Source organism: Neopsephotus bourkii, unplaced genomic scaffold, assembly GCF_033783945.1.
Source record: "Neopsephotus bourkii isolate Nb327-2 ecotype Australia unplaced genomic scaffold, CSIRO-AGI_Nbou_v1 NB_1542, whole genome shotgun sequence".
In the NCBI taxonomy this organism is placed as follows: Eukaryota; Metazoa; Chordata; class Aves; order Psittaciformes; family Psittacidae; genus Neopsephotus; species Neopsephotus bourkii.
The window spans coordinates 3,572,100-3,703,764 of record NW_026902018.1 but is presented as its reverse complement, the minus strand read 5'-3'; the positions used below and the strand labels follow the sequence as shown (position 1 = coordinate 3,703,764).

The 131,665-nt window shown below is 45.5% G+C and overlaps 4 protein-coding genes and 2 long non-coding RNA genes across 9 annotated transcripts; 4 read left to right on the top strand and 2 right to left on the bottom strand.

Moving 5' to 3' along the window:
- The first annotated feature begins 1,072 nt into the window (after nucleotides 1-1,072).
- On the top strand, nucleotides 1,073-4,029 carry RPLP0 (ribosomal protein lateral stalk subunit P0). The gene is made up of 7 exons (XM_061370584.1): nucleotides 1,073-1,229; nucleotides 1,618-1,793; nucleotides 1,891-1,978; nucleotides 2,221-2,367; nucleotides 2,837-3,022; nucleotides 3,360-3,500; nucleotides 3,852-4,029. The coding sequence occupies exons 1-7, from the start codon at nucleotides 1,176-1,178 to the stop codon at nucleotides 4,014-4,016; spliced, it is 957 nt and encodes a 318-aa protein (XP_061226568.1). The 5' UTR covers nucleotides 1,073-1,175; the 3' UTR covers nucleotides 4,017-4,029.
- A 228-nt stretch (nucleotides 4,030-4,257) lies between these two features.
- Nucleotides 4,258-46,414, top strand: GCN1 (GCN1 activator of EIF2AK4). Its single transcript, XM_061370582.1, has 58 exons — nucleotides 4,258-4,358; nucleotides 6,453-6,555; nucleotides 7,486-7,549; nucleotides 8,106-8,237; nucleotides 9,344-9,452; nucleotides 10,679-10,777; nucleotides 10,861-10,995; nucleotides 11,503-11,571; nucleotides 11,656-11,764; nucleotides 12,173-12,247; nucleotides 12,507-12,635; nucleotides 12,858-12,908; nucleotides 13,323-13,421; nucleotides 13,696-13,869; nucleotides 15,119-15,271; nucleotides 16,044-16,136; nucleotides 16,805-16,880; nucleotides 17,058-17,217; nucleotides 18,091-18,280; nucleotides 18,401-18,525; nucleotides 18,839-19,017; nucleotides 19,193-19,286; nucleotides 19,847-19,960; nucleotides 20,155-20,353; nucleotides 20,837-20,992; nucleotides 23,632-23,813; nucleotides 24,076-24,156; nucleotides 24,613-24,756; nucleotides 25,406-25,533; nucleotides 25,719-25,908; nucleotides 26,297-26,367; nucleotides 27,267-27,432; nucleotides 28,405-28,599; nucleotides 28,791-29,037; nucleotides 29,386-29,507; nucleotides 29,801-29,915; nucleotides 30,505-30,684; nucleotides 31,038-31,258; nucleotides 31,980-32,048; nucleotides 32,196-32,334; nucleotides 32,433-32,629; nucleotides 32,960-33,102; nucleotides 33,866-33,983; nucleotides 34,115-34,330; nucleotides 34,668-34,832; nucleotides 35,210-35,371; nucleotides 35,795-35,887; nucleotides 36,121-36,264; nucleotides 37,166-37,435; nucleotides 37,694-37,807; nucleotides 38,333-38,563; nucleotides 39,164-39,357; nucleotides 40,482-40,596; nucleotides 41,726-41,822; nucleotides 42,706-42,854; nucleotides 43,404-43,508; nucleotides 44,853-45,071; nucleotides 45,711-46,414. Exons 1-58 carry the CDS (start codon nucleotides 4,341-4,343, stop codon nucleotides 45,834-45,836), a joined length of 8,013 nt encoding a protein of 2,670 aa, XP_061226566.1. The 5' UTR covers nucleotides 4,258-4,340; the 3' UTR covers nucleotides 45,837-46,414.
- LOC133221598 (uncharacterized) lies at nucleotides 24,720-44,929 on the bottom strand. 2 transcript variants are annotated; one of them, XR_009728035.1, is made up of 4 exons: nucleotides 44,807-44,929; nucleotides 39,480-39,627; nucleotides 25,134-25,285; nucleotides 24,720-24,834 (listed from the first exon to the last, which is right to left on the bottom strand). It is a non-coding gene; the product is annotated as an uncharacterized LOC133221598 (long non-coding RNA). The 2 variants fall into 2 exon arrangements; XR_009728034.1 differs by having other exon boundaries at nucleotides 24,763-25,285.
- Nucleotides 46,415-51,492: 5,078 nt separating the features above from the next.
- Nucleotides 51,493-66,450, top strand: RAB35 (RAB35, member RAS oncogene family). Its single transcript, XM_061370581.1, has 6 exons — nucleotides 51,493-51,580; nucleotides 55,304-55,354; nucleotides 56,088-56,211; nucleotides 62,982-63,106; nucleotides 63,202-63,326; nucleotides 63,788-66,450. Exons 1-6 carry the CDS (start codon nucleotides 51,529-51,531, stop codon nucleotides 63,914-63,916), a joined length of 606 nt encoding a protein of 201 aa, XP_061226565.1. The 5' UTR covers nucleotides 51,493-51,528; the 3' UTR covers nucleotides 63,917-66,450.
- Nucleotides 66,451-67,380: 930 nt separating this feature from the next.
- BICDL1 (BICD family like cargo adaptor 1) lies at nucleotides 67,381-115,015 on the bottom strand. 3 transcript variants are annotated; one of them, XR_009728033.1, is made up of 11 exons: nucleotides 114,665-115,000; nucleotides 111,435-111,650; nucleotides 85,236-85,370; nucleotides 83,216-83,356; nucleotides 82,142-82,321; nucleotides 81,614-81,832; nucleotides 81,254-81,397; nucleotides 78,313-78,443; nucleotides 75,638-75,758; nucleotides 74,674-74,782; nucleotides 71,468-71,604 (listed from the first exon to the last, which is right to left on the bottom strand). XR_009728033.1 is itself a non-coding variant. In XM_061370580.1 (10 exons), exons 1-10 carry the CDS (start codon nucleotides 114,998-115,000, stop codon nucleotides 71,404-71,406), a joined length of 1,824 nt encoding a protein of 607 aa, XP_061226564.1. In that variant the 5' UTR covers nucleotides 115,001-115,015; the 3' UTR covers nucleotides 67,381-71,403. The 3 variants fall into 3 exon arrangements, 2 of the variants coding, with proteins under 2 accessions (XP_061226564.1, XP_061226563.1); XM_061370580.1 differs by lacking the exon at nucleotides 74,674-74,782 and having other exon boundaries at nucleotides 67,381-71,604; nucleotides 114,665-115,015; XM_061370579.1 differs by lacking the exon at nucleotides 74,674-74,782 and having other exon boundaries at nucleotides 67,381-71,604; nucleotides 83,216-83,362; nucleotides 85,254-85,370.
- Nucleotides 104,952-106,782, top strand: LOC133221518 (uncharacterized). The gene is made up of 2 exons (XR_009728018.1): nucleotides 104,952-105,106; nucleotides 105,398-106,782. It is a non-coding gene; the product is annotated as an uncharacterized LOC133221518 (long non-coding RNA).
- Nucleotides 115,016-131,665: the final 16,650 nt, after the last annotated feature.

Genomic DNA, 131,665 nt, shown 5'->3' with positions numbered 1-131,665 from the left:
TTCCCTGTCCGGGGAGTCTTTAACCTACCTCACTGCCAGTTGAGGCTTGTGTTAAGGGATGCATCTGGCATGCGTGGAAAGCCCTGGGTGCCACGGGGGGGTGCTGGTGGTGCACAGCGCCAAAGGGGAGGCTCATCTGTTGTGAGTGCTTAACAGTGTTAACCACTCACCTCCAGAGCAAGGTGTTGAGCCGGTCCTGGATTTACCTGGTTTCTGATGTGCTGGGATGCTACACGGGTGCTACTTTGCCAAATATAATGAATTCTGGTGGCTGTTGCCACCACTGTGGGTGCCCAGAATGGCCTGACGTTTGATTTTGGGATGCAGTTTTAGGGCAGCACAGCCATGGCACCGCACCAGCAGCCAGGGAGGAGGGCATGTTGCAGCCCCCGCACCAAGTGCAGCCCCTGGGGCCGGTCCTTCACAGCACGTCAGGGCCGGGCTGGGGGTGCTCTGCTGGGTCCGTGGTTATTTGATGTCTCTTCTCCCTGTAAACATCTAACTTTGCTTTTTTTTTTTTTTTTCTCCATTTAAAATTCTTGCAGTTACACTAATAAAATTTTTACCATTATTCTCACCTGTGTGCTGTGGTGGTTTCTAGCCCTTAAACTTGTAGGAAACCAGGAACAAAGCGGGTCGTCCTAAGGGATGCTGTAGGGGGGCGCTCACAGCGCTGCCTCCCCCAGCAGCAAGAGCTGTCCCTGTGCTGCTTAGTGCTCCTCCAACCGCCAGGGGGCGCACGGCGCCGAGCCCCCTAGCCTCCTGCCCCACGAGCGGCGGCCCGCCCTGATTGACACTCGCAGGGCAGCCAATGGGCTGAGCGGAGGGGGTTCCGCGGCTCGCTGCGATTGGCCGCAAGCCGCAGTATAAAAGGAGGTGGGCCCGCCTTGCGGCCTTTCTTTCCTGGAGCCCTCGTGGAGGTGGGTGCGCGGCGTGGCGGCTCCTGTGGGCCCGGGCCGGGGCGGGAGCGTACCCGGGGTGTAGCCGGGCCCTGCCGGGAGCGGATCCAGAGCGTACCCTTGGTCCTGGGCGGGGGCCGGGTGTTGGGGGGAGCGCGGAGCCCTGGGGTGGGGGCGGCGGGAAGGAAGGGTGCGGACACGCCTGAGCCGCGCTTCTCCTTGGCAGGTCTCAGCTCGTCTTTAAACCCACTGGGCGATCCTTGGAGCACCGCCGCGATGCCCAGGGAAGACAGGGCTACCTGGAAATCCAACTACTTTATGAAAATCATCGTGAGTGTCGGCGCGGCACCGGCGCGGCTCGGGCTGAGGGACGCGATCTGCTCTCCCCGGGGGGGTTATCCTAAGTAAGGGGGGGGTGCCTTAGTTTGGTTGTTTGAGGAGCGGTTACATGGTACTAGGAGGTGCTTAGGACAGCCCAGGTCAGACTGGTTTAAGGCTGCTGTGAGAATTGGCCCTGCCAGTTGCAGAGATAATTTGTTCAGGGATCTGATTAGGTAGCTGAGAGAAAGGTGCAGCCTTGTGCCCCCAGTCAGTGGGAGCTCAGCACCCTCAAACTTGACAGATCCTGGTTTTACATTTTAACGTGCTGAGGTTTTGATGCTGCGCTGTGCACTGGTCCACATTGCCTTGTATAGTTACAGTGTTTCTCTTGCTATAGCAACTCCTGGATGATTACCCAAAATGTTTCATTGTGGGAGCAGACAATGTGGGATCCAAGCAGATGCAGCAAATCCGCATGTCCCTGCGTGGGAAGGCTGTTGTGCTGATGGGGAAGAACACGATGATGCGCAAAGCTATTCGTGGTCATCTGGAGAATAACCCTGCCTTGGAAAAGTGGGTAACGCTGTCTGAATGTGCTCTTGGAGCCCGTGTCTGGGAGGAGAGGGTGTTGTCTGAGAGGCAGAACTGAAGGCTGTAATCTTCCCTTCAGGCTGCTGCCTCACATCCGGGGGAACGTGGGCTTTGTCTTCACCAAGGAGGATCTGACTGAGATCCGGGACATGCTGCTGGCTAACAAGGTAGGGGAGATAGGGAAATAAAGATAAAACTGAGTCTTTGGGGGGTGCCTGCTTGACAGGAGTCCTCAGGGCTTGGGAACTAGGCCCCTGCAGCCTTAGCCAAACTGTTAAAGTTCAGCTGCCTCCTGTGTGCGTGCCTCGGTGCTGTCCATCCTAGAGGAGCTTCAGGAAGGAGGAGATGCCATCCCACCACATCTGAGAGGTGAGCATTCTTCCAGCTTCTCACTTCCCCTTTTCTCCAGGTGCCAGCTGCTGCCCGTGCCGGTGCTATTGCTCCTTGTGATGTGACTGTGCCGGCCCAGAACACTGGTCTGGGACCTGAGAAGACCTCCTTTTTCCAGGCCTTGGGCATCACCACGAAGATTTCCAGAGGAACCATTGAAATTCTGGTTAGTGAACAGTGTACTGCTGTTGTTGAAGCTCTGCCTTGGCTCCAGAGCCCCAGCTGTGGCAGCTGAGGGAGGTCAAAGATCAAAGCTCCCATTAGGGCGAAATCAGTATCTGCTGTGTGTTGGGAGCATGAAGGAGGATGTAGTGCAGGGGGGATTTAACTTCTCCATCTGGACAAGATGACTTTTGAAGGTCCCTTTCAACCCAGACTGTTCTGTGATTCTATGATCTCGGCTGCTTGGGTAGGCTCTGCTGGAGGAGTACGATGCAGGCAGGGTGCTGCCTTTCTCCCACCTGAGATCCCTCCTTGTATGTCTAGGGCTTTCTCATCTTGTGGAGCTGAACTCTGAGCCTGTTTTTGTTGTGCCCATTTGTTCCTTCACTTCCATCTCGTGCTGTTGGAAATGTGCATCCTGTTGCATTGATGTGCTTGAATTTCTTTATACATATTCATTCTTTTTCCCTCAGAGTGATGTGCAGCTCATCAAGACTGGAGACAAAGTGGGTGCCAGCGAAGCCACCCTGCTGAACATGCTGAACATCTCCCCGTTCTCTTTCGGGTTGGTGATCCAGCAGGTCTTTGACAATGGCAGCATTTACAATCCTGAAGTGCTGGACATCACTGAGGATACCTTGCACAAGCGCTTCCTGGAGGTGGGTGCCACAGCCTGGATCTGCTGTATTCTGCTGCTCTGCCTCACAGCTCTGGCAGTCAGGTGTCACGTCTGGTGTGCTGTGCAAGCTTCTGCAGAGCTGGGAGCAATCCCTGCTGCCCTGCAGAAACAGTCCATCAGTAGTACCTTCTGTAGGCTTTCTCAGCTGAAACTTCTTTAGAAAAGCCATTTAAATCTTGATGCTTGTCTAACATCACTGGAGCTTTGTTACTTGTGTGCCTTGCACGCTATCCCTCATTATGACGGCAATGTAGAAATGTGGTTTGTAGTGCAGGTTGCTTCTCGGCTCACAGAAACATGAGTCTCTCTCCTCACAGGGTGTTCGTAATGTTGCCAGCGTCTGCCTGCAAATTGGGTACCCGACCATTGCTTCTGTGCCCCACTCCATTGTCAACGGGTACAAGCGGGTCCTGGCTGTGGCGGTGGAGACGGACTACACCTTCCCGCTGGCTGAAAAGGTAATGGCTGCAAGAGGTGTTTAACACAGCCAGGCACTTAGAAACACTTCACCTGCCCTGGTTTGAAAGGATGCAGACCCGCCTGTGTGTGAGGGACCTGGCCTAAAAAGGGGCACGTGCTTCCATATGTTGCATATAGATGGTGGGAAGCTGGATTCTGCAGCGTTCCCTTCTCCCTGGGGCTGGTACGCTGGAGTGCAGCTGAGATGTCTGATTCCTTATACATGGCAGTGATAAGTGCATCCCTTTCACTGCTGGCCAGCTTGCACTCATTGCCTTTATGATTACAAAGGTTCAGCCATTCAGAATGGTTGTTTCCTTTGAGTTTACCTTTCCCCCCCTCTCTTGCAGGTGAAGGCCTTCCTGGCAGATCCCTCTGCCTTTGTGGCGGCCATGCCTGTGGTAGCTGAGGCGGCTGCACCCGCTGCTGCTGCTGCTGCTGCTCCGGCCAAAGAGGCGGTGAAGGAGGAGTCGGAGGAGTCCGATGAGGACATGGGCTTTGGCCTGTTTGACTGACAGCCGCGCTGCCCGCCCGCCTGTGTCACACTTGGTCCAACCCGAGAAATAAAAAGCTGTTTCACACCTTCCCGTGTGCCGCCGCCCTGCTGTCTCCTCCTCCCCGGGGCTTGGGGGAACTGTCACCCGGGTGCGGCCCCGCGGGCCGGAGCAGGGGGTGCGTGCGGGGCCATGGAGGCGCCGTTCCCCGGCACTCGGTGCCGCCGTGCGGAGGGGCCGGGCCGGACCGGGCCGCGCCATTGCCATGGAGACGGGGCCGTCCCGGCCGGCTCTGCGCGGCCGGCACCGGAAGCCGCGACCGCTTCCGGGGTCGCAGGCGGCGCCATGGCGGCCGACACGCAGGTGAGTGCGGGACGGGCCGGCGGTGGCCGGTGAAGGCGGAGGTCAGGGGGGAGCTTTCCGCCCGGTGCCGCGGCCGCTCCCGCTCCTCAGCGCTCCCTCGGGCTGTCTGCGGGGCCCGGCGCGGCGCCCGCGTCACAGTGGGTATGTGGCAGCCGGAGCGGGGAGGCCGCGCTGGCGCTGGCCGCTGGAGCCGCGCTCAAGGAGCCCGCACCGGCGCCAGGAAGGGGCGCTGCGCTGCTTCCTCCGGGGCCGGGGCAGCGCGGGCGGAGGCGCCGCTCCCGGGGCGGCCGCGGCCCGGAGAGAAGCGGGGGATGTCGGCTGAAGGGCCTCGCCCGCTCCTCGAGTGAGTCCCCGGTAGACCGCCGGCACCAGCTGCCTCGTGTGCGGTTGCCGGTCCCGCGCTCCCGGTGCCCCCCGCCAGCTCACGGTGTCCCCGCGGGTGCCGGCAGCGCCGTCCCGAACGCGAGAGGCCGAGCTGCGGAGCGGGGCCTGCTCCGGAGGGTGCTGGGCTGCCCTGCAGCTCCCTCCGTGCGTTAGGTTGGGGTGTTCCCAAGGTACCGAGGTTCTCGGGATCGGGGCAGTATTGGTACAAACGCGGTGTTTGCTCTGTGTTTGTTTGCACCCTCCCTTTGTAACACGTGTACATCCACATCCTAATAAAACTTAATGGGGTGAAGCCTGTCCCAGCGCTCCTTCCACAGAGACTGGGGAGTTGCAGTTTGTGCCGTTTGTGTAAGTCACTGGGGTGGTTAGGAAGTCCCATAGTGTTCTGCACAATGCATGTTTGATACCTAGACCGGTTGGGATAATTTTAACGTGTGTTTCGTGTCTGCACATCTCCCTGCCGGTGATAAAGCAGCGCGAGTGAGTAATGCAGCTGGGTTTCAGTTTGCATCTGCTGACCTGACATAACTGAAAGGCTTGAAGGAAGATGAGCTCTTTGGTGGTGGTTTGTCCTGTCCGTTCTGGTGGTGAGGACGCTGGGCATTCTGCACCACCCCCTGCAGAGCTGCAGCCCTGCTTCCAGCCCCTTCTCAAGGAGGGCTGGGGCTGTGCACGGGTCGCAGGGGCAGGGAGGTGTGGGCAGCCTCTGTAAGTCCCAGTTTGCTGCTCAGCGTTGCCTCTCCTGCGTGCCAGCGGAAAGGCTTCACTGGAAGCAGGAAGCAGCTCTGGAGAAGGTGGAGGCAATCTCCATCTCCCAGTTGCCAGGTTTCCTGTGCTTGGGACTCGACCCATGGCAAAGCGGGTGGCGTTTTGCCTCGCGAGGGAAGGAACAGCTTTGGTGGGCTTCTGAAGGCATGCTCCTCTGCTGCCCTTCCTGAAGATGCTGATTACTCACATAGAAAGTTGCTCAGTTTAAGAGCTGAATTTTAAAAGCCTTTCCTGGAGAGCTGTGTTTTGGGTTATGGAAATGCAGAGCGGTGGCGGGTGCAGGCCTTGGCTGAGTGCTCTTCAGCACAGTGTTTTTATCCTGTATACCCTGCAAACCTTGGAATGTCAAGGAATTGGTTTCAGCAGTTCATGGAGCCGTTTTGCTCAGGTAACCGTGGCCACTGCTGACAGTGCATGGAAGGGGTTGAGAGCAAGGCACAACTTGTAATGTGGTGAGTTCAGTTTCCAGAATCCCTGCGATGAGGGCGTTAGATGAGAGCAGTTTGTTCCTTTGCTGGGCCTGAGCACACCATGTCCCAGCTGCTGACAGCCCGAAACCACAGATGAGTTGTTCAGGATGGGCAGTTAGAAGTCCCCCATGGGGCTACGTGGGCCTTACTGCCCTGAACACCACCTTTGCATTCTTGAAGTGCTTTAAAGGTCTTGTACTTTGGGCTATTGGTCTTACCTCGTGCTCTGTCTTGGTTTCAGAGGGGTAAGTGTATCCTATCGAGCGTAAGTGCCATGACAGGGACACAGGTTAGCAAACAGAAAGCAGTCACCCATTGCCCAAAGGGGTAGGTTTCCATCGTGCACGATGTACAGTGACCCTTTCCTCAGCAGATCAGACTGGATGCTCACATTTGATCACTGGCCCTGGTGTTGTGCTCTGTGTGCTGGTGTTGAGGGCAGCCTGATGCTTTGTCCTCTGTGTGGTTTTAGATTTCTGACACACTGAAGCGGTTTGCAGTAAAGGTGACTACAGCCAGCGTGAAGGAGCGGAGGGAGATCCTCAGCGAGCTGGGAAAATGCATCTCTGGGAAAGGTAAAAGCTTTGGGGCACTGTTCTGGTTACCAGGGTGGGTAAGAACATTCAGGTGCTCTGTTTCCAAGCCTGTGTGGAATCACAGAATAGTTGGGGATGGAAAGGACCTTAAGATCATCCAGTTCCAATCCCCTGCCATGGGCAGGGACACCTCACACTAAACCATGGTACCCAAGGCTTCATCCAACCTGTCCTTGAACACTGCCAGGGATGGAGCATTCACAGCTTCCCTGGGCAACCCATTCCAGTGCCTCACCACCCTCACAGGAAAGAATTTCCTCCTTATATCCAATCTAAACTTCCCCTGTTTAAGTCTGAATCCATTACCCCTTGTCCTGTCGCTACAGTAAACATGAGGGGTAGCCACTTGAGGAGGGGGCTGGTAGCATTTGGGGTCTGTGCTTTCTCACAGTGTTAGTTCTGGGCATGGGGTTTGTGAGTAGCACAGGACTGCGGTTACTGGCACGTGTGCTTTTCCCTGTCAGCAGTTGCAGCATCATGTGTGTTAGTTTTTCATTGCCCTCTCAGTTGCCTGTTTCTCTCCTGACTCCTTTTTTAACGACTCATGGAATATTTGTGCACACACACGTATGTGTTCCATGGAGTGAGAGAGTGCGGAAGATTTCGGATATATATATGTCATATATAATATATTCAGACATTCAGGTAACAGCTGAAGCACATTTGTAGAAATCTTCTTTCTTTCCTTTTCTGGGCTGCCTCTGGAATTTCATGCTCCAGTTCTGCATTGGTTTTTAAAATACACATGAAGTACATTAGAAAGAGAGAACTTCCACTGTGGTCCTCGCAAGCGGTTTCGTAGATGCAAGCAGTTCACTGGTTTCAGTTGTGAAGTGGATCACGTTTGTGTTAAAGATAAGGAGCTTTATGAAGAATTAGATTAATGAGGAAATATGCATTCTGTTCCAGATCTTCCAGAGGGAGCAGTAAAAGGCCTTTGCAAACTCTTCTGCCTTACCCTGCATCGATACCGGTGAGTATGTTGATGTGGAAAAGCTGTATGTATTAGTTAAATGGTATGGAGCATTTGAAAGTGTTAGCATAGAGTGGCTCATGGATGTCTATGACACTGGAAGATGCCATCTGGTCATTAGGCTCTCAAGCTAGGTTTGACGTTAAGAAGTTCTATGACACTTCCCTTGTGTTTCACCTTTGATTGTGAAATTAAAACTTCCATCCCGTGATTCAGTGTGCAAGGATGGATGCTTGTGTCCTGCTGATGAAAGACTAAGGTGTCTTTTAGATGGACATTTTTAGATTGGATTAAGTCATGGCCTGTTGCAGAGGAGCTGTTCACAACCTGTGTTTTGTACTGCAGCCTGCCAGAGGGCCTTGACATAACTTCTCTCAGTTGAGGAAGGGAGTGGAGCTTTCTGCCAGAAACTTCTACTTGGAACAGCAAGGATAAAATGACTGTTAGCTGGACTGCTGAAATGAGAAGGCAGAACCTTATGTGTGATGCAGAGGTAGTAACATGTGTGATGCTGGCAGGATTCATCATGGTCACGGAGGTCTGTTTCTCATTCTAGCGATGCAGCGTCCCGCAGAGCCCTGCAGCTGGCGCTTCAGCAGCTCGCAGAGTCCCAGCCAGAGGCAACAGCAAAAAACCTGCTGCAGTCACTTCAGTCTTCAGGGGTCGGTGGCAAGGCTGGAGTGCCCAGGTGCTGGATGAGTTGCTCTGTGTGGAGGCAGTTCTGAGCTGCTGGTAGTTGTTCTTGTGTTTGCAATGATTCTGCTGCTGCTGCTTGCCAGAGGTGTTAAAAACATTTGGAGGCAAAGCTGTTAATGGCCGTTCAGATGTTTCCCTCTTCTGTGTCTTCTGGGAAAGCAGAAGGGGTATCATGGTTATTACTGCTGGTGGATTGGGACTGAGATGTGCCTTTGCCTTTGTTAACCTTTCAGTCTGGAGAAATAAGGTATAAGATTCTTCTTATACCAAGAAATTACCCAAAACAATTAGGAAGGGGGATTTCCTCACGCAGCTGGTGGAATTCAAGACCTTGTTGTAGACAGGCAGATAATGAAATTGGAAGCTGAGCTTAGAAATACACAGCTCTTCTATTGTGATATCTTCTGGAAACACTCATGGTTCCAAAAGGTGAACTGGGGTTGTTTGGCTGATACAGGCCACAGAGCACTGTCCTGCAGTGTCACCATGGCTGAATACAAGTGCAGCTTTTAGAAAAGGACCTGATCTTGGTTTAAAGGCTTGCAGTGATCGATATTTAGCCTCCATTCACAGTGGCTGGCCTTGTGTGCAAGGACACTTTCTACATTCCTTCACTTTGGGGTAGAGATCAAAACGGGGTGAGGATCCTCAGGGAGCTGTGAGGTGGGGTCTGTTACCTGGAGTGGAGGGCGGAGTGTGCCAGGAGGGAATGTAAGATGAGAAATGGTTTGGCAATGCAGGGCTGGGAAGCACAGACAGTAAAGATGAGCAGTGGCTGAGGAATCTGGAGTCACTTTTTGGGCACTCTCGGTTGGCAAAGTGTTTAACTCTCATTTCTGTAATGCTGCTGAGAAGATCCAGAAGTATTTCTTCTGCTAAGGATTTGCATTCCCAGCAGGCAAGATTCAGCTGCTTTTGTGCCATTTGGAAGTTCTGAAACACATAAGCTAAGGCTTTAACTGGGTTTTTTGTGACACAATTGCCTTGCTTGTAAGGTGGTATTCTAACTTGGGCAAAGATGCGTCTGTTATGGTTTAGTAGGTGTAAGATACATACTGGGAGCTGTAGATTTACCTCCTTCTCCTGTGTGTACAACAGTAAGAGCAGTGGATCTGCAGCTCTGCTGGCGCTCTCCTGGACATGCCTGCTTGTACGCACGGTCTTTCCAACACCCGACAAGAGACAGGGAGAAACATGGAAAAAACTGGTAGGTTCTTTTTGGTTTGCAGAAATACCCCTTTGGAGATAGGGGCTGAAATGTTTTTAATGCCTTTAAGTTGCTGTGACATTGCAGGGAATTTTGAACACAACTGATAATGTCCTGTTACAGTCCAGGTTTATGTGGCAGTCCTTATTGCTTTCTGATGTATTTGAACTCTCCTATCCTGCTGAAGAAAGCAGGAGCTGTACAAAGCATGAGAGTGGGGCAGTCTTATGCCTGTGCAGAGTTGCTCTGGCATATACCAGTGTGTTGTGGTTTAAACCCAGTCAGCCACAGTTTCTATTCCCCCCTCCTTTCTTTTCTTCCTCGCCCTGCTCCCAGAGGGATGGGGAGGAGAGTCAAAAGAATGTAACTCCCACAGGTTCAGATAAGAGCAGTCCAGTAACTAAGGTATAACACAGACCACTACTGCTACCACCAATAATGATAATGGTAAGGGAAACAAGGGGAGAGAATACGATACCACCCACTGAAACAAGCCCCACTGAGCAGAGAGTGCCCTCCTGGGTAACTCCCAGTTACCCCCTCGAGCACGACGTGCTGTGGTATGGAATACCTCTTTGGCTAGCTTGGGTCAGGTGTCCTGTCCCTGCTTCCTTCCGGCCTCCCCTCCTCCCTGGCAGAGCATGAGGCTCACAAAGTCCTTGGTCAGGGTAAACATTGGTGCTACCAGCCCTGTTCTCAGGCTGAAAGTGAAAACACAGCACTGCACCAGCTACTAAGAAGGAGAAAAATGACTGCTACTGCTGAACCCAGGACACAGTGTTTCTAGAGTAGGCCTGCTGCTGGTGCCTCCAAGGTGCAGTCTGCAGCGTGCCATGGATTCCTTGTGCCTGCCTTGAAGTCTTGTGCCTGTGATACTCTGTCATACAGTGTCAAGTAGCTTTTTGCTTTCTTTTCACCTGCTTCAACAACCTGAACCTGTGACCATGCTCAAGCACCATGGAATATAGTTGGAGCACATGTTAAGAAGAGTTGTAATCTGATACAAATTACTGTTTTCAGATGTGGAGTTTCCCAAACTATTATGCATGGTTCTGCAAAGTGGCACATGTCAAATGGAAGCAGAAGCAGCTTGTTAGAACTTGCACAAACTAAGGACTTTCACCTAAGCAGATTCAGCTAATCACTGGCATTTGACTCATCTGGTTTGATATGAGCTCCCTGAGAAGCACGTGCATGAAGGTTTTCTTGGCTGTTTCTGTTGGCAGGTGGAGGTCCAGTGTCTGCTCCTGTTGGAAGTCCTGGGAGGTTCTCATAAGCAGGCAGTGGCTGGGGCTGTGAAGAAATTGAACAGGCTGTGGAAAGAGGTGATGAGTACCTTATGTGGCCGTGTTCACCAGCTGTTGTATGTTCTGCTGTGCTAACATACCTTGCTCCTGTTTCTCTTCAGAACCAGGGTCTGGTGGATCAGTACCTATCTGTCGTTTTTGGTCTTGAACCAAACCAGAGTTACGCTGCAATGCTGGGACTTGCGGTGCAGTTTTGCACAGCCCATAAGGAGACTGATATCATTAAACGATATAAGGTAAATCTGTTGCATTGCTTTTTGGAGGGCAATGAGTAGCATCACTTCTAACCAGGGAGAAGGGGGCTGAACAGATGTCCCAGTGAGGTCAGTGCTTTGCATCTGCCCCTGGTTTCATTACCTGTCAATTCAGTAGCCATGCACTTCTGACTAAAACAGCTGGAATAGACTTACAGAGGAGGTGCCAGATGCACAGCTGTGTGCTGTGGCCTGTGCATTTGTATAGGTGGCCAATGCTGTAGCTTTCTGCCCTCTCCACTGTTATAGGAATGGAAGGCAGCATTTAGCTCTAGCGCATTTTGAGCATTGAGCTGAAGCGTAGAGCAGAACACACTGATCTCTGCTTGACTGTCTTATGTAAGGATGGAAGCAAAGCTTCTGCTTAGTGAGCATGACTGCCTTCCAGAGGAGGATGAGGTGGGGTGTCAAGCCTGGCTTCCTGGTAGCGTGCAGGGAGGTGGGTATAGGCTGCAATGTGGCTATAATTTGGTGTTTCTTCTTGTTCAGAGTGCTCTTCTGGATTTCTACTTGAAGACCATCCTTATGAGCAAGACAAAGCCGCAGAAGCACTTGCTGGTGAGACACAGTTACAGAGCTGCTTGTGCTTTTGTCCTGTGTGCAGTGTCTGCTGCCGTGCTGAGTGCTTTGCTCCCCTTGCAGGAGAGCTGTTCCCCACTTCTTCGGTACATGTCTCACGCTGAATTCAAGGACTTAGTTTTGCCAACTCTGCAGAAATCCCTGCTACGGAGCCCTGAGAACGTAATTGAAAGTGAGTCTGCCATCGGTCTGCATTGCTCTGTCAAAGAGCATGAATAGTTGTTCCTTAGCGGTCTGGAGTTGCTGGAGAAGTGTGTTTTCCTGGACTATGCTTTTGGTCCTGTGAGGCAGCAGGATTGTCTGGTGTCTAAGGGTTAGATGTGGAGAAACAACATTTGTGGTGTGATCCCAAGTGTCTGGGTATGTGGTAGCTACTGTTTGCATGGAGGGCAGAATTTCACAGCTGAGTGCTAAGAATAATCCTGAATCAGTCTGCTCGTTGGGCATCCATTTGTGTTGTTTTATTTCCTGCTCCTTACTGACCTTGTCTGCTCTTGCTGTGAGCTGTGGGGAAGGATGTACCAAAATGCTAAAAACCAGTGAACAAATTGTAATATGCTGTTATCTCTTTTATCTTCAGCAATCTCTTGCTTGCTCGTATCTGTGAACCTGGATCTCAGCCAGTATGCTCTAGACATTGTGAAAGGACTGGCCAGTAAGTACTCTAAATTCTGGAGGGAATGATGAGTGCAGAGTAAAGCTTTCTTCAGCTTCCTGACTGTACCTATAACAGCTTGATTACTGGTGAAGAGACTATTTTATGTGGGAGGGAGGGTGATGCTGATGATGCTGTAACTTGGAACTGGAATGGTTCACGTGACGGTTCCAGAAGCTGAGTCAAGCCACATGTAAAGAGATGTCTTTGTCTTGCCAGTTTGCTGTAAGGAGCTTTTAGCTTGTGCGTTGTTTCCTAGGTCACCTGAAATCCAACAGTGTGCAGCTGATGGATGAAGCAGTTGTGGCATTAAAGAACTTGGCTCGACAGTGCAGTGATCCCTCGGCTGTGGAGTCGCTGGGCAGACACCTTTTTGCCATCTTAGGGGGTGAGTAAATTGTAGGATAAGCAGTGGGGATGAATAAAGGTTTGCTACCTTCAGGGAGTTTTGTGTGTTGCATTTTCTCTTCTCTTCGGCTGCCTGTAGAGTGGGGTGGCTCAGCCTGGATCAGGGATGAGTGGGCAGGATTTTGTGCTTTTGGGAAGGCTCTTGATGCAGCACATAGCTGTTGTCTGTAAGTCAGCTGTCGCCGTTTGCTTTTGTTGGCAGGCTCGGAAGGGAAGCTGACAGTTGTTGCTCAGAAGATGAGTGTCCTTTCAGGTGAGGATCCTAGTAGAAAGCTACTTCTCTAGAGGAAGAAACTCAGCAGAATGCTGAGTGGAAAGAAACCGAACTTAAGCCTTTAGGATTCCCTGCCTGTCATTCCAAATTGGCTGTAATTGATACCATAGAGAGTGCTGGCTACCGCATGCTGGTTCTTGACTTAACGTTCAAAGGAAATAATTGGCTGGTAGGTTGAAGTGGTTTATACGAGGAAGATGACTGTGTCCTGAGTAAAAATGAAGGCAGAGGTCCTGCAGTGTTGGTCCGTGGTGGATGTGACACGTAAATGTAGTGACAAAAAAGAGCTGTCTGTGCAAGCATTGAAACGTGAAGGGACTTTCTTGGTTTGTTTTAGATTTTGCAGCAAGTGCTGGTAGTTTGGGAGTTAATGAGAGAATTTTGTCCTCTCAGGGATCGGCAGCCTCAGTCACCATGTGGTTTCTGGATCCTCTAGCCAAGCTCTGAGTGGAACTGTCACTGAGCTTTTCATCCCTTTCCTGCAACAAGAAGGTGAGACCTTTTGCCTTTGAGTTTGCTAAGCTGCTTTCATCTTGAGTAGGGTTTTCAACAGGCCTGGTTTCCAGGATAAATCAGATTCTTGCCTTTTGTGTTATAAAATCCATGTCCTGCTCTGATGAACAATGCCATGGAGGCAGAGCTGTGTCTGTTAGAAGCACATGCATTCATTCCCTGCCTCCTCCTGATGTCGTTACCTGTTTTCTGTTGTATGTCCATGTGATCTACCCAGTTGCTGTACTGACGTGAGCTCTGTGTTACTTCCTAGTCCATGAAGGCACGTTGGTTCATGCAGTCTCTGTCCTGGCTCTTTGGTGTGTTCGGTTCACCACAGAAGTTCCTAAGAAGCTGGTAGAATGGCTAAAGAAAGCCTTCAGCCTTAAAACCTCTACTTCAGCTGTGAGACATGCCTACCTGCAGTGCATGCTAGCCTCTTTCAAAGGTAAAACTGTGCAGCTGTTAGCAACTCTTGACTGTGTGATTGAGAGAAGAGTAATCAACTTTTGTACTTTCTATTGTAAGTAGGTAGCTGTGTGGATTAAGAAAGGTTTTGTAAGGCAATATCTGTTCACTGACCTTCATATTTCTCCTTGAAGTCTGGTTTGCCTTCAAGTTTATAATGATGTTTTCTCTCCGTGTATAACTAGTATCACTGCCTGTTGTGCTATCTTTCATATACCCCCAAAGTCATCTTTGATTCCATTATTTTTAATAGTGCAATAGTATTATTTTAACTTTACAACAGTACAGCCCTATGATAGCACAGGATTCTCAGTGCTATCATACGGCTGAGAAAACCACTCTGAAAACTACTTGGGTATGACAGGATGGCAGAGCTTTCAGAGGCATCGGTATCCAGTATCACAGAATGGTTTGGATTGTAAAGGACCTTGAAGCTCATCCAGTTCTAACCTCCTGCCACAGAGAACTATGGCAAACTGGACGTTGCTCGTGCTTGCTGGGGGCAAGGGGGATTACTTGTGTGTGATTTGTGCAGCTCTTCAGGGGATTAAGGCTAAAGATACTAACATTTGCTCACCACTGGAACAGTGACTGCCATCGCTTTGATGCACCCAATGAAGCATCCAACTGGAGCATAAAATCCCTAGAGATTCCAACTCTCACAAGTTTATAGTTGAAACAATGCCTGTAGATATTCAGTGTAGAAAATCATGAGGTCTCTCCTGTCCTCTTTTAACAGTGTGTGTGAAGTGTTGCTTCTGGAAGTACCAGGAGCATCTAGCTCAGTTTCTGTGGAAGCGAGGGTCACCAACAAGTGGGATTCCTTAACTTGTGAATGCTTGAAGTGGAAAAGATGGTTGTGGCTTGCCAGGAATTTACTTCCCCTCTCTTAGGGAAACAGTCCTTGAAGTCAGACTTGCTATGACTTGAACCAGTTCCTTTAATGTGACTGAATTAGGGTTTTGGTTTACATCCCATGAACAGGAACTCATGTTGAGATAGGACTGTTCTATCTGTGAGGAAGGGACTAAAGTGGTTATCTTCTAGATTTCCATAGTTCACGCTTAATGATGGTTGTGCCTGGCAACTCACAACTGGGAAGACTCGGAGTGATCCCAGGTTGTGCCTGATTCCTGTCCTTGTCTCATGACAACAGAGCTGTTGATACCCTTGTGGTGTGAAGTGTGAAGGACCGTGTTGTTTTGTAACTTGTCTCTCTGTCTCCTCAGGTGACACACTATTACAGGGAATGGACTTGCTGCCAATGCTCATCCAGACAGTAGAAAAAGCAGCATCTCAAAGTACTCAGGTTCCCATGGTAACTGAAGGAGTTGCTGCAGCTTTGTTGATCTGCAGGATATCTGTAATTGAGGGACAAACTGGTAAGGTCACAAAGCATCCAGTGAAATCCAATGCAGACAGGTTTTAAGGGTTACCACTTTTTCCTTGACAACACGCATGAGACAGTATTCCTTAACCTGTGTATTGTTTCTGCATAGAGAATCATTGCCTTTTTGTAAACCAGGGAAGGGTTTATTCCCACTCTGTTATGTCAGTGAAGAATTTTTGCTTTTCTGTGGCTTTGTGAATTGCAGCTTCCATTCACCTAAGGCAGTATTCCTCTGTGTTCTGACAGATGCATTCACTCGGACCTTACATGCTAGGGTTTGATTGATGCATTTAAAGTATTACTTGCTTGTTACGTGGCTGGTATTTTAACAAACTGTCTTTGGAAATCATGAGGACGGGAATTACTGTCCTCCATTAGAGGGTGTTGCAAGAAGTGTCTGAGTTCGTGCATCTGCCAGGATATAAAATCCAGGTGTGTTCTGTCTACCGGAAGCAGCACACCACTTTCCTCCTTTCCTTATAGTTAGGAAGGCTTGCCCTATGAAAGATCAAGGTGAAAGAGACTTTACATTTCACAGGTGTTCAGTCAGAGAAACACCTTTTTGTCAGCAGGTGTTTTTTGAGCATGTTTATGGCTTTGGATTAGAGAGACGTGGAACAGTTGACCATTTAGCCGCCTGCAAAGCTAGAAGTAACCTGAGTGATTTCAGGAGACAGAATTCTGCTGTATTTTATGTACACTGGTGAGTTCTGACTTGTTTTGAAGCATCCTTGATTGACAGACATCTGTTCTTTTCCTGTCAGAGTCTAAGCTGAGCGGTTTCTGGCAGCTGGTTCTGGATGAGAAAAAACAGATCTTTACATCTGAGAAGTTCTTGCAGTCTGCATCAGAGGAAGGTAAATTATCAGTTAGTGTGTATCCAGTTGCTGTTTAACTCTATTGTTTAGTACTTATGAGAGCTAATACTGCCATTAGTAGCCCTGTTCTGTGATCCTTGGAAGATCCAGTTTCAGATTAAAAGGAAGAGTGTACTCTTTCAGAAGTACATCTAGACTAATCTAAGCTTGACAATGAATTCCTTTACTTCTCAGTGAGCCTGAGTTATACAAATTAAAGGGCCTAGTAAAAGTTGAAGCTCAGAAGATGCTATGAGGTAAAATACCACGGGTACTATTCAAATGGCATTATACCATGTGTTTGACTTCAGTACCCATTTTATTGTCACTGAAGGCATTTCAGCAGGGCTTAGGAGTTAACACTGCAGTGTTGATGCAGTGAGCATGGTATTTATCATTTGGTTTGCTCTGTTGACTAAGACAAAAATAGGTCACACACAGTGGTCACGAAACTTCTGCTGGTGTCCAGTGAACAACATTTCTGTGAAACCATGGTTCTGTTTCCAGGTCTGAGTTGGATTTGTCTCTAGCTTCATTGAGATTACGTAGAGGCTCACTTTGAGTACCTCTTTTAATGTATCCCGCTTGCTGTTTGTTTGTTTTCAGGTAAAAGGATGTGTTTCCTTATGAAGCCTCGTGCTATTTTCAGTATTTGTCTTTCCCCACAGCAATGTGTACAGTGCTGCAGCTGACAGAGCGCCTTCTCTTGGATCATGCCCAGCGGCTGCCTGAAAGTAAAGTTCAGTACGTAGAGTTGTGCTTGCTGCCACTGATCTGTGTCTGATCCCTGAATGTTAATGTGGGCAGTGGAGAGGGTGGGCTTGGGACTTTACACAGAACGTTGAACTCTTTGTGCTCTTCTGCCCAGTTGGTTTGCAGAGCTGCCTCCCTCCCTCAAGCTGTTTAGTTCTCTGTTTTCAGGCAGTATCACCGTGCCCTTGTTGCCGTTCTGCTGAGTCGGAACTGGAATGTTCGAAGACAGGCCCATCAAACAGTTAAGAAGCTCTTGTCCTCTCTGGGAGGGTACAAACTGGCCTATGGGCTCTTGGAGGAGCTGAAAGTGGTTCTCAGTTCTCATAAGGTGCGTAGTTAAGAAGCCTAGTTTCTGCCTAGTTGTTTGTATGCTGCCAGTCACCTCCCTACCCTAGATATTCTGTTAGTATTGACATAGAGTATCATATAAAGATGATTCGGTTTCAGATGGTCTCCTAGAATGCCACTTGGTATTAGATCACTGTATATTACTGTATCGGTGTCTGTGGTGTGCCTAATCTTCCCCATATGCACAGTAGACATATTATTTCAAATTATTACGGCAATATGCTCCTTTCTATTATTTTGATGCTGGAGGACCAGGTGCTTCATTCCTTTCTTGGTATCCCAGGTCTTTGGCCTCGGCTTCTAGCTCAGGCTGCCTATTTAAAACAAAAGTAATATAGATGCTTTAGTAGCAACTATTATAAAAATGAAAACAAATGGTAAAGAGAGTGCTGTGTTACTGGGCATGATGCTAAGCCAGCACCGTGTCCAGTTGTGGAATAGATTTAGGTACGTGAATTAGGTGTCAAGGCTGGGACTTGAAAGTTGTCTTCCTGTGTCATAGGTGCCTGAGTGATGTACTTTTGAAAAGATACTGGGTAAAATGAGGCTGCAGAAGCTGGGTGTACTGTTCCCAGCCAGCTGGTTCAACCTTCTCAAAGTCCTCTTTGCCAAAAATGACAATTTTAGTTTCATTTTGCCCAATCTAGTATAGTCCTCCATTCTTAGTCTTTCTGTCACTGTCATCTCTGCTTCAGTTCCACTGTTATCCTTTCTCCCTTTTTTCCTTGGAAAACTTCAGGTTGTTGGTACTGACAGAGGGAGAAGATTGTTAGTATTCAGTATGGTGTTACTGTGGGGAAGTGTGCTCAGGAAGGCTTGATGTGATGTGTTGATGACCAAGTTGTCCACTCAGGTTCTGCCTCATGAGGTCTTGGTGACGGAGCTGGGAGAGCTGTCGGAGCTAGGAAAGACATACATTCCTCCCCGTGTCTTTCATGAGGCACTCTGTGTCATCTCAACTGTGGCAGGGCTTGATGTGGATTCCTTTGAGCCAGAAAAGCTGGCATTGGAGATGCTGCTGGTGAGCCATCATCCATCTGTAGGTAAGTGGAGGGATAAGACCCCTTTCATGGCCAGTGTATGGGGTCTTTATCTTACCATTTTAGTTTCATTATATTAGCATTCTGCTTCGTATTTCCTTAATCATTTATTCATCTTGCTAGTGGCAGTGCAGCCAGGCCTTTGGCCAACCCTCCTCATCAAGATGAAGATAGATCCAAAGGACTTCACTACCAAACACCTGAATGACATACTACCCAGGATCACTGCCTACACTTCGGAGAACCAGGTGATAAACTTCACTTTCCCTGTGTTGGTTTTGGGAGGTGCTTTGGAAGAGGAGAGTTTTCTGGAGGAGTTAAGTACCAACTGGTCTGTAAGGAAGAAAATGTGGGGAAAAGGCAGATTCAAAAAGAACAACTGGTACAAAGGAGGTGGCATTTAAGGGGGTAAGAATGTGTACCAGCAACTGAGTAGAACTTTAGATGAGATACAGTCACCCACTGAATTAGGCATTACAGCATAACTGCTTCAACAGGGCATGTTTTTTTAGCCAGTTTCAAGGAATACCAGTAATACTGTTTTTTCCTTTTTGTTGATAGTCATCTATGAATGCAGTGGGATCTCTTGCTCTGCTTTCACCTGGTAGAGTGCTGCCACAGCTCATCAGCACTATCTCAGCATCAGTGGAGAACCCAGCTCTGTGCCAGGTTACTCGAGAGGAATTTGCCATCATGAAGACACCAGAGGGAGAACTCTATGACAAATCTATAATACAGAGGTAAGACTTTGTAACTTCTTTTCTCTCTGCACCAGGGGGTTGATTGCTGCTGGCATTTAGGCAGTGAGTGAAGGGGGTTTGTCAGATGCTCTTTCTGTACGGGACTTACCAGATTTGTGTGCCTGGATCTTAGTTCAGAGCAGTGCCGATTCTTTTCTCCGCTTTCCCCTCTCAGTGCTCAGCAGGACAGTATGAAAAAGGCTAACATGAAGAGGGAGAACAAAGCTTATTCCTTTAAGGAACAAATCATTGAGCTGGAGCTGAAGGAGGTGAGTTAATGGGAAGAGGAAGGCCAGGCTGGTCACTACTACCTCATCTGTTCTGTTGCATGGCTTCTGCCGTATGTGTATCTCATGTAACTTCTGTAAGGGTTGTTAAAGAGGTGCTTCCATCTTGTTAACAGCCATCAGTTCAGTTCAGTCTGGCCAGAGTGATGGGTATAGGTGGGGGGAAGAATTTGGTGAAAGGAAGGGAATGTACCAGGTTGACTGGAGCGTTCTTTTAATAAAGCTTGGCTTTGGCTCACCCTGGGGAGGATGGTGTGCCCATCCACTGTAGAAGGAGCTGGACAGCTCTTTTTAATGATACCGTATAATATGTGACCAGTTAAACATGTGAGAAACTGATGTGGTGCTGCTGGTGGGACACTGAAGTGGTGTTAACCTGCAGGTTTCCATTTTGTGTCTTCAGAGTGATTTGCTTGGAGGGATATTTTGATGCTCTTTGAAAGTAAATTGCAAAAACCCCCTATGTATCTTTCTTCTCTACCTAGTTGAGGGGCTGGTGTTAATAGCTCCAGGTTAATAATGTCCATTGCACTCTACTGCAGGAAATAAAGAAGAAGAAAGGAATAAAGGATGAGGTGCAACTGACCAGCAAGCAGAAGGAGCTGATGCATGCACAGCTGGAGAGGGAGTCTCAGATAAGAAAACGGCTGAAGGAGGTTAAGTTTTGATGGTCTCTTTTGCCACCTACCCTGGCCCAAGTCATTTTGATAAAAAGAATAGGGAGTATTCAGCAATGAGCTGTTTGTTTCTGTCATTAGAAATTAGATTTGACAGCTTGATTTTATTTCTTTATTTTTAATGGTAACTTTTGAATTTTTTTATGGTAACTTTTGAATTATTTCTTTTACAGCTTGATAATGAGCTGGAAACAGCTCTCGGGCTCCTGGGTGCTGTTATAAAGAGAAAGCCTCCAGGTCTAACTCAGTACATCCCTGCTCTCATCAGTTCCTTCTTGCCACTTTTTCGATCACCTTTGGCTGCTCCAAGGATTAAGGAACCTTTTCTTTCCTTAGCTTCTTGTGTTATGCCAGCTCAACTGAAAACCTTTGGTTAGTATTTGCAGTTGCTGTTTAAGGGCAGGGTGCATTATTTTTATGGCAGGACAGTGAAAATCCTTGCTCCTGTGAGCCTTGGTTCATGACCATTTGCCACAGAAAGCCAAGGGGGAAATCCACTCTTCAACAGTGCTTAGGGAGATGACTGCAAAGTCCCAGACATCCTATTGCTGGATAAGACTGGGTCCAAAGAGAAAGAGTTGTCTGGTTATTGTGATCACCTCTAAGTAGCAGTTGGTTGCAATGGCACTGTCTCCCTGTGCAGAGTTTGGAGGATGTGGGTGTAATTCACACATGTAACTTGTAAGGAAGGCTGTCCCCTGTAAGCCTCGGGGCTGTGCTTCCTTGCTTGCCTCTTGCAGCCTGGGCTGTTGCTCACATCTGTGCTGTAATTCCTGAGTCTGTGTTCTTGGGGATTTTTCTCTCTCAAGAAGTCTCTGGCTTTAGTCCTGTCATGGATCCTCTCTTTCCTACCAGGTACTTTAGTGAGCCATGTGACCTTGCGCCTGATGAAACCAGAATGTGAATTAGATGAATCCTGGTGTCAAGAAGAGCTGCCTACTGCTCTGAACAGAGTTGTTAACTTGCTGCATGCCCACACCATTCCTGGCCGAACAGGCAAGGGAGAGCCAGGTAAAAAGTACTGTAGATCCCTCTGACACCCCCCCGTAACACTGAGCTATTTCAGGTTTTATGGTTTATGAAATGTTTTGTATGTGAAACTTCACTTTTTCCTTTTTCAAATTGGATAAATTTTCATAGATATGAAAACCCTTAAGTTTTGGGGATTTTTGTGGGGGTAGTACTGCAAATGATGTTACAAGTATAGGAAGTGTAGAAATAGAAGAACAGTGTTTTTATTAAAGTGGTTCATTCAGAAGTAATAATGAAACCAAGGTTTGTCTTTGCCAGGGACAGTTCCTACCTTTCAACACCACTTAGCCTAAGTGATACAGTGAGACTTAAGTGGAAAGACAAAATAATTGCTTGTTATCTGTGATCTCAGCAGTGAAGTGCCTGTGGCCTCTGCTTGTTTGCTGTGCAGTGCTGCAGTTCATGAATAATTTATTGTGGCATGGTTGTAGAAGCAGTTCTTTCTCACTCTGACATGAAGGCAGGCACCAGTATTTTTGCAGTGCAAAAATACAGTTTGAGTGAAAATGAACCTTTTTTTGTCTGGTTCTGTTTTTGCTGGGTTAGTTTTACTCTAGATCTCTTCCAGAATTTACTCCAAGATGGAGTGCGCAAGTACTTGTACCGCTACACTGAAGATAATAGTACAGAAGTGGGAGGGCAGGTGTGCTACCTTTGGAGGCTAGGATGGCTTAGGCTGTCTTAAAGCATCCGGTGTACTGCAGTGATAGAGGTGGTTCATCCAGGCTTTGGAGCTCTTCATTGTGTAGCTCCATCAAGAGCTGCTGCGATGGATGGTTTGTATTTTTTAAGGGACTTGCAGGATTCTGTGTGGTCCCTTACCCCAGCAGTTCAGTTTTCCTCTTACTCTTCTGTTGCTAATCAGTTCTGCAGTTGTGTGACTGGCGCATGTAATCTGCCCAGCTGAGTAGTGGCAATTGACCATGTTGAGCACCACTTCAGTGCTGAACATCTCCGTGATAGTTCTGCACTATGCAATTTATTTCCATAGTAAGTGCAAGTTCATTAACATTGGAATCCATTTTCAGGCTTATTTCCAGAAAGCACTGGCAGGCTTTTCAATCCTTCAGTGTTTCCTGCAGTGCTTAAATGAATCCCTGATGTTTGTTCACTTCTGCAAGAGAAAGGAAAGAGGTTCCATTGCACTTTGTTGGACAAGTTATGTTATACTCCCAAATGATTTTTCCTCATTTTCAAAGTTCTTTGGAGTGTAGTCTTGATTTAGTATAGGTTAGTTTCTTAAGTTATCATGAGAACTAAGAGGGACCATAACTCTTTGTAATGTGGATGATAAATCATTCATTGCTGAAACGCCAAGACACGTTTTATAATCTCTTTTGTATTGGTCAGTACTGGCTACTGTGTTAACAGAACATTTATCTTCTAAGATTGAGCTTGCTTCCTCCTCCTGCATATAGAGGAGCATTTGCTTGAGCCTAAAAATAGCTGGCCAATAATTACAAAAACCAGGCAAAAATAAAAGCATCAGAGGAAACAGATCCCGAGCAAATGGCAAAATCCCACATCACAAACGGAGGTGTTTGACCAAAGCTATTCCTGTTGAGCAGTTAGGAGCTCACAGTGCTTTTGGTACTTAATATTTCTCTCTTGAACTACTTTTGCAATGTCCGTGCCCTACATAAGCTGACTAATACTGCAGTATTGTATCTGCAGTGCTCTTCATTTGCATCTTAGAAACGTTATATGTGGCATTCTCTGGCAGCACAGAAAGTAAACGCTTTCCCTAGACCTCTAATACTTGACATTTAACTGGAGAGGCCTGGAAGGAGCATTTCTGTCCCATAGCCAAGCCCCTGTGAGAAGGGAGGAGCAAAATCTTTACCTGTAGGAATCCAAAAGCTTTAACTTTTCTCAAGGGGGGAGAGGAGGGAGCAGAGACTTGCAGCAGAATTAGAGGAACCTCGTTCTCAAGAATGCAGCTGAAGACTGGAATGACAGGTTAGCTAGGTTGGTAGGAAGTGTTCAATGGGAATGTGGCTGGCAAACAGGTTCCTTCTTTGGGACAAAGGAACTTTAAAAGGGAATATCAGATCCCTGTGTGGATCCTCAGGTATTTCCAGGATAGACAAACTCAGGTTTGCCTGTCTGTCTACAGTCCACTGAGTTGCTTCAGTTTCATTTACAGTGTGTATTTTCACACTGTTGAAGCACTAGATTTAATTTGGAATCTTAATGCTGACTTAGTTAAAGCCAGCTCATTGGTGTTGCAAGCTACAATATTGGGTGGAATCGTAGAATCATTTAGGTTGGAAAAGACCCTCGGCACCATCAGGTGCAGTTGTTAGTCTGACACTGAAACGTCAGGTAGCACTGTTGGAGCTGTACTGTTGCTGCTAAATGAAATGCCAGAGTGGTAGAGGCTGAACAGGTTGTGTGCACTGCTTTGAACAGGTTAAGTCCACATACATGTGTGTATGGGAAGTATCCTTTAGACTGGGTGTGTCTAAGGGTATAGAAGTGAACCTCATGTTTGTACATGAGGCTGAAGCTGGCCACATCCATTATGAGCTACCAAAGTGTACATGGTATACCATCCAGTATTAGAAACAAAGATGTGAGATCAGCTCTGCTCACAGGATTGTGTTTCCTTCTCCCAGGTGCTGCCCCATTGTCAGCTCCAGCATTTTCCTTAGTCTTTCCTCTCCTAAAGACGGTTATAATTGAGACACCCCACGACAGCGAAGACCAGGAGGAGTTCCTGGCCAGTATTCTGCAGATCCTTACGGTCCATGCTCAGCTGAGATCAACAGCAAATGGCCAAGCTTTGCTGGTGGATGAGGTGAGCAAGAGCTGCGGGGATCAGGTGTCCTCCTTCAACAGTTGTTCAGATGAGGCATGGGGTAAACCAGATGATGTGTAAACTGGACAAAGTAATTCTACCGGTTAGAGTTAACTATGGAAGATTGTTTTCTCTCACAGGTTGTAGTTACCTGTCCTGCCTTAGGTTTTAATTGTGATGTTTATAAGGAGTGTCACACACAGAAAAGGCACTTTGGAGTCACAAGGCATAAGGCTTTTTCTTTCTCCCCCCAACCTTTCAGAATGGCCCAGAGCTGCTGCCCCGGAGGGACATGCTGGTTCTGCTGACCCGGGTGATAGGAACAGGTTCTCCACGATTACAGGTGAGTCTTCTGCTTCATAACCGTGGCTAGGATTCTGCCTAAGTTTCATCAGAATCTAAGTGAGGGAAATGCACCCACCTGGTGTAAGTCTCTCAGGCTGGTGGTTGATACACTAGCAGTTTGCTGCTGTGTTTATCCTATTCTTGAAAGAAATTGTCTACATCTTTTTTTCCTGGGGGCTTTATTGCACCAAGCATACTCATCAGTCTTCCACAGGTGAGATTTTATTCCTTCTTTATGGCTTTACTGTGTCAGAGAAGTTCAGGAGTGTTCTAAGGGATGAGACGGTAAAAGGGTCAATAATAGCAAAAAGGCAAAGGATGAGTAGCTGGACCGAAGTCATCACTTTGTTCTTTGAGAATTTCTTCTCTTGTGATAGTACTTAATCTCCCCCATGCTTGCTTTGACAGAAGAAGTCAGTGGTGGACTCTCTAATACTTCCTCATGGTATTTTAGGTTTTGGCTTCCAATGCACTGACCACCCTGTGTGCAAGCAGCAGTGGGAAGGATGGCTGTGCCTATGCAGAACAGGAGGAGATCGATGTGCTACTTCAGGCCCTGCAGTCTCCATGCATGAATGTTCGAGATGCAGCTCTCAGGGTAGGTGGGAATCATTCAGGGTCACAGGTGAATGTTCTCTAACACTGCTAAAGAGAGGCTTCAGTTCTGGCAGTGTGTCTGCAGGAGGAGGCAGTAGCTACTCAACAGTAACGCTTTAAGTAATGCTCTGTGCTAGATTTATCTTGGGTCTACCCACACCTTTCTTTTGTTAAAACAGGTGTAATTACAACACCTTCTATTTAGAGTTGCAGAGAGCTTAGTCTCAGAGAGAAGCTGTCAAAAAAATCTTACGTCTGTATTGGGCCCAATGTTTCTGGAAAGCTTCAGGCTTAGTCACTTCTTGAGAGCCTAAAGAAAGAAAAAACCCAAGGGTGCCTGGTTTTCTTTGTCATTAAACAAATTTCAGCTTAGCTTACCTGAGCTGGCTTCTCTGTACTTAGAAGGAGAAAAGACTATAGTCAACAGAGCACAACCTAGTGCCTACTTGCCTATCTGCAACTGCCTGTGGAGCACTGTTCTTGAGTTTCACCATCTCACCTGGAAGTCCTTGACCAGCACAGGCCGTGTCCTGCACGAGAAGACATGAATTTTGACACTGAGAGCTTGACTTGGCTAAAGTTTTAAGTGTTTTAAAGGATCTGTTTCTAAAATCAGATCCTTACACTGATTCTCCTGTGAACTCGTTCAGGGACTGATGGAGCTGCAGATGGTTCTACCAACCCCAGACAGTGATGAAAAGAATGGACTGAATCTGTTGCGTCGCCTTTGGGTGGTGAAGTTTGATGTGGAAGATGAGATTCAGAAGTTGGCAGAGAGGTAAGAGCTCTTCCTGGCTGGCTGGATTGTGACAGGACCTCTCCTCTGCTCCCCTTCTGGAGCTCTGGTGGCAGGGGTTTTGCCTCCCATAAGTAGAGGGGAGCTTTAGGTCACCTCAGTACCTACATGTAGCTGTGGCTTTTCTAACTGAAGGGTGATCTCTCCCCTCTTTGTGTGTGCTGCAGGTTGTGGGAGTCCATGGGTCTGGAGCTGCAGCCTGACCTCTGTTCTCTGCTGATCAAAGATGTCATCTACCATGAAGAAGCAGTGCGACAAGCAGGTGCTGAAGCTCTTTCCAGAGCTGTAGCTCAGTATCGAAAGCAAGCAGCAGAGGTCATGAATAAACTTACAGAGATTTACCAGGAGAAGCTCTATGTAAGTACTCTTGTCCTAAGGGATTGGCAGGCACAAGCCTGTGCTTTTCATTAATCATTTTTCCTTTTGTCTGTCGAGGATGTGCATGAAGCCTGCTGTTGCTGTGTTAGAGCTTATCACAGAATTTATTGTCTTGAGCCTCAAGCTGTCAGCCAGTAGTGGCAGCATTGTACAGATGGGAGATGTGCCTTAGATGACACAGGAAGACTGTGGCAGAGCAGGGCCAGTCATTTTGGGCCTAAACTGCTAGTTTTTTTACTACGCTCTTCTGCTAGTGGTATCATATCTCTGTGCAGTGTTACAAAAGGGCATTGCAGGTATGGTCACAGTATTCTCTGCATGCCTGTCCTTGGAAAAGGCATTCTGATGATATTTTTTCGCTTTCCAGAGGCCACCTCCAGTTTTGGATGCTTTGGGACGAGTGATATCTGAATCACCACCTGACCAGTGGGAAGCAAGGTACAGTCATCTTCAGATTGATCTCATCACTTCCTGGGCATCCAGATGAGGTGTTGTAGGTTTTTATTTAGAAGTTCAGGCAGTGGAGACATAAGGGAATGTTAAAAGAGCAAAGTCCATGCACTTGAATTGACTTGCTGGTTTCATGTTCCTTCAGGTAGAGAATATTTGTGCCCCTGAAGCAGGCTGAGCAGGCAAAAGTGAAATGCTCTCAGTTCCCACAAAATATTGGCACCATCTTCCCTATGTCCTGATAAGAACAGAGTCTTTCCCTCTTAGACGGCCTTATTTTTGCCTTACCTTACTGTATTCCCACCTCTATATGGGCAATTGATTGTTTCAAGAGCAGCAGTGCAAGCCTTAATGAACTAGACAAATTCCAATTGGGATAATTATTTTTCTATCTACTTGTAAGTCCTATACAGGCTCAGGTGGGGATGATCTTGTTCACTACCTGTCTTGAGCTAATCTGCTCTTTAGTGCTGATGTACCTTGTAGAGCTGGTGTATTTCAGCAGTAGATGAAGTGGTCCTTGAGTCTTTGTTGGCCCAAGTGTCTGTAATGCTTGAGCAGGATAGAGGCCATTACACGGCTGAAGGGTTGTTTGTCCTTTTAGGAACCTGCAGCATGAGGTTATGTAAAGAAATGAATGTAGGTTGGACACTGAAGCTCTTCAGTTTCACAGAGTCATAGAATGGTTTGGAAGGGGCCTTAAAGCTCCTCTGGTTCCAACCCCCCACCATGGGCAGGGACACCTTCCACTGGAGCAGCTTGCTCCAAGCGGTTTTCTCATGGTTCTCTCTCCATCTCTGTAATGTGCTAATGATAGCGATTGTGACTGTGGCTTCGGGCAAATTGTGTGAGAAGTCAGTAAATGTAGGAGCTCACCATCTTTCCAGGTGTGGCATAGCTTTGGCCCTCAACAAGCTCTCACAGCATCTGGACAGCTCTCAGGTGAAGCCCCTCTTCCAGTTTTTTGTACCGGATGCTCTGAATGATCGCAGCCCTGAAGTCAGGAAGTGCATGTTGGATGCAGCTCTTTCAACGCTCAACACGCATGGCAAAGTAAGTCTGAATGTTTCTCTCACTAGCAGTGGAAAAAGATGGAATGAAAAAGTAGATACTGGCTCCAGAGATTTATTTTATTAAGTGATAAGTTTTGTCTTTTTCATTCCTTTGAGGTTTCTGTTACTTGTGACAGCTGAAAACTTCCATGTAGTAGGAATTGAGTGTTCAGAGTTGTTCTGTTAGTGACCGGTGTTGACTAAGTGTAGTTCTTCCCTGTTATTGCTATAATAAAGGAATAGCCGTGAATCATTTGGAGTTAAAATGGTGTAAAACTGGAGTGATAAAACTGAAGTCAGACCACAGATCTTTTAATCCTGGAAGGTGAGAATTCCTGTAAGGTCTCATGCAGTGCCACACGAGAAAGCTTGTCAATGGTTGGTTTAATTAAACTGAAACAGAACTGGAGTCATTCTGACAATTGAGGACCATCCATATTCTCACTGCTAGCCCTTCTCCAGCAGTGCTAGGTGGGGAAGGTGTGTGCAAAGGTGTAACTTGCTCAGCTTCAGTTTTCCTCATATATGCCAGTCACCAGTTCTGGACAGCTCTCTGTGTTTCTCATAGGCCCAAGACATTTGGAGTATTTTCATATTATTCCTTCCTTCTGTTTCTCAGAAAAGCAGTGAAGTTTGGTTTATGTTTCTGTTCTCCCTTTGCAACTGGAGCAAGCAAAGGAGAGGTGCTGGGGTTTAGGCTAGCAGTCTGGCCAAGGTGCTTGCCTTGCTCCTGGTAGACATCACACCAGCAGTGTTGGGGGATCTGATCTTTAAGAGCTAACTTCACTCTGGCAGGAAATACTGGTTGCCTGTTGGGACGGCATGAGGTTTTATGTGATGTGACACATTAAATGAACTATAAATACAGTGTGTTTGTTTTGTTGGCTCAGAGAAAAACAAACAAGTCCAGTGAGCATGGCAGATCTCATCCTGAGTGGACTCCAGTGGCACGTTCTGTGGTTTTGTTTTTCAGGACAATGTTAACTCTCTCTTGCCAGTGTTTGAAGAATTCCTGAAAAATGCTCCTAATGATGCGAGTTATGATGCTGTCAGGCAAAGCGTGGTCATTCTGATGGGTTCACTGGCAAAACATCTGGACAAGAGTGACCCTAAAGTGAAACCAATTGTTGGCAAACTGATAGCAGCCTTGTCCACACCATCTCAGCAGGTAGGCGCTGCCTTGGAGGACACCCCAGTTTCCATGCAGCGGCAGGTTAACTCCATGATACTTCCAGGGATGTCAGAGAGGTGAAAACCATCTTTGGTGACAGAAAGCTGTCACTGTGGGTGCAGGCTGGGAGGAAGTTACGTTGGTGATGCCTGTTTTGTGGTCTGACAGCTGGTGGGATTGCTTTACAGGTTCAAGAGTCGGTGGCAAGCTGTTTACCACCTCTGGTGCCTGCAATTAAGGAGGATGCAGGAGGAATGATACAGAAGCTAATGCAGCTGCTTTTAGAGTCTGATAAGTATGCTGAGCGCAAAGGTGCAGCTTATGGGCTGGCAGGCCTGGTGAAAGGCCTTGGCATCCTCTCTCTCAAGCAGCAGGAGATGATGACCACGCTGACTGATGCTATCCAGGACAAGAAGAACTTCCGTCGGCGTGAGGGTAAGGGGAAAAAGCTTTTTCCTCCAAATATTTAATATTCCCTTTGTATGTGCTGCTGTTGTGGTCAGATCAAATGATGCCTGAACCCCTGTGCTTGGGTCATCTACGTGTATTTTACTAATGTTTGCTGAGAAAGGAATGGGAAGTGTCTGTCATCAGGCCACTGGTTGTGTATAGTGTCCTATTGCATTGTGGTGGAAGAAGGGTTTCTGGTCCTAGACGGTATGCACGGTGCTTTCCCTACTGTTTTCCAAGGCAGGTGTTGCTGGGCAGGCTCCTGCTTTCTGTGGGACAGTACATGTTAAATGAAGTCGTATTTTCCTCTGAGTGTCCTTTTTGGGTTTTTAGGGGCTCTGTTTGCCTTCGAGATGCTCTGCAGTATGCTTGGAAAGCTCTTTGAGCCCTATGTGGTTCATGTGCTACCTCACTTGCTGCTTTGTTTTGGAGATGGGAACCAGTATGTGCGAGAGGTAAGATGCCTTAAATTTCTGGGGACATACAGTGTTAAGAGAAAACTGCAGTGGAGTAGATATGAATGCTTGTTTGTAACAAGGCAAATTGAGATCCCTTGAGATACCACTAATAACAGTTGGATCTTCATAACTGAAAGCATCCCATTTCATTGGGTGTTAATCGGGAACAACTTGGCTAGCCAGGTTGTACCGAGGCACTATTGTACATGAAGGCTTTGTTCTCACTGAGTCTTTGAGGAAGGAAAAAACGTGTTGTGACACAGCTTGTGAATATTGTCTTCTCCTTGGAGGCTGCAGATGACTGTGCCAAAGCTGTGATGAGCAACTTGAGTACTCATGGAGTGAAGCTGGTTTTGCCATCACTTCTTGCAGCACTGGAAGAGGAATCCTGGAGAACTAAAGCTGGTATGGACCTATATCTGACTGACATGATTGAGAGTAACCCACAGTTCCCTTTGCTGTCGTTCCCCTTGTATCAGGTAGCTCTAATAGTTTATTGTCTCATAAGAGACTGTGGGTTTTTCAGCTTTTGAGATACAAATGACTTCCCTGACACATTTGAGTAACTTCTGCCTCCCCCGTCCTCCAGAAGATTCAGGGAATCCCCCGAAAGATTCAGGGAACACTCTTTACCCTCTATCGCTTTAGAAGTACTACAGAAGCTGAAAGTTGTGTCCCTGTCCTGTTCTCTTCCCCACGCTCCCTTCTTTTCCCTGGTATATCCCTCTACAAGTACTCCAGAAGCTGGTAGTTCCCCCCTGGCCCTTTCTTTTGCCTAGTTAAAAAAACCCAAACAACCCAACTTCTTAGGGTCTTTAAGTGGCACAGAGTGGTTTAATGTATTTGAGCCACAAGTCATTCTCTGCCTAATACATTTGAGTTTGAGTAAGTGTGATCATCTTCTCATATCTCTTCTTAATGCTGTGTTTTGGTTTGTGTTTTGTCTTTTCTTTCGTTATTTCCTTTCCTTTCCTTTTGCATACTCCCTGCACAGGGTCAGTGGAACTGCTGGGGGCCATGGCGTACTGTGCTCCCAAACAGCTGTCTTCCTGCTTACCCAACATTGTGCCAAAACTGACTGAAGTGCTCACAGATTCCCATGTGAAGGTGCAGAATGCAGGTCAGCAGGCTCTCAGGCAGATTGGGTCTGTCATCAGGAATCCAGAGATCCTGGGTAAGAACTGTCTGCATCTCTAATACTCAGACATGACTGTGGTTTATTATAGCAAGGTTTACATTCACCATGTTTAGGATTAAATGCAAACTTCTATAGAAATTAAACTACTCCTAGAAAAGTAGAACCTGGAAGCTGAAAGTGTAACATGGAAACTTAACAGCAGTTCTCTGCTTCAAGGCTTTTAAAATCCATTCGATCACCTAATGTTAGTAGGGTTTCTCCTGTCCCTATGCTGCTTGTTGCTTTAGGAGGAGCTGAAACATCCAGTGAGAGAACACCACCTCAGCCTGACATGCATTTCTGTTCTATGTACAAATAAAGTCTTTTCTCTCCTGTTTGAAAATGTCCAGCAATCACTCCAGTTCTGTTGGATGCTCTCACTGACCCCTCCAGGAAGACCCAGAAGTGTCTGCAGACTTTACTGGATACCAAGTTTGTCCATTTCATTGATGCTCCATCCTTAGCACTGATCATGCCAATTGTCCAGAGAGCTTTCCAAGATCGTTCCACAGACACCAGGAAGATGGCTGCCCAGATCATCGGGAACATGTACTCCCTGACTGATCAGAAGGTGCGGTGCTAGGAGTGCTCTCCGGCTCGTGCTGTATTTGCTGTGTGGGAGATAATAGAGCAAGGTCTAGAGAGAATTTATTTGTTCTGGGATTTTGCTCTTAAAATAGACAATATTAGAATCCATGCAGCTCCTCTAATGAAATGTATGTAAATGAACAGATAATGGCTATAAAACCAGTGATAATTCTCAGGTGCTTCAGGCTGTTGGCTCTGTACTTTGGTCACCCAGTTATTAGCAGATTTATCCCTGCAAAAAGGTCTTGTAATTTTTACCCTGTCAGGAATGCCTTAACAAACAAACAAGCAAAACCTCAGTGAAACACAGATCAGCTGCTTACAAATGGATCCAAGGTTTGTTTGAAAAGTATTTGAGGAGCCTCACTGGAGGTTAAGGAGCTGTGTTTAATTTTGCTGCTGATAATCTCTACCTTTAAACCTTGTGTAAATGTTAGGAGTGTTGGATTTGCCTTAGATGCAAAGTGCGGGGTTGTGAGTGAGTTTGAGCATCAGGAAGGTTTTGAGTGCTCTGCATGGAGTTAGTGTTGTTTTTGGACTTGGAGAACAATTCGGTGTGCTGATTGTGAAAGCAACTGATGAAACTCTCAAGATGCTAAGGATGATTGCTAATAATAAGGGTCTGAATGCCCTTTACATCAAGGTGACTTACATGCCTATCTTGGTTTGAATCTGGTTCTTATTCTTTGGGGCCTTTGTTTCAGGATCTGGCTCCTTACCTCCCCAGTGTGACCCCTGGACTGAAGGCATCTCTGTTGGATCCTGTACCTGAAGTAAGTCCTCTGTACAAGTAGCATTTTCTTTCAGTGTGTTAGGGAGACTTTATCCTGGTCCTCTGTGGGTCTATGATCAGTCTGACATGCTTGTCTCAGTAACTTTGACTGGGTATTTTGCACATCTCTGTTTCTCCCTTCTGTTAGGTGCGTACAGTGTCTGCAAAGGCCCTGGGAGCCATGGTGAAGGGTATGGGGGAATCATGCTTTGAGGATTTGTTGCCATGGCTGATGGAGACCCTGACGTATGAGCAGAGCTCAGTGGATCGATCTGGTGCTGCTCAAGGTGGGGGCAGCTGTGTCTGAATACTGAGCTCAGCCTTTCTCTCTTTAGCTTCTTGTTTCTTGTATATATCAGCTCTGTTCCCTGCTGGTTTTCCTCAGGTCTGGCTGAAGTTATGGCTGGTTTGGGGGTGGAAAAGCTGGAGAAACTTATGCCAGAGATTGTAGCTACTGCCAGTAAAGTGGATATTGCTCCACATGTACGAGATGGTTATATCATGATGTTCAACTACCTGCCAATTACCTTTGGAGACAAGTTCACTCCCTATGTTGGTCCCATCATTCCTTGTATCCTTAAGGTATGTAGCAAAGGCCTGTAGAGTTTTATTTATTAGAGGATAAAAGGACCCTTTGGAGTGTCTTAAGTATCATTTCCAGTAATTGCAGAGCTGGGATATAAGAAAATGATATAAAAAGAATTTAAATTATTATTATTTCTTCTTCCAAGTTATTTGCTTGCTGTCCTTGCAGTCACTGTTAATTCTTGAACTCGCCTTTGTGCATTCACAGCTCTGCAGTTCATTTGCTTTTCATGGCCGAGAGAGGAAACATCATTTGTTTCCCTCCTCTTGGCTGTGTGCATTGTGCTGGAGCCCCCAGCTGTCACAGTCACTTCTCTCTCTGCTCAGGCACTGGCGGATGAGAATGAGTTTGTGCGGGACACTGCCCTGCGTGCTGGCCAGAGAATCATCAGTATGTATGCTGAGACTGCCATTGCGCTTCTCCTGCCTCAGCTCGAGGACGGCCTGTTCGATGACTTGTGGAGGATAAGGTAAGGGAAACCCATCGTATCCACAGGCATTTCTCTTCTTGAAAAGCTGCTGTGATTTAGACTCTCTGTTGCTCCTCAAGGAAGTGCAGAGACCTCCTGGGAAGCAAAAGCATGTGTGTGTTTTTGCTTGTTGGTTTGAATGTGATGCCTCAGAGCACTGAGCCTGCAAGGCCCTGCAAGCGTGGATCAGGTTTTCTGATACCTACTGCATGATTCATCCTGGTAGTGATTCTGAAAGACACTCCCAAGGCATTGATGTGGCAGTGTTTAGCCCTCGTACATTGTTTTCCATTTCTCAGAATGCTGAGTAAGTTGTTGCTCTCCTGTGTATGGGAATGTGCAGTGGAGTGCTCACAACTAATGATAGTTGCTCAAAAACTAGTTGTAACTAAAAGGCTTTTGTCAGCTGAGTGCTGCTGCGTGCTCTTACCCAAGGTATCTTTTGGGTGGGGACAGTGGCAATGCTTTCTCTGGACATTGAATAGGCTGAACTCTAAACAGCAACGTTTTTCATTGCTTTGATATGGGAATGATGTCAGCCCCTTCCTTCCTTTCTCTTTAGTGTGCTGCTTCTCCGTCGTGCAGGCAGACTGATCTTGTGTATCAGCCTGTGCAGCATTTCAGTGCTGACCCAGCTCTTTGTCTTGCACTTTGCTCATGTCTGTATTTGATTTTCTGTCTTACTTAGGTACCATCTAAATACCCTGTTTGTAACACTTGACTTGCTCCCTCTTTGTAACATTTGACTTGCTCCTCTTGCCAGGTTTAGCTCGGTTCAGCTCCTTGGAGATCTTCTATTCCATATCTCAGGAGTCACTGGAAAAATGACCACGGAAACTGCCTCAGAGGATGACAACTTCGGAACAGCCCAGTCAAACAAGGTGAAACTGCTCTTGTCTGCTCTGCCTTTTATTACAGTGATTTTTCTTTTCTCTTTTAATCAGCATGGAAAGCCTGCTGGCAAGATGTATTGATGAATCATGGAACGGAACGTTGTGCTGTTTCTTTTCAGGCCATTATTAATGCCCTGGGTGTGGAGCGGAGGAACAGGGTGCTGGCCGGGCTGTACATGGGCCGCTCTGACACGCAGCTCGTGGTGCGTCAGGCCTCCTTACACGTCTGGAAGATTGTGGTCTCCAACACTCCTCGCACACTGCGGGAGATTCTGCCAACCCTCTTTGGGCTCCTGCTGAAGTTCTTGGCCAGCACGTGCGCAGATAAGCGAACGGTGAGGAATGGAGTGGATGAAATGGAGTTTAGTAACCCTGCTACTGCAGGAGACCATGAACTGACTCCTGAAGAGTACAGGAGCCTTTTAATCACCTTTCAATCTCTTCAAAGCTGTCATGAATTGAACTGTTGTGAGCATATTATCTGTCTTTGCTGAAGGCAACCGTGATGACAGTAAAACTGTGGTCATTTCATAATAGTAATGTTTTCATTCCTGCTACTCTGTGTGTGCTTTGGACAGTAGTTTATGGTAAAAAGTTAACATTTGCTCGCAGTTCACCTTTTTAAGTTTTATAAAACAGGAAAATAGTTAATTTATACACTTTTGGGTACAGGTTGCAGCGCGGACATTAGGAGACCTTGTCCGAAAGCTAGGAGAGAAGATCCTGCCTGAAATCATTCCTATCCTGGAGGATGGACTGAGGTCAGACAAGAGTGATGAGAGGCAAGGAGTCTGCATTGGGTTGAGTGAGATAATGAAATCTACCAGCAGGGATGCGGTAAGTTGTATGTGGAAGGTGCAATCTCCACTTTCCTAGGTATTTATGTTCTGATGCAGGTATTGCAATTGAGACAGATTTGCACAGCAAGTGCTGGATTTTTTTATGAACTGAAATCAGCTAACATATAGCTAACATGAGTTGTTGTTCAGGCAAATGTATGCCTTTGTATCTGTCAATAGACTTAGAACATTATGAGATGTCATAATCATAATCATCACTAGATAGCCTTGGAGCACTGCAGCTATTTGTGTTGATTAATCCTGCAAGCAAACTGCAGTTTAGTTTCAGTTGTGCAAATTCTGCCTTCTTGGCTGCTGTACTGAGATGCGTGTCTGTGCTTTAGACATCCTGTAACTGTATCTCTGCATCTTTAGGTACTGCTCTTCTCCGAGTCCCTCGTTCCTACAGTGAGGAAAGCACTGTGTGACCCTCTGGAAGAAGTCCGAGAGGCTGCAGCTAAAACGTTTGAACAGTTGCACTCAACAATTGGACACCAGGCTCTTGAAGACATCCTGCCATTTTTGCTGAAGCAGCTGGTGAGCATTGCTCAGCATCAGGCAACAACTTGATCAGTGATGCTGTGGGACAGGTTTTGCATAGTTACGTTAAAGGAGAAGCAGGATTATAGGGGCAGACCTGGGAATGGCAGCTCTGTTTTGCCTCTTCCTTGCAGTTGCCCTAACCATTGGTAGGGGAAGGTCTTGCAGCTAAAGCATAGGCCTAAGAATTGCTGTATCTGGCTCTGCTATGGAATTGTCATTACTGCCTGTTTCAGTTGCTTGGCCACTCTGCCTGAAATCTTTCTGATGTGACAGAAGAGCTAGGTTTGTGTTTTTGCTAGATAATAGGAGCATTTTGTGTGTTGGTTATGTGATCACATGGTAAACTGTCACTTGAAATTAGGGTTTAGCTTAGTGTGTCACAAATCACCTCTCAGGTTTCCTTCTCTTTCCCCCTAGGATAATGAAGAGACATCTGACTTTGCTGTGGACGGTCTTAAACAAGTTATGGCTGTCAAGAGCCGAGTGGTGCTGCCTTATTTGGTGCCGAAGGTACAGCTGGAAGCAAATTCTAAACTTCAGAACTGTGCTTTTCCCTCTGCTTGCTGCCAGTTTTCTTTAGACTCGATCTGCCAAAAGGAAGAGCGTAGTTTGAAATGTTCCTGTGATTTTATGCTGCAAACATTTCATTGGGGTTGGGCTGCTTAAGTTTCTCATGAGATAAATGAAGAGAGATTCCTTCTGAAGAACCTCTCTGCTTGTCTCATCTGCTTTTGTTCATTTAGCTGACGACTCCCCCTGTGAACACCCGCGTGCTGGCTTTCCTCTCATCAGTGGCAGGGGATGCTCTGACACGGCACCTGAGTGTCATCCTGCCTGCTATGATGTCTGCGCTCAAAGAGAAGCTGGGGACCAGTGAAGAGCAATTGGCAAGTAGCATGGCTCAGCTCTTTGATACGACAGGTTGTCTGACAGTAGTGCTTTGGGTTGACTTCCCAACACAGAATCTGTGTTCTCTAGATTCACAGATTGCATGTTTTATTTCGGCCCATTACTTCTTCAGGATGAGTCTTTTTGCCTGGTAGCATATTGTGAACTGAAAAACGTATGCTTTCCAAATCTATTTGTATCCATAGAAAAGTCTCTTTGGCCTGCAACAGGATACAATTCTCAGTCTACTTATTGTTGGAGAACTGCCAGAGTGTCTAGTTAACTTTCTGTTTATTCTTGGTATAGAAGACTGAGAGATTAAAGGGCTGAAGGGAGGAAATCTCTTTTGCTGCTGCACTGCTCTCTGAAACATCTCATATTTGAACTCCAGAGGACATTCTGGAGTTGTGATTGTGGATAGGCATGTACATAAGTTGGTGTCTGTTGTAGATGCCCATTAGATTAGCTTCTAGCCCCAAGGCTGCCTGGAGATCTCTGACATAGCCACAGATGTGTTTCTTATTCGTACTGTGACACAGAGCATTAAACTACCCAAATCAAAGCAATGTTCTCTGACAAGGCCCACAGTCTGATGGGTGAGTAAAATGGGGCAGGCTGAGCTCCTCTGCTTCCTGTAAATGAGCCCTTCTGCAGCTGGAGAGTGTCCTGTGCAGCAGTCGGTTCAGCAGAGTTGGTTACGTTGTGAGGGTTGGTTATAAACCTGTCCCTGCTACAGGACTCATTCGAGCCTTTTATGGTGATGTGACCAGCTCTTTAATGAGAAACAATTAGTAATATTTCTCTGGAAAGATAATGCTGTGGATAATGTGGGGAAACCTGGGGCTAAATCTGGCTTTGTTCTATTTGAGAGTTAATGTAAAATTAATTTGGGCTCTTTAGGAGATGGCAAACTGCCAGTCTGTAATCCTGTCTGTGGAAGATGATGCTGGACAAAGAATCATAACTGAAGATTTGCTAGAAGCTACCCGCAGCCCTGAGCTGGGAATGAGACAGGCAGCAGCTGTCATGCTGAATATCTACTGCTCCAAGACAAAAGCAGACTATACTGGTCACCTCAAGAGCTTGGTTTCAGGCTTGATACGGCTGTTTAATGACACCAACCATGTAGTTCTGAATGAGAGCTGGGATGCACTCAATTCCATCACCAAGGTGAGAGGCAGCTTAAGAAGATTGCAGTGGTAATGCCTGGCAAGGAGAAAATGGGGATAGCTGGTAAAACGCTGCATAAATTGGACCTTCTGTTTGCATTATAAACTACATTTACATTTGCAAATGTTGTATGATGAGCTTAGCTTCAGCTTTGTGAGCAAGGAGGCAGGGAATGGGTATCTTCTCTTGTCACACTATGCACAGGGAAAAGCTGGTTGCCATGTTGTCTCTTCTATGTCTTGCCCCTCTCTCCTGCAGAAATTAGATGCTGGGAACCAGCTTGCTCTCATTGAAGACCTGCATAAGGATATCCGGATTGTAGGGAATGAGGCCAAAGGCGAGCATGTGCCAGGATTCTGTATTCCTAAGAAGGTAAAGGATGAGAATGAGCATGGATTTGTGCCAGCCACAATCTCCTACCTTTTGAGGGAGCTGATAGATGTGACTTTACAGCTAGTAGAAGCAGTGATTATTTGGGCATTCCAGAGCTGTATGTTGGAGAGGCTTTTTGTAGGGTACTGCTGCTCTTGAGTTACCCTGCAGAAGACTCCTCTTGTAACAAGATCTTTGACAGTTCTGGTCTGCATGTAAGTCGTGGTCGCTGGCTGCGACTTGTGGGGGAGGAATGCTGGGCTTCTGTGCCAAGCTTCTCTGGTTTAAAAATTCCCTGAGCTGCCACCACTTTCCTCATAGCAACTGGCTTAGTAAGGCGTAGACGCATGAAATCAAACCAAATAAAAGTAGCTCTGTAAGTGTGGAAGCAGGCAGCTGAAGGTCAACAGGAAATGGAGAGAAACTCTCGGAGCTTGTGCATCTGGTGTATAACAGGAGCAAAAATAAGACACATATCATTCTACAACTTAGCTTCTAAGCTTTCTTATCTGATTTTCGTGACAGGGAGTGACTTCCATACTCCTGGTGCTGCGGGAAGGTGTTTTAACTGGTAATCCAGATCAGAAGGAGGAGGCAGCAAAGGCCTTAGGGCTGGTTATTAAACTGACTTCTGCTGAAGCTCTTAAGCCATCTGTGGTGAGCATTACTGGGCCACTTATTCGCATCTTGGGAGATCGGTTCAGCTGGAATGTCAAGGTGGCTTTACTTGAAACATTAAGCCTTCTTTTAGCTAAGGTAAGATTCAAAGTAATTGACTGTGGCTTGTGAATGTTTTCCATGGTAGCCTTTAGCAATACCTGTTGCTGTTCATGTAAACACAGCTAGGATGTGCTGGTGTGGATTTGGTGCTTAGGAATGGCGCTCTAACTGGATTATATTCTTCCAGCATCTTCTGGCCTACCAGAAAAAGCTCTCAGTGCTGAATCACTGGGCTGCTTAGGAATACTGCTAAATGCTGATCCCATTTTTGAGCGATTAAAAACTGCCATGTAATAAATCTCTCCTGTGCCCACCATTCTTATGAATTAAGTGCAGAGACAATCACGTTACATATCTTTGAACTGAACTTTTATTCAGTGCTCTGATTGAAAAAGGCTGATCCTGATAGTGTAAAATTTTTCATCAACCTTACCCTTGTATTTCGGTATGCAGAAAATTACATTGGAAAAGATGAGTTCTGTGGTGGTGTTCCATGGTTTTCCCGTTTTACTGGGCTGTTGGATCTGTAGGACTATCTGTAATAACTATTAGAAGAGGTTGTGCTGTTTTCAGGGTTTGATTTCTAGCCACTGATCCAAACTTGACCATGCAACTTTCCCTTCCTTCTCTCTGTAGGTTGAGATTGCCCTGAAACCATTTTTGCCCCAGTTGCAAACAACCTTCACCAAAGCTCTACAAGACTCGAACCGTGCTGTTCGCCTTAAAGCTGCCGACGCTCTTGGTAAACTCATTGTCATCCATGTAAAAGTGGATCCCCTCTTTACAGAGCTACTGAATGGAATTCGGTCCAGTGATGACTCTGCCATCAGGTAAGCAGCAGGTGATCTCTCAGCCCTTCCTGCTGAGGATCAGCCCTTCCTTATTAAGGATGGGAGAAAAGGCTGAGATGAATGAACAAACCATCCCAATGCCAAGAGTAAGATTTACTTACTAGTGAAAGCAGGTGACTTCTCATCAAGGGTTGTAGAACAGAGAATGTGGGTGATAGGGACTTCTGGGTCAGAAGCTCAGCTGTGACAGTGTACAAGGGAAACATTGCTTGGTTTCTGCCCACTTCTCTCCTGCACACCCCCAGCAACCTCTTCAAATACAAGACTGCATCAGTTGTCAGTCTGGCCTGAAGTAACGCTGCTGTTCTGGTATCCTGAGCACACAGATCCCTGAGAATTAATTAAATCAACTTCTTGATTTGAGAATTAATGTTTGAATAATCAGAAAATACTTACATTGTAACAGACACAAGTACACAAGCATGGGAATATTCTGTAGCATGGAGTTGTCAGGAGTGCAGAGCGGGGTATCTCCCTCCTGAACCCTAAGGTGTATTGGCATAATTCATAGAATCATGGCCTGGTTGGGGTTGGAAGGAATCTTAAAGTTCATCCATTTCCAACCCCTGCCATAGGCAGGGACCCCTTCCACTGGAGCAGCTTGCTCCAAGCCCCTGTGTCCAACCTGGCCTTGAGCACTGCCAGGGATGGGGCAGCCACAGCTTCTCTGGGCACCCTGTGCCAGCGCCTCAGCACCCTCACAGGGAAGAGCTTCTGCCTAAGAGCTCATCTCAGTCTCCCCTCTGGCAGGTTCAAGCCATTCCCCTTGGCCTGTCCCTACAGGCCCTTGTCCCAAGCCCCTCTCCAGGTTTCCTGCAGCCCCTTTAGGCACTGGAGCTGCTCTAAGACCTCCCCTTCAGGAGCCTTCTCTTCTCCAGGCTGACCCAGTCCAGCTCTCTCAGCCTGGCTCCAGAGCAGAGCTGCTCCAGCCCTCACAGCATCTCCATGGCCTCCTCTGGACTTGTTCCAAGAAGTCCATGTCCTTATGTAGGGGACACACATGTTATTGATGTGTACGAAACTGCTGCAGGTATCCAGAGCTCAGTTTCTCCATTGTGGAAGGGGAGAGGCAGTGTCTGACTGTATGTTGTGATCACTTCTAGGGACACAATGCTGCAAGCGCTGCGGTTTGTAACACGAGGAGCTGGTGCAAAAGTAGATGCTGCCATTAGGAAGAATATCAGCATGGTGCTTCTAGGGATGCTGGGACATGATGAGGTACTGCTTCAGCCAGCTGCAAAGGATCCCTGCTCTAGACAGTCTTATCCTAATATAAAATCAGAACTTTCAAACGGAATTATGTTCTAAACTAACTGCTGGGGAAATAACTAATGACAGAGCAGAAAGAAGCTTGTCTAAAGAAGCATGTGGTTGGATGTCGCTAAACTGAATGTGGTCTGCAAAACTGATCTTGTTGGAGCCTTATAGTGTGCTGTGTGTCAGGTGCAAGAATTAGAGATCCCTGGCCAGTCACTGGTAACTTGGAAAATCCATGAGTTTAATGTTTCCTTAGCAACTGTGGATGTGAGTTTGACCTGCGGCTCTTCACTAACGTGTTTGAGGCAGCTCTGGAGTCAGGATTTGCCTTTTATCTTGGAGAAAGCTTGCAGTATGTGCGATACCTCTGTGTGTGTGTAGGCTCCCAGGTACAGTTCTCCATTTACCATTAGCAGTTTTTCAGATAATGGCAGAGTTTTCTCCAGTGAGCAGGAAGCTCTCCAAGTTTAATGTAGGGTCTTCTGTGTACAGCAGATAGCAACAGGATCATCTGTAAGATTAAAATTACCTAGTAATTTCTGCCTTGTATCTTAATCTGCACAACAAAGACACGCAACTGTTGACATACCAGAAATAGAAGAACTGAAAGATTCCCACTGGGTTGTAAGTTTTGGGCTGGAGAGGAGTAACCAGTGATGGGATGGGCACATAAGCCAAAACAACAAAAGCCTGGAGGTTTTAAATCAGAAGTAGTATGAGTCTGTCATAGAGGGAAGTTCATTTAGAGATGCTTCCTGAGTAAGGTTTCCTTTCTAGACACTGAGTCTTAATGTACCTCTTGTGAGCATGTCTTTTAAAACATTCACTTTCATATTTCTGCCTCTCCCATTTAATAAATCAGGATTTATTGTGAGGTCTGTAAATCTTCAGTCTCTGCTGGTCCTTTGGCTTTTGGCTTTAAGTTCCATTATGTACAAAACCCCTTGTGACATCCACAGGTCGCAGGAGGGAAATGCTTATTTCCTCCATCTCTTTCTATTTTGTGTCACCTTCTGTCACTTGCTCCTCTTGCTGCTGTCTCTGATGTGTATTGAGCTCAGCTGGTGTCCTCTTCTCCTTCCCTTGTCAGGACGCCACCCGCATGGCCTCAGCTGGCTGCTTGGCAGAACTGTGCGCATTCCTGTCGGAAGAGGAGCTCAGTACTGTTCTCCACCAGCACTTACTGGGTAGGTGAAGCTGTTTAGAGTAACTGGAACTGGTGTGGAAGCAAGGAGAGATACCTTCTCAGCCGTTGGTTCAGGGAGACTTTGTAATGTATTGTTTAGGTTCTTCCTCTTCACCCTAAACCTGAATCTCTAGATTTTCTTGTGCTTTTCTGTGCTCATGGCTGTTGATTCATGAACACTGTTGAGCACGGGGTAGTGGCTCTAATTTGGGATTACCAGTACTTCTGTCTTCTGGATTTGTTTTCAGATGAGTTGATGAAAGTTGGTCATGGCTGAGTCATTGCTAGTGCTGACGTGGAGTGGATGGGGTTGGTGGGATGTTTGGGCAGTGTGAATGGGAGGGCCATTCCATCTCTTTTGATGACACTGTGACCTTAGATTGGCGTCTGGTAATTGCAGACCACATCTGATGGCTTCACATGCTTTTGGAGAATTAACCAAGAGCCTTTAAGTTAGAAAACCCCATGAATTTTACAGAAGCTCATGGTGGTTGGGAGTGCTCTTGGGATTACTGTTCCTGCAGGATTAAAAAGGGTCTGTGAGCTGGTTTCAAATTACTGATGACTTCTACAGTTTTATTAGTCAAAGCTTGTGCAATTCCAGTGCCAAACTCCTTCATGCACGAAGAGGTGACTGAGAGCATCAGAAGTAACAGGGTTGAGCAATACAGTCACTTGTCTCCCTGTCTGCCCATAAGGTGTTCTTGTCTGGTTGTGTTTCAGCAGTGTTTGGCTTTGTGGGGCAAGCAGAAGCAAAGCATTGCATTAGAGGCTGTTTATGGTTTCATTTTATGGAAGTGAATTGACAAGCTGACAAAAGCTGTCTTAGATAGACAAAGAGGAAGGGATATCAGGAGCCTTGCTATAATGCTGTTCTTTTGCAGCAGATGTCTCTGGCATTGACTGGATGGTGAGGCACGGCCGAAGCCTGGCTCTCTCCGTGGCTGTAAATGTTGCTCCTGGCAGGCTGTGTTCCCCCAAGTACTACAACAGTGTTCAGGAGATGATCCTCAGCAATGCCACTGCTGACAGGGTAAGTGCTATGGGGGAGTGGGCCAGTCCTGTTGCAAGCACTTGTTGGGAGCAGTTTTTAAAGGAGTGCCAGGTTCTGTGTGTTACCAAATGGAGTGAAAATCCCCAGTCTGAAGAGTGTCCCTTGGCGAGTGGAAATTAAATGACTTCTGATCTCTGGAGTTGAAAATTAAATGATCTTCAACTGCAGAGCAGCTTTCATTGGGAGTAAATTACGCTTCTGTTTCCCTGTTGAAGTTCTCATTTACAGGCCAGGTTTACAAGGAGAATGAATTTCATTTTAGGAGGAGGATTTTAAATCTAGGATTGAATGAGTAATTTGGTGTGGGGGGCTTGGGTGCTCCGTGGGACCTCTCACCTCATTCCATGCAGCTCATAGTCACATGATGATGTTTTCACATTACCCCATAACAGTAACCCCAGTGCTTTGCATGCTGCAGTTTTAATGAGAGATGGGTTTAGCCTTCCACAAAGTTTACCAGACCCTGAGCCTAGCTAAAGGCTGCTGAACCCTGCTGTAGTAATACCGGGTTTTGCCTTTATGTTGAAGATTCCCATTGCAGTCAGTGGCATCAGAGGGATGGGTTTTCTTATGAAATACCACATGGAAGGAGAAGGGAACCTGCCTCCAAAACTTTCCAATCTCTTTATTAAGGTAAGAATTTCTATGATAACTCCCTGGCATTGTTTCACGTGGTCTCAATCTTTGAGCTAACTCACGGGTGGATTTCTCTATCCAATTTCTTGAAAACTGAAAGCTTGGTTGCTTTATCTTGGAAAGCTCCAAATCCCCTGATCCCCAAAAGTCCAGGTATTTCTTTTTGTGGCAGAGTACAGATAGAATCCCTTTATTAGCCTGCTTTACTGTTGTGAATACAGTGCTGCTGTCCCTGCTGTACTGTGGAAATGTGGTAAACTTCAGGTTTGATTCTCATGAATTCATTTTTAACTTTGCAGTAACAAATAGCTGATAGAGAAGCACAGAGGAGTGGGGGAAGGTGCTGGGGTTTTATGGTTACTGAAAGTCAAAGGGCCTTGGTCAGAAATGCATCAAATACCAACTCTCGCCTGGTTTTGCTTCAGTACTTTTGTTACTTCCATTACTGTGTGAGGGAGTAGCACAGAAAGACTGAGGTAAGAGAGAGTATGAAGTTAACGCCTTTTTCAATTAATACTTATTTAAATATTCTACCTCAAAATTCCTTTCTTGGTTGTTCTGGTTTTTTGGTGTGTCCTCTCCCTCATCTCTCATGGTAGACAGGATCTGAGTTTTCAACATCAGAACTTCAGGATATTTTTAACACCTTAGAAAGGATAAAGAAAGATAACAGAATGACAAGTAGTGCTGGAGCAGAACTGCTTTGTATTTTGTCTGTCTAGATGTGTTACATTCCTTCTCAATTCACTCAACCACTATCAGACATACAAGTTGACATGATGGAGACTTTTGGTTTGAAATTCTACATTTATATATTTATTTGTATCATAGCACTGCATTAAAATATAAAACACAAGTATCACACCTGTCACAATAACTTTATCGTGGTATTAACAATGCAGCTGACATCCAGATGCTGGCTTTCATGCTTTAAATATGTTGAGAATAAAGAAAATACAAGGCTCCAATATATTTATTTATTTATTTAAATATGAAATGTTGAAATGCACTTTATACTCCAACCAGAGACTGACTTGGCTGTTGCTGCCCTTAGTGGTCATTGTCATTTCCTGAGACAGTTGAGAACTGCGTGACCCTGTTGTCAGCCACACTTTGAGAAGTTTTCTTTTGAAAAGCTGTCTTGTTTTCAAGGTTTGGTCTTCTCTTACTGCTTCACAGTTTAGTCAGATTTGTGGGTAACAAGTTTGTGTCCCTGTGAGTTGAAAACTGTTTGCTTTTCTTGGTACAATTTAAAATACTTAGGAAAAAAAAAGATAATCTACTGCTTTTAATACCTCTCCTTGATATATCTGAATTTAAGTCCATCTCTGTCTCCCTCAGTGTCTTCAGAACTCATCCAGTGACATAAAATTAGTTGCAGAAAAGATGATTTGGTGGGCAAATAAAGACCATCTTCCTTCACTGGATCCTCAGACAATTAAACCAATTCTCAAAGCGCTCCTGGACAACACAAAGGACAAAAACACCAGTGTAAGAGCCTACAGCGACCAAGCTATTGTCAACCTTCTGAAGATGAGAGCGGGTGAAGAAGTGCTTGAGGTATGAGACAGAAGGAAATGTAATCATTGGTTTAAGGCTATGTCGTGTTGCTCTGCATGTGGTTGTCTTGTGTTCAGAATGTGCTGCCAGCCTTTTATGAAGTAGATGGAGTGCGACATTCCTGTTTGCACTTAAGCCTTCATCAATGTTCTAATGCTCAGCAATGAGAAATAAGCAATACTGATACTGTACAACCTTACAGTTGTAAGTATTAATAAAATACTTATTACAGTATTACTACTACAGTGTAGTATTAATAAAATCAAGGTATTTAACATACCTCCCATGTTTAAGATAATAGCCTTGCTTTCAAATGCCCTTAAGCCTTTACTGTGCTGTAGCTGCCTTAGCTAAGACCGCTAGCTTAGTGCTTTTATCACTTGTATAATCCTACTGCAGTACTAGGGGTGCTAGAGTGTATTTTAGGGTGGACTGCATTGTACATCCACTGCCAGACCTCTTTTCTAAGTCTTAGCAGCTTTTGGATAGTCCTCATGTCTGGAATTGCAAAACCAGATGAAGGACTTGGGTATGTGTGAAAGATTTGAGATAAATACATGTGTCAGGCACTTACATTTACTCTTACTTTGCACAGTGTGTCCTAAGGAATTGGTAATTGGTGGTGTCTTCCTTCCACAGTCAGTTTCCAAGATTCTAGATGCTGCCAGCTTGGAGCTTCTCAATGAAAGCTGCAGGAGATCCCTGAAGAAGCTGGCTGGCCAGGCTGACTCTGACGAACAGATAGATGACACTATACTGACGTGATAAAGCTCTGTAAGACAAGAAAACACTGAACCAACCGCTGCATCAGCATTTCAACTCAAACACCTATTTAAAATGTTTTCATTTTTGAAAATGTTAATTCTGATGGGGTTTCATGAAAAGGACTCCCAGAGAGTATTTTAGTATTGAATACACCAGAATAGCCTTAATTAGACCCACATTAGTTGAAAATTGAGAATTTGGTCCCCTTTTTGAAACAGATAATGCACAAGAAATACTAACCAGTACTCATAAATCCTGGCCAATTGTGAGATGTGGCTAGAGCACATCAGGCTTCAACTCTGGTGACACCTCTTTTCTTTCCAGGGTCTGTGCAAAAACTCCAGTACTGGAAGTATTGTTGCTTTTTCCACAGACCCTGTGAAGCAGGAATAGAACTCAGTGACAATGAAAGCATCGTGTTTTTGTGTACTGCTACCTTGCTGCTTGTGACGGTTCTGAAGACTCAAAATCCCTGTAAAACAAAGTATTTAAAATAGCCTTAGAAACTACAAATGCGAAAGGGGGATTAAATGCAGTCTGTTTGAAGAAGGAACATTTAATAAAGGCTCTGACTTTGATCCTTTTGGTGTAAACTGTTCTTTTTACAAATTCATTTGTCAACAACCTTATACTGTGATTTACTTTTTGGTCCTGCTTTTTCTAGAGCATAGTTTGTAGAGTGGTTTGTGCTGTAATCTATAAAAACCTTTTGCAGAACTGAGGCAAGCTAGGGTTTAAAAGCAAGGCACAACTGACATTTACTGAAATTTTAAGTAATTACTCCTATTAGTTTCCAAAGTATTTTTGACTACAGACAGCTTTATGGTTACTCAACTTGTGAAAAGTCCTCGATTTTTATGCCTTCAAGGGCTTCATAAGGTACTTGGCACTTCCAACACTGAAAGATTTTTTTCTGGTCAGTAGGCTGTACTGCTGCAGGAAAGCAGTATTTTATTTTACCTGGCCATACCCATCTTTTAAAATAATTGTTTTAATTTACTAACACCTTTTCTGTCATTTGATGGAAATAGTGAAAATCTTGCTGCAGAATACAAGTTTTTAGAAAGAAAAATGAGCTTTATATTCTGTGTAATGTAATAGTTAAGTAAGCTTTGCCTATTTTATGAAACTACACAGCAACTGGTTGCACCTGAGAAGCCATAGCAGCAGGATTTGTTGTTTCAAGTGGGTGGGTGGTGTGTTTGTTGGGGGGAATCTTCCTGGCATGTTACTCTGGCTGGCTCAAACCACGATGAAGGGAGAAAACAATACTACACATCATAACATTTGAAAGCATAAAATGCAACCACACGGTAACACACATTCTGTTAGAGGCAATTTACCCATTGCTGTGGCAGTAGCAGCAAACAGAACAATTTATCTTTACCATACTCATGCTCAGTGTGTTACAATCTCGAGTTGGTATTTGGGAGCCCTGTGCTTTGAACAGGTCAAAAGTACAAGAACCTGTCAGATTGTTCACATTATGACAGCTCTCAGGCCCGTGGTGTAAGCTCCTGGCAACAGAGATTTGCTGTAAGGAGTCAGTTGAATACTGCTAGAAGAGACTTGGGAAAACCAGCTGTTTTACCCCTAATCTAAGACAGACTCAGCTTTAACTGAACCGATTTCCATATAATCGGTTTTTATAGCATTGTATAATGGAGGTTCCATAACCTTTCCAGGCCATTTCATTACACCAACTGTCAGACTGTCAGAGCTTACCTTGTGTTTAAATATCTTCCTTTTTCCTACTTGAGTCCACCAGTGCTTGTCCTGTTCCCAGACATTGAAACCAGCTCATTTTTGCAACAACTGCATCATCATGTCAGTATTCTTAACCTTGGATGAAACAAGTTTAGATTTTTAAGTCTTTTCTCATTAATTTTTCACATTTTTGTTCACCATGTTTGTTCCATTCCGATTCATTTTTGCCTTGTGGTGTCCACTGCTGGACCAGGTCTTCCAGGGGAGAATATTACCTTGCAAGCCCTGTGTAACACCCAGCTGTCTAACCCAACACCGTGGGATAGACAGTGTCGGTGGTGTGTTTTAAGTTGTGATTAGCTGTGAAGCCAAGCTACAAAGTTGCTCTTCAGCTATTTACTTCCAGTCTTGTACTTGGCAGGTGACTATTTATACAAGACTGCAGTATCTCCCAGTTGGTCTTACCAAAATTGTATTCTGCTTATTTCATAACATTTCTCTGCATTCTGAAGTGGGTTTTAATTCTGATTTTTGCATTCCATAATACTTGCAGATCTTAAACCACCTTACAACTATGTATTTTGCACTGACTTGGTAATAATCAGAAGTGAAGACTCAAACGCTCTTTTAAGGATCTGGCAGTCTCCGAGCACTGGAATTAGTTTCACCTATCATGAATAAGGTATGTTTTGGGATAACAGGCACAGCACTTAAACCATGCAATGCAAAAACTTCTGTGCTCTGAAACATGTACACAAAGTACATGTTTGCTCATTTTATGCCATTAAAAAATTACTACATAGGTGGCAAAAAGCTCCATGGTTGTATTAGAATCACTCACTTCATCGTTTCACACAGGAAGGAAGGAAAAAATTGCAAGTTCATGTTAAGAATGGCTGTTTGAGCCCCCATCATGGGGTGCTTGGCTTACCTGTTTTATCTCAGATTGTAACTGATGCTCCACATACATATGTGAAAGAAAATCACAGTTAAATAGAGGCCACTTTATTAGCTTGTTAATTTTAGCCAATAAGATCTTTTATTATTATGAGTATTTTGATGATTTGTATTTCACCTTCTATAGTAGCAAATGGAAAAACTCATTTACCTTTCCCAAGAGCAGCTGAGTTTCTGCGCTCAGTTTAGTTTGTTTCTGAGGGAGGAGTAAAAGGTAGGAGCTCACTTGCACTTACTGAGAATATGCTAATCTTTCAATTACAGTGAAACACCGAATTTGGATTTTGATAGCTACTTTTTGCTAAACTATTTATACATTACAATACAATACATCAAGGAGAAAATACCCGTAATTTTCACCAGAACGTGAGATCTGATAAATGGATTGTGCCAACTTGGAGACTAAAGAATTAATTTTTTTCTCATTTCAAATATCTTAAAAATACCAGTTGTCAGTTAAAAGATAATTTTTCCCCACAAGTGACTGTAATAACATGTTTGAACTGTCAAGCAACTGCCTCTGACTGACAGCTGAACTGTGTATATTTCAAGATAAAAAATAGTTTATAAGAGATGTTTAAATCTACAAGGTTCTAAAAATTTCAATGGAAAAGAGAAAAATGTGAAAGCATAAAATAGTAATTTTTTTAGGTAAATCCCAGCAATAAAATAATAATTATAGTAATAATAAAAAGGTACTGTCCATTTTATTAGGTAACATCATGGTGGCTCATACTTCTCACATGATGAGGTTTCATGAGCTTAAAAATAAAGATAATAGGAGTCATTGTCATTGGTGGTTTAAGCTGGTGGTTTGTATGCCGGGTTTAAGTGATCTCCCTGCAGCTACACTGCATCCTTAGTCAACCTGATGCTTGGGGCACACTGGGTTACATGATGGGCAGCCCAAGTGCTTTACTGGGTTGGGTGATACTGAATTGGTGTAGCACTGGGCTGGGTTTGGGCTAGCTGCAAACCCCTTTCTAGCTGGGTTTCTGTGAACCCAAGGCTGTTAAATAACACACACTTATGTCTGTAACACTCCAGCCCTTTTCCTGCTCCTCAGCTACATCATGCGCTTGAGGGTAATGCAGAATGAACTCCAGGATGTAGTGTTCAAAACGTGTGAGTTGCAGAGTGCGTGTGAGATGGAGGTCATCTAAGAGGATTTCAGTATGTGTGGGACTTGACAGGGGTGAGCTCTGGAGGCCAGAATACTTCTTTGAGATTAAGGGAGGGTTTATAATTAAAACCACTGACATTAGCCATACTGCTGATGAGAAGTATTTAGAAGATGCAATACTATGTGATAAAAAAATTAATCTTCAACCCAGACATGCTGTTTTAGCCATACTGGGTTGTTTCCATATGAATTCCATGCAAACTGGACAAATATAACAGTGGAATCATACCACAATATCCTATGCAAAAGAAACAGGAAATTAGAATTGGTCAGAGACAACTGCCTTAAAATATATTCTTAAACCTCTTAACCAAACCCTATTGTATAAATCCAGTCTACAGCTTTTATGTTAAGGGAAAAAGAATACCACTAAAAACTGCTCACAGCTATAGCTGGAAGGCACTTCTGGCTTCCAGCTAGTCCAACCCCTGCTCTCAAAGCCCGGTCAAATAAAGCAGGCTGCTTGGGGCACTGTCTAGGCTGGTGGGACTCCTTCAGTTCCTTTGGATGATCTGTTCCAGTGTTTGAACACCCACCCTGTCACTGACATGGTTTGCAGTGGTGATGTTCCACTGTTTTCAACCTTTTACTTAGGCTTGGGTCCTGTCAAAAAGATCTTCAAAGTAGGTGCATGTTAACAAAATACTTGTGTCAATAAATTGTAAACTGACATTGAAATTTAAATCAACTTAGCTCAACTAAACCATGTCAATATTTTGGCTTGAGTCTATGCTAAACTAAGATTACTTTTAAGACAGATGCAATAGCTAGCATGCTGCCTTTTGTTATTGTGGTTTTATGTATTTATCACCAAGCCTTAATAACCATGAAAGGAAAAAGTAATTGCCATACTCTACATCAAAACCCTGCATTGTTTGATCTCAGGTGTTCGAATACCAGTTAAGAACAAACATTTTTGTAGAAAAGCCATTAAAGAGAAAACCAGCACTTTTATTGTGCTGTGTCCATCTAGAAGAGATCACCTTGTAAGCGATCACAATCTTGCAGTTTGTGGAGTATCTGTGTAACTCGGGCTGTTTGTGTGTCAGACAACGCTAAGAGCTCTGTCTGAAACTGTGAACTTGGCTGTGTTTGGTGCAGGCACCGCTGTTGTGTGTGAGTTAAGGCCTTTCTGAGCCACACACACACTTCTCGATTAAAACCTCTAGGAATCCAGGCTGCCCCGCACAGCCAGGCCTTCATGACACACCCTTGGGCACTTCGTATGGGCTTCCTCACCTGCAGGGTGGGCTCTGATGGTGACTGTCCTTATAGCTGTGCGACTTCATGCTTCGGTGCACAGGTACCTTGCTCAAGAAACCGAACACGTTTCCAGGCGATGCCGTCTGCCCCTGCACCTGCCGAGCAGCGGGGCTAGCGCTGCCTGAAGGCGCCGGGGCTCCCTCACGCCTCTGGTGCTATGTCCGCAGGCCTCAAGCGAATGCCTGCGGGAGCAGAAACGGACACGGCACTGTGTGCCCGAGGGTGAAGGGGAAGCAGGGCATGGGCCGCGGTGCGGCGGAGGAAGGGAGAGAGGGTGGCGCCTTCGGCAAACCCCTTCCCTCACAGCTCCATCATGGCCGCCACGCCTGAGAGCGGGAGCCGGGCAGCTCAGGGGCGCCACCGCCCTTCCCGCGCACGCGCTTTGCGCGGGGGGCTCGGCGCATGCGCGGCCGCGTGCCGGCGCAGCTGGCTGTCCCTGTCTGCGCGGCGCAGGTGCGGGGCAGCGCTGTCAGTTCCGGCTGTTTGTGCGGGAAGTGGATCCGGCCCGCGCCCGCCGGCCCCCCCGCTCCCCCCCCCCCTCCCTCCCCCGAGCCCCGGTCGCTCCCGCCACCCGCGGCCGCCATGGCCCGGGACTACGATCACCTCTTCAAGCTGCTCATCATCGGCGACAGCGGTGAGCGCGGCGCGGCGCGGCCCGGGGGCGGGGGTAGGCCGCTGGCGGGGTTGGCCGCCCCTCGCCTCTGTGAGGGGCCTGAGGGCGGCGGCGGCGGGGCCGGGCAGGGCGGTGTGGGGAGGGCGGTGTCATGGCGAGGCACCCGCGGGGCCATTGCGGCCGGTTCTCCGGTGGCGGGGCTCTGTTGTGCTGTTGGTGGCGGTGGGCTCTGCCCGGGTGGGTCGGTGGGGCTTCCCCCCCCCGCTTTGAATGAGAGGGCGCGTTTGCTTGGGCTTCGTAAGGCGTTATCTGGTGAACCTGCGGAACTGGCTGTCACAGGATATTATGGTAAATAGCTCGGTTGGGGTTAGGAAAAGGAAGATTAGGCACGTACAAGTAAGAGCAGCACCAGTGTAGGTGCTTGCAGCAGCCTTCGCCAGCCGCACGTTTTGAGGGCGCCCGCTAATCTCTTGCTAGGCTGAGGAGGGAATTCCCTTCCCCTGTGACAGGCTGTCCAAGGCATCGATGGGAAAGGCTGGCTGCTCCTCAGCCCTAGGAACCATTGTTTCCAGTGTGGCAACTACTACGTTTTGATACTCTTTTATTATCTTAATTATTCCTCATGGCTGTTTCTGTGCTTGAGCATGAAGTCCCAGTTCTGCAGTTTGTCAGGGATATTTATTTTTAATAAATCCTTCTAGAGCCAGTAGCTTTGTGTATTTCTAGTTCTGGTATAGCATGCAAATACCTAAACCAGTTGTGGGTAAGGGGCAGTTATATATATTTTTGGCAGTTCACCCATGCAGCAGTTTCAGAAACTTCTGCAGGGATAGTCTGTGGACTCAGCCTGTGTCTGGTGCTTTAGTCCAGATGCATAAGATTTGGGACTGGGAAGATTCCTTCCTTCAGTCTGGTTCAGTGTTGCTAACACTCCAACAGCTTAGAGCTTAATTTCCATAAACTGGAGGAGATGGCATCCACCCTCTTCTTATAATAGAGGTGTGGTCCATAAGGCGGCAGGTCCCGGCATGCAGCGAGGCATGGCTCTGGGGTGAAAGTGTAACGTTCTTGGCAGTTGTCACCCCCAGAAGCTTTAGCTGTATGTAAAAATATTCTATTCTATGCTAAACTCTGTCTGCATGAAGGGATCTAACAAGGGAGAAGGGGCCACAGCTTAAAACCATGCGCTTTTGGGAGCCTATGGATTGTTAAAGTCAAGTGCTGCATTCTGAGTAGAACAGTAACTCTGCTGCTTGCTGATGAGTTTCAGAAGTGTTCAGGCAAGATAAACAGGATGGTGAAAACTCTGAGGAGGACTTCTCATTTTAAACAATTAAATGACATTTCTTAGCTGAGTTTTCTTGAGCAAAGTCCCTACAGTGTTTCCAGTGAGAGGAAAGAAGCGAGGACTGTCAGCTTGCCTGTGGTTCTCTGTTGCTGTAATTAAATCTCACCATCCAGTTTGAGTATTGATTTTTCTTTTTTGTTTTTGTATTTGCTAACCCCAACAGGAAGGCTTTGTCCCTGCTTCCACAAAGCAGTTTACTTGCTTTGTTTATTGACGTTTATTCTCTGCAATAGGAAGTGGACTGATACTGGATAAGAAGATTCTGTCTCATCTGCTTTCCCTTGGATGTAAATATGTCAGGAGGGTAGTAGGTTTGTGTGCTTTTAGAACAGGTCATCTTGAAAAGCTGCTGGTGATCTAGGTTGTGCCAAATCATAGATTTAAAAATAAATACAGATGATCTGTGCTTTCAGTACGCTGCTTTAATTCACTCCACCGTTCTGTAAGATAGAGGTTTTAGAAACTGGTGTGGCACAGAAATTTGCTTTTAATTTTGATTGTGCAAAGTCAATAGGCCTTTTGTTTTGTTTCAGTCTGCTGTCTTCAACAAGCAAAGAGGCCCTGCTAGCCTTCTCTTTTCAGATCTTCAAATAACTCTGTGTAGGAGGTGGAGGGTCACGAAGAGTGTGGTTTCTCTGCGCGTGAACAGTGTGGATCAGAGGCAGTGTTTGTTTAGTGAGATCCTTGTCATCGGGAGCATGTAGAACTTCCTGAGTTGAGGAGGTTTCTTTTCTCCAGATGCCTGAGTGCTGAGAGCAGTGTAGACCAGAGAGCATCTGCAGCAATGGACACTCTGACAAAGCAGTGGTCATGTGCAGCCCGTGCAGCTCTGCAGTGTAGCCGGAGGCTGGCTGACGTTTTAAGAAGGTGGTGTGGTCTGACAAGTCTGTGGGTTCCAGCATCTATTTTCTTACTAAGCTGGAGGCCAGTCCTGTTATCCTGCTCGATCAAGAAATGTAGTACTTGCTGAAACCTTTTTTCATTTAAATTATTTTGCTTTAGTTGGCTGTGTTTTGCAGAGGTTTAGCTCTTGTTAAATAGCCAGTGCTTCATTAAAGTCCAAAAACTGCTCTGCTGCTGTTTTTCAGCTCAAAGGTATTGTGTGCAGGCTATAACTTGGTATTTTTTAGTAGCATTCTTTCCTCTTTTGAAGATGTTTAAAAAGATACTGAAATACTCAATGAGAAATGGGCATGGCCTCCCCAGATGTCTGGGGGTTTGAACTCTTTGCAAATGAGACCTGTCTTACTGGAATCATGCAGATGTTTTGAGTTGTTTGTTTTTTCTTTCCTGGTAGCTATCTTCAGATGCCAGCAGCTGCGAACGAGACTTTGCACAGGTCTTCTATTAAGAAAAGCTTGCAGGCTGTATGTCATCAAAATAATTAAACAGCTTTTACCTGAAAAGATTTAATAGATAATCACTCTGGTGAAGTTGAATTTTGTTTTCATGCCATAGCAGACTTCTTTTTTTGGAGGAGGGAGGGAAAGGAGAGGAAGGGACATAAACAGTAGAGATGTTATACAGAGATAACAACTTTGAGGCATTCTGATACCCAGATTTCTCTTGGCTGGGCGGGCAGGAATGAGTTCTTCATGGTTCTTCTCTGAAGCACTGTGAAAAATGCTTCCCTGCGACAGGGTGTGATCGGGGTGCAAACAATCATTTTAGGAAAACCTGGATGAAGTGCTACTCAAAGCACTTAGAGAACTGTTTCACTTTGTCAAAAGGCACAACTTCAGAAAGGTATTTCTCTTTCCTATTAGATGTGGAACAAGCCTGTGTTGGATGGCAATGCAGAACAATGGTTCCCAACTCCTCTGTTTGGTCTAGGCTTCTGTTAAACTGTGGCCGTGATAACATAAGCTTTCTAGTATGAAACCCTAGTCTGGTTGTCAAAAGTAGTCCAAATTCCACTGCTGTTCAGCACGGCATGATGAATGGGAGGTAGGCAGTGATGTTAAGCATGATGTGAAATTCAATAGAGTAGTTTAGAGCTGTGTTCTGAGTGCTTGTTAATTAGCAGGGCATACTTGGGTTTGGATCTTCCTTAGCAAATTCAAGCCTGCTGATTGTAAACTTGCTTTTAGTTATCATTCTTTTATGACCTCTTAGAAGTGACCACAATTCAAAAGCTACTGTTTGAGTTTGCTGAGGGGTGGAGGAAGGTGGGGACATGACTCTGTTGGTTCTGCTGCAAGAAGCATACCAAGCCTTGGAGTGACTGTAGTGTGCTTGATCAAACCTTCAGGGAGAGTACCGAGATGGATGGTACTAGATTCTCTGCTGAGAAAATAGCCTAGTTAGAGTTAAAATGCAATGGATAGGTAAAATACTGTTGTGCTATCTGACCCCCAAGACGACTGTATTCAAAGATCTTGCTTTGTTTGTTGTAGGTGTGGGCAAGAGCAGTTTGCTGTTGCGTTTTGCAGATAATACATTCTCAGGTGAGTGTTTTGTTTACTTCAGTTAAGTGAGATGTTCAAGATCTGCTCCAGTGCTGCTGGCTGCAACGAGTTGTTCTGCATTTACCTACTGATAGCTAGACTAGGAATACATGACGTTTCTAACTTTGTCTCACTGGTAAGCCTGTACAAGCCATCCTGTCTGATCTTCACTTGCAACTTCAAGTCCTGCAGGATTTAAATACTGACATCGTTCCAGAAATAGCTTAGTTTTTTTAGCTTATGCTGTATTCTGTGCAGACTTCCTACTGGACGTTGGGGATTTAGATTGATTGAATATTGTGGCTAAACAACTTATATTTGTGACATAACTAACTGGGAGGAAACCCTATTCAAAATCAATGATTGTAGAAGCATATCAAGAAAAAATTGTCTCAGTTTTCACAAGTGAAATACTTCCATAGTTGCTGTCCATTTCTGGAGGTACTTGGATGCTTACTCTTGACCACCAATGCAATAGAAGAATCATTTTACTTTTTAACACCAAGTTTTGAACTTTAAGTGTACCGTGGGAGAAGCTGCAGCTATTAGCTGCAGATAAAAATACACAGATCAGCGTGACCTGATAGAGCATTTTCAGTGATAAGCAGATAAGGGGGAACCTTGTTCTGCTGTCTAGTGTGAGAGCTACTGCCAAATAGCGTTCAGAAGTGTGCTTTGGGACATCCAAACTAAACAAGAGTCAGGCTCTCACTTAGCCATGTTTTCCCTTCAGGCAGCTACATTACCACAATTGGAGTGGATTTTAAAATCCGAACAGTTGAGATCAATGGAGAGAAGGTGAAGCTACAGATCTGGGACACAGCTGGACAAGAGCGCTTCCGGACTATCACATCAACGTGAGTATAACTGGGCTTTGTGATACGTAGCTTTATGCATGAATCTTGCAGTTTAGAGTTACAGTTTAGATATTTAATGTTGCAGTTGATTAGTTAGTGACAGTTTTGTGGTCTGTCCAGTGGAACTTCTCTCAGCTGTTTTAGAACCAGTAGTGGTGGTGATGATGATGTGTCTAGGTTTGAAACTGGGATTTCAGATTTCCTCATTCTTCTGTGCGTCTCCATGATGGCTTTGTCTTACTCTTCTGCTGTTACTTTCCAAATGGTAGAACTGGAGTTACTTCACTGTTCTGTATATAGCAGAAAATTTGTTTCTGAAGCCTGTCCGAGAAGGTCATAATCTGATTGAACATGTTGCACAAGTACAGAGTGCAAACTCTCTGTCAGTGTTGTATAACTAATGAACAGCTTTGAGGTTGAAGACTAGGATTTCCAATACTTAGTTTTCTCTTTGGACAGATGAATAGTCTTTTAGGACGCTTTGTGTTAAGTTCTGTTGAAGTAGATGCCCACATGAAGTTAACCTTTTCCTTGGTTTGAGTTCAGTTTCATTCTCATTGTCCTTTTGAACAGCATGTGCACAGCTTTTCCTGTTCCTGGAGAAACCACACCCAGAGCTGCAGCCCTGGGAACTGAGAATAAAGTGTGTTTGTAAACTGATTGCATTAAAGGTGGGACTGCTCACTGTGGGACTAGGGAAAGAGGAAGAAATGCACTTGGAAATGGAACTTTCGTTTCCTTTATTAACAAAAATAATAATTCTTGAAAGACCTGGGTGTTTCACTTGGTCTTTCATGACTGACTTCTCTTGTGGTTCTTATTTGAGAGGAGGATTGTTTTCAGCTGATGCATTGGTTAATTTAGGCATAAAAATCATGAGATTGGCTGCATCTGTGTTATATCTGACCAGCTAGAACTGGCAAAATTGAACCTGGTGTGTGCACCGCCCCTTTCCTCTGCTCTTTTATACGGATATTACTGGATTGCTTCCATTGTTTCTTAAGTGTTTGGCTTGAAAAACCTTGGTTGCCTCTTGTTGGGTTCCTGTGCGTGACATCACTTCTTGTTTCGGTGCTGCAGGCAGCGTGGGGCAGGAAGTGGTGAGGGGGAGGCAGCAGTGCAGCGCTGTGGCCCCTGTCAGCTGTGTGCATGGGCTAGTCACAGAGTGCCCCAATTACTGCTGAGTCAGCACATGGCCTTCCTGTTTTCAGATTCCCTGACGCCACTCGGAGCTGCGTTAATGAGCGTTGGTTTGTGGGGCCGATGCCAGCTGGTTTAGAAAGCCATGGTATCCAGCACTGAACAGGGAATACCAGGAAAGGAGGTGAATGGGAATAACTGCCAATTAGAATTTGTGTAGTGTTTTGTTTAATTCTTTGATTAACATTTAAAATAGGTGAGCTGAACTGGTTTGAGGGTGTTTGTGCCATGGCCCATTTGAACTCTGCTACTACTTTCTTTTGCATAGCTTTGTAACAAATTGAGGGGTATTTTACTCCTGGGGGAGTGGAGGCCCCAGTTTTCCTGCTGTAACTCTGGTGAAGTGGTTACAGAATCTACTGTGGTCAGGAAAGAAAGATTTGAACTTTGTTCAACTTTAAGCAAAGAAGTTCCTGTGTCAGAGTGCATTTGAAGCATTGAGGAAAACACTTTGGGAATGCTGGTTATGCTGTTTTGAGGGCTCCTCTTGCTGCTAGCTCAGCTAACTGTGACTGTCTAGCATTCACTGATACTTTTCAGGAGGTGCTTTGGACCCAAGCATATCAACCAGGAGATAACAACATCTGAATTTTAGAAATGGTTCTACCTTTTCTTCATTGGCAAAGTAACGCTGTAACCGATTTGCTTATCCCAAACTGAGTGACAAATCAAGTTACTGTGCTAGTACTTACAAAAGGGCTTGGCTACCAAATCATGGGTGGAGTATGAGTGTGCTGTCAACAGTGTGGTAGTCTTTGTCTAGTCCTTGACTAGATTGAGGCTTAGATTGAGGTAAAGGATATAAAAAGGTGTTCTTACAGTATTACTGTAGGCCAGGAAGTGCCTTTACAGTTAAAGGTAGATTTCAGATTGATGTTGAGCCAAGCCTGGCAAGCAAACCTGAAATTAGAGCCCATCTGGTAATAATAGTAATGGGTTGGAAGTACTGCTGTATAGACCTATAACTGCAAAATGGGAGAGGTGATAGGAGTTAATAGTGGAAAATTGGGAAACGTTAAGGTTGTTCTATTTTGATGTTACTTGACTGCAGCTACAGAAGCTGAAAAACAGAATAAAAGAGAAATCAAGCTGATCTGAAGTATTCTATACAAGTTAAAGAAAACTGAACTGGATCAGAATTTTGGATTGGGAAATGTAAAAGCACTGTTTTTTACTGTCTATTAAATGTGGAAATACTGGGATAGCTGGTGCCTAGTGGGAAGAGAGGCCAAGTTGTGCGAATTTGGTTGTCATGAAGCGTCATGCAAACTCTGAATTTCATGTAAATTCACCAGAGACGTGCCATGGCAGGGTTCAGATGTATTAGCAGGAGCACTTCAGATGCATGAGCAACCAGTTCCTGTACTTGATTTGCTCTTGTAGGACTGCTTTGTCCTGATTCAGGACTGTGGTCTTACGATACAGGCGTTATGTAATAGCTGTCAGATGCTGGCACAGGGTGAATGGTGATAGCAGAGGGGCCTTCTGCCATGTATTTGTGTGCAATGGCATGTCCAAGAGAAGGATAAACTTTTTGTAGTGATAGAATTGCTGTATCTTTTGCAGCAGGTATGAGGGTCCGAAAGACTAAACAACTGGCCTGTGACAATAGATGTGCTTCCAGAAATCTGGAAGAAAGAGGATGAGTATGAAAACATATTAGAAGTCTGTAGGACTGGTTAGAATTCTAGATGAATGAAACCCAAAGAACCATACGTACCACAAATCAGTTAAATATTGGAGAAGATGCTGGATTAAAGGAGTGACCTATCTTTCACATTGGCCAGTTATGTTTATTTTTCCATAAAAGAAATGTATGGGCCCTACTGAACTGATGCAGTCAGTAATGGTCTGGCTCAATAATGCTCTGACTTGCCTACTGTCGTGTTTCATGAAACTGGTTATTATAACTCCAGATGCTAATCTGGGGAAGTATTTACTAGAGGATATCTGAGAACTTTCTTATTGGTATCTTATAGTAGGAAGTACCACAGTGAGTGGCAGAATGTTCCCTTCTGCTTGCAAAGGCAGTCTGCAGAGATGTGAAGAAGAACACAAATGGCTGAAGGACACCAAGAGTTTGGTTAGCTGGTTCTGGAGATTTTCTGTATTAAGTCTGCAGTATTAGTGGGTAATGTCTCAAAGGCAGTAAGCTTATATCGTTAAGCTTCTTTACATATAACTCTGTAGGTAGAACAAACAACTCGGGTGTTTACTTCCATTTAAATGTTAGCATTCTTAAGCCTTTTCCACACCAAAGCTAAGTGTAAACCCTTAGATCTAGGTAATTTTTCAAACCAAATGGAAGATAGTTGACTACTACCAAGCATCCAAGGGCATATACAGGTCAGGTTGGTTGTCTTCCACCTCAGTGGGATGCTTTCATGTTCACTCCAAGCAACTGTTCTGTAGCTTCTGAAGGGTTTTTCTGGGGGGGAGGCATGGGTTGGGAGGTTGGGACTGAGAGCTTAATTTCTCTTTTGCTTTCATTTTTGTGGTCTCCATCTTCCCTAAAATGAAGATAAGGCATACTTTCCCTAGTGTCAAAGCCTCAACTACCTCTTGGTTGCCAAAAGCACAAAATTTACACCTACTCCTCCCTGAATGCCAAAAGCCCCATCTGTTCTCTACTCGCCAAAGCCTACAACTTGTTATAAAAGCAATTCTGCACTGCATCATTCTGAAATTGGAAGTAGGGGGTAGGATAGATAAGACTTTGTTTTCTAATACTGTCCTGCGCTTGAGGTTGGAGAATGTTTGGTGTACTTGTTAAGCCTAAAATGTTTTCTAGGACACAAGGCTGTATCTAACAAGTGATTGAAAATAGCATGAGTAGCTTCTTAAGAAAAATGTGTATTTTGGGGCTTAAGAGTCAAAGACTAAGAAGTAGTCATGGTCTTATCTCTTGTGCTGCTAAAAGGTAACGTCAGCCAATGGAGAAAATGACATTTTAGTATAGATGAGGGGTTGGCAACCTTTCTAGACCGATGTGCCAGGCAATTTTCCCTTCCAAAAATAGAAGCAGTGTGTGCTGATAGGAACTTAGCAGGAGTCAGGGGTTGCTGTCTTGCACAAAGGAGGATATTTCTCCTGAGGTGGCTGGCACTATTAGTGCTTTGTGGCAGAAGCTCCCAGCTCCTGCAGAGTTTTGAATGCCACAGTGGTCTGTGCTGCATGGTCCAGCCCACAGTCCTCGTCCCTAGAAGCAAGCGGCGACTGTGCTGACGACATGTGAGGAGTGGGATCTGTACGTACACGGTGAATGTTATTCTACTCCCCGACATCATATGCTTTGCTTAGAAGAAAATCTAGGTGCGTGGGCAAGGTAGGAGCAGCAGGGTGCTCCGTTGGGTCCTCTGGTTTGGATGACTGGGATACCAGGCTTGGTTTTATGGTGCGCACAGCAGAATGAAGCAGCTCTGCGTAGGTGTAGCTGTACCACTGCATTTCTCTAAAGGCTGAGTGTTGTCTTTGCAAATGTAATGCTCAGTGTTAGGGAGGAAGTGGTAGGTCAGCCTGGGGGTTGGTGAATTGAAAGACTATTAGGTGATATGGGAGAGTTTGAAGGTAATTGGTTTGTTGTTCAGATGTAGAAAAATTGAATGTGTTGGTAGGGTTGGAGAGCTTTCCCTTTCTGATGCTATTGCACAGAGCAGTATTTCATCCAAAATGGTGTGCAGTGCGTGTTAGTGGCAGGAGAAAATGGGTTATTTTGGCACTGTCTGGATTCAGGCTATGGAATATTTTTTGCTCTAAGTGATCTAAGTTACAAAATAAAGTTGAGCTTTTAACAAAGCACAAATGCAGTGCTGTAACAAGTTTTAAAGCTCTTAAAGCACCTGACTGTGAATGAACTAGTGGAAGGTGTCCCTGCCTGTGGCAGGGGTTGGAATTAGATGATCTTAAGGTCCTTTCCAACCCAAACCAGTCTGTGATTCTATGACAAGAATATTTGAAAGTACAGGATCTCTGACGGGCTGGGAATAAGTAATTCTTATTTGAGTTTGTTCTTGCCAAGGGAAGTGAATGTACAGCATAAATTACTGGTAGAACATGCATGGAAGAATTATTTGACTGTCATCTGAAAGTGCCCAGATGAGCAGTAGGAGCAGGCTCTCCTATTTCCATAGAGTATGCATCATATGATAAAGGAGTATTTGATACCCAGTGATTGTCACTGCAAAGTGATGATGTGAGAGGAAAGGGGTGAGAGAGATGAGTGCACTCTGTGGGTGGTTTATGTCTGTGGAAGTTGGTCTTGATGGTTGATACAGACAAGTGGCTTCTGCTAGAGAAGGGATAATGACAGGAGGGTGAGGAAGAGAGAGGGACTGGCTCAAGTGCGTTGGTAGCAGAAGCAGGCCGAAGACTTGAGATCTGAAAGGCAGTACGTTTGGATTAGATTAGAAGGCTTTGAAGCTCAAAGGTGTCCTTGCTGAGTTGGAATAATTTATCAAAGAGGACCAGAGTAGTCACAGTGGACGTCTCTGTAAGTGCAGGGGAAGGAAGAGTGCTGCAAGAGGTGCTTGTGGGAAGAGATCAAGATCTAGAAAGGCTGTCAGAATTTAAGGGAAAACCCTCAATTTCGGTATGCTGAGTTCTGGAACTTGTTTTCTTAAAAATCTTAATAATTTTTAGGGCATGAAAAGGAAAGAATAAAGCTACACCAAATATAAAAACTGGGTGCTGGTGAAGACCTCACTGTCAATGGTTTAAATTACTTTTTTATTTTGGTCAAAGCTGCCTGATTTGCAGTGGGGAGAATACCTGTGAATGTGGCTGAAAACTGAGAAGGTGGAGTTTGCTGGTTTTATATAGCATCGTGGTGCGGATTCTGTCTGCTTTTAGCTGGTTCATGCAGGTGATAATGTTGGAACTTGAATTCAGATTATTTTTCTTGCATGTCAGAAACGTTCATCATCATTTAAAGGTGCTGGTTGCCCGAGACTAATGGGAATAAACCAAAATGAAGCTTATTTTTAATGGCTAAAGGTAGCAGAGCGCATTGGATGCACATATGGAGTTGATCTGTTGAGTAGGAAGGTGCGATCAGAACACAGTCGCTCAATAAGAGAGAATTTTTTTGTAAGCTCAAGAGAACTGTGACTGAGGGCTGGGTATATTTGGAGATCTGCTGAAACCTTGGTCTGTAAATGATCTTTCACAGACAACAGAATGACTGCAAAACCTTGATGCGGCATGTACAGTGTGAAGGTTCATGTCGTAGCCAGTTCCAAGGATGTAGTGGGGGCACCCCGCTACCTTTTCCTCATGTAGCTGAAAGACAGTATTAATCTTTGAAGGTCTTGACAGCCTAAACAGGGAAGTAAACAGCAAACTTTGGACTTCAGAACCTACTTGTATAGACTAAATGAGCAGAGAACTCTGTAGGTTTAGAGGAATAGTGTGTTGTAAAAGAATTAAATGACTCCCAGTGGAAAGAAAATGGGGGCACTAGATTGCAGTAACTTGGGGGGTTGTTGTGAATCTTGTAGAAGCTAAATGAAAGAGAAAGAGCTGAAGTGATACATAGCTTGAGTTAACTTTTGTTGTCTTCTTGGGCTCCACAGGTATTACAGAGGAACACATGGGGTCATTGTTGTCTACGATGTAACAAGCGCAGAATCTTTTGTGAATGTAAAACGGTGGTTGCATGAAATCAATCAGAATTGTGATGATGTCTGCCGGATACTAGGTGAGCTGCTAATCAGAGTTACAGGATCTTCTATAGTGGGCTGATCGGCTGAAGACCAAACTGACTTTTTTCCTTTTCCTTTCTTTTTTTTTTAGTGGGGAATAAGAACGATGACCCAGAGCGAAAAGTGGTAGAAACAGAAGATGCCTATAAATTTGCTGGGCAGATGGAGATCCAATTGTTTGAGACCAGCGCCAAAGAAAATATTAATGTGGAAGAGGTAATGTAATGTGTAGATGAATATAGATAAGACTACATGGGGATATTGTTTTGGAGAAAAGCAAGAATTACATTTTTCCTGTTGAGGAAGAAAGAAAATGCTTTGTACAAGTTGCAAGTGAGTTAGGTAATGTGGAAAAGAGACTTCCAGCTGTGTTTGGAAGAGTCCGGGGAGTGAAATGAGGGAGCCCACTTTGCATTTTCACTAGCTTTTTACAATGCTAACATACTAGATGTGAACTCAAGAAAGACTTGCCACTAGGGAGAATGCTGCTAGGAGGTGCAGTCTTCACTTCTGGCCTCAGTTGCCAAACTGACCTGTTTTCATTTACTCCTTTAGGAAAGGAGATAGTGGTGTTTCTGGTTTAGCTTGGGAGCGGGTACTGGATTTCCACTTGGCCCACAGTTCCTGGGCTTGCCTGAGTTCCTGGCTGATCTGAACTTGCTTGTTTTCTCTTGCAGATGTTTAACTGCATTACAGAGCTAGTCCTGCGGGCAAAGAAAGAAAACCTAGCAAAGCAGCAACAGCAGCAACAGAATGATGTGGTGAAGCTAACGAAGAACAGTAAAAGGAAGAAGCGGTGCTGCTAATGCCCTTTCCCTGCTGCAGAGACTCTGCTCTCAGACAGATCAGCCCCTCCATCTAGACTCGGGCAATTCCACTGGGGCAGGCTTTGGGAGGACTTTCTCAGTTTTGTGCCGTTATTTAAAGATTATTTTTTCTCCATGTTTTCTATCAAGAGGCGCTGGCACCTTACCACTGCAGTGCCAAGAAGGTATCGGATGGAATCTTGCCCCCCTCTCCTCCCCTGCTCATTCCAGTGCGCCTTGTAGACAAGAAGGACGTTGCCTACCAAGTGGACTAATTAACCCAAGAGTTTGTATATAATGTATATTGCTTTAACCAGCCTCGCCTCCCTGTTGTCGCTTTGGCTTCTGCCTTCTTAATGTCAACCAATCATGGACTGCAGAGTGCATCTTTTTAAGGAAATAGTACAAAGTTCTTAATTCGAGTTGGCCCTGGGCTGGCAGCAACTGCTTCCTGGGGCCTCTGGCTTTCCTTTTTGTTGGGCTCCAGGCTGGTGACTGGTGCCCCTGGGGCCTGTGGCTTCACCTGGAGCTCCAGGCTTTTACTGGGGCTCAGGCTTTGTTTTTCTAGGTACCAGGATTGCAGGTGTTGCTGCTGGAGCCTGGGGTTTCACTTCACCAGCCCCTGGGCTGGCAGCTGGTGCTGCTGCTGGGGCCTTGAATTTCAGTTTGCCATGATCCAGGTTTGTGGCTGGGTCCTTGGGTTTCACCTTCTTGTGCTGCAGCCCAGCTGTACCTGTGCTCTCCTTTAGTTTGTATCAAGATACTGAAAACCAAACTGACCTGCAGGAGTGGGAGTTATTTGGATAAAACATTTTTTGTTTTTCTTTTTTATTTTTAAAGCAACTGTTTTGACCTCTGCTTCTGGTTTGCCAGGGTGTAAGTGAGGGTCCATTTCTTTTGAGAACAACAAAAACCATGTGATTCTGCCAAAAAAACCCCAAACTTCTTCTCATTGCCCTGTCCACAAATAGGCAATCCGGACTGGAATGTGAATTTTGGTGGCAAAGCTTTTGTTTTTTAGAGAGAAGAGGCATGAAAATAAATCCAGCTGTTTTGGATTTATTTCTGAATATGAAAGCTGCTGCAGGATCATTCCCAGGATTCTTCTGTCAGAAAGGAGGACTGCTGTTTAAATGTAAGGAAATAGAAAGCTTGCTTGCTTGGGTTATGTGGTGGTGGAGGATCACCCTTGGAAACAAACTGGTCTCCCTATGCTCAGCAGTGTTTTCCTGTCCCTTGTTGGCCTTTCTGGGAAAACAAGGGCTCAGTTCATCAGCCGGAGTAGATGTAGTTCAAGGTGGAGAGTGTGTGTGTGTGTAACTAAAATATCAAATGTTGGGCTTGAAGTACATGCTCAGCACCTGAATAATTGCCTAAATAATAATAAAAGGTTGATTATTTTTTTTTTCTTCTGAAAATTACTAAAAGACATGGAAGGTATGACTTCCTTTAAGGCCTTTGAAGGTGGACGTACTCAGTTTCTCAGTAAGTGGCCCTATGGAATCGCTGGCCTTGGTTTGGTAGGGTGTGATTCACCAGTGTCCATGAGTTTTGAATCAGCCTACTTCTCTCCCTTCCTCCCCCTTCCCCAGGAGAGGCTAAATTTTAAGTCACTTACTTTGCCTGCATTGTTTTAGATTTTATGGGTTGTGGTAAGAGCCCTGATCATACAATCACATCACAATCACTTTAAAGACTTTTAAAATGCAAACAATGAATGTGTAACACGTGGGGGTTTTAATCAGTTCAGGTGCTGGAGTATGTATCCAGCTGCCTTCACCCATCTCTTTTCTTCACATATCTTTTGTTGGTAACCCAAGAATAAGAACGAGCTAGGATGTATTGCTTGTGTGAGCTCTTATAATGGTAAGACTTGGGCAGCTGTGGAAGGTGGTGGCTGCAGTTACACCAGTCCATCCTGTCTGCTCTCTGGCGTCAGATGTGGCGTGTGCCCAAGGGAGGAGCTGGGTCAGTCCTCAAGGCCTTCCTGTTGGGATGAAGCTGTCCTCTGATGGTTACCCCTTTCAGATTAAAGGGCCCAGCTGCATTACTCTGGGACTCGTGGTAGTGTGTGTGCAGATCTAGGAGGGAGTAACTTCATATAGGCAGAAATAAAGAAAATGTCTGAATTTACTGGAAATGATGCAATAAAATGAGGAAATGGTGCACCCAAGGCTGGAGTGTTCTTTTATATGGAAAGATTGGTCCTCTTTGAGTCCAGGTCTGCATGGCCGCAGTTTGAACTTTGCCAATCCAGGTGTTCAACTTCCTGGCTTAAAGTGGGATTTATTTGGTTTTCATCTTCCCTCGAGGTGGCTGTAGAGGAGCAGTTAGCTCTGCTCTCACCACTGAGGATTCACTTGGAAGGGGTGGGGACTGTGTCTCTAGTGGTGCTGATGTGAAGTTTCCTAACTGTTGAGCAATGGAATGTCTAACTGGTTTGCTAGGATTATTTCTGTAATGAAAGTTTCTAATTATGCTTTTTAAATAATTTTAAAAAACTAAAAATAAAGGTTACAAGCTGCCAAATCTTTTTCGAGGCTCTGTTTCCTCTGCTGTCCAGCATCTGGAGGTGCAGGGTGGCAAACCAGGGGTGAGCTCTTTGGCTTGTGTGTAGAGGGTTTTTTACCTGGGAGGGGGGCATTGGCAAATCCACAGTTCATGCTTTCAGATGTCTAGTTGCTGTTCTAGTTTGAGATGTGGATGAAACAGTAAGCCGGAACTGGTGACCTTATTTTGGTGGGAGATGCTCATGATTTTGCTATAATCTTTTGTCTTTCTGTTCAAGATGCATTGAGTGAGCTTTGAAAGCTTCTGCAAGGCAGCAGGGGTCTGACCCCAGGTTTATTTGGTGGAGTCTGTCCTTGTTTCCCAGGGAATTAACGTGTTTCTGTGTAGGAACCATGCAGCCGTTGCTGTGCTCATTGCCCTTTTAGCACTTGCTTACCCCTTCCCACCTCTTGATGTGCAAGCAGGCTCTTGAGGGCAAGTGCTTCCTCCTGGAGAAGCGTGATGGAGTTGTGCTGTGGAAGGTGCCTTTTCTTCTGTTCGTGCTGTTTTGGTATGACTGTGTCGAGCGGGATCCTGAGGAGGAGGTGTGGATGGTCTGAACTGCAGCTGGTGCAAACTGGAGGTGTTTTATCGTCCATATCTGTTTCGTGGCTAAACCCATTAAAAGTCTGAGTATCTCTTTGTATAAGGCCAGTAAATGGTACAAATGGCTGGAATGTGAAGATTCACAAGCTCACCTTTCTATTTTGCTGTGTGGCAGGAGATGTAAATGTTTCAAATGCTTTTTTTTCTCCAGGACTGTTCTCTTCTAAACACAAGCAAGTGCTTCTCATGGCTGAATTTCCTGGGCTGCTGCTGAACTGAAGATGCTTTTGGGTGTTAAGATGACAGTTCAGAAAGTGAGCTTGTTCTGCAGCTAGGGAGGATAAGCAGTGACTCGAGAGCTGAGACAGTATCATATAAATGATCAGTTTTATTCTGAAGAGAACTATTTACAAAAGAAGTAGAGCATTGTTTTTACTAAAAATATGCCTTTATAGATAATATGTATCTTATAAAAACCATACATGTATTTACATTACTGCTACATACAAAAATTACAGCACTGTGATTTATGTACATATCTATAGATACATTCTTTCTGCTTGTCCCTGCTGTGTGCTTTTTCCCTCTCATTCGAAGGGAATCCTTGCTGCAGCACCCAGACACTTCCTTTCTTGGCTTTTTGGTTAAAACAATCTTACTTTTTATAGTTGAGTGGGGAGTAGAGAGTTTGCCTGGTGTAAAGGCATAGCTGGAATTCACCATTCTAAGTAGGACAAGTGTTTACAGCTATCAAGTCCTTGTGCATGCAGCACTGCCTGTAACCTCCCTTGTTGCTTCTCTGTGCAAGATTATTCTGTTGTCATTAATTGATCTGTTTTCATCTCAAGGGCAAGTTGGTGATCTAAGTTTGTATTAAGATAAAGTGCTAGTGACTTGCCTTTCATTTACACTTACTTGTTTCTTGTGTACAGTTGCTTCCCTTGCAGGGTTTACTAAAGGAAAATGGATCCCTTTTCCCTTGGGCCATTGTCATAAACATTTGCCCAAGCAGTCAACCTGTTACTTCATTGTGGGAAAGTTATTTCTAACCTTAATCTCAGCAGCATCTCTTCTCTGTGCAGTATTTGAACAGTGTGCAGCACTACTGTTTTATTAGCAATTATCTGAAAAGCAAGGCTGAGGGTTGTATCCTGCTGATCCCACTTCTTAACCTACTTTGGGATCCTGAGTCCCTGCTGGATTGATGTGCTTCCTCCATCTCATTCAGTGGGGCTTACGTTTCCTTTATGCCATGTGTCCTGGAAATATCAAGTATCACGCATGGCATGTCTTCTAACCCAACACTCGCAAGGATGATCCCATACTCCTGGCTGTGACAGGATGTAGATGAGTGTTTCAATGACAGCTCAAAGTGAAATAGTCAGTACCTTGTTAAAACACAACATGACAAATGAAAACGTGAAGGACTGCACAGATGAAGTTTTTGAAGACAGAACAACAAAACCTAGCTGCTATGTTAAGGCAGTTTCTGTTCCTGTTGAATAGCAGCTCAGCACAAGGAGGTCTCCTTTGGTGTGTTGTCCAGTTCATTAAACCCGATTCTCTTGTATTTCTGGGTTTAGTAGTGCAACTAAGTCTCCAGTGTTAAGGGGCTAGTTTTAAGAAACCATACCCAAGTGGAACATGCTGACTTTCCTCTTGCAGTCTCTTCCATCACTGTTATTAAATAAATAAAACTGCAATGGGATTAAGGTAGGTTCCTCCTTAAATGAAGAGATATGCTGTGCATTTCAATTGCCTACCCCTGCAACTGAATGAGTCACTTTCAGCAAACACGTAGCAGAAGGCACCTTTCTTCATCTCATTACTGCATCTTCATGGGATAACATAAGGCCTTTGCCTTAGGATTGCATACATACATAGTACATCTTCATGGGGGTAGAGTCCCACACGGCTGCTGGGCATGTGGCCTGAAGAGAGCTGCTGGGGCCTGGGAAATGACAACTGACAGCAGAAAGAAGATGGTCTCCCACAATAAGCAGAGCATCAAGCAGTATATAAGACAACTGTTCACAGGCATCTCTGGCATCCAGGAACCCACGCCTGACTTTGCAGGTATCAAAGCTTTATGTTAATGCACATGGGCATAGCTTGAGTCCTGACAGCAGCAGATGCTGAGTGTGTGCCTCGTGTCTCTGCCTTACCGAGCCTCACACCATAGGTAAGATGGGAGGATGAGGACTTGCCATCCTGCGAGCACGCTTGGCACTGCGCTACATCCCTTTCCATCACTTGCACAAGGAGACACGAGCAGATACTCAACAGTTGAGCATTGCTCAAGGAGAAGCTACGATTCCTTTTCCTTCCCTGCTTGTGAGACTCCAGATTCCTTTTCCTGTAAGCATCAAGCTGTATTGGTGGTGCTTTGCTAAGTCTTTCCTGGAGCAGGATCTGCAATCCAGGTTTCATTGCTTTCAAGTAATGGGGTTTTACCACTCGGCTTTTTACCCTCATTTGCAGTCCCAAAGAGTACTCTGCTCCTTGCAACATGGAGCTACCTTAGTGCACGATGACTTCATACCAATGTGGTAGTTTCATGCTAAGAAGGAAATACGGGAATGCTCAAATATTTGTAGGCAGAAAGGATATTTGTACTGAGGTATAATGGATGTTCTATCCCATAGAAAAGTTGAATAAAAATAATAAGAAAAAAAAACCCAAGCCACCTACCTCTTACCTGCTTCTTAGAAGAAGGTGTTTGATACCTAATTCTAGCAGAAAGCTTGTTGCTGTAAGTGGTGAGCAGGGGTAGCAGCTCCCTGTAGGATGGTGTTTTAGCACCTAAGTTGCTGAGCAGGGCAGAGCTGAATGTGTACTGAGCTCCATCTCCTATGGGACAGTGTAGGTGGCAGCCTCTTTAAAGCAACAGGGAAACAAACTTGGGCCTGTGGGCATAGTGAGCTGCGAGAGTGTATGAGAACTGGATGACTGCAGCAGGATGTCTCTGAGCTTAGGCTGGCAGTTCTTGCTGGTTTATGATGGTAGAGTATGTTACAGAGCAGAGCTGTAGGGTGCCCATCCAGTGCATAGGGAAGGTTTCTACTAAAGTATTGCAGGATTTCCAGCACCATTGTACGCATACGCCAAATAAGCTACGTTCCTTCTCGTTGATCAAGTTATGCTGACAGCAAAGCAGGCTATGATCATCTTTGACAGGAGGTTTGGCTTCTCTGCTCACTGAAGGACCGAGTAGTAAATGACCCACAAGCAGGGACAGATACCCATCATTTTTGTCAGGCCATAGCTAATGTTAGTGCATGGAGCAGAGGAAGCTGCAGGCTTTCCAGAGCTTTGTAGGTGCCCTCATGGCCCTTGGCTTCAGTTAAAGGAGATGCCTGCATGCCTTCTTGAGGATCAAGACTGCTGGCCCAGCAACAAAGACCTACTGATATCATGGGTAGGCTTTCAGTGAATTAGGCTTTTTGGGGGCCTATGCAATTAAAATAACAGGTTTCCTACTCTGATTGGGAGGTGTACATGGCTTTGGGGAAAGGTGTGTGACTTGCTGAAGCTCCACAGCTAACTTTGGCCATTGGAGGGACAGTAGGTGCCCCCGGACTGAGCATCCACAACTTTTATCCAGTCTGTAATTCACTGTAGAGAGTCAGTCTGGGAAGAAGTCCTTAATATTCTGTGTAGCTACAGACTCTGCAACTCTCATTTCTGTAAGAGGAGGGAGCTAGAAAAGACAGTAACATCAGCAATCTTACAACTGCCCTGATCCTGCGGGGAGCTTGGATTCTCAGCGAGGTGGGGAACAGCTACACAGAGCTGCAGGGGAGGTGACAGGATATTCAATGAGGACTCTACTTCTACCATGGAGAAAGCTACACTTGTCAAAACATGGGAATGCTGGGGCCAGAGCAACTCCAGTCTTGGTGGAATGGATGAAGGATATCACAGCTGCCAGGACCAGAAGGTGGTACAAGTGACTCCCCTGTCCTCTTGCATTCAGCCCTCTTCTTCCCCCTGTGCTCACCACAGCAGTTCTTAGTCCCCTGTGCTGCTTTGTCTTGGGGCTGCTTATTTCCTTCTCCAGCATGAGAATGCTTTTAAGACAATCAGATTATTCTTCACAGCAGAAACTGGACTGTGTCAAAGCGCCTACAGTATACCCTGAAGTTTATCACTTCACTTAAAGAAAAGTGTCTCTCTGTTAGTATCACACTGTCAATTTGCTAATCTCCAATTCATGTAAACATTTGGTTCAGACCAGGTGTGGTGTAAATAGTGCAGAGTCTCAAGGGATAACTCCTTTGCCCCCTTCTTTTTTCCTTGGTGGATCAGAGTTGGGTCCAGCAGCAAGCTGGGCAGCTGCCCCACTCCCCATCTGGAAGCAGGAATCGTTGGAGAGGTTTCTCTTTTTCAACTTAATTTTTCTTGAAAAAGGAAAAGAGACGGTTCCCTTCTGCTGCAGTGGGCTCGTCCCCCTGCTGCTCCGGCCTGAACACGGGGGAGGGCCTGGCACTCCGCTTTGCACCGGAGCCACTGGAGAAGGAATAAGCAAGCTGGCTCCATTCCTTCGGGTGTTTGTCCATCAGCTGCTGGTCAATGACCCTGTGCATGTCATCCTGCAGCAGAGGGAAAGGAGAGGGTTGTTAGTGGCAGCTGATGCTCAAAGGGAGCTCATGCAGGGACACGGCTGAAATGGGTGTGAAACGTGCTGTGATGGGATGGAGGAGGGATGGCAAGAAGTGGGGAGAGGTCTGGCTCCCCACCTGGCTGCACACTCAGTCTTGCTTGAGCTGTGAGGCTCTTTAGTGAGCAAGGAAGGTAAATCGCACAATTCCGAGGGATAAATCACTTGGGTGGTGCTGCAGAGGAGCATCATGCCTGCTTTGGCGCTGTGTGACACCTCTGAACTATGCTTCTCTGCTGTCTGCAGCTTGCAGATGTCCCCTTTGGGGGAAGAAACAAGTAAAATAGAACAAATGCAGCTGAAAGTGAATGCCAGAATAGTAAGGATGTCTGTCCTGAGCAGGTCCATGTGCTTGCCATGTGGACCAGGCAGGCAGGTAGGTGTGACAAGAGCTGCCTGCACAGCCACTGTTAGCAGAGGAATGGTGCTCCTGAGAGCTGAGGGGCCCACGTCAGGCATGGGCCCAACAGAGCCCATGTGGGTTTTGCACCAAGCTTACAAAAGAGAACTGTGCTTGTCCCTTCCCCTGGAGCCAGCAGAGCAGTGGGAGCTCTCTGACTGGCAACTTGGCATGAACAACTGCAGTGGTTTTTCAGATGTACCAGAAGCACTCTGGTTTCATCCACGTTTGTGCTCTACACAAAATAGTTGGTTCTGTTGCTGTTAATAACATGCTAATGTGTTCCTTGAAAACATGGCTATCAATTCTACAAATTTCAAACCTTCAGATCCATTGTTTCTGCTGTAATTGCATATTAAAATTGTAGCTTAGTGAAAACATGTGTACACAAACTAGCCCCACAGGAGAAATCAACTGTTCTTCAGCAGTTTGGTTCCTGATTAGGACTGAGGGCACTATCTGGTAAAAACAAGGTTGCTCTGATTGGGCTGTAGTGATGGAAGTGCTGTTCACTTGGCACCTCATGCAGGACAGCCCATCAGGGCAGCACTGAGATGGAAAGGAAGGTGCTGCCATCACCCAGTGGGTGCCCCAGCTGCTCTGTGGCTCAATGTGGAATACAAACAGCTAACTTGAATAATGGCTAATCTCTTGTTGCAGCATTTTCTGCAGGGAAGAGGATTGATAGCCATTGCCTGGACCTGAATATAGTATAGAGATTTTTTCTGGGGGAGCAGGAGGGTGCAGAGCTACGTGGACTGGGGAAGCTTTGGATCTTTATAGAGCAGAGGAAAGGCAGAGGGAGAGTTTAAGAGGTTAAGGTAAACATCAGTGTTAAGGTGAAACAGGTTTTCAGAGGTGAAGCTGCCCTGTGAAAATGTATAGCACTTAGATTTTGAAGGCACCTCTTTTAGCAACTAAGGTAGGTACCCAGGCTCCAGCATGGCAGATCTGTGTCCTTGGTTAACAACGTAACAAGGGATAAGTATGATTTATATATATATATATGTAAAAAATTACACACACACACACATATATATATATACAAACACTATCCAATATCGAGAATGCACTGTGTTTGGGTAGCTGTCTGTCTGGTGTGTGAATAGGAGCACGCACTTGGCTGTGGAGGTTTGGGGTAGAGGTACACAGCAAGACTAGGGCAGAGCTGTGAGCCCTGCCTTGGCACTGGGCAGAGGCATGGGTTGTCTGGGCGCTAGAGGGAGGACAAATACCAGTGGTATGAGACCTGTCTCATAAAGCAAGCCCATAAAGCTGGCTACATGGTGCCAGTGTGCTCTGGGTGTTCCAGCAGGAGTTTGTGCTCTTTGCAAGAAGGGCTGAGGATGAATGAGGTGCAAGTGGCATGGATGCTCTTTGTAACCTGTGCTCCCTTGCATGAGATGCAGGTTTGAGCTGCCCAAGGCAGCCTCAGAGGCTGGTGACTGTGGCCATGGCCATGCAAGCTGCAGTTCTCTGCTGGCACTGCAGCATTTTCAACCTACCACCACCCTTGTCACTATTGCATTGAAGCCACTAAGCTCTCACTCGAGAGAAACAGCCCTCTTCACGTCCAAATTTGTTCCATATTCCTTCCCTATTTCTAGTAATTTCCCTCCTGCCCCCAGATAATGATGAACACCAGCGGGGGTCAGATTAGGCATGGGGTGAGGTGCTACCGCTCCTGTGCGAGGCTCAGATGTGCAGGATTTTGCTTCTAGTGTATTTTATAGTCAGTATGATTATGTGCTTACAGAAAACTGTAATCTTGTTGATGGTCCTTGGTAAAGTGCAAACTAGAAGCATACAAGAGAAATTTTTATCAGATTAAAGCCTCCCTTTATGCCCAGCTAAAGCAGAGAATCTCTTCCCATTTTATCAGAAAAATAGTCCCCAAAGTACCTAAATTACCTGACTTGTTTTGTGCCTCTCTGGTTGAGCTTCTAATGCCTGGGGACATTAGGTGCTTGGAGACTCTTTTGCTACTACCTAATAACACTTTAGGTCAGTATGTTGGGAGATAACTTTTTGCAGTGCTAGTGGGCCTGATCCTCATCTCAGAGCTGATGGGAGCATGGTTGGGGTTGCTGTATTGCTACAATCAGATGACGTAGTGTGAAGGGAGAAAGCAAAAGCCTGCTGTTGAAACCCAAAACTGGGAACACTCCAGCAGTAAATACGGAGTGTACTAGTAAGTAGGTCACCCATCCAAACTGAAACAGAACTTGGAAACAGACAGCTCCTATGCAGAGCACTGAGTGTCACCTACTGGATAACAAAGCTGAGAAGTAAAATCCCAGTCTGTATTTCAGGCAGTTTTCCAGATAGTAGATATGCTGAATACAGAGGATTAATGATATATATGTCTCAGCCTGGCTTTCCCCATCGTGGCCTGGGGGTAAAGCCTCACCATAGGATGGTGCCCCTTGTGCCCTGGGTGGTGCTGGGGTGTGTGTGTAGAATATCAATGGGTGATAGAGACACCCCACTGGCCCCTCTTGCCAGATGATGGTGGGGACAGAGATGGATGTAGGTGATGGTGGCAGTGAGTGGAGCCAATGAGGAGATGGCAGGTTCTTGGTGAGGGTGCGGGGAGCTCACCTCAAAGGCAGGAGGGGTGTACGACTAAAGCTGTTGGTACAGGAACTGAGAAAGGCCACTAGATCAGAAACCAAAGGAGCCAGATAGTAAAAAGCCCTGAGGAAGCAAACTGTAAGCAGGAGAAAGAAAAGAAAAGAAAGAAAACAGAAAAAAAAATAAAATAAAAAAAGAGAAACGAAAACACAGTGGAGTTGAACCAGAGGCAAGGTTGTACAGGAGAGGTTTCTACAGGTCAGGCTGTTAGTAGAACTGGGGTCTTGCATGGTCTGCAACAAATTATTATCACTGGCCCAGACCTTTTCTCTTGTACCTGCTTGTTTCTATTGAAGTAGCCCCCCCTCGGTGCTAGTTTCCAGGAGGAGTCAGCTTTGCCTGATCTCAAGGGCACTCTGCCTTTACACAGGTTTTCCCCACTGACCCCAAGTAGAGCAGCTCCATGGCAGCCGCTGAACTGCTGTGGGTTTGGGTTTTTTACCTTGGTGGAGAGCTGGGAGTTTTGCTTCATCTTGCAGGATCTTCTGAGCTGATGTAAGCAGTACAGCTGTACCACAAAACAATCACCACACCTCTGCCTCCCACCTTTCTGCTCCGTTGTGGAACTGCATAACTGCAGTGCCTACCCAGAGACATGGCCAGCATGGACACCTTCCCTCCCTGGGCCACAGCATGTTACTCTGCAAGGTTTATATTACCCATGCTGGGTGCAGCCATGAGATACAGTTTGTTTCTCCATTTTAAAGGGGTGTCTCTATAATTATCTGCTTACAGCTGAAAGGCTTTAAGAAAGGCAGGGCTGTGTTTCACGCCCTGAGGTCTGCATCACTGGCTCCTGCAGAGCCCAGAGCAAAACTTCCTATGCATGGATTCCCAGGCTGAGAACACAGCAAACCCACAGGGAGCCAGGGGGAAAGACATCCAAAGGTGCATCATAGACCATGTGCCACCCATCCCCTGCCCTACTCACCTGCCAGGCCTCCAGCTGCTGCGAGAGGTTCACCTTCTGTTGGATGGCATCCAGCAGCTGGCTGTTGAGGGACATCATGTCGATCTTGCACTTGGCCAGCTCCACCTCCACCGCGTTCTTCCTGGGGAGACAGTGAGAAATTGGAGTGTGTGTCTACCTCTTTTTATTTAAAAGGAAGCATTAAACATATCTTTGAGGAGCAGTCAACAGTTTCTTTCAGTGGCAAGTCCCCAGGTGCTAAGCTGTTGATCTCCATTGTATTCTGGACAGCCTATTAATCTGAAGGGTGGGACGGAACCATAGACATCGTTACTACAAAGCCAGCAGGTTTCTGGTAAGCACACTATGAAGAATGCAAAGAGATATTCAGATACACTGCTGCATAAGGTAAGATAATGTGCCTGGATCTGCTATTAAAATGGAGTTCTAAAATGAGGTAGAATAATTACATGTAAATATTTATTTCCTTTTCTTCTATTTACTTGTGCATAGAAAAAGAAATGGCACATGCTAAAAACCAAAGGAGCTGTTGTCTGATCACTCAATCAGTAAGTCACAATATGAAACAAACAAAACCCCTCAAGGAGAACAACTCTGCTTTCAGTTGGGATTGGGACTGAAGGAAAGAAGAAATGAAGGAAGCAAGTAGATCATACACAGGCTTTGTAAGACTGTCAAACTGTTAGAACTGTTTGGATTAAATGTTATGTTTTAAGGAAACCTCCCAGTTTTAATGGGGTTGTGCTGGCCCTTGGGAACACTGCTGCTGTGTTTCTTTCCAGGCATTTGGTGGCCACTGGGCATGTGATGCCATGACCCAGGTTGCCCAAAAGGTCCTGAGTGCCCAGTGACTGAGATGTTCCAGCTGCTACTGGCTAGTGGAAAGGAATTGTCCTCTAGGAAGAAGCAATTTCCAAAGCTAGGAAATGCTGCTGACCATGCTGGGAGCACACAGGTGAGCACAAACCTTAAGTCTTCAATTCACTGCTGTGTGATGGGAAAGCATAACATGACATTCTGGGAACCATCTTTCCTTGCAGACATTTTCAGGAGAAGTAATAGCATCTTAATAACTGCAGCTAATTCATCGCCTCCTAATAGCTCCCCTGTGCCCCCTGCAGAATACCAATTTGGAAATTCATGTGTATCTTCCAGGTAGTGGTTGCTGAACACTTCCTATTAAGGGATCCTATTTTCCTGTTGCTTCCTGTGTTGCCCAATTTCAGTTTCAAGCTAAAAATTTTCCATGCCAGATGTCTGCCTCAGACAGTGACTCGATTTCTGTTCAGAGTTAGGGCTTCTGTTTTGGAGTGGAGGAGGGCTTCAACAAAAGTGGCTTAACCCTTGGGGTGTGAGGTGGGAAGCTTATCACGAGCCTGCTCAGTCTGTGGAAGGATGCTTTGATATCTAGGAATGAGAAGCTCTTATTTGCTTCCACTTTCTGCTTGTTAAATCACCCGCCACTCACCCATGCACACTTGTCACGTCCCCCTTTCTCTGGACTGCCCCCACTCAGGGCAGTCAGCTGTAAATATTAGTGCTTTGTCCCAGCAGGGTCATTAACCCCATGGAGAAGCTGGACCCTTTCACTCCGGCTGTGGGTTTGAGCACCTTAAATAGCCTTTTGTTGTGAGGCTCCCTATCCCTGCTCGGGTATTACGGAGGGTTTTATTGCGGCGGCAGCGCGTTGCCATAGCCACAGCAGCACCAGCAACCCACACGCACTGGAAATGTCAGAACCACCTCTCTGCACCCGGCAGTGCAGCTGGGATGCTCCTGATTTTTGCCAACAGATGGAGGTGTTACAGAGGATAGCAATGGGAATTTCACAGCCAGCTACACAGTTGAGAGCAGCACAGATGATCGGGTCACTTAAAAGACGAAGGGACTGTGCATGCTGATTTAGCTCCCCACATCCTGGGGTGTGCAATGCTTTTTGTGTTCCTATTCTTCATAAGGGCTTATTTGGCATTTCCATAAGGAGATGGGACTGGTGGTGTCCTGGCCCATCTGCTTATTGAAGGGATTATCACATGTATCCTTTCTGTGTAGAGCACAAAGGGATGAATGTTTCTGCCTCTCTCCTCAGGGCAAAGAGTGCTTAGGGCACTGTGGCAAGCCCCAGCACAGAGCTGGGATATGGGGTAGCAAAACTGCACAGATCTACAAGGAGGACAGGGAAAGAGTGGGAGAATCCTGAAAGGAGAAAAAGGAAATTACAGGACTGGAGCTGAAAAACAGGCCCTGGAACAGGGAAGGACAGCAGGTGACTGGAGAAATGGTTTAGGGAAGAAGCCCAAGCAGGGCTGTAAGGGGGATGAGCAGGAAAGGAGGGTGGTATGTCTGGAAGAGCAAAAGAAAAAAATATGACAAATAGGGCAGACCTGGTGCTTTCATTTGGTTCTCTGAAGTCCTCTCCTCCTTGCTGTGACTCAGACCAGTACTAGGGATGGATAAAACATGGTTCACAGCTGCCTTCTAAAGAGGCAGCTTTGGAAATTGGCATCTCCTGCCCTCCTCCCAAGCTCCTGGCAGCATTTCCTAATGCCAGTAAAGCCCATACTCGCTCCATCCCTTTGTAACAGTTACTGAAATTCATGGAGGGTGAGAGAAACCCACCTGGAGCACCCCATAACTGCTAACCCAGCCTGGCTTTGGCTGTTTGTACCACTTACTTGGCAATGGCCTCATCCCGGTCCCTGATGGCTTGCAGGAGCCGTTCACTTGTCTCCTTGTCTTCAGCAGCACCTCGCAGCCGGTCCCGTTCCTCCTTCAGTGTCGTCATTTCGACACTCAGTAGCGTGACCTGTGGGTAGAGGGAGGGCATCAAATGCAGCTTTGCTCAAATTCACCAAGAGTGGGAGGGGAAAGGGCCACATGGACTCATCTGGAGGCTGAGCTCCCCTGCTTGTAGAAGCTGTGTCTGTTGGGACAGGGATGTTAGTGCTGGTGCAACCCCCATGCAATGTGCCAGCTCGCTAGGGGATGCTGGCAGCACTGGTCTGAGCAAGATGGGTCACCAAGATGGCCTCAGTAACATGCAGCAACAGCACTGAAAGCTGTGCAGCTATGCAGGGCAGGACCCACCTGCAACTTGGCTGTCTCTATGGCATCAGAGCTGAAATATTGCCCCTAGCCAAGCAGTTTGTCTTGTCCATGCATCTTCTGAGTCTGCCTGTTGTATTCTGATCTTTCCAGAGTTAAAGTATTGCAAACATCATTTAGCAGCAAATAAGATATTTTTGGAGGGGGCCCTTGTGTCTCTTGAAGTAGTATGAAGCTGAAGACAAAGGATGTGAAAATTCCCTTTCGCACCATGGAAGGTGTTACTGGCACATCTTACAATTTTAATTAGACTTTAAAATATGTGCAGAGTCTTAAATAGTCTGTGAAATGATCTACCGCTTTGGTCCTGTGCAGAGTGAGTTAATAGGGTGTGAAATCATGCAAGGATTGCATTAGCATAGCTTTGCAATATTTCATACACATTTAATTTCTTTGTCTAGGGCACACATGCTCTGTTACACTACTCCACCACCTGGAAACCCTTCCAGCATTTGACCCACCTCCTTCCTCTAAATGCAGCTCAACAGTGCTTGGATCCTCAAATAAGTCTTTAAATAGAGGGCAGACAGTCAGAAAGGGCTCGTCACATCAATGGCGTGGGAGGATCTGCTCTTGGCACTGCATGGCTGGGAGAGGGGAGTAGAAGCACCCTGTCTGTGTGCAGAGGCTGCCCGCTGCGAGCTGGGGCTGCAAGGGAATCGAGGTGCACTGCCCGAGCTGGGCCCTCCTGCAGCCCAGCACTGGGTGCACCTCAGAGCAGTGATGTGATAGAGAGTAGTGGTGGGAGCTATTTACTGAGCATTTCTACTGATCCCAGGGGCAGTGGATCAAGCACTTGTTTGGCGCTAGGTTTGGGGTCTTAGCTGGTTTTGTCTGTTTTGGGTAAGAACGGGATGACACAGACAGAGGTGATTCCTGTCTCCACCTTGCTCTCAGGCAGGAGCAATGAATGTGTGTGGTGCCATAAGGTTCCAAAAGCCATTTAGGAGGAGTTCCCCTTTTGTTGTATCAACACCAGTGACAGTGCAGAGGGATGTGGAGGCAGCAAACAACTGCTGCCTCAGGTGGACCAGATTCCTGTGTGCATTGATGGTCTTTAGTACTGAACTGAAGACAACATTGCCTTTATGGGAGGTGGAATAATTATTAACCTTCAGCAAAAGTGAGGCTGGGCTATGGGCAAAAGCTGCAGGAGATGTACTTGTTGCATGAAGCTGGAGTGCTTCTCTGAGAGCAAAGTCTGCTGCATTTGTAGTTATGCCTCATCTTCCTCCATATAACACAGAGGTGTGAAAATAAAGTAGAGCTGCGGTCTTCCCTTTGCTCCCTAAACATTCAAAGCTCTGGTAGTTAGGGACCCCTAAAACCAGAAATGGGGGTCCAGACTTGTGATCCAGGGCAGATCCATTGGTACTTCCTGGATGGGGAGTTTGGGAAGATCAGACAGAGCAAAGAACAACCAAGTGCTGCTCCCTCCTGGTGACCTATAGAACCCCCATGTGTAAGGAGGTGCTATATCCAGACAAGCAGGCTGGTGTACAGATGATCACTCAAGATCTGTGAATAAGCCCCTAACAGTCTCTGTTAGCATAGCTACATTGCAGTGATGTCTCCTCCATCTCAGATGTTTTTAAGGACAAGGTGCACAGGACTATGGCAGCACCACTAGAGGAATGCCTGGGCTCATGGCTCACTGAGGACAGAAGTTTGAACTCTCAAAGGTATCTCTTGTGGTGGATGGAAGGACAGGTGGCAGGGCTGCTCCCTCGCTGCAGTCTGCCTCTAATCAGTTGCTTTGTCACCCAGACCATTTCCATCCTCATACACATGCAGCTATCACTGCAGGGGTGGTTAATGATGCTCTCTTTTTGCTTTTCTCCCATGGTGGGAGCTCCCATAGCCCTACATGAGGCTGTCAGACCCCAGGTTGCGCTGACTTCCTCAACGGGGATGTGTTTTTCTTCCCCAAAGAAGCATGGCAAAAGAGCAGTGCAGCTCCACTGGCAAGACCAGGCAAGGGTGTTCACCCCATTCCCTCCTCCGATGCAGTTAGTGCCGCAGAAGCAGCTGTGCTTAAGGCTGCTGCTGCTGTGGCCTTGGGATCCCCTCCAGTGTTTGGAGACTTGTCCCTGAGAGACAGGGACTGCAGAGCTTCTCCTTGGGTGCCTGTCTCCATTTGCTGCTTTTGGCATAGGACCTCAGACACAGGCCGTGCTGCATTCAGTGCAGAGGCAGTGTGATTCTGTGCTTCGAGTGTGGTGTTGGGTTTGGGGCTGGATCATTCATTGCTGTTGTTTGCCTTAGCTGGTTCCTGTTGACCCTGGGGTGCTGCCTGGTGCCAGGCTGGCCATGATCAAGATTCTCTGGTGTGTGATTTGTGATGCTGCTCTGGAGGAGGCAAACGAAGTTTTGGCACCGGGTTTAACAGCCTCCCTCTTTGTCCTAAATCCTCCTGGGTTATCTATCATGTCGATCTCTTTTATGGAAGGTATGTCTTGGAGGCTGAACACTAGTGTTACAGGGTTAATGTAAAGTGTGCAAACTGCTAACCTGGCTGTGCAGTCGCTGCAGCTCCTCCAAACTCTGCCTCAGTTTCCCCCGTTCTCCCTCCATTAATTCCCTCAGGGCTCGCGAGTCCTCGCTTGTTCTCCTGATCTGTTCCTCTAAGGTATCATCGTCGCTTCGCCGAGAGCTCTGAGAGCGGGAGAGAAATCTCTTGCTCAGGTTTCACTTCAAAAAAGGCAAGTGCATTATCTCTATAGAGGTTTGGGATGAGGGGGACTAAACAAGGAAGAAGAAAATGTGAATGTGACTTCGGCAGAGTTTCGGTTTTGCTCCCATGTGCCTTCCCAGGGCAACCTGCAGCAAGCTCTGTCACCTAGGCAAGGGGACTCTGTGCCCCCAACTTACCGTGGAGTCTGCCCCATCCAGCACGTTTTGTATCAGTCTTTTCAGCTCACTGAGCGCTGCCCGTAGGCTGCCGGCTGGAACATCTTTGGCTGATGATGTTTCTGAAGACTCATCCATGGAGGAGTCTGTAGAGACTGCTGAGTCTGCACTGTCGTTTCCTCTGAGATGGGAGCAAAGATACCGCACTTGGCAATATGCTTCCCAGAGCTGCAGCCTTAGCTGGAACAAGAGAGCCTGACATTAGCCTGGGACATCAAGACCATGGAGATCCTCCTTCCACAGCACAGTGAAGTGAGGATTGCCAAACCTCACAAATACTTGTCTAGCTTGCTATGCTGGTTTTCAAATGGAGGCAGAGGTTTACTTTCAAATGGTGAAAAAGGTGATGATACCAGAGCTGAGACCATAACCCCAGTTGTCTGGTGCTTGGTTCAGCTCCAAGTCCAGATCAAATGCATTAAACTCCCTTTCCCTCTGGGGTTGATCACACAGGACCTTAGGCTTTCCCAGGGGTACGAGGGCAAATACCTGTTCTCGTTCTTGTTCCAGCTCCTCTGCCTCCATGCTCTGCTCTATCTCAGACAGCAGGGATGTGCTGGTTGTGTTGAAGTTTTGGAGACTTCTCTCCTCACTGAGCTCTTCTACCTTGCCCTGCAGCTGCCGGTAGGACAGGCGCACCTCCTGGAGCTCCAGCTGGCTTTGGTGCAGCTTGCAAAGAAAATCAAGGGATTTGTTAAGGAGGTAAGGAAAAGAGGAAAGATACTGGTGGAGGTGATATAGACTGGATGAATCCCTTGGTTTGTGAAAGAGCTGAAGGAGGAATGAGTTCACAAAAAGAGGATTTCCAGCCAGGAGGAATGTACTCTTGGCTGATACTGCTTTTTATTGGAGCTTAATAATCTCCAAATGTCATTAGACACCATTTAGGCTCCAGAATATCCTGAAAGGTAAAAATATCAGGTTAATCAGAACTAAAATGAGGAGCGTTGTGAAGAAGTTGTGACTCAGGTAAAAAAAAATGCTGAAAATAACACAGCAGGAAGTGAATCCAGAAAGAGAAGTAATACAGATGTGGTTTAAAAAAATCTGTATGTATATATAAATACAAATATATATATGAGAGACAGACAAAACGATTCAGGGCTGTTTGAAGAGCTGGGATTGTCAACCCACAGAAAAGAAATGGAAAACTCTTGCTCTCTCCTAAGATGTCTGAAGCCACAGAGGTGCCAGCTTGTTCTCCAGGCAGCGATGTTTAGTGACACAGCTGTGAGCACCATGGGGCTTGTTGGGAAACCAGTGAGAGCTGCGAGGGCAGTTACTGCCCTCATTTCCCCTGCATGCTGAGCCACTGGTTTGCTCAGATCTCCCTCCTAAGCTACTCTGCTGTCAAGATGCTCCATTGTGGCTCCTGTTATCTGTCCCTATGGAACAGACCCCGAGACCGAGGACCTTGCTTGCTGCCATGCTTACATGAGCTATTTTATTCTTCCGGCTGTTTTGTCTCCCAGTTCCTGATTATCTTCCTGGTCAGTTTTCCCCCATACCATATCTTTTACTCCACTTCCCCCCTTCTTCCCTGTGCCATGGCTGTCCCCTCACCTGCAGGTCCTTGTCATGGCTTTGTCTCTCCAGGATGAGGACTCGGTCCTGCAGCTCCTCCACAGTTCCCTGGAGCAGGTCATTCTCCTCCATCATGGCACTAAGGCGATGCTCCAGCTCCCGCTTTCTGTCCGTCAGCATCTTGATCTGTGAAGGAAAGAGGTGGTGTCAGACCCTGCACTTTGCAGAGAGGTGTGAAATCAACTTCCCAAGACAGAAATGAAGCAGCAAAAAGTGGAAGTATGCACATATGTGTTCTGTACCTGTATGAAAGAAACTGTATCTGTGTGTGGGAAATGACAGGCAGAAATGACCAAACAGATTAAGTGGAGACCAGCCCTGCTCACCTTAAAACTTGTAAGACTGGGCAAAACTAGTTACCTTTGCTGGTTGGTCCCTGACTGAGCATGGTGGCATTTTCTCCTGTATGGGAGCCCCGCAGGGCTGTGCCACAGCACTACCCATACGCTTTACTGAATAGCTGCGTGTTCACCAAGTCCTCACCAGGGACTTTTCTGTCTTTTTGCTTGTGAAGACTCCTTTCTATGCCATGCTTATTTTTAGCCTCATAGTGATCAGTTGCCTTTAAAATTGGTTCATTTCTTTTAATTGTCAAGGGCAGTGATTTCAGGTGGTGAGGGACAGCATGCCAAGCAAAACCTCTGTGATTCAGTTAGCTGGGAACAGTGCACAGGATGAATCAGCACTAGCCAAGGTCACTTCTTGTTTAACCACGAAAGAGGAGCCTTTTCCAGCATGCACAGCACCTCTGGGGGGTGGATATGCCATTTACTAGTCCAGTATAGCTCTATATATTCCCTGGGGCCTCCTTTTAATTCATGGACCATAGACGAATACAACAACTTCCCAGTGGAAGGCCTCTTTGGGACCTTCTGTCTCTGCTGCTTTCCAGTTGGCTGGGAAGATTTGGCTGCATGAGGGAATATTGGCAAAATGTGTGGACTTGCTGTTTCTGCAGGGTAAAAGCTGCTGTAGGTATTAGAAAGCTGCTCTTAAGTGACTAATGGTTTCTGACATGTCTCTTCCCACCACCATTTGTGTGGGTTGGAGAAAAGGGGTTCAAGAAAAATAAGTGGTATAATACAGAGATTGTACTGAGAGTTCATATTTGGTATCCAAACCAGTAATGAACACCCTGTGAATGCCCATATAACAGGAAAGACATTGCTCTGCCACAGGCATAGGGCATGGGAAGGGCACAGGGGGAAAGGGATTTGGTAAGCAAGAGATGGAACGAGGCAAGGTGAGGCATGAACAGTGACAGGCATGCATGGTAACAGCGATGCACATGCAGGCAGCCCCTTTTGAGCCTCCATACTTACTTCAAGGACCTGCTGCTCCACACCAAGGGGAGGGGAGGAAAAGGCGAGGAGGGACCAGCAGGGAGCAGGAGGGAGGGGGAGAAAAGAAGAAATTGAGAAATTTTTGGAAAAGCTCTTCTAGACAGCTTATAAATAAAAGCAGTGGTCAGGTGGTGGAGATGGACATCTTCTGACCATCTAGTTCTTGCCTACATGGGTCTCAGTGACCCCTGTCAGGGAAGAGAAGAGGAAGGTAATATCATTCCTGCTAATGTCCCAGAGCTAAACCAGCTAGGAGCTCCTTGTTTTTCCCATGTGCATGGGCTGGAGTCAGGAGAGGATTGCTGCTTTCCTTGCAAGCATGAGAAACAGAAGAAAGAAAAACCCTTGCAGCCCTTCCTTTCCCAGCATACTCTGGAGTTTAATCTGTACTGGGCGGCAGCTCTGCAGGAGCACTGCCGTGGTTTATCTCCTGGAAGATCCTTCTCATCCACCCATTTTGCAGGCAAGCTTGTGGCCAGAGCAGCAGTGGAAGCTGGCCTGTGCCACCCCAGCCTGGGGTGCAGCAAAAGTTCTGACTGGGGGAGTCCTTTTCCCCACAGCTACCATCCTTCTCTTTGCTCCAACAGGCAGGGTTTGTTTCCTCAGCTCAGAGGGGTTCTCTCCACAAGTTAAAACACCTTTTGAAGGGACGAGACGGAGTGCAGGTCACTCACCTCGGCTTGGAGGCTTTCGAGCCGCACGATGTGCTGACTGCTGGAGGAGTTCTTCTCCCGGAAGTCCTCCCGGAGCGTGTGGACCTGCAGGGAGAGCTGCCGCTCCACCTCCGACGCCTGCAAGGAGACACCAGATGGTGTTACCCAGGGGGTTGTCCCATAGAAAGCAGTTATCTCCTGCAGCCCATTGAAGGATCTGCCCTGATACGACTTCTCCATGAGCCCCAGTTTTGGCAGAAACCGAAGCCTGCACGGTTTGGGTAAGGGGAAAGCTCATCCTGGACAGATGCTGAAGAGAGCAGCTATGTGGATTTTTCCCTTGGGGCAGCCAAGGGGACACAGCCCATAACTTTATTCCAATGACTCCTTTGTCCTAGGGGAAATTCAGTTTTCCTCAAACATAGCCTAGTTGGGGTTGAGGAGACCAGGCCACTGGCAAAGGTGAGGGGAGCCAATCCTCATGTCCTCAGCAAACAGAACTAATAGATTTATACTTTCTAAACCTCTGAACATCTCTGCCACAGCTCTAAAATAACAAGTGCTCTTTGCCTCTGATTTCCGGCTCCCATCATGGCCAGAAGGAGAAGCATCCGCTCCACGTGACTGTCAGGGCAGGATTGCTTGCAGAGGGCTTGGTCCTCTTTCCCATTTTGAGGGAGGAATGCCCCATTTGTGCAGGGTGGCTTGAGGGCAGTTTGAGGCCATTCCTACCTGCAGGATCCAAGCTGCAGACAGCCCGTATAAATGACAACTTAGAGACATTGACTACTCTCCAGACAGCTTTATAGCTGGTTTTTGCATGGTGAACACACTTGTTTAGGCTTGTAAGAGAACATAAGGTTTTTATGACAAATCCCTAAGGAGACAACACAAATGGCTGGTTTTCTATTTAATTAGTCTCCATCAGGTTCCATTGCACTCTAGGCACAGACTTCCCCTTTTGGGAGGTTAGCTGGAAGTGAACTGAACCCCCTCAAGGGGCAGCATGCTCGGGGCACAGACAGAGCTGTATGTCCAATGGCAAGGGCCATCAGTGGCCACAGTGCCTTAGACAGGGAGATGAGACAGGAGGGAGTGGAGACAAGAGAAAACCTGCACTGGGGTCAGCAGCTGTGGGCAGGTTTGGGAGTGCATACTTATGTCTGGCAAATGTGGGTCAGGATCTGACTTGGGGTGCTCTGGCTGACAAGGAGCCCATGTTGGCAGCTCCACCAAAGGGTGCAGTGACTTTGCTCCAGCAGCTTGTGACCTGAGGAATGAGGACACAGACCCGGCCTAAGCTGCCCTCAAAGACAACACTACCCCCTTTTAAAAATAGCCCCTTACTTTGCACACTCTGCAGAATACTCCAAACCAGAAGCAAGAGGTAAAAGGCTGTTCCAGCTCCATCAAGTGGAGGAAACTGTGGTTGCCCCAGCACAGCTTGCTGCAGGGGCAGCAGAAGGCAGAATCACAGCCACAGAAATCAGTCAGGTTCTCACCACTGGCTTCTGGCATGAGAAATGGCTTTCAAAAATAAGAAATAATCTTGTCTACCAGTTGGTTTTTAGTTCCCTTCTTATCCTGGATTAGCATAACTGGCCTTTTCCCTTTTCTTTAAAGCCTCACATCAGAGGCTGTTGCATATCACCTTCACTTCATTTATTTAATAAAGCTTCCTAGCACAGGCAGAGTACACAAAATATAATGATGGCACAGCACTATAGGAAGGGGTTGGTTATTTTTCTTCCCTTAAGCAGCTATAGATTTCAAAGCATCCTGAGCAGCTATTAATTGGTGACACTAAGGAAGATAGATGGATTGTGCTTATTTTGAATGATTCACTTGCTTTTATAAAGACTGCTGAAACATCTTCATGCTGAAATACTCCTCAGGAGCTGTCAAGGATGAAGAAGCACCAGATGAAAAGCACCAAGGGATTTTGTCTGCAAGATGCTGACCACACTCCCAAGGAGCAGAAGTGATACCAGCTGAGGTGACACACCAATATTTGATAGTTAACTGTATAATTTATGTGCAAGAACAATTGTATGGACATACAGTGTAAATGTACAGTATAGCAGTAAGAAACAAGGGAGTATTAATGGCAGTGTAAAAATCCCTGCTAAGACAATATATAGCTGCTGTTGCTAGTTCTGGTCCCCATGCTCAGACTGGAGTAGGTGAAAGAATGGGCTGCAAGTTTGATTCAGATCGTGGAAATTCTGTTATATGAGCGGAGACTAAAACAGGATGGCTTGTTTTATCTCATGCAATGAATGCTGAGAGAGGTCTCCGTATAAATACATCAAGTAGAAGCACACAGAAGGGAAAAGCTCTATTTAAGCAGAAGCACAATTTTGGCAGAGAAAATGATGTGAATAAACTGCGTAAGAATATGTTAAGGCTGGGAATAGGAAGATTTCTACGTTTCCAAGGAACTGCAGTAGGATACCTTCTCCTGCACCATTACAGTAGGAGAAACGGTAGCAAAAATTAATTCTGTGATGGAGCTGGATCACTTTATCATGCAGTTTCTTCCAGAGGGCTGCCTATGACAGAAGGGAAATGAATTGACCTCAAAGGTCCTTTCCGGTACTAGACTGCTTGCAGGACTGTAAGGCTTGTATTCACCAGCTTTAAATCACCATCTGGAATTTATCTACTTGCTGCTTAGCTTACATGCTCACACATCTTATTCCCAGTTATAGCCCACATGGAGGGAAGAAAGGACTCACTTGTTAGTATTCAGGGCCTAAAGCAGACTGGATGTTACAGTGTCATCTCAGCATGCACCATTTACATCCTATCTCATGCTGTACAGAAAAGTAAAACTAATATGTTCTTCAGCCTCATACAGTGCAGAATACACTCTCTGACCAGCCATTTAACAGAAGTAAACAGAAATGACTGTATCAAATGTTTCCCTCCATAGGAGAACAAGGAAAAGTCTTCGTCCAGTTCTTCTAGATAGGGAAATGGCTGATATCTTTAGTATAACCTTTGTAAAGATTTGATTTTTCATAGATAGAAACAAAGTCTTTGGAACTGAGCTATGGTTATGGAAACCTCCTTTTCATGCTATATTTGTTTCAGAGGTTATTAATACTGCTGTCAAACTACCCTTTCTAATTGATTATAAAGTCTAGACTTTAACATCAGTTTGCATTATTTTATTGAAAGACACCTTGACAGTGTCCAGTACTTGCCAGGTTTTATGGCATATTTTCATATGGCATCTACTTGAGTTCTCCACACTGCTGTACATGTGTGCATGTGTACATGTCTGGTTTATGCCATGAACTCGCTGTTGATTGCTTCTAATGTGCTCTTTTACTTGTGTCATCAGAAGATGTAACCTTCTATCTACATTTTCCCTTTATTGCTCAAGTAAGATATGGCCTTTCTTGAATTAAAGCGAGTTTCTTCTGCCTCAGCTAGTTTGACTCCACTCTCATTATGAAAACAGTAGGGCTTTCTCTTCCCCAGCAGTGTTCTCCTAAACATTAAAAGCTAAAATCTTTTGTGGATATGTCAGTAATTTAGTGATGCATTGATTTTGCTCAAGAGAAGTAATATCCTTTCCAGAAAGGCAGACATGTATTGCTCAGCATCAGAGCTTTGCTCTGTAGTTAAGAAAGAATTAATTTCCTGGTTATAGGCAAATTAGCCAGCACAGCCACCAGGCAGAGTTTGAAATAGATCTGCAAAAGCATAGACATCAATTCACAATTACATATATTCAATCAACTGTGAGTTTTGTTTTCTGGGCTTCGGGCAAGGTTTAGATGAGATTTGGGCAGTGCAAGAAGAAGAGCAGGAGGACGTTTTGGCCTCTGCTCTAACTAAAGGTTGATGTTCATTGCAAACCTAATTAAATTTCTCTCGTGATTAATTCTGAAGTGTTAAAAGACACATAACTGTGTAGATACTTAGCAGAAAAATATGGCTTTCCAGTTGTAATAACTCCATTTTAACATCTGGAATATATGGGCATAAGGAAATCATGGAACTGCCAAAAAAGTAAAGCTTAATCAGGTTTTGCAAGTCAAATTAAGAAGCAAAGTAAAGGAGGCTTCAGACATAAAACACTATCAAGAAAGATAATCTTAGAATCAATCAAATCAGTAAATGTAATTAAATTAGAGCTCTGACACACCTGTGAAGAGGGGATCTTTGAAATATTTGGGGCAGACTATGAGAAATGAATAGCCTGTAGGTTAGTCTCATTCAGAAGAAAACCCTGTTTTGGGGGAAGGCTTGCTGAATAAGGCTAACTGCATACAAAACATCCAGCTAAGTCATGTCAGAAAGGAGAATGGAAAAAGTTTAATAGACTGTAGCTCGGTGAAGAAACCAATGTTTCCATATGATTTACTTCTACAAACATGATGATTCAAATTTAACAGAGGATATTGAAGATTTTCTTGCCTAAAATAGCTAAGAAAGAGAAGTCCTAATTAGTGCTAAATTTGTTACACTCAGGAGAGTGTGCCACCCCTTTTATTAATTTGCTAATAGCTGAGTTCAAGGGACTCCCTGTTCCCACTGTGGTACCATTAACACTTCACACCACTAAAAGCTGCCTCCCTTGGCTTCAGGTTCCTGGATTCCCGGCTCTTCTTTGAGAGGAAAATACATTTGGCTACTGAAATGCAAGCAAAGGAGGAAACAACAAACACATTGCTTTAGAATGACCTATTTTGAACATACATTAACCTGGCTGCTGAGTGAAGCCCTGGAGGATGGGGACTGCTGCCCTGCCATGGCACCCCAGCACCCACTGGCAGTGGTGGGAAGCCTGGTTTCCTGGGATAGCTGACCCATGCCAGGAAAGCAGTGAGGCCGTGGCTGTTTTCCAGCCCTCGGCACGCTGGCACCATAAGCAACCATTTGTATCTTGCATACCTGGAGGTTGCCCAGTTTGAGAACCTTTGGGAGCTTTTTTTTTACCAAAGCTTTTAATTCAGGTCGACTTTAAATTGTTATTGAAAGCATTGGTCTATCCAGGGAAGTGCTTATGTATCGGGGTTGGACTAGATGATCTCCAGAGGTCCCTTCCAACCTGAAAAATCCTGTGATTCTGTGAAGAGTGGTGCTTGCCACTGGTCACATTTGAATGGCTTCATTTACCATTAGAGGAATCTGAAGTAGAAACAGTGACTGGAAAATGTTTGGCCTGGCCATTGCCAAGGACAGGATTGATAATGAGATTCTGTTGTGAAGTGGTGAGGGGACGAGGATGGAGCTGTACTGAGTGCGTACATCACCTGCCCTTGCTGTGTTGTGACGATGCCACTTTGATTTTGGTGCGAGGAGATGCTTTTGTAGTTGATGTTGTCAGTGAAATTTGTGAAGGGTGTGCAATGAGTGTGTATTTTAATGACAGCTCTTAAACACACATTTCACCAAGGTGAGGGGTGGAATTTGTTGTGTGTAGGTGTGCACACAGTGGGGCTTGCAGGGACCAGCAACACTGTCACCATCTCTGCCAAATGATGTGGTGGGGCTGAATCCTCCTCTCCTTGCCTCATCCCTCGCTCTGCTAGTGCCCAGGTGTGGGGAAATTTAACTACACGAAGTCTGTAGCAGCCGGGTCCTGGTGTGAGAGGGCATCACTGCCTAGAGGAGTTGTGTGGGAAATGAGAATTCAGGAAACTTGCAACATTTCCAAGGTATTTTGGTTGTGAATATCCACCAGAGACCATAAACATTGATCCTGTGGAATATTTTTAGTGAAAACAAAAAGGATTTTTAAGACTGCAGAAGTGCTAGGATAGGGCTATGTAATACATACCCATTATGTATCCAGGAACTCTAAGCAGACTGGCGGGTGGATTAAATACCAGTAGCCAGAGTGAGTATAACTGCTCAGCTCTTGGAGCTAAGATTTACTTCTTAACACAGGTTTCTTTCTGCTCAGGAACCATCTCTGCAACCTGCCACAGCTCCCGTCAGCCTGCTCCCTGGTGCTCTTCTTGTGCTTCTCAGCTGACTGCTGCTTGGTTTAGGTAAGATCTGTGATGTGGCCATGTTAGGGATGTGCAGCATCCAGCCTGAGGTGTCCTCCCTAGGGCCTGGCACTGAGTCATATACCATGTGGAATTGTGAGCACACTGTCTCCCTGTCTCTGTCACCTTTTCCAGTGCAATTCAGGCAATCCATATCTGGTGTTTGGTGCCTTTGTACCACACACATTCACAGTCAGCCACCTGCAATGATGTTTATACCCCTGCAGGTCTCCTCCTGGTTATTCCTTCTTATTCAGAGGATCCAGTAAATCCGTATCTGCTTACACAGAAGTGTTGGATTTTGTAGCACCTCCTCTGTTAGAGCCGTACAGGCTGATGAGCCTTCCCTCCAGTGGAAAACAGGCTGACATTGTAGAGCACAAGCCAACTGGATTGGTTAGCGGGGTCTGTACTGACAACATGGCAGGTGGACAAAAGAGAAAACAAATGAACATTTTCTTTAGCACAAAGTAGGCTTGTCAAAAAGAAAGGGAACCAAAGATCTAAAGGATGAGGATCCTTATTTGCCAAAGCAAGGAGTCTGAGTAATGGAGAAAGGCACTGGAATTACTCTTTTATAAGCATCAGGCTTGGGACACACTACTGATGGGAAAAGTCTCATGGCTGTAGCATTAAACCTATTCTGAGAGGCCTCTGTGAGACAAAGGACAACAGTGGCATCTGACGCTAAGATTTACAGTACTTCGCAGTCATTTTAGCAACATGATACTTCAGTGCTTGTGTGAAAGTGTGAATTCTTTGTTGCAGATCTGTTCCCCCTGCCCATCTGTAGCACAAGTAGGGAATGCTTAGCATGTCCTTCAACCTCACTCCTATTTACCTGAGCTTTAAAATAAAACAAGCTAAGAACGTGAGTAGTTTCCTCTTCACACACCCCTGTCATGCAGTGGGCTCTTGTGGATGGTGATGAGTTGATGCCGCATCAGCTCAGATGTCTCACATCTGAGAGGTAGAGAGGCTAATGAGGGAGCTGGCTATAATCAGAGAGACCAGGGGACACCTGATTTTCATTCTGTGTATGGCTAGGCCTGCACCTGCCCATTGAGGTGAAGAGTTAGAGTGGAGGTGTTTAGCTCCTTGGTGGAAAACTCCACACAACCTGAACCTGCTCAGCCTGAAGCTGCATTTCCTGTTTTGGAGGTGAAGTTCTTACACTGTTTGCTTCCCATGTTTTGGGAATGGCTGGCGGGTTGGAAGTGCTGCTGAAGATAACTGCTGTTAATACTCAGCCATGTTACTTTTTTATTTCCAAGTGTCCTTGAAAAATGGTTTTAATGGGGATGGTGAACTTTTGCAGTGTCATGAAGCAAGGCATGAAAGAGTCAGAGCAGATAGTGCAGAAAGCAGATAGGAGCTTTCCTGGCAATGTAATTGTTCTTTTCTCCCCTTCCTGTAAGGCTAGCTGATACATGAGAACCAGTTTGCAAGGCAAATACCTGGATGCTTTGGCAAAGAGCTTAGGGGAGTGAATGCATAATGGTGGTCTTCAACTTGCTTGTCAGTAGGTGCTCAGATAACTGTTTGGCTCAGGCCAAAAGCCATTAGTTTAGGCTAAATCATTTTACAAGATTAGGAGCTGCTGTTTAGAGCAGAAGAAAAGGCAGTTGTGTGCCATATGGGGGCAACTGTTGCTGGATGTAACGTCTCCATGTCCATTGTTTGAATGAAAGAAATAGCTGCACAGGTGGATGTGGGTTATGCACATGTTTTAGGAGGTGCTCAAGCATGAGCCTCCCTTTTTTTTGTGATTTATTCTTGACCTAAGCATTTGGCTCTTGTGGAGAGGAAAATACAGTGTATGGAAAAATGAGTCAGCCTGCTTCCTGTGGGAGGGACTGCCGGAGGCTTGCTGCTTTGAATGCTGCAATAAATTAGCACTGGAGATAACTCAGAGGACAAAGTGTGCCTGGAGGACATGCGATGCTAAGTAGTGCACCCAGTGGCTCTTGCTCTCTGTATGCAAAATCTGCTTGCAGGAGAAGAGTGGGAGATGAGACAGCTTTGCACAGTGGCTCCCAGGGCTGGTGTCTGAAGGGCTCTGAATGGAGCTGAGTATGGGGATTGTTAGTAGCAGTTTGGCTCCTGGTTGTTGAGAAAGAGTAGGGCAATAAAATGTAACGCTAGCAGACTCTTCTGGCTCTGTGTAGATGCTGCTCATGACCTTGAATGAAGCAGTTATACCTATCTGTAAATGGAACTGGAAAGGCTTGTGTCTTAAATAATCAAGTGTGGTGATGCTAAGTGGAGCTGAGAGGAACCACTGCACTAATGTCAGTGGAGTGCAGCGTGGGTCTAGTGTGTTGCAAGGGGCCTGGGACCTTCAGGTTGAAAAGTCTGTTGCCTGTTGCCACTTCCCCCCCAGCCTCTCATGTGTGAGACTGCAGTTTCTGAAGTTTTGCCTTGGCCTAGCAGAACCCATACACTTTGAAAGCTGGATGGTCTGTATTTTGCATCAGTAAGTTCAGCGGTCTGCTCTCTTAGATAACTTCTAATGCATTTCTAGGGCTTAATTTCCATGAATAAGTTATTTTTCCCTGACAAAAAGCACATTTTATCTTGATAGAGCATTTTGTCCAAGTTACCTTTGATGTGGGTTTTTAATCCAGAGTTTTTGAGCTCAGTTTGACTTTCCTACTTGAGCTAAAGGATGAAGGGTATTTCTTCCAGTAAATTCCTAGTGAGCTCCAAATGTGAGTCAGGTGATAGCCTGATGAAATACAAAATGCCTGACTAGGTTAGAAATAGCTGAACTGGAAACATGAAGACTTAACCTGGCCATTAAAACCTCCTGCAAAAAGAAGCAAAAGCTTATGGTGGTGGTGGCAAAGAGAAATATAACACCCCCTTTTGCTCTGAGTTTCTGCTGTCTTCCCCTGGAAGACACAAATCAGGACAGTCAATCTCTATCCTTGAATTTATTCTTTTCTGAAGTTGTTTTAGTCTAAGACTTCAAACCTGGAGGTGTTCAGACTTAAATGTCTGTGCTTGGAAGCAAGAGACAATAATTAAGCTTCTTGCAGTCTCTTACTCTGGCTTTAAGCACTCAATCTCCTTTATTTCAAAGCAAATGAACTGATTTCTACTGGGGATAGCTAATATGTATTGGCAGGCTAGGAGCCCTGGCTGCTTTTGGAATCTCCATCTATACAGCCTGTTAACTCAGAATATACTCTTTTAGGATTTAATAGTAGCAATACACAAACCAAAAGCTTTCCAGTGTATGCAGACCTAATGCTCAAGCTTGCACTTATGTGTCTGACTGTGTAAAAATACTGGTGTCTATTCCCATACTTGTGGAATGAGTGGCCGCCAAAAAGATGGTACAAAATTTGTGGAACTGGCTTAAAATATATTAACCTCTCTCAGTAAGCCTTCAAGATAGGAAGAGAGAAATCCTAAAATATAGGTGTATACATAAACTTTATGGTAGACTGACCCAGGAGATGTTTTATTAGCTTTTAAGTCCCTGCCAAGTCTGACTCCCAGTAACTTCCATCAGGTTGTTTCTTAAACACAGCACTGATGCTTGTTCACTTCTTTCACAACTCAGTGGATTTGGTTCAAAACCAGAGGAGGAAGAGCTAAGAAGTCTCTTTCTTTTTCTTTTTGGTGTTTGGCTTGACACAAGCAAGATGGAAGATGTTCTGTGCAGAAAGCTTATTTCTCTTTAGAACTTGTGGCTCCTTTCTGTAGAACATAAGGAAACATAAACCCTATAGTGAATGTTGCCCAGGGCAGGAGCACCCTGATAGGTGCACTATGATCGTACATTTAAAGTGAGTTCCATCAAAATGAGCCACTCACAAACCCCACCTGGCAGTACGTGACCATCACAGCGCTTAAATAAAAAGATCCAAATCTGTTTTCTTGAAGGATCTTTCTGGAGCTGTTAAGTACGTTTTACTTAAAAACATTTCTTTGTGAGCAATATCTGATCTGATTCTAAACACCACAGAACTGTGCTGGACACCTTCAGGCAGAAAGCTTCTAGAGATACTGTTTAACTTAGCAATACTTCTTCCTGTTCTTCAGCAGCCTCCAGCTATTCCTGAATTGTTCTCCCTTGTTGGCAGCATGAAAAGATCTGTTTATAGCATAAGGTCTTTGGAGCAGACTTGGAGCACAAGGCAGACCTTGCTCTTGGTGATTGCTGACAAAAGATAATTACAATGTGCCAGTAATAACACCTGAGCACTCTAATCTGCTAAATTCAAATACAGATCTACACTTTGTATATTACCATACGTAGTAAGTACACGAATGCTTGTCTCCCCTCAGCCCAACTTTGCTCTGTTTCCACTAAGGTTTAGCCTATGACTCAGTGCAGCAGATGCTTGAACACAGAAGTAATTGTTTACCTTTTGTGCAGTGCCACAGATGTAAGCACTAAGGGGATTAGGTCCTTAACTGATAGATCCTCAGGGCAGGGGCTTGACCTTCAGAGCAGTCTGCACTCAACAGCAGTATATGGTGTCAAATATTCAATAGTAATTTCTAGCATGAGCCAGAGCTGCTAAATTAAGCCTCAGCAGGTGTATTCAAAGTTGAGGATAAGTTTCCAAACACCACCTGTAACCCAGCTTTTGGGAAGCTGTTGAGTATTAAGTGGCCAGATCGTCTTATGCACGTACCAGCTTGGCATGTGAGGCACTCCCCTGAAGTGACTGCATGGGTGTTGTCATGACCAGAGTCTGTGGATGATGGGAGGGTCTGGAAATGAGAATATGGATCTCTCCTTGGAGCCTTGTCCTCCTACAGTCCAGCTTTCAGAAAGTTCTTACATGAATTCATTTAACAGCTTTTGGCAAACTCGCTGGCATTTTGGTACTTTAAGTGCTACAGAAAGCTGTCTTGGCAATAGGAAAAAATAAAGCAAGTAGATGCGGAGAGCAAACTTAGCTGAAAAACAAGGTGGGTGCAGCACATATTGTAGGATGGTGTATAAAATATACTGTGCTCTGCCAAATCATACACATACAGGGGAATCATTACCAGGGACTGGAAAGAGCCCCTCTGTATAAGTTTGAGGCTTTGGCATATCTGTGAATATCACTTAAGGTAAAGCATGGATGCTCATGTATGGGGGAAGTCACTTCAGGCACAAACCCTTCATGTATTCAGTTATTTTTCTGGTGGAGCAGCAGTGCAGTGCTATCAGAAGGAAAACCTGCTGCAACAACATTCCAGCAGCTGTGTTTGAGTAACTGCATGTGAACTGGAGCTCACTGAGAGCAGACACAGACTGTGCTTGGCACTGGGCAGCAAATTTGGCACATACAAGCTATACTTAACTTGCACCTATAGCCAAAGGTTTGAAAACATGGGTCAGGTGTCACTGGGTTGAAAGCCCTTTCCCTCACAGCTCGAGGTGCTGCTTAGAGGGATAAAAATCATTCAAGCTGTAGGTTTTTTGGCACAGGGGCTGTTGTTTTCTGACCACTGACTCCATGTAGACACAGCAAGCTTGCAGTGAGCCTGGGCTGGGGCATGCAGCAGGGAGCAGGTTGCAGCAGAGGTGGGGGACTGGTGGGCTATCTGCAGCCCAGGTTTCTGTGCGACCAAGCTATGAGGCTGCCTGCAAAGCAACAGTGGGATGTGGAGACCTGTAAGCACTGCACAAGATCTCAGACTGGGAAACACTGTACTGACAGATGCTGCGAGAGTTAGCAGCCTGTCCTATGTGTCTGGTGCTGAGAAAAGATGCATTTTCCCTGGTGGCTGAGGATTTGATGGCTGAGGCTTTGCCTGGAAAGAAGTAGAAACCTTGTATAAAGCAGTCATGACCAGAGAAAAGGGAGCATCCTTCCTTTCTTCACCAGAATTCCCTGTTTCACCCTCAGTGATTGTCTTGGAGGGGCAGAGAATGTAAAGGCCTAGAGGTGCCCTTTGGGAGAAAGGGGAGGCGATGGGGAAAATGCTGGTTTTGGCTCTGATGCTTTCAAGCAAATGTCAGTAGTCAAGAGTGTCATGTACCTTGTGTGTGTGCTTTCTGGGCCTAACTAGGTAATAGCTAACATACACCAAGTAGAACTCCACAGGAGTGATGTGGTAGCGGCTGTTCTTCAGCCTCAAAGTCTCCCTGACTGGGTTGTTGGATAGTGCTTCATTGTGAAAGCCCTGTTTGTGCTCATACTTCAACTGTGGCAACTTCATTGCTTTCCCCCTGTGGTTCTTTATCACTTTAGCAGAGAGGGCTGCCTCACATGAGCGTGTGGATTATCCTTCACTTGAGCATGGGCTGATCTACTGCTCCAGTTCTTATGCTGCTACAGTAGGATTTTAAACTGGGATCTTCCCTGGCATTGCTGGCTGTAAATGGTTAACTTTCCCTTCCTCCAGTAGCAAGAATAATATGATTAGTGGGAGAGATCATGGTATTCATTTCCCAGCAGTTTTTATTCCTCTTGCTACTGTAGATGAATTCTCTGTGTGCACAAGCCTGTGGTGGCAATACTAAACCTACTGAGCGTTTGCTGCGTGCAGGAGTGTCTAAAATGGTGTCACTTAAAACTTCTGCTTGTACATCAGCATGTAACTTAAGAAGACTTTTATCCTATCTGTGCTAAAAATCACCTGCCTTTAACCACTGACCCCTTTTCCTCCTCCTGTCCTGCATGGAATGAGGTGTGCCCCAGAGTTGGCAGAGGGCTGGGGAGCAGACAGGTCCACAGAAGCATGCAAAGAAATCATGTTGCATCATTGCTAACCAGCTTGTGCCAAGCCCTTGATTTTCTTCTGCCTGTCACTACCCTGCCTAGGCTGGTTTCTCCATTACCCCTTGGCTTGGCTGTTCTGTGACTACCTCATGGAACAATCATGGAGACCTTTCCCCTCCCCCTTTTCTCTCTGATCTCTCTGGTTAATTAGCCCAATAGATATCAGCCATGGCACATTATTGAATTCATATATAGACACAGTGCTGTGCCAGAGATTTATTTGCTTAATTACAGAAACACTTTCATTTCTGCTGTAGTGTCTGGTTTTGGTTTCGCTGCAAAGGCTGGTGCTGCTTTTAGCCTCTCTTCATTTGCTCAAAGATTACAGGTTTTTTTGCCCTGTTGAATTAGAGCAGATCTCACCAAGCTGGGACATTATAAAGACTTGAATGGACTGAAGAAGGGAACAAGTAGTTTGAGTGTCACTTGTGCACCACAAGCTGTTTATTATCATTTAGATACTCCAACCATTTGCACTCATGCATAGTACAGTGCTGCTCAGCTCCCTGCACTGGCACGCTCTGTGTTTCCTATGTGGAGACTGGTCACATCTGTGTGATGCTAGTGCCATGCTTGGCAAATACCTGCTGTGGGTGCCCAGACAGGCCAAATAGGGTGCCAAGAGGCAAACAGCTTCCTTCTCACCAGGCCCAAACATGGTATGAAGCAGAGAAACACCTCACTTCCAGAAAGCTTGTGGTGTTGGGGCTGTACCTCCTCAACTTGATGCCTTGGTCGTGTCTGCTTGAGGAGTGGGGCACGAGGGTGCAGCCCATAGCTGCTTGCTCAGAGGCAGTAAGTCTCAGTACGACTGGTGTCAAAGAGTTTGCATGTGGATTTCACGTGTTGACCTGAATCCAGGCTAGTTTTCAGAAATTAATAGGTTGAAGTGTAGCATAAGTTTGTTAAGCCCTCGCAGGGATTTGGAATTTCCCAGTGTGATCCCCACTGCCTCCAAGGGACAAAGGAGATAAAGGTATTAAGAGCCCGAGTTTTCAGCACAAGCCTTCTCTTAAGTACCAGTTCAAAACACAGCTTTACTTGTCAAGCTGTGAAATGCCAAGTATATCCACACGTCTCAAACTTACTTGTTTGGAGGACAAGGCAAACACTGCCACATAAAAAGCTCCATATTAGTTTCCATCCTCACTCAGGTTTACTGAAAGGTTCTTGGATTTAATGTTGTTTATGGCAACATTTTAACATTAACAGGAAAGCGTTTGGCCAGGTCTCTTCATAGAGCAGGAATTTACACAAGGGTTATAAGGCTCATTGGGGCTAATCCCTGCTAGCACTATACATCATCTGACAGTTGCCAAGGAGACAAGGATAATCTCAGTGAGACAAGATATGCAAGAAGGGTATTTATGGACATTTGCCTAACGATGCTGGTGGAATGCACCAAAAAGTGATTATCTGAGTGCCTTTGAAGTACTGCCTCTTCTGTGGTGACTATGGGAGACTGGGATGCAAGCAAAAAATTTCCCTCTGATATTAAAGTAGTAGCAACTTGGCCTTGATATTTCCAATTCATCCTGCAGTGGCCTCATCCACTGTTGTGCAAAGGGGCAGACCAGGCTTTTGCAGTGTTGTGAGATGGCTGCCCATCTGCCTGTGCTCTGTGCCATCAGCAGACTGTGTAAGTACAAACAAGCCATTTCAGTCTGTGGTGCTGACACAGGCTTAATGAGAACTGTCCTCTTCATGTGCTTGGAATACCAGCAGGTGCCTTGTACTAATGTCTTGTACACCAAGTGATGTGAGGGGAAAGAAGAGTGGAGGGGATGCATATGCACATATAGGCACAGATATGTATGCGCTTTAGCAATGGCTTTCTAGCATAGCCAAGCTGTTACCCTTGTCCCCAGCGTGAACCCAGTTGCACCATGGCCAGCTGGCTCTGGGTGCTTATGTTTCATTCACTCAGCTCTGGGAAGGGTTAACATCATAGACTACTTGGTATGTGCATCTGAAGGGGCATTTTGATCAATTAAACCATTTTCCCTGACCTGAGCTGGCTTATAGCTCTGCTTAGGGAGATTAAAGGAAGCAGGAGAGCTAATATCTTCATTAGAAAGAGTTCATGCTTATAAAAACTTCTGCATCATGTGTTTCACACAGCAAAAAACCTTTTCTTGGCAGTGTACTCTCTGGCCATGAGAAGGGCCAGAGACTGATGGAGGAGGCCTGTGTCTGGGACCAGAAGCACTAAAGCTATCTGGTCTGGAACTGGCCTGAACTGGGCAAATCTTCCCTTCCTGTCTTGAGGTAGTGACCTGTAATGAAGGGAGAAAGGCTGCCTGTCTCCATCCCCCTCCCACAGCTTGACCTTCTTAGTCTGTGGTACTGTCTTTGATGGAGGATTATGAGGGATGGGAAGACGGAAGGAATTTCCCAAATTTTGAAAGCCTGATGCAAATGACTTCCTTGAAAGGAAGAAGCTGCTGAGAGCCAGCCTGTAGCTGATGGGCTGTGTCTCGTGGTGCCAGAGTTAATCTCAGTAAGCACCTCTAAGCTGCTGGGTTGGATAATGCCTGGAATGGAGGAGGCCTCTTTAAATGAAGTAAATCGACCTATTAATCCCCTGCAGGTGGGGTTTAGATTGTAAAAATTAATGGCTACAGTCTCAGTAGAGGTTTCTGCAGTGGCACCTGCCTCCCCTTCAAGGCGTTCTAAATAAAAGGGTGCTTAGTGTGTCTGCTCCAGCCAGTCAAGAAAACAGCTTGTGAGCAATGGTTCTGCCTGCCTCCAGTCCTGCTCTTAATGGCACCATTCTCTGTATGCTTGTTCTGGGGCCATGTCCAGCATGGGCTTCATGTGAAGGCAGGGTGCTGCCCAGGTGATCCTGAGGTGCCTGTGTTCACTGTTGCTCTTAAAGATAAGAAATATGCAATTGTATCTGGCAGAAAAGGATCTAAAATGCTGGTTTCAGGTGTGTATTATCCTTTTCCACCTCTCCATCTGGGTGGAGCTCATTCCTCCGTACCATGAAAGCAAGCCAGATGAGCTTGAGCAGGTTGAATAGTGGTTTTTTAGGCCTTGTCTTGACTGAGATGAATATGGGGTAGCTCATCAGATCTGGGAGCAGTAGTTTCTTGCAATAGAGGTTGATAAAGCAGCCCAAGACTGGGATAGCCCTCCTTCTCTGCAGGGTAAGGGCCTGTGCCCATTGCTCCAGTGCTTCAGGCACAGAAAGGCCCCAGGAAGAGGTAGTATTAGTGAAATCCTCAATTTCATAAGCATTTGCCTTGGGCTCTTAAGGGTTTACGTATTTATTAATCTTCACTAAGTTGCCTGGTCCCTTGTGCTGAGGTAGAGAGGGAAGTAAAGAGTAAGAAGCATATTTAAGAAGAATTTTGTGCACAAAGTGAAATACAACATCCAGTAAAGCCTGGGGAACTAAATCTGGAATAGAGGCAACACCTAAAAAAAATAATTGGAGTTAGCAAATCCCCACAGAACTTCATAGGCAACCAACAGGTGTTACCTGGACAAGTATCACACTGCTAACTTCTAAAACAATCCCTTTTGAACAAACACATTCATTTCAGGCTTTCTCATTTGGCTTCATCTAAACATAAATCTGGTGGAAACTGTGATTTCCCCCTGTATCTGATTGTTCAAGAGCTCATATTCAAGCAAAGGTTGGAACCTACCTCTGAATAGTTCCCTGTTTACATTTGTTTTCACCCTTCAGTTACTTTACGCTCATATAGGGTGAAAATGCAAGTCTGTTCCAAAGCCTTAGAGATCAATTCTTCCTTGTGAGTATTCCTTCAAGCTTCTCTGCCTCTTCCCTTATTCATAAATAGCAAGAAGACCTGATGTTACTGAAATTCTTGCCTGCATAGAAGAGAATCCTCAGATGGCCTCTTTCAGACTTAACTTTGCCCATGCCAAAGCAGAAACTGGCCAGTCCTGCCTGACTGGTGACTACTTGGCTGCTTCCCAAAAGCCTTCTTTGATGGAGACCTTGTAGGATCTCTGGGCCATCTGTTCTCCTATTCATCTAAGCTTATAGCTAGGATGTTCTTCTTCATGCCCAGTCTAAGTCCAACTCATACACATTGCCCTTTATGTAAGGGTTATGGAGAATAAAGCTTGAACTCTCTAATGGAGTAAAAAGACTATTATCTTAGGGTACATTTTCAGTATGGGACACAGCTCACTAAATTCCTAATCCATGCTTCAAAAAAATCCAAACACAAAACAAACCCAATTCATCTCCATTCTGTCAGATCAAGAGAAAAGCTCCAACTCTTGTGCTGAAACCTAAGTGGAGAGGTGACTTTTTCTTTACTAGGGTCTTGTTTGTCAGCTTGGACTGACAATTATTGCCTAGTCTCTCAGAGCCTCAGTGTTCTGGTGTTGCAATAAAATCTACATAAGATATGCTAACCAACTAAAGAATCAAAGGAGAAGTCTTTAAGTACGTCTCCTAAAGGTCCCCTTCTGTTAAAACTTGTGGGTGTTTGCTTGGTCCTGAAACACTTCACCTGCACAAAGGTACTGGGACCATGAACTGTCTTCTGTAAGTATAGACTCTTCCCTCTAGCAAGTCTTAAGGTTTGTACCTCTCTCATGGCCCTGGTGTGAGTGACAAATCTGCTTTTCTATACTTAAGCTGCAGAAGATTTTGGTTTTCCTTGATTCGAGCTCATAGGGAACCAGATACAATGGTGCTTTGTTCAACAAATAGACATGAACAGCTTATGCTAAATAGTGGTCAAATGGAATAGCTTTCTAAGAGCACCTCTGTTACACAGAACCATGCCAAGTCTGGAAGTGGATTCAAGAACAAAACTCTAAGGATGTAGAGAAGAAAGGAATCACAAGGCTAAACTTCCCCCTCTTGGCATACTGGAAGTGGAACCAAGCTAAACCCAAAGGAGCGGAGAGAAAACATGGTCTCATTCAGCTTAAGGAACAAAACTGTAGAGACAGCTATAAAGCCTGAGGCTGGTGGTAACTTAAGCTTCAACTGATTCTGGGGATGTATCCAGAAGTTGACGGAGACTGAGGGACAAAAGGGAAGGGGGAAGCAATGAAGACACAGAACAACAGATGGTTTTTGTCAGATTAACTGCACAGAGGAACTAGTAAATAGTATTTAAAGGGCAAATTCAAGTGATGATGCTTTAGGTACTCATCCCCAAGCCTTGTAACTGTTCTGTGATTGCTCTACGTAGATTACACATCTGCATTACTGTGCTACTCTTGGTAGAATCATAACCCAGCTGAAACTATTAAAGTATTTCTTCCTTTACATGCTTCAGCATTAGAACCTTCCAGGGAAGAATAGTTAGGGAGATAGTGAGAACAACAATGGAAATGTTCCCAATACTTCTAATCTTGGCAGTCCCCGCCTCAGACACTGCTAGGGATCCTGTCCATGAAGGAAGGAGTCTTCTTAGTCCTGGATTTGTGCTCAGAAGAAACTGTGTTTCGATAAATGACATTCTAAACAAAATGTTAAGTTCTAGGCTGTTCTGCAAGGGGCCTCTGATTTAACAGGCAATGAAAGCACCTAATACAGCTGGCAAAAAGAAAACTCAGTGTAGAAGAAACCTCCCTCTTGAGCTATTGTCTACTAAATTGCATTTAGAAAAAGCAAATCCTACTTGGAAACAAAAATAAAGACTTTCATTACAAGATGTGCAAATTTTATAACCCAGAATGGCTCTTTAAAGATCTAATGCTTTTAATTGAGGTTTTCTTTGGTAGGTATTTGCAAATCCTTCAATCATGTTTAGCTCTGGTTCTTGCTTGTAATGCACTGGCTGGATGCAAACACCTTCTGTGTCCTACTTTCTGAAATATCCTGGAGGAAGTGTTTACAGCAAGTGTGAATAAGCAGAAATACTTTGAAAAGGGTATCTTCTGCCCATGTGCTCCTACCTCTGAGCCACTGTGTAATGGAACAGCTCCTATAAAACCTGGACCTGCACAGAATAGCCACTTGAAATTTAGTGCAGTGCTAAAGGGAAGAGGGACTCATTTGGATTTTTATCTCCTCACCCCAGAACAAGTTCAAGTTCAGTTTCCTGTTGGATTCCTGCTTTCAGGTGTTCATGGTTTGGTGGTTCTGATGTCTCGAGGCAGAAACCTTGCAGAAACTCTGGAAGTAGTTTCCAGAACCACATGCTAGAGGTGAAAGGTGGGCTGTCAGCTGGGCTCAGATGAGGTGCAGGGAAGAGCAGTCTGTGGCTGACTACCAGGTGTTTATGAGTACATATATTTGTCCTAGATCGTGCTCTGGAGGCTCATACACTGCTGATAATGCTGCCCACGGTAGGGGGGGCAGGAGGTCTGGGCTCTGGGGGCATCTCACAGGGCCAGTCTCTGCTGCTGCATCCAGGCACCACAAGCCTCTGAGGATGCGAGATGAGCCGTACACTGTGCGGAGGCTGAGCGGCTCCTGCACACAACCACGTCTGTCGTGCTGTGCTCAAGGGGAGATGCATCGCGCCAAGCCCTGGCAGAGTCACCGCTGTGTGGGCTGCCTGACCTGCTTACAAGGGGCTCTCTTTCCCGAGGAAACAAAACCCTTTCGCCCTCCGGCAGGCTCAAAAGCTCGCTGTGGGTGGCACGGACAAGGGGCTGCCCTGGGCATCCCCATGGTCATTTCGGGGTGAGCAGGGCAGGAAGCGGAGGTGCGGGGCTGACACAGGCCGGCAGCGAACCGAGCCTATGGGGGCGGCAGCCGGGGCTCCGCAACGCGCCTGCCGCGGACGTCAGCAGCGCGTCCGCTGACTGCCCTGGCACTGCGGGCAGAGGCATCACACGCGGTTGCCACAGCAACATCACCGGCTGGGACCGCGGCTGCTATCATCTAGCGACGGATGCGCGGTCCCTAGGGACGATGGGGTACCTGCGGCACTGCTCATGGGTGCTGCCCTTCTGCCTGCGAGCAGGGGTTGTGTGGTTCCGCTGCCTCAATAGCAACAGAGTTATTAATGCTCTTTTTTTTTTTTTACCTTAATAGTAATTTGTAACCCTTTCCCAGGGAGGACTTTGCTAATGTTCAGTAGCAGTGCGTGCTTCTGTTTCATCCCATGTATCTGCTCTTTCCCTCAGTGTTCACCAGTACTTAAACCAAAGGATAAACAGGTCTTGCACGAAATGAGTGGGTGCAAAATCTTTGGCCAAGCTCTATAGAGTGCCTCCCCACATCTTCGCTGAAATTGCTCTTTGGTCTTTGCTGCATTTATGCCTTGGTATCTGTATGGCCGTGTTCCAGTTGGCTCCTGGAGCTTTTTTAGAGTATCCTAAAAGGGGGTTAATAGGTGCTGCAAGCTCGGCAAGACTCTCAGCAGAGGGCCGAGCCTTTTTTCCTGCCTGTCTCCCTTCCCCCACATGGATGGCAAGTGAGTGCTACTCAGCAGTGACCTCAAGGTGTTTCTTCATTACCTTCTAGGGCACTGAATCATCTCATTGAAGGACTTTGCAGGCGAGAACATGCAGCTGCAGTCACGTCCTACATTTACAGCTTTAACATAGAAAATCTCAGCACTCCAGTCCTGACGTGGCATGAAGCTGAATTATTAACAAATGCTTACTGCTAGGGGAGAAATAGCTGGTGAGAAGGAGCTTTTTCTGCATGTGCACTCATCAGTATTCACTGAGTGATCAGGGATCTGGTTACCTGGGCTGGCATCTGCTGATGCTCCAGAGCGGTAGGGAGCTGGAGGGTGCTTCATGTGGTTAATGGGAGGTTTCCTGGCCCCAGTGTTTGGCTCTGTCTTGTGCTGGTATCTGCTTTCGTCTCATCTGACCATGTGTAACGTAAGTGTGTTTTATGCCAGGAACAAAGCAATGCTGGAAAGGCTTACCTATCTTCCAAGGAGTGAGTAGCCCTACCTAAAGCTGCCATGAGAAGCAGGTGCTTCAGCCCCTACAACAGGAAGGGAATGCTGCCTTTTCTTGTGCCATCTCTCACCTCCATTGAATTTACACTGCTCAGAGGTCATGCAGATCAAGGTTTGCTATGCAGGACTCCATGCAGTACTGAGTAATTCAGTATGGCATTCCTTACAGTAAGCTACTCCTCACTGAATAGGTCCAGTAAACACTGAGCCACAGCAAAAACTAGAGGTTTTTTATGGCAAAGAATTCAGTGTAGTGACTGATCTGCACCTTGAAATGTGGGGCAAGTCAAAGCCTGAGCTTCGATCCACTTGGGATCCTCTTCCACTTAAAAATAAACCTCCTGAAGCAGTACTTAAATCCAGCCTGACTGACATGCCTCTGTGCTAAGCATGGAGCATCCCAATGGAGTTTTCCTGCTGGAATATTGGAGACAATAAACAAGAAACATAAGGAGGCTTGTATTAAGCATCTGTACAGATAAAATAAGGAATTAAAACCGAACTAGCTCATAGTGTAGTGGCCACAGATCTCTAGCATGGCAAAATCACTGAACCTTGCCCAGCACACTTGTTCCAGTAGCTTTTTCTAATGATTAGTCTGGATTTCTTAAAGCTAGCATTGTTCCTATGCTGACAAACCCAAGAACCAACCATTCACAAAAACCTCCTCAAAACAATAACTAACAACAGAGCTGCCTCTTTTGTCCGTGGCTGACCACAAAATGATGTATTTAAAGTACAAGTGATTTGGAAAGGAGTATATAATATAGTCAGCTCATTCTCAAAACTATGGTTTTCTCCAGTCAAAGGCAGTGCCTGCCAGTCTTCTGAAGCTACACTGCATGTTGCAACATGTGACGTTAGAAACAAAACTCCTTCAATTGAAATAATACTGAAAGGAAGGTTTTGTGGCAAGTAAAACCTCCTTTGGAGACCTGTGGGCTGGCTGATCGTTTTCTTGCTGCACCAGAGGGATCGACTGAAACACCTCATTCTTTGTAGCACGATGTTGGCACTAGATGCTGACTGAATATAAGAACTTGGTGATTGAGGGCCCCTCTGAGGGATGCCGTGGCAGCCAAGCACTCTTCTAAACACAAAGAGCCATTTCAGTGGGGCAAGGTGTCACCCTTCTTCCTGCCACTGAAAACAGGTTTTCATTGCAAAAGCTACCTGAGCTTGACATTGTGAAATCACTTCCTTATGTGCTCAATACCATAAAAGAAGCCCAACTGAACTGGGAAGGATACACCCTCGCCCAAGCTACATGCAGCAAACAGCTACAGGAGCCCAGAGCTTGATAGCAGGAAATGTGTGGGAAAGCCATCTGGTGAAGCCACTTGGAGACAGTGTGAAAGTCTTTTTTCATTCACTTCCTGACAAAGTAGTAATATGTTACCTTGTTATAGGAAGAGGCCTGTTTGTTGTTGTTATTTGCATCAATAGCTTTTAAAAGCCCAAAGGTGGGGACAAGAGTCTTGCTGTGTTAGATGCTCTGGGCACATGTAAGATGAGACCCTTCCTTATACCCGCTCCCCCCAGATTTTATAACGTAAAAGGACAGAAAGCATAGGATTAGTTTATTTTCTTCCAAAAGGGTAACTCAAACAGGTGGGAGAGACTAAAGGAGCTGCAAACAGAACAAAATTCCCAAGCCTTGGCAAAACTGCACTTGACTCTATCTTTACGAATTTACAGTGAGTGCTATGTACCTGTGGTTCTAGGTAGAATCAGCATTTGGCTTGGTGTGGACACGCCATTTCAAGTTACTAGGTGCTTTGCTGTATTGAGGCTGGGGAGGGAAATCAACTCAACATGCAGAAGGGATTTTAATCATCGCTTAGTAAATTAAAAAGTAAGGTTACTGTGGAGATCTTAAACTTGATCTTTGGCATCTGAATCATGTCTTTCACTATGAGCTCCCAGTCCAGCCAACCTAATTTCCACATAGTTTAATACTATTATAATCCCGGTCAATTATCTCTGTTCTAAAAGCAGCAAACCACACCAAAGGCTGTATTTCAAGAGGAGGCGAAGTTCCTTATCATAGAATAACAGAGTGGTTTGGTTTAGAAGGGACCTTAAAGCTCATCCAGTTCCAAGCCCCTGCCACAGGGGCAGGGACACCTTCCATTAGAGCAGCTTGCTCCAAGCCCCTGTGTCCAACCTGGCCTTGAGCACTGCCAGGGATGGGGCAGCCACAGCTTCTCTGGGCACCCTGTGCCAGCGCCTCAGCACCCTCACAGGGAAGAACTTCTGCCTAAGATCTAATCTAAATCAACCCTCTGTCAGTTTAAAGCCATTCCCCCTTGTCCTATCACTACACGCCCTTGTAAAAAGTCTACTTACTATTATTAGGCATGTAAAGTTCTAGATCATAATCTCAAGACCTCAAATCATTTAACAGACCTTATTTCAGCCTCTTGGCAACTCTGAGGCAATAAAGTTATCCCTGTTTTTAGAGACTGGAACACACTTAAAACCCTTATCCTTTTTTCCTTATCAGTCTTTGCCAGAATTGAGGATGGATTTTTCCAGACCTGTGCTTTAATTGCAAGACAGACCTTTATAGATATAGATAGCCCTTTGCTGTCCTTGTGTGGCTGCATGGGAACGTATGCTTGGTTGGCTAGCATTTGTGCCAGGTTTAGGTGAAGAATGTATGTGCCTGAGTTGGCCTTTCATCTCTGGGGAAGGCAGGGTTAAAATCTGTCCTAAAGCTTAATTAGTTGATGAAAGAATGTCACAGCAGCCGAAAGGAGGAGGGGGAGGATGGAGGAGATGGTGGATGCTGTCCTGCTTTGAGGTAAAAGGGCTGAAGCCTCAGAAGAAGCAAAGCTGGACTGTGCAGGCTGTTAGCTCATGAGGCTGAGACTGCCATTTGACATACAAAGCCTAGTGCCACAGGAATGCCTTCCCCAGGAGAGAGATGCTCAAGTGTTGTGAAACTGGGCCACAAGGTGTTAATTGCTGAAAACTAGAAACTCCAGTTTAAAGAGCTAGTACCTGCTAGTGTAGAATGACTCTTACCAGAGAGAAACCTGTCTTCCTGTCCTGAGGGGAGCCTCTAGCAAGGTACACCGTGTCAGGTGGAGCAGAGTTGAGGCTCTGCGTAAGGCTTTCATTGCCTTATTCCAGACTTCTCATAACCCTTTTGTTCCAAACAACCCATTGAGACACAAAATGCAGGTGGAAAATTCAGAGCCAGGAACTCAAGGAGAACACCAGCAACACAAACTTCACAGAAGCTGTAACAGCGCTTCTTTTGCAGGGCTTGTTCTCTCCCTGTGCTCAGTTCACAATCCTTAGCAAGACTCCAGCCTATGGCAGTATGACTAGGCAAGCACATCCATGCAACTGTGCTAGTCCTTTTTGTTTACCAAGAGCCTAAGCAGTAGCAGGAGCCAGAACTATGTGGATGCAGGGTTTAAGCTGCCTCAGGTTTTACATACATAACTTCTTCAGAATGAGAGACCACACAAATAAGACTATGATTGCACTCTGGAGCAGCAAATGTGGAATACTGAGCACCAGTAAACAAGTGCTAAGATGATGCTGAGATTTTAAAAGCCTCAACAAAAGCTCTGGGTGAATGATAACAGACTGTTTCCAACTCTGTTTCAGTTTGCTCTAATTTCTCCTGATTCTAGGAAGTCTGTTTACACCCTTGCTGGATCCATTGCTATATTTGAGTTACTAGCATGTTTTTGCTAGGTGACACGCTCAATGAGCACCATGTTGTGCTTCCACAAGTGTATCCACCTTGTTGGAGCACAACTGACCTCTTCTCCAAGCTGGGACAGGGAGGGCAACACCAAGATTCAGGTCTTTTCCAGGTATGGCAGTTCTGAAGTGGGTGATGAAGACTTTTTGGTAGTAATAGGGGGTTAAAGGAAGAAACCCCATGCTTGGACAATGCACGCTGGTAGGCCTAACTGGGTGGTTCTTTTGCACAAGGCTTAGCTGAGCAGCTGTCTGAGCATCTAGGCTGGGAGAGGCTCCTGTAGCACAGGTGTCATGTAAGGATAATCCATGCAGCTTAAAGCCTAAAGCAAGCTGTCTGGTTTTCCTTTCCTATCTTCGAGACTGATCTTTCTTTCTGTGCTCATGCTGGGGCCATAACAAATCTTGTATTTCCCACCAGGTGATGGAAATCATGCATACACAGCAAGTCACTGAGGGTCACCAAATCTGACGGGAGACGTGTTCTTAGCCCTGGATAGGACATCTGACACAACACAGGAGCCCTGCAAGGGCTTGGTGGACTCTCTCATCCACGTTGTATGTGAAACATGCTCTGTCTAGAGAAGAGGTGAAAGATCTTCACTAGCTCATCTACTGCACGTGAGAGATACTGCTTTAAAAACATGGGTAAACTTAGCGATGTTCCTGAGTTAAGGACATTGTTGGGGTTCGGTTTTTTAGGGGGTGGGTGGTGTTTTTTGTTTTAACCCAGGTAAAAAACAAATCTGCAGACTAAGTGGCTTATTTAGTACTTGACAAGAAAACCTATAGCAGAATGATTGAGGAATGATTTCCTCAAGTGCCAGTGTAGAGTGTTATACCCAAGACCTGCTCTTCCCACCTCCAGAGGCATGGGAAAACTGCATACCCAGATTGAATACCCAGACCTCTACACTTGGCCCCTCTCAGAGCCTTCTGGTCCTAGTGTTGTGATGGAGGTTTTGATCTGCCCTTAGGCAATCCCTGTGTCAGGCCCAGAGCCTCACCTCTGACCGAATCTAGCCTGAAATACGCTCTTACAACATTAGATGGGCCTCTTCAGCATGAGCCTGTGGTGTGTGCTTTTGTTCTGTGCTCTTTTGGGGATAAGCAATTAGTGGGAAGAAAATCTGTTGGAATGTGTTCTCAAACATGAAAATTATGGTTTATAGTAACTGTCCAGGTGGGGAGAGGAAGCCAAGGGTTTAATTCCAGAAGACAGGTAAAATTCTGAGTAATTTTACAATTCACAACCATGCTGGAAGTATTCAGTCAATCTGTCTGATTTGTAACAGTCTCATTATAAATCCTCCTTCATTCAGAGGCAAGTTAAGCTCTTTGCTGGAATGTGCCATTCTGAGGAATTCCAGCAGGTTCTCACACATCTAACCACAGCAAAGTCATCTGCAGGGACACACCATCAGAGAATGACATGGCATGTCCCTTCTACAACATTATAGCCAATGTATGTCAGAAAAGGGAGGCTGGCAAACCCCTTTCACCTTGCTGTCACAGATCAGCCTTTTTCTTGCATGCTACATTTGTTCAGCCTGTTTGTAAAGCAGGAGCAGATTTTGTAAATTGGTTTGGGATACAAAACCAGTTGAGACATTTATGCAGTAAATGACCACTCAACCCAGAAACATAGCTCTGGCCAATGACATGCAGCACTCCTTAAAGGTGTAACATTCACTTTAAAGGCAGCATAGGGATATCTGACCGGATGCAGAACCCTTTTTGTCCCTTAGAGGAAGCTTTCCTTCTCATTTGCCTGCAAGGTGGTTTATAGCAGGACAGGGAGCCTTTCCTGTGCCCCAGGTGGCTGAGTGCCTGCCCGTGCCATGCCGTGCCGCAGCGACTCACCCTGCTGAGCTGGTCCAGGAGTCTTTGGTTCTGTTCGGAGAGTTCCTGGACAGCCCGTGTCTTCTCGCGGTCAGCTTCCCGCAGGTGAACCTGCTGCCTCTCCAGCTCATCCTGCAGCTGCTTCACATCGCTTTCCAGTTCAGACACCCTTCCTTCCCATTCTCCTTCTCTGTTCTCAAATCGCCTCCTCAGTTCATGTTTCTCTTGTTCCAGGTGCTAGATAAAGGGGGAGACGAGGTTAGGAAGGGAAGAAAAAAGTGAATACTGCCTCTTTTTCCTCCTCTATGCTTAGTGATGAAATGTTTTGTGCAGGAAAGTGAATGGTACTATAGAGCGTGACAATGCCATGGAGGTGGCAGTCCCACGGTGGGGCAGGTCACTGGCACAGAACTTGCTCTCCATTCCCAGCAATTGGCCTGTCCTTGGCCTCTGGAGATCAGCACATTGAATTTTTACTGAAACAACTGCCAGAAGAGTAAAGCAGGCTGCATGTCAATGAGTGAAATACAGAGGTCAGGCAGGCCAATTGATTTAGCAGAACCTAGCTTAACTCCAAAGCAATATTTCAGTGGGAAGTGGCAAAATTCTCTTTAAAAATGCCTTTATAGTCAAAAGGATACACACACTGTATCCTTACTGCTGATGAGGAATGTAGATGAGGCATCTCTCTTGTCATATGGGTCTTATGAACAACAGTTGAATCATCTATCCATTTGCTCCTTCTATTCCTGACCCAATTAGTTGTCTGAGAGTTTGATGGTGCACAGTAACTCTATTGTTTGATGGAGTTCACTCTGGAATGGCAAGGGAAGCAGTGTAGTAGTTGCTATAGACATTATGTACATGCATGTTCTGGGCTGCAGGTTTCTTAGAAACCACTCTCAGTTCTGGAGCCTCTGCTTAGGACTGGCTGGAAAATGAGAGACACTGAATTTGGTGGAACTTCTGCATGTTTTAAAGGCTCAGTTAAATGAGGGCTTGACTGAAACAGAGCTGCAAAATCAGGTCAAAAGAGACTTATGTTGGGCCTGTTTGAAAGAATCCCTGCTCTGAAACTCTGAGCTTGAATTTCCCCTGGTGACTGAAGCCATGTGCATAGTTGCAGAACAGTCACAGACTGGGGACATGGGTATGTCCCAAGATTCACAGGGATACCTGAAAGCAGTAGCCTTCTCTTGCTGATTGCCTTCTGTCCCCTAGTATAACTTGCTACCCTCTATTGGATTCACCAGCCTTTTAGGAATGTGTCTTAGCAAAGAACAGAAACCACTGGCCCAGCACTGGCAGCATTTGCCCATTTTTCCCAGGGTATCATTTCCCAGTGAGCAATCCCCATGGGACTTATGATGGGAGGGGGAAATAAACCTGCTAGGAGGGAAAGAAGATTGCAGTGCTTTCATGTGAAATGACTTTTTATTGCTTGTTAGAAACACAGGCTGTGAGGGGGATGTTTCCCTTGGGTGCCTACTGCTGATGACACACAGCCTCCCTTGCAGGGTCTGCCACCTTCCTGAGCAGGTCTGAATGTCAAAGCCCTCCAGTTCTCCAGCAGCCCTCTGGCCTGCATTATCACTCAATCTTCCACCTCGTCTGCTCTGCAAAAGATGCTGTGTATTCTCTTTTTTGACCTCACCTCCAACTCCTTTCCTATGCTCCTTCCAGCCCAGTGTAGCAGCACCCTGCTTGAGTCATTCCAAATCCTTCTGCAAATTCAGGACTTTCTAGAAAACCCTCCATTGCAAGGGAAGGTTGATAGAAACAGTGGCCCAAAGCAAAAGTATTTCCCTATGTTTCAGACACTAAACAAGCACCCCTTGCAAACAAGAGCAATGAGTATTACAAATACTGCTAATGTAGTAAGTAGGCACCAGTTCCCAGCACCAGGCTCATGACAACCACTGTTTGTAGCCTTAGTGTGGCTGGAGCAGCCACAATTTCACTTTCAGCTGTGCACTGGAAGTGCTGTCTCTTACAGCTCTGCCTCCTTCACTGCTAGGCAACGTTTAGAAAGATCTAGGGCCTTCTCTAAATGGAAGATGAAACTTCAGCCTGCTGAGGAGCAGCACGGCAGCCAACTTCCCCAGACATACTCAAATGTGATTTAGAAGCCACCGATAAGACTTGTCAATCATCTAAAAATCACTTTAGTCCTTTACTGCAAATCTTCACTATATATAGCTCTGCTAAAGGGCCATCACAAAGGCTGGAGTTAGGGGGAGAGGAAGAATATCAAGTTTATTCTCTTGTGGTGGAGAAACCAGAACAGGGCAGTGGGGCACAGAGGGAGGCTAAACCAGCCCAGATGTGCTGAATGGTTCCTCCTGCCTCTTCCTCGCCCAGCAGCCTCTCCACTCACCTGCCCTCACCCCAGCTGCAGAGCTGGAGAGGGTTTCTTTGCATGTAGTGATGATAGGGCAGACTGCTGTCCTCAATAGGGGAGTTTCTTGCTCTGTGAGTATCTCTCCATCCACCAGCTGTTCATTGATTTTTACACTGAGCTGCTTTCTAGAAGACATTTTCATGAGCATCTCTGAGAAAAAGAGTGGGGGTAATAGTGGCTCTCTTACATCGTTGTGCAAGAGAGTTGTTCCAAAGGAGGCTGCCTGCACAAGTCTTTTTCTTTGTAATAGCTCTATTTTATCCTCAGAAATCAATAAATAGCTCAATCCACTGAGTTCCCGGCAAACAGCTCTCTCTAGATACATGTAGGTATTTTTCAGAGCAGCCAGCTAACAGAGACGTATCATTAGGGCTTATCTCCTGCCATGCCCAATACCGTAGCTGCAACAGCTTAAGCACAAGGGTTACATATGCTCTGTAACCCGGTACTTGCTGTGCAAATTTAACTTCCGAGGCATTTCCGTGACGAGGTGAGCCGAGCACAGCGCACGTCTCCTCGCCCAGGTAGTACCTGGGGCAAAACGGCACCCGCAGGCACCTCTCGAAGCAGGGTGCTGCAGCCCGTACCTAGGCCGATCTGCCAGCTCGCAGCCGGGGAAGGGGGGAGAGCAGCAGATTTGTCCCCCCCCAGGGCCTAAACAGCGCTTTTCTTAGACCCTTCCTTCCCCATCACGGCCACAGGAGCTCGGTGCCTGCCTCCCGCCCCCGGGGTTTGTCGGAGAAGGGGCCGCGCTCCACGGGTGGAGACGCCGGGGGGCCGCGGCCCTGACGCGGGGAGCCCTGCGGAGCGCTGCGGGCCGGGGGAGGAAGGGAGGGCGGCGGGGCCTCACCTCCAGCTTGTCGGTGAGCTCCTTGTGCATCCTCTCGTACTGGCGGCTCATGTCCTGGTTGCGCTCCAGCAGCGCTTTGCCCAGCCGCGCCGCCAGCACCAGGTCCTTCTCCTTCTGCCGGATCAGCGAGAGCAGCTCGGGGTCGCGGGCAGCGGCGGCGGGCGGCGGCTCCGGCGGTTCCCCGGCGGCCGCCAGCAGCGCCAGCTCCTCCTCCAGGGCCAGCTCCAGGGTGGCGGCCCCGGCCCCGGCGGCGGCGGGCGGCTCCATGCCGCCGGCGCTGTCCGCCTCCGCCGGTGCTGACCCGGCGGCGGGCAGGCGCAGGCACGGCGCCGACATGGCCCTGCGCGCCGCCGCCGCCGCTCCGCTGCGCCCCCCGCGCCCGGCCCGTGCCTGCGGCTGCTGGGCGGGGAGCGCCGCCGCCCCCGGCTCCCGCCCCTCGGCGCCGGGCTCCGCCGGCGGCCGCGCCCCGCGCTCGTGGAGCTCGGCAGGGTCAGGGTGAGCTTTGTGCGGGGCACGGAGCCCGCAGCGCCCGCGGCCAGCGGGTGCCCCTGTGCCTGCTGCAGGTCAGAAGTGCCCCCGAGCATCGGGGTGTCCTGAGCAGCGCGAGGAGGGAGCCTGGCACCCCCCGAGCGAGCACAGCGCCTTTCTCCTCCTTGCTACCTGCTCCTCAGCATCTCTGACCCGGCTCTTTTGGGCAGCAGTCTTTCTGCTCAGCAGTTCTCCCTTGGAGAGCTGACTACAGCTTCCAACAACCACCGGGGTTTACGTGCAACTTCAGATTGTTTAGGATGTTCCCGGGTAAAATTTGCCTTAAAAGCAGCCTTAGGGAACGTTGGGAGCTGTAGTTCTGCGCATAGCACCCTTCTCTTAGGGAGGAGACTCTACAGGGGACAGGACCTGGAGGTTTTTCAGGTTTGGCGTTGTTGACTTTCTCCCCCCTTAGATCCAGGCATGACTTTGGGTTTGGGCACAGGAGGGAAGCTGAGGCAGAGTAAGGCAGGGTAAAGCTATGTATTTGTGACATGTCCTCAGTTTCAAGCAAAGCTTTAGCAGTCATTGAACAGAATAAGGAAACCTGTTATTTTGACTTGTGAGTTCTGCAGAAATAAATGATGACTTTTGCAGCTTCTCTCTTTAGACCGTGTTTCCGTGGGGCTTGCTTTCCTTCCTCCTACAGAAGATCCACTTAGACCACGTTGATGTGTATGCAGTTGCCCCAGCACATCAATCCAAGGGTGTTTTGGGCTGGAACAGCTGATGGCTGATGCATTTTTCTAGGAGGGCTGGCTCCTGCCTCGCTTCAGACCCAGGGCCCTGGAGAGCTGCTGATTATTCATAACGGTTAGAGCATGAATTGTGGGAATGCAAAGTTCCCTCTGGCCATCTGCCACTGGGACTCAGCCTGTTGTGGGGTACCCCCTGACAGCCCTGCTAGCAGGGCTTGGGGATACTTGGCCCTGTTCCTGGTGGCGTCAGTTAGTGCTAGGGCTGCATTTCGTTGTGTGAGCACCTGCTGTCCAAAGACCAGGCAGAGACCCGGTACCTTGTGCCATGCTGCCTGCCAGCACCCACGCCAGCAAGTGAGCTTTTGACTGTTCCAACTGTGATTTCTTTTGCACTGGTGACCCAGAGGTGACACCTTCTTTATCTCAGTTCCCCCAGGCACCCATTTTGCTAGACCTTTTGTCCTTGCAATCAACTGATGCTTCCACTGCTGGCAGTGGGACTTGCCATAAGGCGTGATGATTTGAACAGTATTGGCCCTTTTAAAAGAATCCCCTGTTCTATGTGTGCTTTCACAGGTTTCATCATTGCTATTTAAACACAGGAAGATGTTTAATATTTAAACTGATTGTGAGCACCTTCTGCTGGAAGCATCTCCTACAGCAAACCAAGCCTTCTGGTGTGATTAATGAAATCCATTGTGGCACTAATTTTCATTCCTAATGCTTCTTTCAGTGTATAAAGCAAAAAGAGATTATCCTGAGATGGTTTTAATCCCTCAAACGAGCCAGAAACAAAACCCATAGCTGTAGCTATTAGGATAGGGATGGAAAAAAAGCTATTGCTTGGATGGAGAGAAAAAGCACATATAAATCAGTGCTATGGATTGTAGACATGCCACCATCTCGGTCAGGCATCTCTACAAGCTTAATGTTCATTTGGGCCCTGTTAATTGCAAAACATAAGTGTTACCCAGAGTACCCTGGGTTAAAGCTTTGTTTGCAGCACCACCTGTTACTGACTTCCACTTAAAATCTACTGTCCTTTGAATGTAATTATTTATTTGAGTCTTTAGAAAGATATTAGGTTACTGATTTTTAAGAGTGATTTTATGTTACTTTCCTAGTGTTTTATCTTGTATGTTTTATCCCAGTCAAATATCAAATATGTTTATTTGATATATATATCAAATATCAAGACAAACTATTAAGAACACAACAGCATGGTTTCTTCACAGTTATTATCTCTTAGGATCCTAAAATGTATTTCAGCTTATTGCTAGGACAATTGCTGTCCTGTTTTTGCTCTTCTTCCCCTAGTTAGGCCTGGTTATGTCCTTTGGAGAACCTCAGCCTAGAAAAAAGAAGAATGAGTGAAGTGAGTCAAGCAGGAGCTGGGTATTTTTAATTGCACTGAATTGAGACTTCACTACTCAGGTGCTAAGAACTGCAAATAGGGAGTATTTCTTGTGGAGATATGGATCAAGCATTTCAGGAGCTGATGCTTTTACAGCACAGAAGATTCCTGTGTGTACAGCACAAATTATCTTCCAGCAGGGAAACCACCACAGGGAATGGCCCTTTCTGAAAATGCAAAAGGGCCAAACTGATTCAAGCCCAGAGAACTGAGAGCAGCAAATACTAATGCAAGTGATGTCATAACAAACACAAACCTGTCCCCTTGTCCAGGACCCATGAGGGCCTTCTGTGTGGTGTTAGGGAACAAGGTGAAAATAAAGCATTGGTATAAGAGAGTAGTGTCAGATTGCCTGTAAGAGGAGCAGTCATTCTTTTCTTGCTCAGGTGGAAAACTTACAGGGCTGTAAAAGAAATCAAGTAAAAAAGTCCTAACCTGTATGGGGAAAAGGGACAGCACTGACTTTGTCACGATGTGATTTCCCCTTCTTCCTTTCCCCCCTCTTCTTGCTTTTCCCCATTCTATGGCTACCAAATTCAGTCAATAAACTGTGGGGATGGCTGGAGAATTTAACTGCAGGAGGAATTCAGGGCCACTGAAACAAGCAATCCAGCTTAAGCTATGGTTATGGCACTGGGTATTGTCCTTCCTAAGGGTCAAGGAGAGGTGAGCTCTAAGCTCCGCAGGCTCTTAAAGCCCAGTGTCAGGTGTATTATTAAAACTGGTGCTTTGAAATGAGTGTTCTGCCTCCCAGGGACTTCAGCAGTTGGTCTCTGCAAAGGGAGTGTGGCAGTGGGTTTGGACCTTTGCTGGTTACACCATCAAATACTGGTATATGTAGGACTGTACAAGTTAAGCAGACAAAACATTTTTCACACATCAGAAAAGCTGTAAATCCACTAAATGACCAGGTGCTTTAATCAATGCTGTGAGAGCAGCACTCGAAAAACAAGCACTGCATGGGATCATCCTGTTTAATTTGGAGTAAGGGGAGAAAAAGATGTGTTGTGGGAAAGCCACAGCCAGACCTGTAAAACCAGATTACTGTCCTGTGCTTTTCAAGGTAACTGTGGTAAGAGAGGAATTCCCATCAGCATCCTTAATCTTCCTGTCAGTGGGCTGACCCCTTCGAAGGGAGGTGGCACAAGCTCTCAGGTTTCTGTTGCTGTGCACTCTCTCCCCCTCTTCTGAATGATTAATTGCTTTATTCTCCTCTTTTCTTTACTGCACTTTATTTCTGACAAATGCTTTAGTTATTCCTGTTGTTTGTGTACCTCCATGCTGAGGTGTTTCAGTGTACCAGAGCCTCCTCCTCCTGCAAGATGGGCAGCAAGAGGTGTAGGCAGCCTAAGAGGGTTTGCTCAGAGTTTGCAGCTACCTAACTGAATAATTAAAGGCAATACGTGTCTTGCTTTTGAAGCAGCCCAGAACTGCAAAGCCAGAGACAAGGCTCTTGTGTGATCTTCTTTCTCTTTGCTTCTGTAATGTCCAAAGCTATCTGGTATGAGTGTGCCCAGGTTTTACCTGGGGCTGGGTAGATGAAATTCAAGATGGGAAAGTGTACTTGCAGAGGTTGGTAAGGGAGAAGAGAACAGAAGTTTCTGGTTGCGTAGAAGGGAAAAGAAAGGGGTTGTGAGTGTTAGTCAAGCAACATATAGTAAAACAAAGATCATGCTGAATCTTCCCAAGACTCAAGGTCCCCATTGAGTTTCTGGCAAGTTTGTTGTTTCCCAAGGTTAGCAATGTTAGGTCAGTTAGAGCAGAAGCAGCACTTTTCCACCAAGGTGACTCATAACATCACAGGCAGGGGAAAAATCCCTTGACTGCTAAGGGAATAGAGCATGGCCTGAGTGACTCAGGACTGCCTAAGGACAGAGCCAACACCACACTGTGCTCACCTCACTGCCTGCCTGCAAGGAGCAAGGCGTGAAAGGGAAAATAATAGAGTAATAGTTTTGACTTGTTATATGGCACATATGAGCATCATCCTGAGACATCTATGAGTTAGAGTCCTAAATACTTTGTATTACAGCTTTTAATCACTTTGAGGTGTGATGTTTGGAAGCATGCTGTAATAGTCTCTTCAGAACAAAGCTGGCAGTGCTGGGGGACAAGCAGAGCTCCTCTGGTGCTAGTGGAGTTGCATGGACAGTATTTCAGTGCAGCTGACTTGTTTGGAGCACCACACCAGCAGTTTGACTTTGTTTCACACATGGCTCTGAACACCCATACCTGCTGCTTTGTACCCAGGACTCCTTCTTGACATACCATGATCCAGGTAGACTCTGGATGTGGGACCCTCTTACTGGGACATCTTCCAACACTTACCCCAGGAGGACTCACATCCTCCCATACTCTTGTGCCAGCTGCAGGGATTGCCACCTTGTGCCTTCAGCATCCTGTTACAGACACATGCTGCTGCCCACAGGAGGAGTAAAGATGTAATGGCTCCATGGGTAGGTGCAGATCTATATCTAGACTACGGCTGGGGTTGTTTTTTAATGAAACAGGGTTTTTCAGCAGTCGGTGTGAGTTACTCACTTTTGAATCTTATGACAATGTTTGACAAAGTCTTTGTGGAACAGCCACTCCTATTAAAAAGGAAAAAGTAGCCTGTGACTTTGCTCATATGACGACACAAACTTAGTGAGATGTTTTGCTTGTTTTTCCTTATAGGAAAACCTTTAGGTCCTAAAATTACCTGTCACGTTGTTGGCCATGAAGTTCTCCAACCATTAAATGACTGGACATGACTTTGTGGTTTGTTGTAGGGGAAGAATATTTGTTCAGTATCACTATCTGCTTCTTATGGATATGCTGCACTTTGTAAATAGGAATGATGGTCTTTGATGTAGCATTGTTGAATTGTAAGTGACCATGTTGACATGAAGCCATCTTGGCTTTAATGCTGTCCCCTTCACTCACTGTGGTGGTCAATGATTTCATGGCAACTCTGCCAGGTATTTTTGCTTCATTGAGCAGTTATGTTGTTATGGGAACTGGTATTCTGTAAATGATCTGAAGAGAGGCCTGATTCACTTCTTGGGAAGGAGGTTTGAAAGTACAGGATAACCAGGTTTTAATTAGCTCTATATTTATTTGTGTGATGACTAATCCTTAGGGCCCATTAACTCCTTTGCAAATCCCAGCAGTTGTTGTCAGTTGTTGTCCCTCATTAGAGAATGTGTGACCAGTGGACATGCACAGCTGAAGCCGAGCTTGTTCCTGCCTGTGTTTAGGTGACATCCCCCCTCCAAACCTTGCCAGACTGGGAGAACATTTGTGTGTTCCATCTGCAGGGCTCATGAGCTCCAAACCCCTTGACCTGGCTGTGTGCTGGCCAATGCTGCATGCAGCTGTGGCAGAAGGATGGGTCCTTTTGCCTTCGAGACCAAGACTTATGGGGGACTGACAATGCAAGGCATTATCAACCTGATAGAAGAACCTCTTGCTTCTGTTCAATCATTTAAACATTTTAGAGAGGCTGTGTGTATAACAGAGTTTCCTTCCCATCTACTGCTACGTTTTTTTGCTTTCAAATAAGGGAATGGCCAGCCTTGGGTGGTTTTTGGTTTGAGGTGTTTTGCCCAGACAGAATCTACACTTTCAACTGGTGCAAAGGAACACCCTTATTTACTAACCCCAAGCACCTGGAAAAAATCACAAAGCCTGAACTGTCACATCATAGAATCATAGAATGGTTTGGGTTGGAAAGATCATCTAGTTCCAATTGAAGATCACCCAGTTCCAACCTCCCTGCCATGGGCAGGGATGCCTCACCCTAGACCATGTCGCCCAGTGAGGAGCTTGACAGTCCTGCCCTGTTGGAGGCATCCTGATACGTGCAGCACAAAAGCTTTCTGAAAGAGCTTTTGCAGCAGCCATTACCTATGGGAGGAGCAGTGTTTCATCCCCAGAGCTGTTTCTTCAGCATGTTTCAAGAGCATGAACTACAATAAACATGTAGGTGGAAATCCATTGAAGTAATTCAGTTGCTCTTGGTTAGCTGAAGCTCATTTTGCATGGCTGAGGGACCCTGTATTAGCAAGAGTTAGTGCTATTCCCCAGTATCCTTCTCCTTTTCATGCTTTCAAGGTGTGGTTTCTTTACTTCTGTTTCTTTTAAACAGTTAGGATACTAAAAAAAGCATTATACACACCTTATACACACCTTATACACATTAATCCTAAGCCTGAACTTAAAGGCCTGATCTTTTTGGCATCCAGATGCAGAGTCAGGCAGGGGCAGACAGGGAGAGATGCCTATCAGTGTGTGTTCTGGTAATAGGATCATACTTGGAAACGTTCCTGTTTTTCACCTTGCCCATATCAGTTCAAGCTGGCAAAGCCAGGTGTTGCTTCTTAATAGTGAACAGATACGAAATTGCTTCATAGCATTCACTAAACACTAGCTCACAAAAACCAGATGAAATGGGTGTTCAGAAAGAAACCAACACTAAAAAAGGAATGAAAGAAGTAACAAAACCTCTTAGTATTTCAGTTGGGTAAGTCCAAGTGGCTTTTATATAAAATGTGCATTCCTCCTGAAATAGCTTATGGAATGTGAAGCATCTGTGAATACCACAGGACAGGGCCACACAGGGACATCAGCCTGGGCCCCAGGAAAAGTGGCTCTGCCTGGTGGTTCAGAGCAGGAGCCTGTCCTCCTTTTGGCTCCGGAGGGCACCTGGAAATCTGTCTTTCCTCTGCTGCCCTGGACCGTGGGGAACACTGCAAGCATTAGGAAGAGAGCTTCCAGATGAGGAATTGTTTTCCTGAGTAGTGGGATTTAACGTGGGGGTTGTGATCAGCCTTGCTATAAAAATACCCAGGGCTTAATCTCTCCAGAACGATGAAAATCCTGTGCCTTCTTGAAGTTTCTGGTTTCTAAATCCCCTTCAGTTTGTCAGCACCTTTCTGCTTCACAGGATGGAGAGCTGCCAGACTGGTGTCTCATCTCTCTGGGGTCTGCTGCCCACGTAGCAGGGAGTACATTCACATTCAAACCAGCACACTTGGTGATGCGAGAGTGCCCATCGGCTTCAGCTGGCAGTAAAAGAGATTTGTTTGGTGGGGTTTTGTTATAAATGTGGTTGCATATTGCTGTATGAGGACAATTCACAATGAAATGAAACTTGTAATGAGTCCTTTCTATTTTATGCTCATATTTATGTATTAGAATTTTCAAGAGAAAAAGAATTGCCAAGTAATAGCTAAGACAGACTGCTGAATCATGGGTATTGGTTTCTGTTGTTTAATTACCTACAGGCTGCACTAACCTTCTGGAAAGACAATTGCAGAACTTCCTATACAGTGCTTCAGCTCTCCTTCTTCTGGCAAATGCTTTCTTTAGGATTAAAAAGTAAATTATTTTCCATCATTTATAGTGCTCAAAAAGATTAATGCATCTTTTCTCCCTGTTTGGGGACTTCTATCACTAACAGAAGCATGACTTTGAGAGCTCTTTTGTCTGCTTTACTGCTAGCAGAAGAACTCTGTATGGCACTATGAAAAGATCCCTTAATAATATACGTATGATGTCATCTGCTTCTGGAAAGGCAGCACAACCACACTTTCCTAACCCTGCACACCATTTCTTCCTGTAGTGTCTGCTTTCCAAGGAGCCCAGAGATCCTTGTAGGAACTATAATGAGGTGCATCTTGGGGTAACACTGTCCTGTGATCACTGTTCCCCTGTCACAGAGGGATGAAGACTAGAGAAGAGAAGTTGGCAGTAACTGGCCAACAGTTCCCAATGCCAGGTCACATACGAGTCTGATGCTGAAGTTGCAACCTACAGTCTTAGCCCTTACATCTCAGTTTATCTTGAAGAACCAAGTCATGAGAGGAAAACAAGAGATCCTGTTAGTGTCTTCCTCTAATGACCACACTTTGGTTTTTGAGACAGACTCCTGAGGACCAAGGAAGGAGATGCTAAAACACAGCTGAAGTCACAGATGAGTAATGGCAATGGTATTGAAAAAGCTGAATAAAACATGAGCAAGAGAGAAGGCTGCAGCTCCAAAGAGCTTGAGATCAAAGCATGACACATGGAAAGCATGAAAGTGATTAGTCTTAGATATCAGAAAGGAGAAGGGGAGAGAATGAATCCGTATTACAATAATTTTACTGGTCAATTTTTAAATTGTGAGAGAAATTGTGCTTGTAATTTAAAAAAGACAAAGTGTTTCTTTATTCCTACTGGAGGACCTAATTCACATGTGCTGTAAATGTGTTGGGACAGAAAAATCAAAGTGTCTCAGTGCTGCGAGGCGCTCTCATCAGATCATAGTGCCTTTTGAAGCTGTAGCTCAGTGATTGATTAGAGAAGATCTAATTAACTAACTACATTATAGGAAAAAAACAACCATGGAGGAAGTTGTGATACTCTGGGTATCACATTCATCACAATCTTTGCTCTGCTGCATGGGTGTGGGTGTTCTATGGAAAAGCCAAACCTTCATTCAATATATGACCTGAAAATAAACTTTAAGATTAATAGTTTCCTTTCTCTTTTTGTTTTGCCTTTCCCATACAATTTCTCTGCATACTTCTAGACATTTCAGGAAGTGCATAGACCATATTCATCACTAACATATTCAGCATTAACTGTTTAAATCTAATATTCACCCACACATGATCTATATGGGGGTGAAATATGGATATGAACATTACCTTAATAAAGTATCTTCTATTCTTGTTTCTCATTTTAAATTTTGCTTTATAGATTCTGTGCTGCAGAGACTAGGCAAGCTCAGTCCCATCAGGAATGACGTCTGTGAACACTTAGTGCAGCCTTGGTCTGATTCCACAGTCAGTGTCACCCATGGAGCGTGTGAAAGCAGTGTGACCTGAAACATGACAAAGGAGAGAGGTGACAAACAATAAAGCCAAATGTTATTCATTGGGATTGATGATCACTTTGGTGTGCTGTCATAAAAGGATATAGAGATCATGAGCATATTTTGCTCTCTTCAATGCAGAGACTATGATAAAAACCTACAGCAGTTCAGGCTCTCCAGCAGAGCTTGCTTTGGCTGATTGCCCTTTCATACCTGTCGTGGTTTGGACTGTGATTCTCTTCCCTCTTGGAGGTCAGGTTGTTTTATAAAGCTTCTAGACCTTTGCCTGACAAGATCTTTTGAACTACGTGGAATCAACCTTGTTGGGCAGGAAGCCTTCTTGTGTGCATTATTCCAGGGCTGTGGGCTAGCTTGCATCATCTCCCCACGTACTTCGGTATCCAGTTTCTTTCAGAAACACTTTACTATGAAAAGAACATCTTAGTTTAAATGAATATAAATTTTGCCTGGTTTAACCATCCCTTTTTAGGTTAGTGTCAGATACAGCTTTATGGCAAGAACTTAATACATGTTTGTATTTTCCCTCACAGTTTTGATTCAAAGACATTGCCTTCAGAGATGAATACTGCTTCAGCAAATGTATGTTTAAATGAAGAAATTTCAGCAAAGGCCAAACGAGAGGGAAGTAACTACCTTTTAAAACATTATTGAGTGTCCTCCTGAAAGAGGCTATATGGCTTCCCTGTGCAACATAATCTGTCCCAGAGCTAGTAATTCTAGCTATTCCCTGGGTTGGTTTTGTGCTATTCGGTGTAGTGACAGGTAAGGCACCCACTGGGTCAGTTTTACTCCATTTTTTAACCCCAAAAGAGTAACCTATATACAAAAAAAAAAAAAATATTCATGGGCTTGCCCTTCAAGTGTTTTTGTTTGTTCATTGTTTCAGAAGTTATTCTGTTGGAAAAAGATGCTTCCACATAAAACGATACATCTGCAAAGCTCATGAAATACTGTCTTACTCTTTCGAGGACACCGACATCCTTCTCCTGTACAGAAGCCTCCCTAGGACCTTGCTGTAGGCATGAATGGTAAGAGCAGCCTACTGTGGTTTTTATTGCGTCTGCACATATGCCACCCTTGGTTCCTTCCCTTTTTCTCCTGGTGACTTACTAGATCCAGAAGGTGTAGCATAAGTAACCTGAAGTGCTGTAGGCATCAGGAACTGGGAAATGGATCAGCAGCACAGTTGGTGGTTAGGCTGAGAGTCTGCCACAGCTGATGGGGGAAAAGGCTGGTGGGTGAAGGAAGCTATTTTATTTATGGGAATCATTTCCTCAACTGTTTCAGAATTAGTTCTTATCATTGGAAAGAGAATTTGTGTCATGGTTTAAGCCCAGATGGTAACTTAGAACCACAGAGCCACTCGCTCACTCTTCTTTCCCCCCCCCCACTCCTGGAGTGATGGGGAGGAGAATCGAAAGTGTAAATCCCACAGGTTGAGAAAAGAGCAGTCTGGTAACTAAGGTATAACACAAAACCACTGCTTCTAGCACCAGTAATAATAATGGGAATAACAAGGGGAGAGAATATAAAACTAAAAGGGGAAAAGGAAAAGCAAACAATAAGCACAAGTGATGCACAGTGCAATCACTCACTACCCACTGACTGATACCCATCCCAACCTGAGCAGTGACCTGGGCCTTCTGGGTACCTCCCCTCAGTTTCTATCCTGGGCATGACGTGCTGTGGTATGGAATACCCCTTTGGCTAGTTTTGGGTCAGGTGTCTCTGCTTCCTCCCAGCTTCCTGTGCCCCTCCTCGCTGGCAGAGCATGAGACTGAAAAGTCCTTGATCAGAGTAAACATTACTGAGCACCAACTAAAAACATCAGTGTTATCAGTGTTGTTCCTAGGCTGAAAGTCAAAAACACAAGCAATGCACCAGCTACTAAGAAGGAGAAAAATGACTGCTACTGCTGAACCCAGGACAATCTGTAATAAAGGAATCTATGTATTTGGAAAAGTGCCTTGCTCTGAGCTTCAAATAATGCTTTGTTTAAAAAGCTGGGGTTTTATTTGTATTTATGGAAAATGAAAACAGGGGGTCCCCTGTGCTAGCGTGTGCCCTGGAAGTGATCCTTCAGCCTTTTGTGTCTAGTATTTTAGAATGCTTCTATTTAACTTTGTCTGGCTTTCTGTTGCTATTAATTGTATCTATTAGTCATTAGTCTGTTAAACTAATGTTGTATCTCAGTTCTTTGGAGAAGAAGAGTCATTTGGAATAGTTGGAGAATGCTGGCTAGGCAAGTGATTGTCTTTATAAAACAGAACCATTATGTTCCTCTTTATTTACTATAATTGTAAATGGAAATGCATCTATTGTTTGTGTTTCTCTGAAATTACATATCAGACTTTCAGACACCTGAAGACCCATTACCATTTCCATCAGCTTTGTGTTGCTTTGTCTATGACAGAAAATGTCCTTCATTGGCCTTTCAAAGAAACAGTGTCTCATCAGTTGGGAACCCATTTAGGATTCATTTCATTCAGCAGATCATTAGAATACATATGGGACTTGCAGGGAAAATCAAACCACGTGGAAACAGTAAAGCCTGGCAGTTTTGCCTCATCAACAGTAATAGTCCAGCATCTAGGGGGAAAAAAAAAAGAAGATATTTTTAAATTCTGAAGCCTATCAACATTTACCAACACTGGTTTTTGTATTTTTAGCCCATTACAAAAATACCAATAGTTAGGATTCTTTTTTGGGGGCAGAAAGGGGTGAAAAGACAAACAGCTGCAGGGACTTGTGGTGGCTTCGGATTCTTTATTTTGTTTGACCTGATTTAACAAGCTTCCTCTGTTGAAATATCATAGTCTATGTTGGGAATTCTGTCAGGAAGCACAATATGTGCAGTGTGGGTGAGGAAGCTTGCATCAACTGTCAATGAAGATCAATTATAGGAATTATTGAATTACACATTAGATAAGAAGCAGATGACTCTTTTTTGCATGCAAGTGTGGTATTAACTATTTTTGCCTGAATTAAAATACAGCCATATAAGCACTGAAAATCTGTCCCTGAGCCTCACAACCTGCCCAGGCTCATTGATTATTTTATGCTTTACGATTCAAGTCCTGCAGTCTTGTGGCTTTGGTGTGAAGCACTGTACAGAGAAAGCATCAATCTCCTAACAACCTACAATTTATATGCAGCTTGGGCAGAAATAGCCCCTTCCAAAAGACTTGTCAGGGATGAAAAGGAAGATGCTATTTAGCAGTTGCCATATTCTGATGCGTTGGTACTCCCGATTCATGCTGTGGGAGTTGTGTGTCCTTCTGCTCGTACCACAGCTGGGTGGTTGATGACAGGGTGGTGAGACAGGCTGTTCCTGCACCTTCATCCTTTATAAATACCTTGTATCAGCCTGTTTATTGGATCTTTTTGAATGTCCAAATGGCATTTGTGCCCTAAGAGGCTACTTGTAAGTGGGAAGACTGGTTCTAGAATAGCCATCCTTTAGCAGACTCTACACAGCTGCTGAACAGCACTGCCAGCAATGCCTGTCTGTGCCTCTGGTGCAGTTTAGTACTGAAGAATCCCAGTTTGGCAAAACAGAAAGCGAGTAGGATTTAAAGAACTCTTTTCAAGAGGAAAATAGCTGTTCTTAGTCACAGGAACTAGATGATATGTCATCTTCTGATGCTTTCTGAGGTACTGAAAAGCATCAGAATGAAACCCAGGAGAATATAGAGAGAAGTGCAACAAACTATGCAGCGCCTGTGCAAATACTCTTTTATTCCAGCATCCTGTATTCTGAAATGTAAAAATCTTTATTTCCTAATATCTGTTCATGATGGATTCAGTTGATTGCAGAACCCAAGCTCCTCTGCTGTTTTTACTGCTATTTTCTGGAGGATTTTAGGTGGTAGCTGGTGTTCTGCTTTAGAAAGGGTGTTAACAACCACTGAGCATAGGGTGTTGTGGGTTTGTGTTGTCATTTTGAGGTTGGCTATTAGACTTTTCCTCATAATTGCTTGATATGAAAAGCTGACTACTTTCTGCTTCGTGTTTAAAAGGCTTAAGAATTGTAATACCCCAACAGGGCTGCACCTCTACCTTTGTTTCCAAGAAAGTAATTGCTATGAGCCGTTTTCATCCACTGGCACAATTAAACGAATGCTGCATCTGATCCATTTCAGAATTTCAGAGAATCGATGCACAAGACTCATTGCTCTGAAGAAAACTGGATAATGGAGTGCTGGGAAGAGCAGAAAGGAGAAAATACTCTACTTCAGTACTTATGTAATTCATTCAATTATAGAGGAATTCGAAACAGCAGAATAACATCTTTTATTAAGAAGCAATTTCAAACTTGAAGCCCATCTGCAGTATTTTAAAAACACAGAGAAAAAACAGAAAAAGAAACGTAGCCTTAACCCTTTTTTTTTTTTTTTTTGCAGGAAATGTTTATTCTCTTTTGCATGGAGTTTCCATTCCTCTTTCAAGACTTGTATTTTAGTATCTAGCCCGTGGCTAAAAATAGCTAAATGCAATTCACTGGCAGACCATGAACATTGCATCACTGCACCAACCTCCCACCATGCTTTTTTGTGTGCGTGTGTGTTTGTTTGAGGAAGTACACAGTGGGTTTGTAGCCTTCTCTTTCCAGGTGACAAGGGAAATTTGAAAGTGTAAAGAAACAACATGAGCCAGGCCAGTCCCCATCAGGAATGGTGAACGGTGCTCCAAAAAGTGTGATTTGACCATGCAGGGACCTCCAGAGCAGCCAGAAATTGTCATTCGGTTCCCATACGAACATGAAGTTACTTCACTGTTTGTCAGTGTTACCTCTTGATCACTTATTCATCACAATTCTTACCATGGTAAAGCTGTTTAAAAATCAGAATCCCACAATAGTCACTGTAAAATATTTCTTGGCCTCCAAGCAAAGAGTATAGCACTAATTCTAGAAGAATTAAATAAAGTAACATGTAGGCTGTCATTGCTGAGCCCTTCAAGACAGGAATGAACACACCCACTCAGAGCAAGAACATCTTAAATCTGTAAAGTACCAAAATCGTGATTCCAAATTAGAAAATAGACAGGCAATCACATCTAAATTTCTTTCAGTCTTACCTGTAAGAGTCCTTCTACATCAAGGCTGTCATTGTCTCATCTGATGCCTTTATTTATACTCTGAACAAAGTGCTGTTATTGTTCTTTTCTACCCTATTCATTCTTGCCACCATGACTCCAAGGCTGCAGTGCACAGATTACTGTTTACTGGAATTATTGGAATAAATCTTCAAAAGGCAACGGAATTTCTTTCAAGTTCAGTTACATGAGGAAGCCAAGTCTACCTCTGTATTTAATTTACTTTTGCTTCAGCCTGGCAGTATTTGTTTTACTAAACTGGGTGCATGAGCGTGTGGTTTTATTTTGCTTGTAGATAACAAATCTTGGATCTCTGCAGTATGTTGTAGCTGCATCTGTCAGCCAACACCAGGCTGCAGGAAAGCACCTTCTATTTCCCAATGACTTCTACAGCAGCTACAGGGGCAATTGCCTCAGTGTGTGGATTTGGTATGATCAGGCTCTTCCCAACTGAACTGGAGTTTGCAACTGGTGTTGAACTGACCTGTTCAAAACCCCCCAACACACTAAACCCCAAACCAAACGAACAAACGTTCCTGTTTCAGAAAGGGGGATGTTTTCCACTCCAGTGGAAAAGTGATTTAGTGATGATTCCCTCCCCACGTGGCTGCCTGCCATTTCTCATCTCATTCCAGAAAACTCCCTAACAAAACTAGACCTGTTCTCCCCCAAATCACAACAGTATTAGTGACATACAGGTATCTTTCTTTCAACACCATCTAGCTAACTCTTAAATCAGATTCTTACACCTTTCTGGAAGTCAGCCAAAGAGCTTTATGGGTAGAAATGGCTCTGCCAATCATCTGCACAGGAGATGCGTCTGGCACATCCCAGTTTCTGGCTGGTATCAGAGACAGAGATCAACCAAGAGCCTAATACTTATATTAAAACAGAATTAATCCTTTGGGGCGCTTTCCCTTGATGATGGCCAGACTTCCAGTTTCCAAATATAGCACATGGACTGGATTGAGTCAGAGATTCTTTCACACAAATCAGGATACACAATGCTCTTCAGCCCACAGGAGGATGGGGAATGCCAGGTTTCTGAATGGAATTCCAACACATGGCAATGAAGCACTTATGAGCATCCCACAAGCAAGCAAATCATTGTTGTAGTAAACTACAGGGTGTCTTTTTGTGTGGATTTGCTGATTTAAGGCAAGGAAGAAAGTCCTCCTGTGAGCATCCAGAATTCATTCACCCTAGAACCAAAATAAGATTAAATTCTAGTAATATGTTTGAATTGTTCTCTCAAAAGAATTTGGTATCTTCACTATAAAGGTATCTCAGTCCGTATTTCTTTGAAATCTTGGTAAACTATACTTTGATAAGGCCATCACTTACGTGATTACCATATCTAACCTCCAGAATAATTAAGTATTTTGTTCCATGAAATTTCCAGATGCTACACTGCCCCTGTCCCAGTCTAGGCTTTATCTTCTAACACAGAGTTCATCACTGTCTGCCTTTCCATGGCAATGAAAACATCCAAATAGCTCTTTAGCTACATTTAAAACAAAACATTTATTACAGTTGCTCAGCTACTTTGTCAGTTCTGCTTTAATTAAGCCCCTGTCACTTGTTGCTCTGCAACACGTAATTCCCATTAACAATTCCATGACAAATCCAGTTTTCAGCTGCTGCAGGAGACGTTAATGTGAACACATCAATATTGATGTGTCTTGACAGATCGTGAGGTTTAATAAATTGCTTTCTCTAAAACAATTTTTGTGAAATCAGGGGTGTTCCTGCAATAGCATAAAAGAAGCCTGAAGATGAGATACGTAAAAGAACAATTGCTTTTCACGGCATCTGAAAGTTAATCAATGATTTCTGCAGCAAGTCATGAGGTATTTGTTTTAGGATAAATGTTATGACCCAATTCAGTTCCCAGTTCATTTTGGTCACTTTACAAATGTACGGCAATTTTGTTTTGGCTTATGAAGAAATTCAGCATGTGGATGTATGTTAGGAGAGTTTGGTAGCAAAACCTGGGTAGGCACTGACCAGTGTGTGCTGGAATGAGGAATCCTCAGAACTGGGATGAGGTCTGACAAGCATCACATGTCTGTGTTTTTTAAATGAGAGGTGATGGCCACATATCTACAGTTGAGGCTACCATGTGGATTTAAGCCACTGTTTTAATGGATTTTATCTGTGTAAATATAAGGCAATGTATAAAAACCCCAGTGAACATTAGCACTTATGTAATACTGTTATTAGGTTGCTAACACAAATGAAAAAGGCCTTTAATATTTCAATATTAATATTTCAGTATTTCAATATTAATAATCAAATACCCTTATTAGAGGTAGCTCTGTACCTAACTTTCAGTGGAAGTCAATGGAAGAAACACCTAACAGCCATTCAGGTCTTTTAAAGTTTTGTTTCCTTTGTGCTTA

Excerpts from the sequence above, each read along its gene's own strand:
- RPLP0 (XM_061370584.1), top strand. The coding sequence starts at position 1,176 with ATGCCCAGGGAAGACAGGGCTACCTGGAAATCCAACTACTTTATGAAA. Across the intron at positions 1,979-2,220 it reads ACATGCTGCTGGCTAACAAG|GTGCCAGCTGCTGCCCGTGC; the intron begins GTAGGGGAGATA and ends CCTTTTCTCCAG. Across the intron at positions 3,501-3,851 it reads CCTTCCCGCTGGCTGAAAAG|GTGAAGGCCTTCCTGGCAGA; the intron begins GTAATGGCTGCA and ends CCTCTCTTGCAG.
- GCN1 (XM_061370582.1), top strand. Across the intron at positions 26,368-27,266 it reads CCTGACCAGTGGGAAGCAAG|GTGTGGCATAGCTTTGGCCC; the intron begins GTACAGTCATCT and ends CCATCTTTCCAG. Across the intron at positions 37,808-38,332 it reads GATTCTGTATTCCTAAGAAG|GGAGTGACTTCCATACTCCT; the intron begins GTAAAGGATGAG and ends TTTTCGTGACAG.
- RAB35 (XM_061370581.1), top strand. The coding sequence starts at position 51,529 with ATGGCCCGGGACTACGATCACCTCTTCAAGCTGCTCATCATCGGCGAC. Across the intron at positions 55,355-56,087 it reads TGCAGATAATACATTCTCAG|GCAGCTACATTACCACAATT; the intron begins GTGAGTGTTTTG and ends TTTTCCCTTCAG. Across the intron at positions 63,107-63,201 it reads TGATGTCTGCCGGATACTAG|TGGGGAATAAGAACGATGAC; the intron begins GTGAGCTGCTAA and ends TTTTTTTTTTAG.
- BICDL1 (XM_061370580.1), bottom strand. The coding sequence starts at position 115,000 with ATGTCGGCGCCGTGCCTGCGCCTGCCCGCCGCCGGGTCAGCACCGGCG. Across the intron at positions 83,357-85,235 it reads AGGTGAGTGACCTGCACTCC|ATGCTGACGGACAGAAAGCG; the intron begins GTCTCGTCCCTT and ends TCACAGATCAAG. Across the intron at positions 82,322-83,215 it reads GCCATGACAAGGACCTGCAG|CTGCACCAAAGCCAGCTGGA; the intron begins GTGAGGGGACAG and ends TTTCTTTGCAAG.